General features: G+C 42.6%; 1 protein-coding gene and 1 long non-coding RNA gene across 25 annotated transcripts in view; both read left to right on the top strand.

Moving 5' to 3' along the window:
• Positions 1-65,352, top strand: part of mef2cb (myocyte enhancer factor 2cb) — a 94,253-nt gene extending 28,901 nt beyond the window's left edge. For 2 of the 19 annotated variants that reach the window (XM_036935517.2, XM_090190208.1), the window contains exons 2-10: positions 10,085-10,274; positions 25,827-26,030; positions 43,739-43,876; positions 47,350-47,527; positions 48,279-48,326; positions 60,113-60,288; positions 61,528-61,657; positions 62,297-62,432; positions 62,667-65,352. In XM_036935517.2, the coding sequence (XP_036791412.1) occupies positions 10,221-10,274; positions 25,827-26,030; positions 43,739-43,876; positions 47,350-47,527; positions 48,279-48,326; positions 60,113-60,288; positions 61,528-61,657; positions 62,297-62,432; positions 62,667-63,009 (1,407 nt within the window). In that variant the 5' untranslated portion in view covers positions 10,085-10,220 and the 3' untranslated portion in view covers positions 63,010-65,352. Of the gene's footprint in view, positions 1-10,084; positions 10,275-25,826; positions 26,031-43,455; positions 43,877-47,349; positions 47,528-48,278; positions 48,327-60,112; positions 60,289-61,527; positions 61,658-62,296; positions 62,433-62,666 lie in introns of all 19 variants that reach the window. The other 17 variants (XM_036935518.2, XM_090190209.1, XM_021620930.3 and 14 more) reach the window with 11 other exon arrangements.
• Positions 65,353-72,511: 7,159 nt separating this feature from the next.
• On the top strand, positions 72,512-139,824 carry LOC110535727 (uncharacterized). 6 transcript variants are annotated; one of them, XR_016484499.1, is made up of 5 exons: positions 72,512-72,596; positions 101,766-101,856; positions 128,534-128,626; positions 132,792-132,869; positions 139,373-139,824. It is a non-coding gene; the product is annotated as an uncharacterized LOC110535727 (long non-coding RNA). The 6 variants fall into 6 exon arrangements; XR_002475301.3 differs by lacking the exon at positions 72,512-72,596 and adding an exon at positions 73,304-73,811; XR_002475302.3 differs by lacking the exon at positions 72,512-72,596 and adding an exon at positions 76,486-76,769.
• The last annotated feature ends 4,355 nt before the right edge of the window (positions 139,825-144,179 follow it).

Genomic DNA, 144,179 nt, shown 5'->3' with positions numbered 1-144,179 from the left:
GCAAAACCAATTTCCACTTGATGCAGTTTTTGTGGAGGAAAGCAATTGCAGTTTGAGGTGCTGAAAGGATGCTCTGTAATGCACAAATACAAATGCTCCTCTCTCCTATAAGGGTTTAATCTAGCGTAGTAACTCAAAAGGCCTCTATTCACCTAACACCGCCACACAAATATGCACTTCATCCATAATGTCACACGATCGCTTATAAAGCCTTTAGTTTACTCTTTTTTTCCCTCCTGTTTTTTTTCTAAAGGACATTTAGAGAAGGCCTAACGGGTGTTTTGAGAAACCTTTTATACAGTAGAAAAAAGGGCTTTAGTCCTCTCGGTTCAGGTTTCACAATCACAACGATGTGTCCTGTTGCATCATAAGGAAATACAGATCTGATGGTGGGCAGTGCGGTTGTGGTGATTTTTTTCTCTTGATGGCTAAAAGCTGGAGAGATTTCTTCCAGAAGTATTTTTGCCACAGACATGCCTTGTTTCATGACATGGGATATGGAGGGAACCTCTGGTCTTCCCAATGGTCTTCCCAAGGGTAAAACGCTGACTGGTTGAGGTGGGCAGAAGACTCAGACATCTCTTATTCTCCGGGCGGAGGGCTTGGGAAGCGCAGGGAGTTTAGGGAAGGAAGCACCTTTACACCTTTAATTGTCTGTGGCTGCTGATGTCACATCCTTCCGCTGAGTGTGCTGCGTGTGTGTTTCCTGCCTTTCTGTCCACTGAGGTCCTGGGGGCGACTGGGGTGGGGTAGGGGGAGTGAACAGGGGGTAATGGTGGGTTGGGGTGTGCCATGAGGCGAGTCTTTGGGTATGGGGTTCGGGGTGGGTTTAGAGTGGATACAGGGCCGTGGAATTGAGGTATAATATGCCGTTAGTCTTTAATGATAGATCCAGTTCGACAGCTAATCCAATCAATGTCAGATAGAATAGACTTTGTCAAAATGAAGAGGTAACTTGCCTCCCTTCTCTCCTTAAAGCTGCAATATGTAACTTTTTGGGCGACCTGACCAAATTCACATAGAAATGTGAGTTATAGATCTGTCATTCTCATTGAAAGCAAGTCTAAGAAGTGGTAGATCTCTTCTATGTGAGCTATTTCTAAGTTTCGTTTTTGTGTCTTTTACTTTTGGTTTTGTACACCAGCTTCAAACAGCTGAAAATACGATATTTTTGGTAATGGAAAATATATGTCATTGTGGTTTAGATGGTACAATGACTCTCTACACTATAAGTGCTTGTTTTGTCACATAAACTGAAATTAGGCAAACTATTCAAATTTTTCCATCCAGGAAATGGCGGAGCGATTTCTGCATATTGCACCTTTAACAATAGACAGTTCTCTCTCCACAAAAACATCTCTGTCTGCTAATGATCCAACTGTAACATGAGTTAATAGAAAGAGGCATGTACCACACACACACACACACACACACACACACACACACACACACACACATACAATCTACACAGCCTCTGAATTGGAAGAACGCTTGAACACATTACACCATGATACACTGCTATCAAGCTAATCCCAGATGTACATTCTGCTAATCTCTTTAGCTGCTAACGCGTTAAATTAGCCCTAATATTTGGTGTGATTCACCACCAGCACAGAGGCCCACCTACGCACGGGCGACAGCCCAGGTTTAGGTCATTCTCTCATGTGTGTTCCTAAAGGACATGGGGACGTGGAGGGAGGGAGAGGAATTGATAGCCATTCGTCACCGTGCCTATCTGGGCCTGACAGGCGGAGAGCTCTGCGCTGCTTGATGTGACACACAGAGGAGTCACTGCCTGTAATGACATTAGAGACACAATGAGAGAGGCAATACACAGTCCCCTGGCCACTGTCTACCCTCTCCCTCCCACACCCAGGCAACACACAGATAAACAGCTGCACCTCCACAAACAGTACACAACTCTAAACACTAGCCCTGCGTACAGTATGACTTTTTTTTTTGGGGGGGGGGGGGGGGATTAAGAGAAGATATATGACAGGGATTCTTAAGCGAAACAGAGCCAAGAGAGTATGTGTGTGTGTACTCATATTCAGATTGTTCGGAAACTGTATTAAAGCAGTTTTTCTCCTCCTCTTCGAGGAAATGGGAGTTTATTTTAAAAGAGAGAGGGTTTATGTAGCACACACCTCCTAAAATGATGACTTACTGCAGTGTAATATGTTATTTCAAATCCTCACAACCTAATGTCCTATGAGGATAGAGGATACTGCAGTTTTTTTCAATGTACATGCTATTAGCAAATGTGTATCAGATGTGCTATGGGGAGAGAGCGCCTTCGCCGCCGAGGTGGGGTTCTAGGAAAAGCACTCACCAATCCTGTCATGATAAATGTATTTCTCCAATTCTCAGCGTCATAGGCCTACCTCGAGTACGGTTGAAAAATATAAAATGTCAGCATATGTTGGTGTATGTGTTCTTCATGAAGAGGACCTGGGTTTCAGAGTTGTGGTCCCTCATCATTCAGTATATGTTCTCGACATGTCTCTCTCTCTCGTTCCTTTTTTCTGTCTTCCCGCCCCCTGTACCAAAAGCCTTGTTTTGCACCATGTACATTCCTATCAAAGAGAGGAATTAGAGCTGAGGACCAGCCTCCCCCCTCTGCCCTCAGATCAGCCTCAATTCGTTAGGGCATGGACTCCACAGGGATGCTGGCCCATGTTGTTTCCAATGTTATCCCACAGTTGTGTTAACTTGGCTGGATGTCCTTTGGGTGGTGGACCATTCTTGATACACACGGCTCTTTCCCTTCATCTACACTGATTGAAGTGGACTTAACAAGTGACATCAAGAAGGGATAGTTTTTCACCTGGACTCACCTGGTCAGTCTATGTCATGGAAAGAGCAGGTGTTCTTAATGTATTGTACACTCAGTGGATACTGTGTCTATTGAGGCGAGAAGAAACGCTGCCGACGTGCTGTATATTGGTTTTTGGTGACTAAACACTTGGGAGTGAAGTGACCTAGAATCAAGCCTCATGGTGTACTGAGTGTATGTGTTCCCATCACCCTCCCAGCTCCACTTCTGAAAGAGAGAGAGAGAGAGAGAGTTGGTGAAAACAGAAAGAGTGTTAATTAGTGTTCATTAGATCTATGTGCTGAATCTCCCTCTCTCCCTCCCTTTCTCTCTCCCTCCGTCTGCCTAACAGATGGGAGGGTTGTGGTTAGAGCTCTTCCCCTCCCCCCTGAGAGGTCTGGTGCCTGTTCATAGATCCCTTTTTCGGCTTTTCTCTCGTTTTCTCTCCTCTCTCTCTTTCCCTCTGTCAGCTCTCTCTAGACTCTGCTACTTTTGAGTCCAGACTATTCTGTATAGGTATGGCCACCATTCTTTATCCCGCTCTCTCGCTCCCTCAGCCCATAATTTCTTTCCCAATGTCCACAATGACTTTAGCATTTACCCACACTGGCCCTCCTCCCCCAGTTGTGCTGGGATGCGAACATGCCATCCGTCTCACTTTGTTAAGGAGAGAGAGAAACAAAATCCTTTGGTTTCTCATTCCAAATCTCTTTATTTTGTCTGCTCTGTCCTCTCCCAATATGGTTTGGTTTTGGATTAGTGAATTGGCTTAGTGTGGCGTAGAAAACGTGTTAGTCTTGTGAGTCTTCTCTCTTCCTCTCTTTTCACTCTGTCCTCAACAGTGTCAGTCTCGTTCTTCTGTGGAGTACTCTTTGAGTGCATAAATGGCCAATAACCTCAGCAAAAAAGAAACGTCCCTTTTTCAGGACCCTGTCTTTCAAAGAGAATTTGTAAAAATCCAAATCATTTCACAGATCTTCATTGCAAAGCGTTTTGACACTCTCTTTCCCATGCTTGTTCAATGAACCATAAACAATGAATGAACCTGTGGAACAGTCGTTAAGACACTAACAGCTTACAGACGGTAGGCAATTAAGGTCACAGTTATGAAAACTTAGGACACTAAAGAGGCCTTTCTACTGACTACTGTGCTCAGACTGTCCACAATAGGCTGAGAGGCTGGACTGAGGGCTTGTAGGCCTGGGCCTCACCAGACATCACCGGCAACAACGTTGCCTATGGGCACAAACCCACCGTCACTGGACCAGACAGGGCTGGCAAAAAGTGCTCTTCACTGACTAGTCACGGTTTTGTCTCACCAGGGGTGATGGTCGGTTCGCATTTATCGTCGAAGGAATGAGCCTTACACCCAGGCCTGTACTTTGGAACGGCATCGATTTGGAAGTGGAGGGTCCGTCGTGGTCTGGGGCGGTGTGTCACAGCATCATCGCACTGAGCTTGTTGTCATTGCAGGCAATCTCAACGCTGTGCCTTACAGGGAATACATCCTCCTCCCTCATGTGGTAACCTTCCTGCAGGCTCTTCCTGACATGACCCTCCAGCATGACAATGCCACCAGCCATACTGCTCGTTCTGTGTGTGATTTCCTGCTAGACAGGAATGTCAGTGTTCTGTCATGGCCAGCGAAGAGCCCGGATCTCAATCCCATTGAGCACATCTGGGACTTGTTGGATCGGAGGGTGAGGGCTAGGGCCATTCCCCCCAGAAATGTCCGGGAACTTGCAGGTGCCTTGGTGGAAGAGTGGGGTAACATCTCACAGCAAGAACTGGCAAATCTGGTGCAGTCCATGAGGAGGAGATGCACTGCAGTACTTAATGCAGCTGGTGGCCACACCAGATACTGACTGTTTCTTTTGATTATGACCCCCCCTTTTTTCAGGGACACATTATTCCATTTCTGTTAGTCACATGTCTGTGGAACTTGTTCAGTTTTTGTCTCAGTTGTTGAATCTTGTTATGTTCATGCAAATATTTACACATTTACACACAAATTTGCTGAAAATAAACGCAGTTGACAGTGAGAGGACGTTTCGTTTTTTGCTGAGTTTAGTTCTACCTTGTTGGGGTGGATTTATCTCTCTCCCTCTCTCCCTCTCTCTCTCCCTCTCTCTCTTTCTCCCTCTCTTTCTCTCTCTCTCTCTCTCTCTCTCTCCCTCTCTCTCTTTCTCTTTCTCTTTCTCTCTCTCATTCTGGCCGCAGCGTCTCATGGTGGGAGGGCATCAGAGGGGTAAATCGGATTGAGCTGCTCTGTGGTAATCTGTCAGGGTGGTGGGTGATTACTGTCGCCAGCCATCCCTCCCTCGCCAGCCCTGGAGGAGGTAGAAGGGAGGGACAGAGAGAGGGAGTTGATGTTTGGGAGGCAGTGGGCGATCTCAGGGAGGACTGAGTTGCCTTGCACTCAAATGGGATGGTTGCAGGTGTGTGGGAAAGGGGGTTGAGGGTTGAGGGAGCGTTAAGGAGCTGAGGGGATCTCGTGTTTGAGGGGAAGGAAAAGGGAGGAAGGGGGATCACCGGCGTGGGGCTAAGCAGCCGTACCTCACATCAGGCGTGTTGGTTGCTGGAGTCAAAGCCCAGATTAAATGTTCAAGAAACTGTCAGGTTCTGATTGAGGTATGCTGGCCTGACTGGGGAATTTATATGTCGTTGTACATGTACTGTAGTTGTTGTGTCTGTGTCTGTGGAGTGTTGAGCACCACTGTTAGGCTCTAGTGTTAGTTTGTCTGATGACACTTTCGTCTTCCTGAAAGCACGTTGTTGTTTTTACTGTGAAGACTCCTTAAGATTTGTTCAGTGTAACCATAGAATGTGTCTTGGAAGAATGAACCACTGTCTGATTTTTGATGCTTTTATCTTTAGTGCCGTTGTTTCCTATGGTTGCTAATGCAGTCAGTGGTCTTGTTTCCGGTGCTCCGTGATCGTGTCATTCGCAGTGGTGCTCCAAACCATCATCACATGAGTGTGGTTTTGTCACAAGGGTGCGAAAGAAGAGCACGCCTTTGTTGAGGCGTTAATGGGATCATTATGCAGAGAGAGAGAGAGAGAGAGAGAGAGAGAGACTGCATGCAGGATTCTGCAAAAATATCCTCCGTGTAGAACGTAGAGCACCAAATAATGCACCTACAGAGAGATGAACCTGGAGAAGAGTCCCCTAAGCAAGCTGGTCCTGGGGCACAAACATACCCCACAGAGCCCCAGGACAGCAGCACAATTAGACCCAACCAAATCATGAGAAAACAAAAAGATAATTACTTGACACATTGGAAATAATTAACAAAAAAACAGAGCAAACTAGAATGCTATTTGGCCCTAAACAGAGAGTACACAGTGGCAGAAAACCTGACTACTGTGACTGACCCAAACTTAAGGAAAGCTTTGACTATGTACTGACTTAGTGAGCATAGCCTTGCTATTGAGAAAGGCCGCCGTAGACAGACATGGCTCTCAAGAGAAGACATGCTATGTGCTCACTGCCCACAAAATGAGGTGGAAACTGAGTTGCACTTCCTAACCTCCTGCCCAATGTATGACCATATTAGAGAGACATATTTCCCTCAGATTACACAGATCCACCAAGAATTCGAAAACAAATCCAATTTTGATAAACTACTGGGTGAAATTCCACAGTGTGCCATCACAGCAGCAAGATTTGTGACCTGTTGCCACAAGAAAAGGGCAACCAGTGAAGAACAAACACCATTGTAAATACAACCCATATTTATGCTCATTTATTTTCCCTTGTGTACTTTAACCATTTGTACATTGTTACAACACTGTACACATATATATATATATATATATATATATATATATATATATATATATATATATATATATATATATATATATATATATATTTACTGTTTACTGTTAATTTTTTATTGTTTATTTCACTTTTGTATATTATCTACCTCACTTGCTTTGGCAATGTTAACACATGTTTCCCATGCCAATAAAGCCCCTTGAATTGAATTGAGCGAGAGAGAGAGAGAGAGACATATCAACAAAATATAAGAAAGGTCAGGAAATGGTTTCATAGTAATTTTACCATGGAATGATGTGTATACATTTGATGTGGAACTACCCACGTTCACTTCCATGTATTTTACAGCCCCATAACGGGTTACCTTCAGACAAGTCTTGTGAAGCTTGTGGATGCCGTAGAGCAAAACAACCAACATGTACGTGTTCGTGAGAGTCTCAGCTTTCACATGAGTTCTTTTTTTTTTAGCTCAAACCGTTCGACTCGTTGGCACACCTGTTGGACCGACTTCAGAGAAGTCCCGTGACACTTGTGGGGGTCGTAGAGCAAAACAGAGAACACCGTCGTGTTCATGAGAGTCTCAGCTTTCCATAGTTGGTTCATCGTTTCTAGCACAAACCGTTTGGACTCTGCCGATTGTTTTTGTGACAAGACCGATTTTCGGGATGTCACCGCTGACATTGATGAATTGGGTGGGTTGAGATGCAACCCATGCAAAAACGAGAAGTCTCGACCTTAAACAGATTTTTATTTATTTATTAATTAAGCTAATTACATTTCTGCGCGGGCACGCCAATTGACTCAAGGGGACAAGCTTGATTGCCATGTTGGAATGAGCATGTGAAGCCTGAGAAACTGTCAACCTGTAGACCATTAGGAGCCATCAAGCTATGGGCTATGTCTAACTGGCTAGATTACCGCTCGCGCCACCTCTCAGGAGAGATGGCCACACCAGTGGCATGCAGAAGGACAGGTGTTTTGAACCTGTGCTCTCCAATGCTGAGGATAATTCTCACTTGTGCTCCTAAAGCAAGATCAGATGGGAGTGTTACAGGGAAGACTTGTGTTTCCTCTCAAGTGAAGGGTCAAACATGCAGCAGTGTGTTCACTATGGGGGTTTGGAGGGGCTTTCCTGTGCTTTATGTCACTTAGTAAACACATGGATTCAGGTTAGAGGGAGATCAAACAGGAAAGGAAAGATAGGGGGGGGAAAGTGTGTGTGTGTGTGTGTGTGTGTGTGTGTGTGTGTGTGTGTGTGTGTGTGTGTGTGTGTGTGTGTGTGTGTGTGTGTGTGTGTGTGTGTGTGTGTGTGTGTGTGTGTGTGTGTGTGTGTGTGTGTGTGTGTGTGCGCATGCGTGTGTGTGTGTGTGTGTGCGCATGCGTGTGTGCGTATGTGTGCATGCATACATGTGTGTGAGCAGTAGAGAGAGAGAGAGAGAGAGCGAGAAAGACTGACATGTCTTTTGGTGAAGCGGTGTTGTCTTCCACATCAATGTATCCGGCTCATGCTGCCAGGTGCTGGAAATCTGGTTCAGAAAGGAGAGAAAAGAGAAGAGGGAAAGGGGGAGAAAAAAAAGCAAGGTAGATGGAGGGTTTTTAATACGACGGCTCTGACAGCTCCCTGCATTGCACTGAGCTTAAATAATGGGATGCTCATTTGCATAACGAGGGACGTTATCACCTCTACTGTCAAAAGAAAACACAACAACAGCTCTTCTGCTCTTCCCTGAGATAGATTGGGTTGGCCTACTTTAGCACTCTGGAGAGAAGCACCAGAGATCTGGCTTACCCAAGCGCACACACACACATATGCACAACCTCTTTGGAAGTCAGCTATTTCACTCTCACACACACCATCGGTCCAGCTCAGCCCACACACAAATGCAAGTGCATGCACTGCACACGCTCAAACACAAACAGACGCGCACGCACAAACAGACAGACACACATGCACGCACGCTCATACATACACACACACACACACACACAGACAGTGGTGTAAAGTACTGAAGTAAAAATACTTTAAAGTACCACTTAAGTCGTTTTTTGGGGTATTTGTACTTTACTTTACTATTTCTATTTGTTTTAGTTTTATTCCACTACACTCCCATACGTTTTCCCTGACACTCATTGATGTCCAATTTATGCAACTATCATTATAACCCGTTGTCATCTCTACTGCCTCTGATCTGGTGGACTAACTAAACACAAAAACTGCATTTGTAAATGAGGTTGGAGTGTGCCCCTGTCTGTCCATACAATTAAAAAAAACACACAAAAAATTGCACCGTCTGGTTTTCCTAAAGATACACTGGGCAGAAATCACTCTGCCATTTCCTGGTAGCTAAAATTCTAATAGTGTTTCACTTTATGTGACGAAACAAGCAAGTATAGTGTAGGGAATCATTGTACCATCTAAACTGCTGTGAAATATATTTTCCATTCCCAAACTATTGTATTTTCAGCTGTTTGAAGCTGGTGTTCAAAACCAAAAAGTAAAAGATGCAGAAACTAAATGTAAGAATGGGACGCATAGAAATAGCGTACATAGAACAGATCTACCACTTCTTAGATGCTTTTCAAGGAGAGTGACAGAACTTCAGTAGTATTTTACTGGGTGACTTTCACTTTTACTTGGACAATTTTCTATTAAGGAAGCTTTACTTTTACTCAAGTATGACAATAGATAGAAAAATCCACCACATATATCCCAGACTTAGGTAAAAAACACTCGCGCACACACACACACACACACACACACACACACACACACACACACACACACACACACACACACACACACACACACACACACACACACACACACACACACACACACACACACACTGTGTCCAGGTGGTTTAAGTTCTGTTCTTTATGGAATTTGGTTGTGTGGAATCAGCTCTATTGCTGTGATTTTAAGGGTAAAATCGATAGTGCTTTTGTCTGAACAAGGCAAGGCTAGGTTTTATATCAGCATCCAAGCCATTCTCCATGGTACCCATTTTGGAACCGTATTGGAGGTAGACGAGACTAGTCATACCTTGCTGTCGTTCTGTCAACAAACTGCTGTTTTTCGGGAGGAACAAACTGTATTTCTTAGGCTGGAGGTAATGTTACACTGTAGGTGATTAGAGCGTTTAAGTTAGCAGCACTTTCAAAACACTGTCAAACTCTCTGTGAACGAGGCGAGAGCCTGACAGCACTGTCTCTCCTCATAGTCGGCACGGAAATGCAACAAACCTGATTTGCATGATATCAACAGTGAAAAACACAGCGCTGCTTTCACAACATGTTGACGGATTCTTTGTCTTTCTTCACCCTCCCCTGTGGCTGCGATGATGTGACTTTTCTCTCCCCCACCAATCCCCCCCTGTTTTTTTTTGTTGCCATATTTCATTTCACGTAATGTTTATCCTCTCTCTCTCCTTCTCTCTCTCTCCTTTTCTCTCCCTCCCTCTCTCTATCTGTCTCTTTCTCTCATGCAGATACGGATGCTGGAATCTTTGAATTGATCGGAGCAAGTAAAGAAGAAGAAAGAGCAGTTTGAGGAAAGGCAGAAGAAGAGCAAGGAGAGAAAGCGCAACGTTCTTTAGGGAGAGGAGAGAAGAAAAGGACGGGACGATGGGGAGGAAAAAGATTCAGATCACGCGGATTATGGATGAACGCAACAGACAGGTAAGCCCCATGGAGAAGGGAGGATGGATGAGTGGAGGGGTGGATAGGAGGAGGAGTATAGGAGGGGGTGGGGAAACACCTTATTGTGGGCCTGGGAGAGAGGACGGTAGGTGTGCTGACTGAAGTCTTCGGGAGTCTGGATAGGATGGTGTCTTAGTGGTGGTGGTGGGGGGAGGCAGAAGGGTGTAGGTGGGATAGCAGGGTAGCCTAGTGGTTAGAGTGTTGGCCTAGAAGCAACCAGAAGGTTGCAAGTTCAAATCCCCAAGCTGACAAGGTACAAATCTGTCGTTCTGCCCCTGAACAGGCAGTTAACCCACTGTTCCTAGGCCATCATTGAAAATAAGATTTTGTTCTTAACTGACTTGCCTAGTTAAATAAAGGTAAAATAAATAGCAGGATGATTGCTATGGGTACCCTGGGGGTAGTAGTGGGTCTTGTTTTTGTTAAATCTAGCGGCCCACTCTGAGGCTAACGGGCAACAAACACTGGTGACACCCTTTCATACCCTATCACACCATGCCACCCGCTTTAGGCCATGGCAGTTTAATATTACTATGCATGGGGGTGGGAAGGGAGGGGAAGGGTGGTAGAAAACACAAACAAACAACCAAACAGAGACGGGCTGGTCCGAGGTGGCATTTACTTGCCACACACTGCAGAGCCCGAGAGAGGTGGGTGGAGCTGAGAGAGCACTGAGAGGCAGACATGCTCCCTCTGTGGCTGAGCTAGTTATTGGGGCTTCTGTAGTTTTCCTCTCCCGGTAGAGATGCACTATCTTAATTTGATCAGTTTTTCACAGCAGGTAAATAATCTACAGAGCAATTTCAGTGCCAACCAAAAGTGTATTTGAAATGTATAATTTGGAATTTCTATTAGGATATTTTGGAATGTTTAATGCACAAATTGAATCATTGAAGTCACAATTTTAACTTGTATTTCATGATTTCAACTGAATTGAATGAATATTTGCATTCAGTTTTAAAATTAAATGTCTATTTAATTGAATATTCAAATTCAATATTTAAACATACATTTTCAAAATGGTATACATACATACATATTGCATTAATTGTCTATGTATCAAGTTTACAAACCATAATTTCAAGTAAACCAAAGTTTAAGATATTCAGCTTCTCAGATGCATTCAGATTCAGTTTACGAATTCAGTTCTCTAAATTCAGATTCAAAACCAGTGACAACATCCTGGTACTTTGCCAGCTAGGAAAGGAGAAGAGATAGATTCAAATGCTCTCTGTGGTAAACAGAAGCTTCAGGCGGTTTCTGAAGCCATTTTGAATTTATTTACCTTTTATGAATTTGGCTCTAGCATTTGAACCGCTTTGACTTTAAGCTATTATGACCCCATTCCTGAAAGCTAAGACTCTCTGGAGCATGGATGTGCTCCCCTCTATGATGATCACAGCTGGTCGCGACTTGCCCTAAGTGCCAGATGGCCAGTCCGCCCCTGCTTGATACTAGACTATGTCAAACACAAACTGACACATCAAACTAACACGTCTTCGTGTCTCAGGCAAGGTTCTCGTCACATAAGCCTGGATCGCCAAACCACGCGTGTAACCTTGCTGGATCTTGACAACGTGCACTAGTGTAGCAGATGGGGGATCTGTGAAACTCACAACTGAAGTGTTGCCCCTAGCATGATCGAAGAAGGCCTTTTTTTAATAGCGTGGTGAGTTGAAATGTTCAGGAGGGCTGGCACAAGCTCTAAATCATTTGGACAGTAACCCTCCAAAAAGTCATTCATAAACCTTTTTCATTTCCATGTGTACTATGAAGCTAAGTGTTTGTTTCTTTGGCTTCAGGAATGTGACTCAGGTCTTGAAAAATAAAAATTTTTACTGATTGAAGGTATAAGGGGATATCAGGGAACAAATGCCGTGGTCGAGACTACGACGGCTCCAGTGCAATGAGTGGAGCTTCCTCAGGTGTTCAAAAGTGCTAATCAGACCAAGAGCCTAATGCTTCTTAGGTAGTTCTTCATGCGAAGCGACAGTTACAGGGATGGTAAAAAAAAAAACAGCTTGATTTCCATAGCAACGTCAGGGAAATTGGGAAGAAGGAAGTGGTGCTTCAAATAAGCAGTTCTACAACATCTTTAATTGAACCTCTCATTCTCCTTAATTGTCGTTCACAACACATCACGTAAAGAGATTAAATGTATAGGAAGCTCTGGGGACAGGTTGTTTGGATACCGGACATCCCAATAAATTGGCAGATGCAAATGGATTATCATCTTTAACAGTTCAATGGGGGATTGAACAAAAAAAGCTGTTTCCAAATTTGTTCATACTGGTGAACCGACTTTTGAGTTGTGTGGTTGCAATATGAACAGTCCCTTATCTCTGGTATATCTTAGAATGCATCATTCAGTTTCAAGTTTAAATTGTGTGCAGGGCAATGGAAATATTATGCACAATGTCTCTGGAAAGACTGTCCGGGTTGGAAATACTCAGTAGAGAAAACAGTCAGGCCCGCAACCTGGACCTACATACAGACCGTGGTGAAAACATTTACAAACAAAAATGGAGGACTGAAGGAGACCAGGGTATTGGCCAGACAAAACCTGCTGAGTTCAACAATAAATAGGGGGTGAATTTATCCTCAAGCCGACTACTTAAATGATTTTTTGTTTGAGCTATTTGATGTGTCATTTTTTATTTTAAAAAGTTCATGAATAGCAGCTAAATAGCAGCTAAATACGGCATATAGATAGTACACTGCATAATGAAACAATCCCTAGTAAGCGAGTGTTTTAAGGGTGGACTGACTGTATTGTTTGGCACTAGGCTGGGTTTACGCACAACGACTTTCTATCCAAGCTGGGAGAGAACGCGAGGACGGCTCGTCATGCAGGTTCATGTTTTCTATACAGGACAGTTGTATATTCTAACACATCTATTGTAGCTGATTAGTATGCTGTTGCATCAAACATATATTTAACCATCTGCAATGTTTGAATTTCCAACTTTAATTACAGAACACGTAATTGCAATACTGACACCAGCCAGCAGGCAAAAAGTGGCAGCATTGCAACACTGTGTTTAGCTTCGTGAAATGTTAAGATGTGAGAAAATGACGATAAAATATGCCCACCTATAATTTTATGGCTATTAGCTAATGAAATGCTATACATACTCTGGTACTACAGAAAGCCTATAATCGATTCAACAGGCATGCAGCCACATAGATATGTCGCAATTTCAGCACCATGGACAGCAATCGGTAGTCTATACTTTGTGATAACAAAGGGTCTGTTTTGGCAAAGGTCTGAGGGATGGACCTAGAGAAATGTAACAACTCTCAAATTCATAGACAGAGCTATGGATACAAGGACTGACCATCCATGATATCAAAATTATAGTTTTAACATGTTTTGAGGCTATACAGTGTTTGACTAAATGTACTTAGTTTCCAACCATTGGAGTAAAACGAGCTTATATTTTGAGTTCTGGTGGGGTATGAGAGTTGAACTAAGCTCATGAGGCATTTACAAGTTGTATTTTTTAAGAATAAATGGGTATTTAGCTTTAATTTATAAGTCCTAAAATGTTTGTAAAACTCAGGATTCTAGATTTAATGTTTAATACATTTTAGAATATGAGGCAAAAATGTAGATAAAGGCAAAGTATTTATCAACAATCAAGATCTTAAAGTAAGTTTTTTTTTTAAGTGTTTTTTCTCCAATTTATTAATTTATTGATGATTGATTGATGACATTATTTTAAAGGTGAGATTTTCAATGGACAGTTAATTTAAATAGAAAGCGACAAAACATTAGCGAAACAACCCAGGAAATGGATGGAGAAAAACTTCTCTCTCTCTCTGCCCTCCAGGCCCACAATCCATCACTTCCTGTGGCACCAGTGACCACCGCCACTCTGTCAGCTCCTTGTCAGTCCAATTCGATCCATATGCTGCTAACGTGCCCCCTCCCCTCACAGGTCACACACACCCAGGCTGTCCCTCCCTCCCCAGTCCTCACCACTCTGTGAACCATTATCCCATGCAACTTACTGTCACAATATTCAATGGTTATTACATCCAGCACAGTTGTTGAAAGACTATCTAAGATCCTTCTACTGTGCTTGTCATTCTGTATGGGCTAACATCTAACAGAGTGGCTCACTGACCCCTCTAACCTCTGACAGTATGATATCTCCACATAAACACTGTCATTGGGCTCTCTTCACACTGCCATTGTGACTTGACATAAAAATGTGCTAGAAATCAATTGGACTCCCCTGAAGTGGCTGTTGCAGCTGGGTGGACTGAGTGCTCATTAGTGAGACAAAAGAAATAAGAGAAAAAGAGAGAAGATTGGTGAAAATAGGAGGAGGGGAGTGGAGCTGTCATAAACTGTTATTTCCTACTTGACTTTCTGGGAGATCTACAGTTGTTCCCAGACATCAGTGACAGGTCATTGGAGTCAGTGTGTTGTAGTCAAAAGGAGGAGAGACAGAGAGAGGGAGTGTGGAGGAGGTCAGGGAGTTTCAGTGGAGAAGGCTATCACGTTGCACCAGTGCCCACTTCCTGTCTGCTGTTATCTCAGTCTCCTTTCCCTCCCTCCCTGTCCCACCGCAGACCGGGCTCACCGATCGCACCAGGCACTCCGGCTCCCGAGGATGAGGAGGGGAGAGAGGGAGACAGGAAGGACACCTGAGGGGAATCGATGCCACAGATATCCGGGTTTCGCTTACAGAGAGAGAGGGAAGGAGGGAGAAAGAGGAGGGGGTAGAGAGAGAAAGAAAGTGAACAAGCATATAACAGTTTATACCTGAGGTCTTATGTAAGTCATTTTACACAAGCCTTTTTACATGTTCATTTGCATTCACATTGATACAAAATCCTGATGTAAACTTTTTAATCAACTTTTGAATAAGCTCTTTTGCTTTTTGCCGTACATGGCAATGGTGGTAAAATGACATCAGTTCTCTTATGTCTGAGCCTAGCAATAAGGATATGAAGGTGACCATCACAAGACAGACAGAGGCCTTTGGCACACAGAAACATTTTTTTTTTTTTTTGTCGAAATGGCTGCCTGGCCTTTGCATATTTTCACTTCCCCTTTGAGGAAACCTCTGTGCGCTTCAGCCAAATAAACATCAGAGGTGTTATCTTTAGCCTCCACATTCTTCGCATGTTTGTGTTATTTTCATGCAAACGAGCTCCCAGCCTGCCCTGAACAAAACTCTTATGACTTAAAATCTACTTAACGCTCACTAAATCACAATCAATCCATACACATGAAGGAATAGATCAAAATTAGTTTGAAGAGGTAGATCTTATTTTCACTCTGACTGGTATGTGGGCAATCAGGCCGATGTGGCTGTCGACATTTGACCTCTCATTTCATACTATCATTGCTATTGCGGCACAATGTAGACATTAAGGGAGCCTTTCACCTCTACTCACTAGAAGCGTCCGCTCCCCTGCTCTCCCTGCCTTTTATTGAGTGGCACCGTTCTGTTAGGGCTGTCAGCACCACCCTGCCACCCACCGGGCTCCGTAGCCCACCATGGCGCCATCATCGCGGGCACGGAACCTCCGTCTCTCTGGGCGGCCACTTTGGCCTGCCACCCCCAGGCCCCGAAACACTTCCCCTGAGCAGGGGCACCACGGCCAGGCCTCCCTGGCGTTGAATGCCTGCCCAGAGCTCTGGACAGAGGGCAGCAGTGTTTGAGCCCTGGCTCCCACCCCCCCGGCCACTCAGACCCTCTCCCAGCCCTGGGCACATGAAAGAGCCCCCTGTGCCATAAACGCATGGGCCGCAGACAGAGAGCAGACACACACACACACACACACACACACACACACACACACTTACATACATTTGTATTTAACACACACAAGCACTAGTACATTTAAGTAGAAACACTGAGGAAAACACATCTACCATTCGTCTTGTCGTTAATATCCAGGGTCAGCCATCATGGATTCCAGCTAATTGGGTATAATTGAGGGTAATGCAGAGTGACAGTTCAGCCGTGTGTGTGTGTGTGTGTGTGTGTGTGTGTGCGTGTGTGTGTGTGTGTGTGTGTGTGTGTGTGCGTGTGCGCGTGCGTGCTTGTGTGACAGTGGGGGTGGTGGGTTGCAAAGGGGAAGAGCCCCTTTAGAGGGGTCATAGGTTAAACATGGATGAGGTCATCAGTCACAGGAAGTAGACCGCTGAACCCCAGCAATCACATCCCTCCCCAATCACATCCCCCCCAGTCAGGACTCAGAGAGAAGCGAACACAATGATATATCTTCTTTCTTATTTTTCTATTATCGAGACAACCACAGCACCGCAGAACGAGACATGGTTCTTTCACTCACGACAATTGTGCCGTGTCTCCAATCAACAGTGGTGTGGTGAGGAAGCTTGCAAGGTAAATTAACAGCAGGAAAATAATGAGGCCCTCAGGGTATTTCGTCACCCCTGCACTCCTCTTCCCCAGTTTCCCACCTTTTCTCTTCTCTTTCTTTTAGTGATCGTTACCTATGCGAGCCAGGCTCCTCTGTGCCAGCCTGCTCAACCCAGAGAGCGCTCGCAAAAATACCTCACCTTTCCTCCACTTCATGCCCTCTTTTGTCTTATCTCTTTTTTCTGCCTCTTTTGTGCTCCTCTTGTGCTGCCATTCTCTACTTTGTCCTCTTTTCGTGCATTTTTGTTTCTCGACGATTCACACGAAAGTCTAAATAAAATTATTGGTGTTTCCTTTTTCCTTCTTTCCCCTCTATCGTTCAACTTGAGCTCTGTGCCACGAGGCATTTTCATCCTCACAAATTAATGAAAAGGAAAAGCTATTTTGGTGAATCTCGCCACCAACACGGCCCTTGCACGGCCCAGCAGGCAGTGGATATATGACTTTCCACTTGTGGTTTTACAGAATAAGCAGGGACATACAGAGCACGACCATACTCGGACAGGAGTGCTTTTCTCAGAAATCGGTGCCTCTGGGAAAATAAAAGCCAATGCAGTCTCTGCATTCGCCATTCTTCATATTGTAATGTCAAAAAAAAAATCTGACATTAGTTATTGATAGACTTCAATTGATTAACTTCAATTGTAATGTTCAAATGTGATCTCTTGCACAGGACCTTTGTTTTTGCTGTACTCTGAAAGTCTAGGACAGGCTTTTAGGAGTGGGTGGGTGCTGGGTGGTGCAGGGGAGTAGAGTAAGCATATATTAGAGATGTGAGCTGGAACAAAGCTCCTGTTGTCATCATGCATCTCCAGAAGCCTGTTTGGCCCAGAAGGAGAGTTCAAGCCCAGGTCTCGGGTCTCCTCTCCTTAATCCTTTTGTGTGAGGAGTCCATCTCTTCCTGCTTTGGCTTCTGACAATGAGTGTCTGTGTGGAGGGCATAGGGCTGTGGCGGTCATGAAATTTAGCATCTCCAGGCTTCCACGCATATAAGCTGCATTCAAGCCGCTGACGTGCGCCTTCGGAGCGTCTACAATTAAAAAGTCGAATAAATAAATGGAACAACACCAACACAATAAACCCATTATTTATTTTAGTCTGGTCTAAAGAAACATTGTGATATGAAGAAAATGTATGTCAGAAGAACAGAATATGTGTTAGCCTACTGTATGTTACCTGGCTATGCTCCATGCCATAGTCTGTAGGTGTGTTCTTTTAGCAGACCAGACATGCTTATTAGTCCCATTACATTATTTTATATTATATGATGTTATAATCAGAAGAATATAATTTAACTTAGCTGAATAACATAGAAATATGATTTTCCCCATTCCGGAGCAAGTGTGCATATGAAGTGGCTATGTTAAGTGTAAGAGCAACTGAGAAATAAATAAAACAACACTTATTTTACTCCACCCATCAACCACTGTTTTGCAGAGCAGGCTCAAGCTACGCGACAGGTGATAATTCCGCCGAAACTCGGTGTGCCATGGGCTCTCCAACCCTGTTCCTGCAGCTACCCAGTGCTTAATTTGAGAAACCAAGGGAAATCGGTTCGGGAACATTGACAGTTTTCACAAGGAAACATATTTCACTAAACTGTTGACAGCCCCTCTGCACACTTGAGAAAGGAATAAAGGACAGAGAGGAGGAGATGGAAACTTATGGCGGTGAGATATTCTGTATTGCTAAAGGTAATGTTTCAGCCTATTAATGATGAAAATATTTTTTTAAATCCCTATTACTTGGCTATCCAAAATCATATACAAATTCAACAGAATTGTAAGCACAATCAATGAACCAACAGCATCATCGATGGCATTACATTCTCTCCCAGACTCGTGGATAGAAATTTTGAAGCACAGCATAAGGTAACCCAGTCCGTCCAGTATGCATAGTAATATAGTTCACACTCAAAGGCGATTACTCAAAATCTGATCTTCAATCAGTTTACTTTGTTGCTCAGCAATGCATAATATGCGGTAGGCTATGTATTGTATTGTATTGCAATCGTAATTTTAATTCAGGTATTTTTTTCGGGCTTGGACTCATAAGCCTGTGCATATGTATAAGTTCAAATATGCATACGGGTGTTTGAATGAATCATCACCTTAGAAAGCGCTGTCCATCTTGTCGTGTTAGACTTTGAAACAACATCCACAATGACCATCTTTCTTCAAATCGATCGTCAGAGTGAGGCGAGTTTTAAAAGTATGATAGGCGTACTCTTTTGATGATAAGTGTTTGATGTGATTTTCGATTGTATTTGCATTGACGTCAGAGTGGTTAGAGGGACTATAGAGCCCTGACTACCAGGCCGTTAGGGCCTGAATGGTTGTTAGGGTACTTCTAAAACATGTCCTGAGAGGAGAGGAGATTACCGTGACTCAACGGTCACGTGAAATTTTACTGCTGTCATGACTCATGTGTGGCGGTAATATGGTCACCGCAACAGCCCCAGGAGGGCCATGGTAATGAGTGCTGGCGTGCATGAGTCTTAACAAAATGTTGTGTGTGTGTTTGCTTTGTTAAATGCCTGCTCTCGGTCCCTGTCTTTCTCCCCCCCCCCCCCCCCCCCCAGGGAAGTGCAGGCAGGAGGTGGGAAGCAGAAGCGAAGCCATTGTGAAGGGGAAGCCACCGGGCTCTTCCTGTTATGAGAGGAAATGCATACAAATGTGTTTCCTGTGCCCCCCCCCTTTCTTCATCCTCCCCCATATGCGGCAGAGAATCAGCCACTCAAATCAAATCAAATCAAACTTTATTTATCACACGCGCCGAATACAATAAGTGAAATGCTTACTTACAAACCCTTAGCCAACATTGCAGAAGAGTTAAGAAAATATTTACCAAATAAATTAAAGTAAAAAACAATAAAAAGTAACACAATAAAATAACAATAACGAGGCTATATACATGGGGTACCTGTACCGAGTCGATGTGCTGGGGTACAGGTTAGTTGAGGTCATTTGTACATGTAGGTAAATGGAGCTCCTTGTGGTAAACATGTTTGTCCTATTTGTTGATGCCCTCCGTCACGAGGGGACAGGGAAGGAGGGTGTATAGTATGTGAGGAGGCAGGATGTTCAGCCTCTGACCCGTTGAAGTCCTCTAGCAGACAATGCCAAATCGTGAGGCCTCGTGGTGGTTTTAATGCACATGGTATATTCTCAGCGTGCATCCTAAGACCATGAACCATTCTGTGCAACAATAGGTTTCTAACTCTAGGGCCCCTGAGAATTCTGCTGTGAAAACACACTCATTCACAGTTTGTTTGGCTTACACTGTTCTCCCCACCAAACCTCCAGCCCTGATAGCAGCAAAGGTGCTACAACAATGTTCTGTTATTAGCATGTTGACATTGCTGACAATGGGATAGGGGATATTGCTAGTCCTCCACTGGACACTCCATTCAAGGCAAACGTAACTGACTACATTTGATTACAGAGTGGAAAGGGGGACCAGAACATTGGTTAGAGATCCCATAGCGACAGGAAGTGCCTACGGTGACATCACCGGCACAAGGGTCGTGTCAGACGGTTAATTGCGTTCACATGTGGGCATTATGTGAGGTCAGTGACTCACAGTGCAACGTTTCGCAAGCCAACCAGTGAAATGCACCACCACTAACTAGGCCTACCCACTCCATGTTGTAGTAGATACATTCACATGCACATATGGTTGATCAGATGCATTACTTGTATTTTCTATTTCCATGTGAAATACAAAACGAACATTGTTCCTTGTGAGGTGTGAGGTTGTGGTGCACGTGACTTTGAAAGGGTGTCAGTGTGTACTGTTTATACGTGTGTGTGTGTTTTTTTTTAGGTACAGTATAGGTGTGAAGATTATGGAATGGGTTAGGGTTGTTATTTTTTATGTAGGTGTTACTAGGTGATTTTTTTTGTTTCTAGGATATAATATGAGCTGGAGACACAGACCCCCACTGTGCCATGTGTGCTATCAACCACTTAAAAAAGAAAAGTTTAAAGTGAGTGGGTGGGTGATGCCTCCTCTGAGCCTGCATGTTCGCTCAGATACTGTTCTTCCGGTAGAATGTACCTTTCCCTAAAGCCTCTGGCACCAGAACGTCAACTTCCTGTAAGTTCCTTCAACTTCCTGCCACCTGAGGAAGACACCACTTAGGATGTGTTCCAAACTAGCCTCACATGACCTTCGAGTGGTGTCTTGTTGAGTTTGTCATGTAGCAAGTAGCCAGCAGCCAGCAGGCCTAGTTAAGCCTTGGTGTTTGTATTTCTGTCCCACTGCATTATAGATTCCAGTGGGCTTGTTATGACAGTTAATCATCCAGTCGCTACCTGCCTTTGGTCCTTGCGTCTGAACGGGGGTTTGTTTTTTTTAGCATTTTGGTATGACTGTAAATGTCACCATGGTATTTAAAGCCCAACAGAGCCATTCTGTGGTGAATCATTTGAGTTGTACTGAAGTCTAAGAGCCTATTTCCATACGTCATGGGAAGGGGAGTTGAAAGCGTGTCCTGTCTCTTCTTTCAACCTCTGTTGTCTTGAGCCTTGGTGGCCATTCGATATGGAGCTCATTGTGGTGTGGTGACATCATTCCCCAACTGAGAGGGAAGGCTGGAACAGGGTCTGTAGTTCATCTGAGGTTGGCCTATACAGAATGGCGCTGCTCATATCATCGTAGAGAAGAGGATGTCATTTGATATTCGATTTCCGTGGTGCATCCTGTCAGATTTCATTTCAGGAAAGGAAAGGCAAAACTCTATTGATATCTATCCGTCTTCTTCTCCTCTTTCAGTCCTGAGAGATTCTCAGCTGCTGAAGACCTCAATGATACACTGAAGGACACTGTAGGAAAGATCTGTATTGATACATTTATTCCTTTACTGGTACATTGATCTGGTCCATACATATCTGAAGTTTTTGACTCCAGAACTTTCACACTAGTAGACCGAAACAGTTGGCAGTGCTCCTAATCTCTTCCTAGTCATTTGTATTCAGGACAAGTGTAATTGGTTTGTTATTGGGGAGGTTTAGCTCTTGTGTTTTTGGCTCATGTAAGGTGTCGGTAGAGAACAGAAGAGACAAACGCTTCAGTTAATCAACATGCCTCGATCATTACCAACCAGCTGGGCACTGTTCTGGAGATCTCTCCCTCTCGCTCCACTCTCATCAGCTTCCTGCTCCAGTCAAATATAAAGGAGAGGGAGAGGGAGAGAGAGAGAGAGAGAGAGAGAGAGGAGAGAGAGAGAGAGAGAGAGAGAGAGAGAGAGAGAGAGAGAGAGAGAGAGAGAGAGAGAGAGAGAGAGAGAGAGAGAGAGATGTAATTGAGTATCTATAGTCTTGGTGATCTGGAGAGCTGCCAGAAAAGTCGACACTTGAATGTTTCTTATTGTCCTATTAGACCCCAGGTAATTATCATGTTATCACAGGGTCGTGAACCAATCCGATTCCTTCTCCATGCAGAGAACCAATGTAAAAGCATGGGATAGTGTTTATGAAGCAGACACCTAGTGGGTTTCACCTACACCTAGTAGGTTTCACCTACTGCACTGGTATGGGTCGTGAGGCCCTAAAAATTGTCAATGACTCCAACCACCCAACTTCTCTCTGCTACCGCACGGCAAGGGGTACCGGAGAGCCAAGTCTGTGACCAAAAGTCTTTTAAAACTTCTACCCACATGCCAAACGACTGCTGAAGAGTTAATCAAATGGCTACCTTGACTATTTGCATTAATCCCCTTTTTATTTGCACTAACTCTCTTGCACACTCACTGACTCTACCCACACACTCTACCCACACACTCACACATACTCTACTCCAACACACATATACACACACATACACACACACTACATACGCTCACACACACACAAAACACAAACACACACACAACTCACACATAGACACACTTTCACACTCTTCACATACGCTGCTGCTACTCTGTTTATTATCTATCCTGATTGCTTAGTCACTTTTACCCATATCTACATGACAAAAAATGACCGTGCCCCTAACGTAGAAATCAGAATGTTTCAGATTAAAATAACGTACTGAACAATAGGTGTTATTAAATGTGCTAACAAAAGCTTCTGCTGCTCTATACTACAATTGTGCAGATTTCTAGTTTCCACCTTCATCCTTTGCCTATATTAACAGTATTGCAAACATGTTTGGTTCCTAATGTTAACAGAAGCTGTGTGCCGTGATATTTTTAGGGTGCTTTATTCTAAATAACTACACAATTGGTGACTTATTTTTTTTGTATATGGTATTGTCGTCAGTTTAAATGAAGAAATTACCAATGATCCATGTTTCAGATTAAGAATGTATTACCAATTCTTATAAACAAGGCTAACCCTCTTCTGCCCTATGCATAATTCATAAAAATATGCCTAAATAACGTACCCTAAATTTAAAAATAATCCTGAGCTATGTGGACTATAAGTGGTACCTACAGAGAACACGCTTCTGTGAGACTGCAACTGTAGTGTCAAGACATTAGGTGGGCATTCCTGAGTAAGTTCAGCAGGAGATAAACCATAGCAGTATTTTGCCCATCCCCGGGCAAGCTTGGGTAGAACAGGTTAAGGCATTTGTCCTTGTGTTTGTTCCCTGTAAACAAAACTCAGACGCTACACTGCACCAAGAGCCCAGCGTCGAGCCTTCTTGTGAGCAAACTCGTTTACAATGTCTTTAAAGTTGAATTTACTAAGCTAACTGGTTTTCCAGCTAACTGGATCGCAAGGCTGTTCAACCCGTCTTGGCTCATTGTAGATCTTAGATAGTTCTTTACAAGTTTCAGCTTACTGAAGGCACGTTCCCCTCCAGCAACTGTTACAGGCATTGTGCAGAAGATTCGCGGTGCAACGCACACCTCTCCATAAATGCTCTGTCGCTGCATCTCGTGGATGGCATTTAGGGGCTCTTCAGGACAAAATACCATCTGAAAAAAAGTGGCACCATGTATCGTCTTTATATGTTGCACTTCATTTTCAAATCCACCTGTGAGATCTTTTGGAGTACTTGCTTCTCAATTTGTGGCAAGATAAACTAATTTGGTTTTCAGTCATTTTCCTAAATGTAAGTGTTGGTGAAAACTCCTCGCATACTGCTGCAATCGTGTGGAACCGCATGTCCAAATTACTGATTGTCAGGTTAGATTACTCGTTGGTTATTACTGCATTGTCGGAACTAGAAGCACAAGCATTTCGCTACATTCGCATTACCATCTGCTAACCATGTGTTATGTGACAAATACAATTTGATTTGATTTGATTATACTATCCAGAGCCACATAAAACACTGTGTTGCGAAATCCAGTGTCTGACTTCTGTTCACCTGCTATGTCATCTTCAGTCTCATCAGAGAAACGTTTTCTTTTTTTTCTGGCTGCTCCTCTGTTCGTGGTGAAACTGAGTCGTTACACCCATTTCATTTGCCACCGTGGAGGCTTCTGCCAGAAGAGCGTCCGCATTGATTACGCAGAGCCTGTATTTCTTTGCCTTGAGTGTGAGCTGCTTCAGTGTCCAGATAAATATTTCCTAACTGAAGAATTAGGCTTCCATTCTCAATACAAAACGTTTACCCAGAAAGTGAGCAGGAAGATTGCCTTCTCTGGCCACAGTGCTTGGATCATCTAAAACCTTGTCTTCCTCACATCGAAACTGTCCATACTCTTCCTTTCTTTTATTGCTTGCTTGTTCAATCTCTTCTGTCACTCCTTCACTGGCACTGCTGCTACTCTTTAGCTCCTCTTCCTCCTCCCTGCTCTCCTCTGCATCAGTCTGTCTGACAGCTTTCTGCTGAGATCCTGCCTACCTGGGGCTCTCTGGGCACTAGGAAGTGAGTACACAAAGGGAATGCTAGGTTTCATGTTCGCTCCTACAAAAAGGTTACCATACTAAAAATCTACTACGGAAAGAAAATACTTTTTAACAGTATATATATCAAATAGAAAAGGTATTTAAGTCTGTCTAAGTCATCATGTGCCTTACTTTACAATGTAAAAATTGTTTAGTTTTGCTGCTGCTGCTGCTACAAAACAACTTGCATGGTTCTATTTGGAAACCTAAATGGTACCTTTTATGTGTGTGTGCGTGCGTGTGTTTCAAGATGATGTGCTGAGGCACTGGGCCTCAAATATGCATGCACGTACACACGCACATGCACACGCACACACACACACGCACACACAAACACACAAAGCTTCCTATATGTGAAGACTGCCTGCATGGTTTCTGTGGAGCAACATTTATATCTACCTGGTGCTTCAGGCGCTATATAAAACAAAGCTCAGCGAGCAAACCCCTGGGCTATTTTTACCAATACAAAGTTGCATCTCTAAGACTGTTAGAAGTCTTAGCTGTACTCTCACAAGCGCACAATGGAGTTAGTGTGCGTGTGTGTGTGTGTGTGTGTGTGTGTGTGTGTGTGTGTGTGTGTGTGTGTGTGTGTGTGTGTGTGTGTGTGTGTGTGTGTGTGTGTGTGTGTTTGTTTGTGAGCGAGCGGTTGATACGCTCCAATCATATGAGGGATCGATATAAAGACTCAGATGTTCTATAACAAAGTGCAGTATGCTTTGATGTCGCCCACAGATGATAAACTGATCTGGCTCATTATCTCTTTAAGACAGATCACTCTCGGTTCCTAAAAATTCTATTCAGCTTCTTTTTTTTTCTTGCCCGAGTAGATGGACTGTTACAGTAACCTCTCAGTGGGAGGTCGCAGTGGAGAACAGCCCTGACTGTTGAGAAATTCTCTCAAGCAGCTTCAGTTTCATGATTTATGAGTGGAAAAGCTATGATTGCGCCAGATTTCTCTTTCTTCACACATTATGAAGGAAAACAGAGGTCAAGGATGGTGTTTTATTCTATAATACAAAATAATTAGATGTATTTATGAAATGTGTTAATAATAAAATGTAGGATCAGATGTGGGAAAATCCAGTTTGGTGTTGACACAGTGGGGTCTGGTCCGGTCAGGTGTACAAGAACTGAAATCCCCCCATTCCAACCCCCAACAAGGAAAACACATTCCAGTGCTGAAAACCTGCCTCCCCCTAAATTCACCCTCAGACGTTCACCCTGTAACCTCTCTCATTCTCTCTTCTCCTCTCTTCTTTCTCCCTCTGTCTTTCTCTCCCTAGGTGACATTTACGAAGAGGAAGTTTGGCCTGATGAAGAAGGCTTATGAGCTGAGCGTGCTGTGTGACTGTGAGATCGCCCTCATCATCTTCAACAGCACCAACAAGCTGTTCCAGTATGCCAGCACCGACATGGACAAGGTGCTGCTCAAGTACACGGAGTACAACGAGCCCCACGAGAGCAGGACCAACTCTGATATCGTGGAGGTGAGTCCCCGGACACCGTACACACCACACATGTTCACACATATACACACACACATGCACGCGCACACACACACACACACACACACACACACGCGCATTGATACTCAATGACCATAGACTACAAAAGAGTAAGGCATCCATCCAAAGTGTACAGACAACTATCCCTTGGGCTATGTCTTATAGAGACAGGCCCCTATAGCCCGTGGCATCGGTAAGGCCCCTATTTCCCCTGGCATTGGTAAGGCCCTACAGCCCCTGTGAGATTTAGCCCATAGTTAGTGTCCCCTTGGCATTGTTGTGACTCGCGCTCCAGGGGATGTGTTATCCTAGGTCGCCGTGGCGTGGACATGGGTGATGTAAGCCTGGCTCAGGAGGACGTTAAATGGCTGTGTCAGGTGAGCCGCACACCAGGCCGCGGGGACAGGCCAACATGCTCCAACGTGATCCACGTGACCCTGGTTACACAACAGTCACCATGCTGATCTGCCTGACCCTGGTGGCCCACATACAAACACATATGCACGCACGCACACACACACACACAAGCGTCCACACACACACGCGCGCGCACACACACACACACACACACACACACAAACACAGTGACTTTAGATTACACAAAGGTTCCCTCTTAAACCGACACAGGCACCCGAACACACAAACACACATACCTGGCTGCACACACAGACACGCAAAGATAACATGCGAGACGAACCCTTGACACAGAAGTACAGGATCATTATGTTTTAGGGAGACATAAAAGAGAAGAAGAGGGTTATTTCTTAGTGAAGTTTACTGACCGCTCCAAAAGTACTAAAGATTACACAGAATAATGAATGCATGCTCCATTGTTGTTGTTGATATACTTACCATTTCAAGTAAAAAAGGAACATATCCTACTTGGAGTAGTTTCTATCAAAAGACAGTGCACTCAAAGCATTCTCCACATTAATGATGAACACATAGACACACCAGACCATACATCATGTTGGTAGCCTTAAGATATGCTCTGCTTGCTATTTGAAACGTACTCTTACTTTGCAAATGTAACTGTACCAGACGCATTAGATTATGTTGGTTAAATGCATTGGGCATATGCATTGCTATGTATTAATTACTGGAAAATTAGACATTTCAGTGGAATTTATTTTAAGAGCCCATTTTATCCAGTAGGCCTAGATACGGCCCATCTATAATATAGTATTTACATATAATGTACTGTATGTAGTACCCCCAAGGCCTCCTTGTGTTCTTATGAAATACCCTAATTCCCCTACCATGCAGCGGCATGTAATTCATGTCCAACTACACGCAGAAAGATAACAAGCCTGCTCTCCGTGTCATTTATTTTACATTAACAAATTTAGCAGACACTCGTATCCATATCATAGCCTACATATCCAGTCTCTGCATATAAGCCCTTCGGCAACTGTAGTCGGTGTATTAGTCTCTCCTACAGAGACCGTGAAGAGAGCCGTCACATGTTTCAACAAGCGCCCGTGACCAGACCTGCAGGGGCTTTGAAGCTCTCTATTAGCCGAGTGGAGGATGGCTAACGCGTAAACAGCTGTGTCTGAGGAGCACGCTAAAGAGTCTAGCGGAGTAGTGCTGTGGCGCTGGCTTCTGTGATCTCGAGGCGGACATGGGTTCCGCTCGCTCAGACCGGACTCGCAGCGGGAGAAATCGATGTGAAGAGGCCATAGCCTTAAGCCGCGGCGTGGTAAAGGGATTGGCCACAGGGCACCCGCGAGCACGTTTAACGTGGGAGGTGGGTGGGTGGACGGGGGGTGGACGGGGGGGTGGATCTCTCCTGCCAAGCCTTGTGTGCCGCTGCTAAGTTACGTCACAGGTGGAGGATGTGGGTGGGTGTGAAGGGGGGGGGAAACAAAGGAGACTTCCTGTTGGGTAGGAAGAGCAGCGCATGGGGACAGGTGGACAGTAGGACAGGGAAGGCCGGTCGTAGCAGGAGGGTGTAGGCCAAAGACCAGATAGCAATATACTACCATGTGATGTAGTTGATATTAGTGTATGACTATAGATCTGCAACTCCTCAGATATAAACACAAACACACACACACACACACACACAAACAGAGCATCTCAGTGTTTTGCGATGGGCTGCTGTGCCTGGAGGTGTAGTGGGAGGAGAGGCAGTGGTAGAGGAGCACAGTGCAGCGTGTGGGCGGCTGGCAGACAGGCCTGCTACATTAGCAATAAAGCTCTATGTAATTATCATGTCTTTGGTTGATAATTAGCGTTGTTGGGAGAGTGGCACTGAGCGGGTTGCACAGCCTCTCCAGCTACAGTATGTTTAAAAGGGACTCCAGGGCCCTCTCTCTCACTCTCTGTTTTTTTCCTCCTCTCTATTCTTCATTCATCTGGTCGTAACTTTGTTCAGTAGCTGCTATCAAGCTAATCAGGGCCGTGCACAGACCTTTTGGGGTGCGTGTGATTAAACAAAAAAAAGGGCACCACCCGCCCAAAACAAAATTCCCACAACCACGGTCACAGACTCATTGAGCAATTAATACAAGAAGAGTGGGACAATTTGTTCAGTAAAGTATTTTGCAACACTACTTTGAACTGGAATAAATGCTGGACATGTTAACAATGACCAACACATTTTCAGTCAAAATAAAAAATTGTAAGAAATATTGTACAGATTTAAGATATTAATTTGCTCACCCTGTTGCAGGAGAAAATGTAGTGTATTTTGAGGTTTAAAGAAGCTTCTGAAGTTTGTAATTTCCACTTAGAAATTTCAGACTTGATTTTCCCTTACGAAAAGTGTATCAACCCCAACGAATTATAATCCGTATAATAATTAACATTTCCTTTTGTAGAAGGATATTTTTCCTGCTGTAGCAAACAGGCTCAAATAATTTAGGAGTCTGGGCGCAATTTAGATTTTGGCCACTAGATGGTAGCAGTGTATGTGCAAAGTTTTAGACTGATCCAATGAACCATTGCATTACAGTTCAAAATGCATCAAGTCTCCCCAAATGTGCCGTATTGGTCAATTGATACATTTGTATAAATACAGAGAACATACATAACTACAGAGAACATACAAAAATTACATGGTAATAAAAAATGTAAGTTTACATAAATGATGGATAATTAGCTTCCCTACAGAAAAGACACTAACCTTCACACATCTAGATGACCAAAATCTAAATTGCGCCTAGACTCCTAAGGGATATAATGGCCTTTCTCTTGCATTTCAAAGATGATGGAACAAAAAATACATAGAAAACACATTTCTTTCTTTGTATAATATTTTACCAGATCTAATGTGTTATATTCTCTTACATATTCTTCTAACTCTGGCCTCTCAAACCAATGTGGACATTCTGGTAATATCTGAAACTTGGCTAAATAATAATCCGACTGTGCCGGGTACTGATACGTCTCTGGCTGGCTATACGGATTTTTTTACAGAGTGGGCAGAGGTGGAGGTGTTTCCATATTTAAAAAAGACAACGTAAATGTGTCTGTATCCCTGTCCCTAAGCAATTTGTTTATCTAGTCCTAAATGTGAGCCGTGGTAATAATGCCCAACTCCAATTAGGGGAGGGGTGGTAGGATTAGTGGAAAATAATAAAGAAGATAAATATATTTTTACAATATATATTTAAAATAATATATATATTTAATTTTAAAATGATATGGGGTATTGGAAATGATGCGGACAATTAAATTGATAGAAGCCACAATCTATCTGCAATATTAAAACTCATCTACCCTCTATAAAAAAAATATTTAATAAATTATAATAATTCCCAATTTACGCCAGTGGGAATTTATCGCCCTCCCTCTGCCTCAACATGTGCCCTTAGCCAATTGTCTGACTTGCTATCTAACTATGCTAAATCTGAACTATTACTTTTGGGTGATCTTAATCTGGATTGGTTGATGCCAGCTTCTGATAGGCTGAAAGATATCTGTGTTACGCTAAATCTAGCTCAGTTGATAACTGAACCAACTCGGCCCAACTTTGAACACCCTGAAAATTCTACAATATTAGATATATTTTGACAAATACTCCTGTAAGTATACAGCCAATGGAATTTTTGCTCATGAGTTGAGTGACCATTGTCCCATTGCCTGCATAAGAGATGCAAAGCTACCTAAATCTCACCCTCACATTATTACAAAGAGAAAGTATAGGAATTTCAATGAGATACAATTCTTGTCTGATCTGGGATTGTGTGAAAAGGGGCTGTGTCAGATATCACTGACTTGGATCAGGCCCTAAATTGTTTTACTTTTTTGCTCAACTCTATTGCAGATAAGCATGCTCTGTTAAAAAAAAACAAAGGGTAAGGGATAGAGCTAATCCCCGGTTCACGCAAGAACTATCAAATAATCTTCAGAGAGAAATTTAGCTCAAATTTGGGCTAAGGCCGACAGATTCTACGTCTGACTGGTAGTCCTTCAGGTGCTTGAGAAATAGATGTCTATCCCTGGTTAGAAAGGCAAAATTGGTATCCTTCTTGAACTGTGTATCTGAGAATGGTGGGAATCCAGATGACTTCTGGAAGATAGTCAAATCTCTCAAAAACAAAAAGCTCCAACCCCTCATTACCCCAGCAGGTTATGACAGCCTCTGGTCCCATAACAGATAAGATGGACATCTGTGGTGCTTTTAACAACCAATTTGCCTCAGCGGGCCATCTATTTGATCAAATTGCTTCTGAAAACTCTGATTCCAGCAGAGGGAGTTTACTCGCCTGAAGTCAGGTCGCAGAGAATGATACAATCCCAGGTACACACTCCTAACTTTAATTTAAGTCATTTGATGTCTATGATGTACAAGTGCCTTACTGAAGATCAAGGTAAAGGCTGACTCACTTGATCCCTTGATCCCACAAAGGCGGAGATTATTTACACCCCCCCCCCCCCCCCCCCCAAAAAAAAAAAAAGAAATTGGGGGGGGAAATTATACCACCACCGAAAAGGGCACTTTTGAGACTGGAAGGGCAAGGGGACATGTGCTCTACACACGTAGAGCCCTATCTGTGCATGTGCCTGATGCTAATCCACGAGGGAGAAGATTGAAATAGACAGAAGAGGGAGAGAGAAGAGAGAGGAAGGGAAAGAAAGAGAAGAGGGAGATAGAGAAGGAGGTTGTGAATGGCTCGATGACTCACTTAGGGAAAACTGTCTCAGCTGAGGATGACACGACCACAAATATATGTACAACCAAAGAGACCAAGATACCAATGTTGTTCTCAGCGACATTCTGCGTTTTGAACCTTTTTGACACCATCAATTGGAGGGAGAGAAAAACTCTTTCAAACTGTAATATAATGAACAAGCACTGCGGAAAATTGAATCAAGATGGCCACCAAAGTCTAAGCAAGGGAAACCAGCTCTTTGCCAATTACTGTGATTGGAGCACAGCAGCCAGGGTAACAAGAGATTAATGATCCAATCCAATGGAAAATGGATGTTCAATTGGAACATGATAGGCCCATCTGTTTCTGAGTATTTTCTAGTTGCCTCCATTGAAGGATCTAGGTGTACTCTAGTATTCTTAAACTATCTCTTTAGATTCTCATTTAAATAGTCCTACATGAGAGCATCAGATGCTAGACAAAAGTTGGGAAGGTCCACATAATTAAAGTTAAAGACATTAATATTGAATTTATTGAATTTATTAATTTAATCAATGTTTTTAAAAAATAACACGCATAGTGTACACACAGCTAGGCTATCTGGTTGTGTTGTTGTCCGAACGGCCCTCTGAGTCTCCTCTTGGCAGGTCTATAGTGCAGTTTGCCACTGGCTCCAGATGAAAAGCTCCAACACACAGATAGATTTCCTATACTCTCCAGTTGCCAGGGCGGTTTCCTGGACATGTGAGCAGCATTAGTGGAGAAATGGGAAGCCGTGTTGGGAAATGACAGGAGAATGGATCTATCCTTTCCTTTTTTATACCTTCTCACCAAGAGTCTTCTCCGAGTTCTCATTGGAGATTTATGACATGGATATGGGGATTCTTAATTGCCAGTGCACATGAAAGACCTTTTACTTCTAGTGGGTAGACAGAGCCAAGCCAAATGTGGCTGGCGCTCAGTGCAATCGAACAGCCCCAGTCCAACGACACACTCTCTGTGCAGCCTCTGCCAAATCCCCATTCCACAACGTGTTTGTTTTTCCTCTGTGAAACAAAGAGCACACGTTTCAGATGGAGCTGGAGGGTGTAGATTGAGTACCAGCCTAGAGGGGAGGGTGGGGTTTGGCTTGATAGGGGATAGTAGGAGGTGTGGCCGTGATGATGGTCATAACCTCAGCCTAGTTGAGTGCCCCACGCGCCGAAGCAGTGGCCACGGCTTCACATGGGGCGCCACACAGGCACGTGGCACAGCCCTCAGCCAGGAGAGGAGGGAGAGGAGGAGGGCAAGTGGCCAATCCCATTCCACCCCAGATTAACCTAATCTGAGAGTTCACTTCACCCTTTAATCTTAAAGAGCAGCAGCGAGAACCTGCCTGACCACCCTCCCTCCCTCTCCCCTCTCCTTTATCTCTCTCTCTCTCACTCTCTATCCTCACCTAGCGGGAACTTCTGAATGAGAGGGGGAGGGGGAGCAGAGGGATGGTGAGAAGAGGGAGGGAGGCAGGCTGGTAATTATTTCCAAAGGTCATTCTGTTAATGACTACCTGCTTGGCTAATGAGATTCAGTAAAGCTCACTCACGATGTTTCACTGGCGTATGTTTCGCCCGTGTGCCGAGACGTGTGAGGAGAAGCACAGGTGTGACTGCAGCCCAGCGTCAGTCCATCGGAGGGAGGGAGGACAGAAGAGAGCAGGAGAGAATGGAGGTGGGAGGGCATGAGTGTGAGAGAGAAAAAGAGAAATGTACCAACATCCACACACATTTATTATATGCCTCACACAACATTTAATTTGGCAAAGAAACGTGATTTTTTTTTCTCCCACATTTATAAATACCAGGGAGACTAATTATCTGCGTTCAGTCTAATTTGCCTCCAAACTTTTCCTTACGACTTAATTAAAGCATTTTTTCTCCATCGTGTTCTTGCACGTCAACAGACTCCGAGCATGTGATATCCCTTTCAAAGTGCCAGTGTGCTCTTGCCTTATTTCTTGTGAAAATATTTTCAAGCATGTGTGCTATTCTATGTACTTATTTGGATTCTAAACAGCAGAGAGAACATTGGCCTTAAGGGGTTTTCTCTGTGGATTGCTGCTCAATGACTGCTTCTTCTGCCTAACAAAGAGCCCTGCTGTCAACTCCTTCAGTTGCTGTAAACTCCTCCAGTTTAAATGCCTGCACTAATTTACCTCCCCCATTTCTACACATATCAACGTCCAGGAGAAATAAGGAAGTTATCATACGCTGCCTTACAGTTGTCCAGGTTGATGTTGGGCTTGTGTTTGAGGTGCTGTGACAGACAGACAGACAGACAGACAGACAGACAGACAGACAGACAGACAGACAGACAGACAGACAGACAGACAGACAGACAGACAGGGTGTGTCAGCAAGAGGCTGTGGATAGATCAGCCACGCTGCTTGTTTTTCAACCTGAGTTGAGGATTAAAGGACGGAAGCTGCTTAGACTGCCTAAGTCAATTAACCTTCTGACCTTGGCATGATAACGGCATAGGGATAGGTCAAAACAAAGACTGGCATGCCATTTCATCTTTATCTGCCACATATTACATGCTTGTGAAACATCTTCCCAGGGTTTCGCGTCATGAATTCCACCAACGTTGAGGCATTTCTTTGTACTCTTCCAGTCAGCCCTCCCTAAACCCCCTGTCCCAAGAGCATTTGCGTATGTTTTTTTCTCTCTCTTTCCCCCCCACTCCAGTCTGTGTTTTCCTCGCACTTCCCTGCGATTATAAACAGCTGCGGAGTTCAAGCAGTGCCACGTTAAAATGTGTATGTTTCAGATGTCCAAACTGGGAGCCCCCACTCCTCTCCCTTCTCCCTCCCTCTCTATTTTTGTCATTCTTTTCCCCAATAAATGCCTCAAAAACCGGTAGTGGTCTAAAAATAGATTGTGGCGGAGCTAAATATAGTGCTTGGTTGGCGGGGCTGGCTATGAGAGTGGAGAAGAATAGGCATGGAATAGCTGTGTGTGTGTGCGCGCAAAGCGCCAGGTTGTTCATTCAGTCTCCCTCTCTCACGACAGTGAACACTTGCCTCCAGAGACCACATGCACATGACCCGGGTGGTCAGAGACCCAGTGGTGCCAATAGACATTTGATCCTCGGGATAAAGGATTTCATTCACAGCTTTTTTCTTTCTCTCTTAGACTCCCTGTCTTTTTCTTCTCCTCTCAGAGAAATGAAAGGCACAGCTTTCTTGAAGTTTATCATGCTTTATGAGCAGCCTTGTTTCAACCCGTACAGACTGAAAATAACACACACACTCCTATGCATCAGACGTTTTAGTCATTTAGCAGACACTCTTATCCAGAGCAGGTAAGTGTCATGTTCAAGGGCACATTGGCAGATGTTTCACCTAGTCAGCTCAAGGATTTGAACTAGCAGCCTTTCAGTTACCGGCCCAACACTATAACCGCTAGGCTGCCGCATTATGTCACACGTAGACAAATTTCTATTATTTGTTCATCAGGTTTCAGGTAGTCAAATGTTCAAGGGGTAGTTAAAGTCCTGTTGGGAGTAAGGCTTAATGACATTTGTCACAAGGGTTGAGCAGGGAACTAACGGCAGCTTCACCTCCATTGGGGCTTGAAAATGTCAAGTCGTTTTCACACAAGTTAATTGGCAGGTAATCACCCCTAGCAGGAGTTACAAATCTGAGAGATGTCACCCACCCCCACGGCCAAGGCAACCTGCTGGTGGAACCATAATGAGGCCTGCATGCTAAAGATAAGCTAAAAACCTCTCCTCACCATGAGTTCACGGCAGCGCACGGTATTGTACAGAGCCATGATCGCATGGAGCTCCCTTCCATCTCCAATTGCTCAAGCAAACTGCAAAATTACCTTTAAAAAAAAAAAGATTAAACAACGTCTTATGGAATGGCAGGGACTGTGAGGGGACACACACAAGACAACAATAAAAGTCTTGCTTGCTTTTAGATTCCTCTTTTGGGAGAAGCAAAAGACAACATGGCGGTGTGCGCATGCTGATTACAGTCCTTAGCTCAGCATTTTGTTCCACATCAGACAGACAGCCAGTCCAGAAAAGCAGAACTCCTGACTAGGAACTACAAGTAGCGTTTTGATCATTGCAAACATTCTAAGGTCCATACAAGCGGAAGTCTGAGGTACTCACAACAACAAAAAAGGCCTTTTAAAATAGACCTTTTGAAATGTGTCAATATTTTGTCCCAGTGGTATGGTGTAGTCGTGCAGTGGCAGGCCACTTCTGAGGCCACGCTGCCAAGCGCAGGCTCTTTCACTACACAGCCCAAAAACACTTCACGCCAGTCATTAAGATGAAATGATGCCTTATTCTTTGAAACTATTTGTGGAAAACTTTGAATATTGAATATCTATTCTTATAGCTGGTGTTTCCTGCCATGCCCCTCCCATGGTGGCTGTGGACAGGGAGGGAGGGAGGCAGGGAGGGTGTGGAAACTTAAGGTCACAGCGTGGAGGTCAAACGGCTGGTCATTGTTACTCAGGGCCTCCAGGCCTCTTTCCTGTTGTGGCACCAAGCGATAAGCGACACAGAGACAAAAGACGATAACTGAAGATTGGTGGGCCACCGAGGGAACGGACGGGGTGGGGATAAAGACGACAGGGTGTAGACTCACTCATTACAGCCAGAACCAATCATTCATGACCAGCCCTTATGTAGCCAGGGGGGCTACAGTAAGTACAGTTATTCTCCTTGCGTTACTGGTCAAATACATGTTCTTGGTGTCCCCTGCAGAGTTTTTTTTTTAAACACTGGAGGCTAGGAGGGGAGGACATTAGAGATCGGGGTACAAGTGTCCTCTTTATCCTTCTTCACTGTGCTGGCATTGTGCCCTTATAGTGGCTGGCTCATTATGAGTGATTCACTGTGAATGGTCACACTGTCCTCCTGACTGAGGATGCTGCTTCTGCTAACAGTCTGATACAGTCTGATATTGACATGATTTGGGCCGCGAGTGCTTCTTCTTTATGGACAGCACAGTCCTCTTGTGCAGTGGCTGAGACTTGTCTCTGAAACACTCCTGTTTCTCTTTGGACTCCATGACTACTCCACCAGAAGCACCACATCCATGTCCCCTTTCCCAGTTTGAATGGGATGAAAATGAATTGACAGAGGACACGCATGAAAACACACTCTGTCCATTTCGCATTCTGCTTTTCGTTTAACTCATCCTCCAGTATGGTGATCCCAGACAGCTGTAATTGCACACTTTGGAGAGCAATATTACCAAACGGATTCTGACTGCTAGTCTTTGATTCCTGATTATAGTGTTCCAGAATACCAGGACCAGGGGGCTTCAAAGCAGCCAAATCACTGAGAAGTCATTGATGCATTTATTCATTTTTTAAACGTTGCCTCAACCCCATTGCAGTGGGATTCACAAATTATAACCAAAAAGTATTCTGAATTCGGGGTCCAATAGATTGCCACACATGCACACGCAGATGCACACACAAACACACACACACACACACACACACACACACACACACACACACACACACACACACACACACACACACACACACACACACACACACACACACACACACACACACACACACACACACACACACCACCTATCTCTGGGCATATCCTCTCTCTCTACATGGTACTGGCATGCTCAGACCACGCTTCATGAAACTGTGGCCTTCCTGTCTTTGGTCTGCCATCTGCTTCCAATAAGCTAAGCCAGGCTGATCCCTCTGATGTTCCCCCACTTGCACAAGTGGCTGAGAGAGAGAGAGAAATAGAGAGAGAAGAGAGAAATAGAGAGAGGGGGAGCTAGCAGTCCGAGCACTCTATTGCTGTATCCCACCGCTGGCTGCCACCAACAAGGCATCTGTGAATGTGCTTAGAGTGCAGTAACATGACGATGGGGCATGAATCCACAGTGGGCCCCTGCTATCTTGTTAGCTGTGATGGGAAAGGTGTGTGTGTGTGTGTGTGTGTGTGTGTGTGTGTGTGTGTGTGTGTGTGTGTGTGTGTGTGTGTGTGTGTGTGTGTGTGTGTGTGTGTGTGTGTGTGTGTGTGTGTGTGTGTGTGCACCATATTAGACCCAGACAATGACACTCTCTAGGCTCAGTCAGAAACGTGACCAGTAAGAAGTTGTTTATCTCACATAACAATCCCTCATGATTTTCCCTTTCTTCCACACACCAAACATGATTAACCACAAGTTACCCTGTTATTAAAACCCTTTAATGTGCTTATTTGGCCCAGTATTTTTCCACCAGCAAGTGCTGAATTTGACCACAAAAGTACAAGAAGACATACAGTGCATTCGGAAAGTATTCAGACTCCTTTACTTTTTTTCCCCTCATCAATATTCACACAATCCTCCATAACAACAAAGCAAAAACAGGTTTTTAAACATTTTTGCACAAAAAAATCATAATAATAACTGAAATATCACATTTAAATAACTGTTCAGACCCTTTACTCAGTACTTTGTTGAAGCACCTTTGGCAGCAAGTACAGCCTCGAATCTTCTTGGGTAGGACGCTACAAGCTTGGTACACCTGTATTTGGGGAGTTTCTCCCATTCTTGTCTGCAGATCCTCTGAAGCTCTGCCAGGTTGGATGGGGAACGTCGCTGCACAGCTATTTTCAGGTCTCTCCACAGAGATGTTTGATCAGGTTCAAGTCAAGGCTCTGGCTGGGCCACTCAACGACATTGAAACCTGTCTTGAAGCCACTCCTGCGTTGTCCTGGCTGTTTGCTTAGGGTCATTGTCCTATTAGAAGGTGAACTTTCAACCCAGTCTGCAGTCCTGAGCGCTCTGGGGCAGGTTTTTATCAAGGATCTCTGGACTGCTCCGTTCATCTTTCCCTCGATCCTGACTAGTCTCCCAGTACCTGCAGCTGAAAAACATCCCCACAGCATGATGTTGCCACCACCATTCTTCACCATAGGGATGGTTTCCTCGAGACCTGACGCTTGGCATTCAGGCCAAAGAGTTCAATCTTGGTTTCATCAGACCCCAAAAAATATTGTTTCTCATGGTCAGAGTCATTTAGGTGCTTTTTGGCAAACTCCAAGCGGGTTGTCATGTGCCTTTTACTGAGTAGTGGCTTCTGTCTGGCCACTCTACCATAAAGGCCTGATTGGTTGAGTGCTGCAGAGATGGTTGTTCCTCTGGAAGGTTCTCCCATCTCCACAGATGTGCTCTGGAGCTCTGTCAGAGTGACCATCGGGTTCTTGGTCACTTCCCTGACCAAGGCCCTTCTCCCCCGATTGCTCCGTTTGGCCGTGCGACACAATCCTGTCTCGGAGCTCTACGGACAATTCCTTTGACTTCATGACTTGGTTTTTACTCTGACATGCACTGTCAACTGTGGGACCTTATATAGACAGGTGTGTGCCTTCTCCAAATCATGTCTAATCATTTTAATTTACCACAGGTGGGCTCCAATCAAGTTGTAGAGACATCTCAAAGATGATCAAATGAAACAGGATGCACCTGAGCTCAATTTTGAGTCTCATAGTAAAGGGTCTAAATACTAATGTAAATAAGGTATTTCTGTATTTATTTGTAATACATTTGAAAACATTTTTAAAACCTTTGTCATTAAGGGGTATCGTGTGTAGATTGATGAGGAAAATTATTTATTTAATCGATTTTAGGATCAAGCTAACACTTTCCGAATGTACTGTATTTACAAGAAAACTATCGTTCTTTCGGTTTTCACTGATCTTTATTAGGTAAGGCCATAGTCATTGTCCATCATTTTGTATGCTCTGCTCTCACCCAAAATCTATGCAGTTAATGTTGTTGGTCTTGAGGACCTTGCGAAACATCATCCCCCCATCTGTCACCATTGGTCATAAACGCATTATTGAATGTACGCCTTAGCCGTCATACCCCACTGCCAAGATAACCCAGGGATGAAGCCACTGGAATGATCACCAGTTAACACTCCCAAAATACGAGCCAAAGCCCCCACCTGGGCAAAGGTTGTCTCCAACAAGCAAACGAGAGAGAGAGAGATGGTCTGGGTGGCAGAGTTCCCAACAGCCGAACCCTGGTATGGCATGGGCTCTAGCGTCAGCTGTCCCTCACGCTGCGTAAAACTAGAAACCAAAATAACCTGTAGTATACCCCTTGAAATACCCACCCAAAATCACCCTGATTACAAAATAACATGTTCCAAGAAATATTATTATGCATTACATAAGTGTGCATTGCATTCATGGTTTTGTAATGTACCTTCAAAAAGCATATATTCTCAGCTTAGGGTGTGAGGTGTGAGGTGGGGTGTGGATGCGAAGGGTACAGATGAAGAGGGTACGGTATGTAGGACACAGTGTCTACACTCCTCCTTCTGCACACAGGCCCCCTGACAGGCCGAGCCAGGAGGGAACATCATGAGGAAGGAGTTTAATTAGGAGCACGCCTCCAGAAAGGGAGAGACAGGGACAGAGACACCGAGCCAAGCAGCCGAGCAGTCTTTCCTCTCTCGCGTTCTTGCTTTCTTTCTGCATCACTCTCTCTCTCTCTCTCTCTCTCTCTCTCAATCCCTCTTTTCCTCCTGTCTTGCTTCCTCTGTTTCTCATCTCTCTCTCTTTCTCTCACTTCAAAGTGTGTCCAGGATGGCCTATTGTCTGCTTTGTTAGATTGTTCTCCACTCATCAATATAGCTTTGGACTGTGGATCACGGAGCTTTTATCTCCAACTGCTATTAAGATGTCAGCATCTTGGTCTTCGTACCGAGGTATTTTTCTCCCCTCACAATTATTATTTTTAGATAGACAGACGGGAAACATTTGATGTCAGTGAAAATATGTGGGAATAAAACAGCGTCGATTTGAGCATTTGACGTGATGAGGTGTTTTATCACTATGTTTGCATTATCTACATATCCCCTGAACAGTTGTTTATTTTCCTGCCATTTCTTGACATGGTGTATTTATCTTTCTCTCTATATCGACTATGACTACATTAGCGGGAAAATGTATATTTTTACTTTTATTTATCGTTTTTATACACTGGCCACTTATTTTCTCGCTTTTGAGATGATGTCAGTGGATCTAAAACAGCAGGCCACGATTGGAGCAGCAGTGGATGACGGAGTAGACTGGGTAAGAGAGGCAGGGAACTAAGGAGAGGTCGATGGGCCACAACGACAGAGGGAAGCGAGACACTTCGAGAGAGAGAGAGAGAGAGAGAGAGAGGCCTTCTATGGCCATGTCATGGCTGCATTGCCTCTGATTGGCTGCTGGGCTGGATGGCAGCACTTGGCAACAGGTGTGATGTCCCTGACAGGTGGGCATGTCTGGGATGAGTGGCATAGTGACCTTGCATGGCACCCTTAAACTGCTGAGCCCCGGTGGAAAGCTAAGCCAGGGCCACATGCCTCAAAGTCATATGACACTCCCACCCTCCGTCCCACTACCTCATCAACACCCCCAGACAGGCCCACTGCCCCATATCAGTCACGCCATATGGGTCTCAAGTTTGTAGTACAGTTTGTTACTGTACTACACAACTACACTAAAGACCAGAGCAAAGTCCCCAAATATTTGAAAAAGGGACAGAGAGAGACACAGAGAGAGACACAGAGAGAAACACAGAGAGAGACACAGAGAGAGACACAGAGAGAGACACAGAGAGAGACAGAGACACAGAGAGAGAGAGACAGAGAGAGAGGGACAGAGAGGCTAGTGAATCTTGACACGCTACCTCACCACGAGACGCCTCCGGCATCAAACAGCGATCTCACAAACGAAGCCCTCAGTTCACTAAAACCACACTTTAAAAATAGCTTTATTCTCCTGACATCAGAGATGACTGGAGTGTTATTTGTTTTAGAAACAGGCGGCTCACTCTTAGTCACTTCTATCAATTTACAGTAGTGCGCTTCTCTGCTTGCGACGACAAGCAGAGTGTCACACAAATGAGGAGAATAAAATGGTGAGATTAAATTATTTTAGCATCTCTCTCTCCCATTATCTCACTCTCTCTATTTGTCTCTAGCATTGAGACACACACACACACATATGATCACCATCAAATCTAAGCTGCATTAAAGATAATGTAGTTACAGTGGTGGGTGTGATAGGGAAGCCCAGATGAAAGCAGCGTGAAGCGCCGTCGTCTGCTCAGACAGGAACGGGTCTGTGATACTCCTCCTGTAGACTAATCTCCTTTTATTAAAGCCGGCCTCTGTGGAGGAGAGAGCGAGGGGAAGGGAGGGAGGGGAGGGAAGTGGGTCTTTGATGGAAGCTCTAACTATCAGTTGCTACACCTTTCATTTCACTACTTCACTCACTGTAAATCTAATCGACACAATATGGGACACATCTCTGCACTCAACACTGCAGTGTGTGTGTATGTACACACACACATAAACAAACACACAAGCATATGCAGATCGCTCAAGAGTAGGGTTGCAAAGGGAGGGTATTTTACTGGAAACTTTAGAAGTTTACCAGTAAACTACCAGAATTTTGGTATCTTTCAAGAATTTCATGTAATCTATTACAAGACATCTCGTGGCCTTTTTGGGTACTTCAGATTATCACAGGTGTCTGTAATTATCTCTGGCCCTCTGTGTGGCATCATCACATGTCAAATATATGAAATAATTGAATACGATAAATAAATAAATAAAATATAGAATGACAAAGCTGTAAAACATTATCCGAAATATAAACCATAAACTTAGTGAATACCATTGGTGTTTCAGCATGACATTTCCTTTATAGATTTGTTTTTACAAACTGTATTTATTTTACTATATCAATATGTATTTGTTGTCAATGTTTTGGCATCAAACTGGCAGCAGTTGTGAATAAAGTCAATAGTTGGAAGAGTTGCAGAGTTAATTGAAAATAATGCCATTGCTGATTAGATGCTTTGTCCATTAATTAGGCTATTTTCTTGAACCATATGGTCTATCTACTCAAAACTCACGGACAATATGGACACAGATATAACAAATGAATGCTATATTGTCTATGAATAAATTATGTGTTTTTTTTTCCCTAGAGGACACTCGTTTAAAAAAAGAAGTGTTTTAACCCTATCCCAAACTTTAACCCTTACCTTAACCAATCGGAATGAGGGCCTGCATGTAATGTTTTAACCCTATCCCAAACTTTAACCCTTACCTTAACCAATCGGAATGAGGACCTGCATGTAATGTTTTAACCCTATCCAAGACCTGGATCAGAAGGTTGCGTGTTTTTAGTTTTTTAGTTTTAACCCTATCCTAAACCTTAACTCTTCCCTTATCCATTCAGAATGAGTGCCTAAACGTTATGTTTTAACCCTATCTAAAATCTTAACCCTTAACTTTCAAAATGTGGTGTTTGGAGCAACTTTGAAATGCGTTGTTTTGGAGAAATGTGGATGAACGTCATCTAATTCTGCAGTGAGACTGTGAGAGCTTGTTGCTTACATACCTAAACACACAAATTAAAACACACGTGCTGTAGATACACAAATACAACACGTGCAGAGAAACGATGTTAGATATAATTGTATCACTACCACTTTAGTGAGATACTGTATATCTTGGTCTAACGAGGGATAGAGAGACAGCTCTTCTCTTCCCTTTCCTCCTTCGGTGGCATTGAGAGAAAGGGGTGGGGGGTGCTGTGGCCACAGAAACAGGATCAGGTGGCCATCAGGTGGCCAAGAGAGAGATTGCTGCCTGTATACACAGTCTGTCAAACACACACTCTTACACTACCACAGACCTGCCACACACAAACCCAACGCACACATACATCTGTAGCCATAACAGTCCCATTCCGGCCTCCTCAGCTGCCAATGTCAGCAATATGTTTTATTTCGATGTTCATCACTGACTGTGTCTCTGTGTGATTACAATGTGTATAGTCCCCATGGCGCCTCATTTGAGAGAGGAGTATGGATTTCATGTATTGTTAGTGAATGCTATTAAATCATTTATGTTCTTCTGAATGTTTAGCTACATGTTAACTTGTTGACAAAGACACCGCTATGTCCCCACCCCACTCCACCCCATCCCAAATTGATGGACATGGGAATAGATCCTGTCAAAGCACTTTATGCCACACCAAGGACCACATCCCATTTAGCCCGTCAGTACCCACTTTAACCTCTGTGACACATTAGGCACACACACACTTTAATTTTTTTTTTTACACATCTCATTCATTCCTTCGGTCAGTTGAGTCCATTCTCAGGATCCATTCTAACAAGGGCGTAATTCACATTTCCTCTCCCCTGCTCTACTCTGGGCCCTGTTCCCCTGCCCTTCAACTGTGTTGTGCGACTGCTCTGTTTGCAGACGTTGAGAAAGAAGGGTCTAAACGGCTGTGACAGCCCCGACCCCGACGCAGACGACTCGGTCGGCCACAGCCCCGAGTCTGAGGACAAGTACAGGAAAATAAATGAGGACATTGATCTGATGATCAGCAGACAGAGACTGTGTGTAAGTACCGCCCGACACTCCCTGAGCCTTCTTCTCACCCTTCTCTCCCCCCTCTCTCTCTCTCTCTTTCTTTTCTTTCTTTCTCCCATCCGTGCGTCTGCTGTCCATATGATGGGTTTTTATTGGTGGGACCCGGCAGGCATTAAGCAAGAAGGAGAACAAAGGTGGCGAGAGCCCGGAGCTCGAGTCTGCTCTCACCCTCACCCCGCGCACTGAGGAGAAATACAAACAGATAAACGAGGAGTTTGATCACATGATCAAAACTCATAAGATACCTGTAAGTACTGGACTTACACAGCATGCAGTCTCAGCTGGCTAAATGGCGGACGCTGAGTAACAAGCATCCAAATTAACCCTGCACGTCTGGAGAAAAAAACACAAGATAAGACTTCCTCATACTTTGAAGCACCTATACATGCGTGTATTCATAGCAGCTAACTCATCTAAGCGTCATTACCTTAGTGGTTTAGTTCAAGTATAGAGCGCGCTTCGCCTCTCACACTCTTTAACCTCTGGCTCCATTTGTGACATCACACCTTTAACCCTTTACCCATGATCCCTTGCCTGGCTCTCAGGAGTGGTGTGGTTTGCATGCAGTTCCTCTTCTCCTGCGCCCACGCTATACACAGCTCAGTCACCCGAAACAACAGAGGGACAGATGCTAAGGCTCGAAAACAACAGGCACATAGACACACACACCTGTGCAGATGTTCACACCCTACTGTAGCCCTCATTACATAAATGTGAATAAAACATTAAATTAAGGCCCTCCCTCACTGTAAAAAAAAAAACACCCACAAGTCTAGTTGATTCAACTCATTACTAATAAGTAACTGGTTCCAGACTTCTTTTGTTTACTCAACTTTTGGTCAAAGTGTTCCCAGAACAACAAAAAAATTGTTGGCCCAAACCTGGCTCCAACTTGAGAAAACATTGGCAGAAATTCGGTCAACTTACGTGTTTGCTCAACTTGTCTCATACATTCTTTCAACCACAAATGATTATTTGGGCATCTTACCTCAACAAAAAAAAAAGGCTGTGAAACTAGTTACACAAACAGTGCTTTTAATATACAATGTTTTCAACATGCATGCAGTATTTGACACACGTGGACATACATAATTGCATTGTGCATGTTCTTTTGTACAGTAATTATTGTTCATGTCGCACCTGGGATTTGAACACACAACTACTTCTTCATGGCATTACTGCCACGCCACCATGCTTGTGTCAATTATCAGTTAATTATCAGTTATTCTCTCATCATTGCTTTGTTTTACTTATTTAAGCAATTTTTGTTTTTTTCTAGATAGTTGTCACATTTTTGTATGGCATATTATTCTGTTTTAATGTTACTCCTTAAACACTACGATAAATACAATTGTTTTCCTTGAGTGTACTTTTAACAGAGCCGAGATTTACTTTGAAGAGCAAAGTGTAGCAATACAGATGAAATCAGTTATTGACACAGAGATGGAGGCGTAGCAGGAATATTGGAATGCTGTGAACCAAGAAGTTGTGAGTTCAAATCCCAGGTGAGAACATGTATAAAGGAACATGCACAATGTAATCATGTGTGTCAAATACGTAAGTTGAAAACATTGTATGTTAAAAGCACTTTGCCTTTTTTTTTAGGTAAGATGCCCAAATATACATTTCTAGTTGATTGAACACATGAGACAATTTGAACAAACATATCATTTTAAGTTGATATCATTTTTGACTATGTTTTCTCATGTTTGGGCCAACATTTTTTTTTTTTAAGGCAGTGGAACCAGTAACTTAATAATATTTATTTGATACAACATTTTTATTTATTTTTTTACAGTGGGGAGGGCGAGGAGTGCAGTTGTAATAATGAAGGTGGTGAAAATCACATCTAATCAGTAGCAATATATTACCTCGCTGTCATTCAATGATCACTCAGTTGTGACTGTCGAGATGGACCAGTGTCGACCATAACTTCAACTGCACAGAGTAAATAAAGGTCTTAGCAGTTAGTCAGTCCCAAACAACCACAAAATGAATGCCACTCTCAATGGAAGCCAAGTGAGCTCCGCTCTCCATACAAACGCCCATATTGGAATGGTTAGCATTATAGCCATGGAGAAAGAGATGATTCCACAGTAGATCATCGAAAGGGAACATTAACCTCTGGCAGAGTACTGTAGAGAGGGTGGAGGGGGTGTTGTGGTTAGAGGCCGGGTCGGGGTGAGGTTGGGTTAGGGTTGGGGTTTGGATGGGGGAGAGCAGTGGCAGTAAGGGTGTCTGCACACAACAAGTGGCAGTTCAGTATGTGGTCATGACGTCTGCCTAGCATAGGGCCTCTGGGTCACAGGGGAGGATGAGTGAAAACAGGAAGGATGGCACCACTGAAATGACAGCTTGCAGAGGGGGCCCACTGTACGCACACCCACCCACACACACACACACACACACACACACACACACACACACACACACACACACACACACACACACACACACATTATGAAAATATTTAAACGTGAAATAGAATAGGAGGTGCTCACTTTTGAGTAATTTAAGAAATCAACCAGACACCCAAGACTGCTGGCTAACCCGCGTCTGCAAAGGGCTTCAGCAAAAGCCCGAAAAGAGTGTGAGAGAGAGGGAGAGATGGCAATGAAGACGAGGTGAAAGTCAAGGCTTTTGGACCCCACAAAATTCTATTTGTGTGGCTAAAAGGGAAAAGTTACAGGGGAGAGAAAATCGAAAAAGAAGACGAGGTAGAGCTCATATCCGACTTCCCCTGGCTGATGCTCTCACTGATGAGCCCTTCCATCGCTCTGGGACACATGGCTACAATTAGGGCTATATTTTCTACTTCTTTAAGCTAACATCTAGGAGCGACCACTTCCAGGGCACTCCCAAGGTTAAGCCCTATGGTGGAGTGACACGATAAACATGACGAATCTGTCGCTTGGGGCCTAGGGGCCTAGCTACCAACCAACCTCATCCACATGCTGCTAGTCTTACCTGCCACTTAAAAAACACTTGATCTCGACATGACAGAGACATACCTCTATTTTAGTAAAAATTGAGGATGGTGTTTATATAATATACATTTACCAAAATCATATATAGATTTCCATCATCGTGCTCCACAAAATTGAGCAAATTCAGAACGAGTACATTTGTAGTAGACGATATCAGCTTCCCTATCTGCTTCAAAAGGATCTGTGTATTGGAATGAGAAACAATGACCACACAGTGAAAAGTTGTTGTTGTTGTGTTTTCTGAGATTCACGTTCTTTTTCCTGGAAGCCGGCTACGTTAGGAGGTCACCATATTAATCAAAGGGTGAAAACAGGCACCGAGAGTCAACGATGGGGACGTAGAGAGACAAGTATATTCACATGGTAGATGGTGGCTGACCCTTTAAAGATGCCACTGTGGGAAGAGACAGTCCACATTCCACAAACACATTGTTTTCTCTCATTCCTGGGTGGCAAGTAAAAGTCCCTTTCAGTGGTGACATTATCTGGCCGTTGACCCTTTTTTTCGTATTACTGTTCTTTCTATCTCCTTTTATCGCTTTCTTTCTCTCGCTCACGGTTTCATTCGAGCTGTGATATTTCTTTAGCGTTGGATTCATTTGGTTCTCTCTTCCACTGTAATCTTTAACAGTTATCTCTATGCCTGTGTATTCTATTGTTGTGTTCTTTTGTTTTGTCTCTCTATTGTGTTTAATCATGCGTTCTTCCTCTTTTGTCTCTCTCTCTCTCTCAGCAGGGCGTGGCCCCCTCCAACTACGAGATGCCGGTCTCCATCCCCGTTAGCAACCAGAACAGTCTCATCTACAGCCACCCAGGAGGTTCCCTAGGCAACCACAACCTGCTGCCCCTGGCACACCACATGCAGAGGAACAGCATGTCCCCCGGTGTCACACACAGACCTGCCAGTGCAGGTAACACACAAACAAACACAAACTCTTTAAAGAGAAGCCCTCCCTAACCATTCAGGGGAACGCACCGAGGAAATAAGGTCAGCTCTACTGATTGATAGTTCATTTAAGGGAAGGTGACTCAATTTTACATTCAAACCAAGTCAGCAATCCCCTCCATTTACTGTGAGGCACTGTCCTGGGGATGTCAGGCCCTATGTATAGGTTTTAAGTTACTGGTGACATAAGCACATGAGGCCTGTCGGTTTGTTATTGTTGTCTGAAGGCTCTATTTTGTCCCTCTGGGCAGTAGCCTGCTGCCCACACCCTCACCCTGTCATTAGGCCTGGATGCACCGCGCACAGGCACAAAGTAAATATGAGTTTTGGCGCTGCCGCCACCACACTAACCGCACATGCTCACACTCCTCCCACTCCTCCACCTCGCACGACTTAAAAATACAAATGTGTCATTTTTTTGGGACGCTATCGTCCAGTATCCACTCGCAGCGTCCGTTTGACTAGAACTTATGGTTTGTTGGAAGCTGTGGCATTTGGGTTTACACACACACACACACAGACAGACACACACACACACACACACACACATCAGCCCTGGCACAAAAGAAGAAGGGGCTGATGGTTAAAGTAACTTAGACAGAGTGTCACTGAAAGGCGAGAGAGGAGGAGGGAGCTGATGGGATGTGGGTGTGAAGGAGGGAGGCCTCTCCTCTAATGTTTTCCTCTTTTCCTCTCATCCCTCTTTCATCTTTCAGGTGGCCTCATGGGTGCTGACCTCACCACTGGTGCGGTTAGCAGTGCTGGTAAGGATGGCATCCTCCTTCTCACACACACAGATAAACACACACACAGGGCACCCACTCTCCCACCCAGACCATAAAACGCATGACTAATACCAACCTAAACTAAAATTGAGTTCCTGTCCTTGACGTGTTGATTTTAATGGTCTTGGAGTTCCTTAGGGAATGTTTGTCCAGTTCTGGGTCCGTGGTACATCCTGGTCTCGGCTCAGCAATTCTCTAACAAGTGGAAAAAGGAAAGAAAATGATATTAGAGTGGGTAGGAAGACATTCAATCACAAAGGGAAGGTGCTGTGTATGTGAGTTTTAGGGATCTTAGGGATCAGAGGTGTTATACCTATGCTTTTATTCATCCTTCTGTCTTCTGCACTCTCTTTCTATGTGTCAAATCAAATCAAATCAAATTGTATTAGTCACATGCGCCGAATACAACAGGTGTAGACCTTACAGTGAAATGCTTACTTACAAGCCCCTAACCGACAGTGCAGTTTAAAAACATATGGATAAGAACAAGAGATAAAAGTAACAAGCAATTAAAGAGGAGTAGTAAAAAAAGAACAATATAAACAGGGGGGTACAGAGTCAGTGTGTGGGGACACCGGTTAGTTGAGTTAGTAAGAACAGTACATGTAGGTAGAGATAATTAAAGTGACAATGCATAGATGACAACAGAGAGTGGCAGTGGTGTCAAGAGGAGAGGGGGGGGGCAGGCAATGTGAATAGTCTGGGTAGCCATTTGACTAGGTTTTCAGGAGTCTTATGGCAGGGCTAGAAGCTGTTTAGAAGCCTCTTGGACCTAGACTTGGTGCTCCGGTACCGTTTGCCGTTTGGTAGCAGAGAGAACAGTCTATGACTAGGGTAGCTGAAGTCTTTGACAATTTTCAGGGCCTTCCTCTGACACCGCCTTCAGGGCCTTCCTCTGACACCGCCTGGTACAGAAGTCCTGGATGGCAGAAAGCTTAGCCCCAGTGATGTACTGGGCCATTCACACCACCCTCTGTAGTGCCTTGCGATCAGAGGCTGAGCAGTTGCCATACCAGGCAATGATGCAACCGGTCAGGATGCTCTCGATGGTGCAGCTGTAGAACCTAGTCCCAGGGTCCTTAGCTTATTGATGAGCTTTGAGGGCACTATAATGTGTAATGTGTGTGTGTGTGTGTGTGTAATGTGTGTGTGTGTGTGTGTGTGTGTGTGTGTGTGTGTGTGTGTGTGTGTGTGTGTGTGTGTGTGTGTGTGTGTGTGTGTGTGTGTGTGTGTGTGTGTGTGTGTGTGTGTGTGTGTGTGTGTGTGTGCACGTGTGCGCATTATGTCTGAATGAGCTGAGCATCATCACATTGCGTTATACTACCCTTTAACCACTGTTTATTTCCTCTATCCTGACAACACACATACGTCCCATTTTGTTTGGATATTTTAAGTCATTCATAGGCTATCTACTATCATATGTCTTGAGCAAAATACATTTAACATGGGCGTGGCTCGCCATGCCATAATGTTCCTGTGGAAAGTAAATCAGGCCATGTGTTTGTGTGTGTCTGCATTTATTTGCATGAGTTTGAATGGATTTACATGTGTGTTTGTGGGGTCATATGTGGTCACAATTTGCTGTACAGATTATATTCAACGGTTTGTCTTATAGTCAGCTAATAGGCAATTGGAGAAGCCCTCACAGATAGGGCACAGACAGCAGAAGGAGAGGGGAGAGTATTAGACTGTGTCTGGGGGGTTAGTTTCTCAGTAAGGGGTAGGGGGGGTCAAGGGAGCACAGCTGGGCAGCCCTGTCTGGTCCCCAGGGCTCCCTAGTAGGGGTCAGAGCCCGGTCCCTCTGTCTGGCCCCTCACACACTCACACACACACACACAACAGAGTCGTTTGTTCTAGTGTGTGTTCCGTCGGCAGCGTGCTCCGGAGCGTGCTTCAAATGTAGCCTTTGTGTCACCGCGGCAATGAATAGAGGCACTCTGTGAGGACCCAGTGCGCTCAGCCGCGGTGAAAACACGCCATGGAGAGAGATTCATGTGGAACTAAAAAATATTCCATTAAAGTCCCTCTTAAATCTTACAGGGGGAAAAACCCCATGATGAATATTCAGCCATTCATGTGTGCAGGGGGAGAAACAGGGAGAGACACAGATGGAAGCGTTCTGTGAAACCGGTCATAGGTTTTAATGATGTTCTGGGTTGTGTGTGACTCAGTGTGAGGGGGCCGCTGTTCCAGAGGTTATTTGTTCGCTTTTACTTTGAAAAGCAAATTGTCAGTGGTGAGTGTTTTGACCTAGTGTTTGCTGCAGATGTTTGATTTTCTTATCAAATGTCCCTCGTTCTTAGAGAAACACACACACAGCCCCTTGTGCCACTCATGCCACGGGTGCCAACATTGTTAGACAGATTTGATTGATAAGCAACACATGACACAGTGTGATACTGGAAGGTCGAGTTGTCACCTCCTTGTAAAAGCGATGTGGCAGGGACTTAGCTTATTGATGAGCTTTGAGGGCACTATAATGTGTAATGTGTGTGTGTGTGTGTGTGTGTGTGTGTGTGTGTGTGTGTGTGTGTGTGTGTGTGTGTGTTTACAGAGAGGTGACAGTGTTTTTACTGAGAGGTGACAGGGGCTGGTTCATTCTCCTACATGGTGAAACAAGCAGGCAGAGCAGAGATCAAACCGCTGCTGACAGCTACATACTGCAAATACACAAATGGACATGGAAGGTGTTCTAAAGCTGGGAGTGGGACACCCTTCATCGACCTGCTCTCATTGTCTCTCTCAATATCTCCATAGGTCACAGGCACATGCACACAAGCTTGACAAACACACACACACACAAACACAAACACACACACACACGCACACACACACACTGAGTATAGAAAACATTAGGAATACCTTCCTAATATTGAGTTGTACCCCCTTTTGCCCTCAGAACAGCCCGAATTTGTCAGGGCGTATACTCTACAAGATGTCGAAACCATTCCACAGGGATGTTGGCTCATGTTGACTCCAATGCTTCCAACAGTTGTTTCAAGTTGGCTAGATGTCATTTGGGTGGTGGACCATTCTTGATACTCACGGGAAACTGTTGAGCGTGAAAAACCCAGCAGCGTTGCAGTTCTTGACACAAACCGGTGCGCCTGGCACCTACTACCATACCCTGTACAAAGGCACTTAAATATTTTGTCTTGTCCATTTACTATCTGTATGGCACACACACAATCCATGTCTCAATTGTCTCAAGGCTTAAAAATCCTTCTTTAACCTATCTCCTCCCCTTCATCTACAGTCGTGGCCAAAAGTTTTGAGAAAGACACAAATATGAATTTCCGCAAAGTTTGCTGCTTCAGTGTCTTTACATATTTTTGTCAGATGTTACTATGGAAAACTGAAGTATAATTACAAGCATTTCATAAGTGTCAAATTATTTTATTGACAATTACATGAAGTTGATGCAGAGAGTCAGTATTTTCAGTGTTGACCCTTCTTTTTCAAAACCTCTGCAATCCGCCATGGGCCACATCCTGACTGATGGCAGCCCATACTTGCATAATCAATGCTTGGAGTTTGTCAGAATTTGTGGGTTTTTGTTTGTCCACCTGCCTCTTGAGTATTGACCACAAGTTCTCAATGGAATTAAGGTCTGGGTAGTTTCCTGGTCATGAACCCAAAATATCAATGTTTTTTTAGTTATCACTTTTGCCTTATGGCAAGGTGCTCCATCATGCTGGAAAAGGCATTGTTTGTCACCAAACTGTTCCTGGATGGTTGGGAGAAGTTGCTATCGGAGGATGTGTTGGTACCATTCTTTATTCATGTCTGTGTTCTTAGGCAAAATTGTGAGTGAGCCCCTCCCTTGGCTGAGAAGCAACCCCACACATTAATGGTCTCAGGATGCTTTGCTGTTGGCATGACACAGGACTGATGGTAGTGCTCACCTTGTCTTCTCCAGACAAGTTATTTTCCGGATGCCCCAAACAATCGGAAAGGGGATTCATCAGAGAAAATGACTTTACCCCAGTCCTCAGCAGTTCAATCCCTGTACCTTTTGCAGAATATCAGTCTGTCCCTGATGTTTTTCCTGGAGAGAATTGGCTTCTTTGCAGCCCTTTTTGACACCAGGCCATCCTCCAAAAGTATTCGCCTCACTGTGCGTGCAAATGCACACACACCTGCCTGCCGCCATTCCTGAGCAAGCTCTGTACTGGTGGTGCCCCGATCCCGCAGCTGAATTAACTTTAGGAGACTTTAACTTCTTGGGCGCCCTGAAGACTTCTTCACAACAATTGAACCGCTCTCCTTGAAGTTCTTGATGATCCGATAAATGGTTGATTTAGGTGCAATCTTACTGGCAGCAATATCCTTGCCTGTGAAGCCCTTTTTGTGCAAAGCAATGATGACGGCACGTGTTTCCTTGCAGCTAACCATGGTTGACAGAGGAAGAACAATGATTCCAAGCACCACCCTCCTTTTGAAGCTTCCAGTTTGTTATTCGAACTCAATCAGCATGACAGAGTAATCTCCAGCCTTGTCCTTGTCAACACTCATACCTGTGTTAACGAGAGAATCACTGACGTGATGTCAGCTGGTCCTTTTGTGGCAGGGCTGAAATGCAGTGGAAATGTTTTTTGGGGATTCAGTTCATTTGCATGGCAAAGAGGGACTTTGCAATTAATTGCAGTTCATCTGCTCACTCTTCATAACATTCTAGAATATATGCAAATTGCCATCATACAAAATGAGGCAGCAGACTTTATGAAAATGAATATTTGTGTCATTCTCAAAACTTTTGGCCACGACTGTACACTTATTGAAGTGGATTTAACAAGTAACATCAATAAGGGATCATAGCATTCACCTGGATTCACCTGGTCAGTCTATGTCATGGAAATAACAATGTTTTGTACAGTGTAGATATACAGTACACAGAATAGACCCTGGCACAGCTCAACAGAAACATAGATGCACTCTGTCCTGTTTGCCAATCCTCTAGTCCAAGACAAGAGCCTTGAGACGAAGACACAAGGCCTATTCGTACAAAAAAAGCTCAATGATCCCTATATCTTTGTCCATAGTCTGCATAGATACAGTAGAAGGTGTTAGTTAGTTAACTAGCATGGCGCCATAGTTCAGTTGGTGGATTCAGATTTCAATGCACGTTAGGGCAAACCTCAACGGAAGTGCCTGCGTATCGAAAGTGGGATGGAACACACCCGTTAGACCACAACAGGACATCAGAAATTGTTCAGTAACAGTTAAATGTACATTGGTTTAACCACACCAGCCATGTGTGTCTTGTGTCGTCTGTCTGTCTGTCTGTCTGTCTGTCTGTCTGTCTGTCTGTGTGCGTGTGTGTGCATGAGGCCCAATAGGCATATGTGGAAAGTTGCACCTTTAGGCAAGGCAGCCAGTGTGTTAGAGTACAGTCACAGTGTGGCATCCCCAGACTTCCTCTGCCTACATAAATAGCCTTCACCTTTGCATCTCCACTTCAAATCGGATGATGTCGCTGACTCTTATCTGGACAGTGAGTTTTCATTTGGGTACTTCCTCAAAACGGTTGCTTCTTGTCTGCCTCAACTCACTGCTCTATTCTGCAGCGTGAGGTAGTAGCGGTAGAAGGAGAAAGGTTTGACTGTCAGTTTCAGTGTCGGGAACGATCATGTCTTGATGTCTTGGACTCACAGAGCGGCTGCATGTCTGTAGTCAGATGCTTGCTACTGTATTTGCTTATCTGTAGCCAAGTTGTTAAGATCCGTACCCAATCCATGTTATAATCCAAGTGTCTTCAGTTCAGCTCAACCTACTGTAAACCAGTCACTAGCAGCTGTAGAGAACCTCTAGCATCCACATTGCTTGCCAATTGCCTGCCTTAGGTAATAAATCCCATCTCCTGGGCTATAGCCAGTCTCCAGTCATATTTAGAGCCTGAGCTGTAAAATGGCTGCCTGAAATCCCTTCCTCACCGTACACTCAGCCTCTGGGCCGGGAGCTATGAATCAGATGGGCTGTACAGTAACAGCCTTACCTTGACTTGACCTGACATACGTTGATAGCTGTCACGTTGAAGTTTTTTAGTCTGGGATGTTTTGGACAGTCTCAGTTTTTCTACACGTAATTCTCCGATATTTTCTAGTCTTTTCCGGCTGTTTTGATTCGCTATTCATGTCTCTCCACGTGGGCTCACTCCACAGCACAATAGTCCAGCGATGAGGATGAGAGAGAGGCAAGCAGAGCTGATGAGGCAGCTGGATGGAGTGGCTCTAGGAGAGGCTCCCATACAAAACACACAGGTGCATCCATACACGTGCTCTGTGCACACGTACACTGTCATGCACAGACACACCTCAATGGACACATGCATTCATCATTGACATGTACAGTAATAGACACATTCAAAGTCACACACACAGACAAGTACTATCTGACACACACACACACACACTCACACATAAACTCTGACACTATATTAACACAATGTTGCACATAGGGACCCAAGCATGCAGACACACACACACACACGCACACACACACACACACACACACACAGTAACTCATACATGGATGCGCACACACTGTTTTTCTAGTTGTTGTTTTTTGTCACAGCCTCATTTTCTTTCACCGCTAGCGGTCGTTTACTCTTCAGATTGTTCAAATTGAGCTTTCGAGACTTTTCATTTCCAAACAACAAAAACCTCACTCTCAAATTAAACAAAGATCAGCGGGGGGAAATTGCCCAGGAAGACATCTGCGACTCATTTTCCCCTGGAGTATATGATTAGGAAATTCATTTATGTCTAACGTATAATTCCTGCCCCTCTTTCAAGTGGGAAACGTCCATACTGCGCTCTCTGTTCTACCCCTAGGAATGGGGGGGGAAAGCAGGCTGCGGGATTGGGTTAGAAACAAAGCATATACACTGCTCACTCTCTCTCTCGTTTTTAATGGGATGTTGCTGGGAGGGTGCCCCACTGGTTTGTGTGTGGCGTGGGTGCTAAACTCAGTCCTCCAGTCAGTCTGTCGGAGGAGGAATGTGGATTGGGTGTCTACCCCAAAGCAGGGTCTTTGTCTAGAAGAGGCAACACATGTGTTTAGCGCTGATGGCCAAATGATGGGTCCTGTCCCTCTGTGGTCTCCAAGGCCATAATTTGACGTTTTTAACACGACTCACTGGCTAGATGCAGGGTAAATGACAGTGACAGAGGTAAAACGGACATTTCTCGAAGAAAGGAAAGAATATGTCCTCACAAACCAACCAAATCAGGCGGATATGGGAGAATTGTGTGGGATCACTGGGTGAAAATGACCACTCTCTCTGGCTCTAGGACAGTAGCATCTCCACTCCTCCACTAGTTGAATCATTTTAATATTTGAAGTAATGGTTTCCGCAGTACAACGTCAAATCAAACTTTGCTTGTCACATGCGCCGAATACAACAAGTACTGTGAAATGCTTACTTACAAGCCCTTAACTCTTCTTAACTCTTAACTGTTGGTTAAGAAAATATTTACCAAATAAACTAAAGTAAAAAAAAAAAAAAATGTAAAGTAACAAATCAAATCTAATTTATTTGTATAGCCCTTCGTACATCAGCTAATATCTCAAAGTGCTGTACAGAAACCCAGCCTAAAACCCCAAACAGCAAGCAATGCAGGCGTAGAAGCACGGTTGCTCCCTAGAACTCCCTAGAAAGGCCAAAACCTAAGAAGAAACCTAGAGAGGAACCAGGCTATGAGGGGTGGCCAGTCCTCTTCTGGCTGTGCCGGGTGGCGATTATAAAAGAATATGGCCAAGATGTTCAAATGTTCATAAATGACCAGCATGGCCAAATAATAATAATCAAAGTAGTTGTCGAGGGTGCAGAAAGTCAGCACCTCAGGTGCTGAACAGTTGAAACTGGAGCAGCAGCACGGCCAGGTGGACTGGGGACATCAAGGAGTCCTCATGCCAGGTAGTCCTGAGGCATGGTCCTAGGGCTCAGGTCCTCCGAGAGAGAGGAAGAGAGAAAGAGAGAATTAGAGAGAGCATACTTAAATTCACACAGGACACCGGATAAGACAGGAGGAGTACTCCAGATATAACAAACTGACCCTAGCTCCCGACACATAAACTACTGCAGCATAAATACTGGAGGCTGAGACAAGAGGGGTCAGGAGACACTGTGGCCCCATCCAATGATACCCCCGGACAGGTCCAAACAGGAAGGATATAACCCCACCCACTTTGCCAAAGCACAGCCCCCACACCACTAGAGGGATATCTTTAACCACCAACTTACCATCCTGGGACAAGGCCGAGTATAGCCCACAAAGATCTCCGCCACGGCACAACCCAAGGGGGGGGGCGCCAACCCAGACAGGAAGATCACATCAGTGACTCAACCCACTCAAGTGACACACCCCTCCTAGGGACGGCATGAAAGAGCACCAGTAAGCCAGTGACTCAGCCCCTGTAATAGGGTTAGAGGCAGAGTCTCCCAGTGGTAAGAAGGGAACCGGACAGGCAGAGACAGCAAGGGCGGTTCGTTGCTCCAGAGCCTTTCCGTTCACCTTCACACTCCTGGGCCAGACTACACTCAATCATATGATCCACTGAAGAGATGAGTCTTTAGTAAAGACTTAAACTTTGAGACCGAGTCTGCGTCTCTCACATGGATAGGCAGACCATTCCATAAAAATTGAGCTCTATAGGAGAAAGCCCTGCCTCCAGCTGTTTGCTTAGAAATTCTAGGGACAATTAGGAGGCCTGTGTCTTATGAACGTAGCGTACGTGTAGGTATGTACAGCAGGACCAAATCAGAGAGATAGGTAGGAGAAAGCCCATGTAATGCTTTGTAGGTTAGCAGTAAAACCTTGAAAACAGCCCTTGCCTTAACAGGAAGCCAGTGTAGGTAGCCTAGCACTGGAGTAATATGATAACATGTTTTGGTTCTAGTCAGGATTCTAGCAGCCGTATTTAGCACTAACTAAAGTTTATTTAGTGCTTTATCCGGGTAGCCGGAAAGTAGAGCATTGCAGTAGTCTAACCTAGAAGTAACAAAAGCATGGATTAATTTTTCTGCATCATTTTTGGTCAGAAAGTTTCTGATTTTTGCAATGTTATGTAAATGGAAAAAAGCTGTCCTTGAAACAGTCTTGATATGTTCATCAAAAGAGAGACCAGGGTCCAGAGTAAAGCCGAGGTCCTTCACAGTTTTATTTGAGACGACTGTACAACCATCAAGATTAATTGTCAGATTCAACAGAATATCTTTTTGTTTCTTGGGACCTAGAACAAGCATCTCTGTTTTGTCCGAGTTTAAAAGTAGAAAGTTTGCAGCCATCCACTTCCTTATGTCTGAAACACAGACTTTTAGCGAACGATAACGTAATAACACAATAGCATAACAATAACGAGGCTTTATACAGGGGGTACTGGTACCGAGTCAGTGCGGGGGTACAGGTTAGAGATAATTTGTACATTTAGGTAGGGATGAAGTGACTATGCATAGATAATAAACAATGACTAGCAGCAGTGTACAAAACAAAGGAGGGGGGTCAATGTAAATAGTCCGGTGGCCATTTTATTAAAAATGCAGCAGTCTTATGGCTTGGGGGTAGAAGCTGTTAATGAGCCTTTTGGTCCTAGACTTGGAGGTCTGGTACTACTTGACGTGCGGTAGCAGAGAAAACAGTCTATGATTTAGGTGACTGGTAGCTCTCTCAATTTTATGGGCTTCCCTCTGACACCGCCTATTATATAGGTCCTGGATTGCAGGATGTTTGGCCCCAGTGGTGTACTGGGCCGTACACACTATCCTTTGTAGCGCCTCTGTAGTGTGGTGATGCAACTGGTCAGGATGCTCTCGATGTTGCAGCTGTAGAACTTTTTGAGGATCTGGGGACCCATACCAAATCTCTTCAGTCTCCTGAGCGGGAAAAGGTTTTGTTGTGCCCTCTTCACGACTGTCTTGGTGTATTTGGACCATCGTTGGTGATGTGGACATCAAGGAACTTGAAACTCTCAACCCGCTCCACTACAGCCCCGTTGATGTTAATAGGGGCCTGTTCTGCCTTTTCCTGTAGTGCACGATCAGCTCCTTTGTCTTGCTCACATAGAGGGAGAGATTGTTTGCCTGGCACCACACTGCCAGTTCTCTTACCTCCTCCCTATAGGATGTCTCATCGTTGTCAGTGGTCAGGCCTACCTGTTGTGTTGTCAACAAACTTAATGATGGTTTTGGAGTCGTGTTTGGCCACGCAGTCGTGGGTGAACAGGGAGTACAGGAGGGGACTAAGTACCCACCCCTGAGGGGCCCCAATGTTGAGGATCAGCGTGGCAGATGTGTTGTTGCCTACCATTACCACCTGGGGGCGGCCCGTCAGGAAGTCCAGGATCCAGTTGCAGAGGGAGGTGTGTAGTCCCAGGGTCATGGGCACTATGGTGTTGAACGCTGAGCTCTAGTCAATGAACATTATTTTCACATAGGTGTTTATTTTGTCCAGGTGGGAAAGGGCTGTGTGGAGTGCGATTGAGATTGCGTCATCTGTGGATCTGTTGGGGCGGTATGCGAATTTAGGCAGGTTATCTTCGCTTCCTTTGGCCAGGGACAATGGTTGTCTGCTTGAAACATGTAGATATTACAGAGTCAGTCAGGGAGAGGTTTAAAATGTCAGTGAAGACACTTGCCAGTTGGTCCGTGCATGCTTTGAGTACACGTCCTGGTAATCCATCTGGCCCCGCGGCCTTGTGAATGTTGACCTGTTTAAAGGTCTTGCTCACATTCTCTAACGAGACCGTTATCACACAGTCATCCAGAACAGCTGGTGCTCTCGTGAATGCTTCAGCGTTGCTTGCCTCGAAGCGAGCATAAAAGGCATTTAGCTCATCTGGTAGGCTCGCATCACTGGGCAGCTCGCATCTGGGTTACCCTTTGTAGTCTGTAATAGTTTTCAAGCCCTGCCACATCCGACGAGCATCAGAGCCGGTGTAGTAGGATTCAATCTTAATCCTGTATTGACGCTTGCTTGTTTGATGGTTTGTCTGAGTGCATAGCGGGATTTCTTATATGCATCTGGATTAGTGTCCCGCTCCTTGAAAGCGGCAGCTCTAGCCTTTAGCTCGATGCGGATGTTGCCTGTAATCCATGGCATCTGGTTGGGATATGTACGTAGGGTCACTGTGGGGACGACGTCGTCAATGCACTTATTGATGATGCCGATGACTGAGGTGGTATACTCCTCAGTGCCATTGGATGAATCCCAGAACATATTCTAGTCTGTGCTAGCAAAACAGTCCTGACCACTTCATCTGACCACTTCCTTATTGAGCGAGTCACTGGTACTTCCTGCTTTAGTTTTTGCTTGTAAGCAGGAATCATGAGAATAGAATTATGGTCAGATTTACCAAATGGAGAGCGGGGGAGAGCTTTGTATGCATCTCTGTGTGTGGAGTAAAGATGGTCTAGAGTTTTTTTCCCCTCTGGTTGCACATTTGACATGCTGGTAAAAATGTGGTAAAACTGATTTAAGTTTGTCTGCATTTACGTCCCCGGCCACTAGAAGCGCTGCTTCTGGGTGAGCATTTTCTTGTTTGCTTATGGCCTTATAGAGTTGGTTCAGTGCGGTCTTAGTGCCAGTTACGGGCATGTAATACGTCAGCCATCCTCTTCGGCGCCGTCTTTAGCAGCGCCGAATACGGCAAACATGCTTTAACATGCTACTGTTGTCTGAGGACAATCAGACAGTAATGACGGTCTTTTGAACAGTATAACTGATGGCTCCCTCTCTCTCTCTCTCGTCTCCCTCTCTTCTCATTAGGCAACGGCTACGGGAACCACCACCGTAACTCGCCCGGTCTGCTGGCTTCTCCAGGTAGCATGAACAAGAGCATGCAGGCCAAGTCTCCGCCACCCATGAACCTGGGCATGAACAACCGCAAGCCGGACCTGCGCGTGCTCATCCCCCCTGGAGCCAAGAACAACATGCCCTCCATGGTGAGTTGCTCATTCACTTTACCCCCAGGCCCAGTTCCAGTACTGATCCCATCCCCCCTCACCCCTGTTTGTCCTTCATCTTTTTTTTTACACATGTCCCTTCAGTTGATTTTCTTTGTATATGTTCTATTGTCTTCTTGAGTGTTTGTTTTAAGTGGCTGAGGCTGTCCGATATATGTGCTGTCATAAGTTATGATTTTAATAAGATAGATAGACTGTTAGTGGAGTACAGCAGTAATAATTAATTTCCTTTTTTAAATGAGCTTCTGTTTAGTAGCCTCACTACTAGCAGTTCCATCCTTAGAACCACACCCGCCTGCTACCTCCATCCAATGAAACTAATTTGAATGTATCGCCCTCCCCTCTAATGCCGTCAGTCTGAGGATGTCAATCTGCTATTGGTAAGTTGGCCCGTCACGCAAACTAGCAACCAAAAATAATAACAATCTCCAAACACAGATGTCATCCACCATCCTCAGTTAGATAGACGGGAGACGAGTCATTATGCTTTAACAATAGAAGTTCTATGGGTGTAATTGTGTTGCTCCCAAGAGCTGCTCAAAGGTCAGTGATTACTTTTTACGAATTTAAGGTTAGGATTGAAGTAAAGAGTAAGATGATCCTCGTTGTCCACAAAGGGGCAACCTCCATGATCTGCGGCATGCGTTGTACATGTTGGGATGAGGGGGGTATCGTTTAGCCAGGACCTAGGGTGACACCTAGTGGTATGTCTGAGTCATTGCATCCTATCCTCTTTCCTCTCTCATCCCCCTCATTTCAACCCCCTCCCTCATTCTTTCCTTCTATGTCTGCTTGAGGGGCGTTGCATGGCACCTTAGCATACATGCTTCCCCTCTCTCAGAACCAGGAAATGAAAGGCAACAAAAGGAACACTTTTATATGGCATTAAACCGCCATAATTTCTGCACCACCCTGCCACAATAAAGTGCCTCTCCCAGCCGTCGCTGTTTCTGTTGCCATGGAGACCAGCAGGGTTACTATAGAGACAGCGGAACCTCAGAAGGGGTGGTAAATGATAGGGTTGGCAGGGTTCAGCAGTGCCGCGTGTCAAGTGATTAATTTCCAAGAAGCTGGCATCTTGTTCATTCTTCTAGCATCTGCAGAGCAAAAAAACAAAACAACTAAGTCTATTTTTATTCTCTTTTTTTTCTTTGGTGCTGACTTTATTTGTGATGGCACTCATGCTTTTCCGTCTCTCTTTTTCTCTTCCCCTCATAGAACCAGAGAATAAACAACTCCCAGTCAGCACAGTCATTGGCCACCCCTGTGGTTTCAGTAGCAACGCCCACCCTACCAGGACAAGGCATGGGCGGTTACCCATCAGCCATCTCCACTTCATACGGTACTGGTAAGTACCACTGCTTTTACACATGTTCTACACAAACACACATGCACATACACACAAACACAGTCTTTGTCACATATAAACTCTACATCAGTGTGTGTGTCCTTATTACTACTTTCAGGGTATCAATGAGTCTGGAAAGTGAACCATACATGGCACACACTCGCCCCGCTATTTATGTTTTTATTTGAGGATTTATTTGATTCTTATTGATTTGATAAGATCTATATCTCACACATACAGATTTGCATGACTTCACAGACATGATAGTTATTGCAAGCATGCTCATTATCAAATAAATATAGCATTTTAATGCAAAATCAGCCAACAATAAGTTGTCCGGCCCTGAAACATTGCCTCATCGTAATGTGATGTTAAAAACATTTAATTTCAAAAACCTAACAGCAGGTGGTGCTGTTCCTACACATATATCCCTCAATGCAACACTCCCACACCCACTTTGTGACTCATTGGCACCTGTATTGGCCCAGCAGGAAACAATGTATAAGGAGAAAGAAATTGACTGTTATACTATTCATTTCAGTAGCCATAATTCAAAACAAATGTACTTTACAAACCTTGTTGAACTGGCCTGAACTGGTTTTGACTGGTTGCCTTCTCTCTCTCTGTATGTCTGTGTAGAATACTCGCTGAGCAGTGCAGACCTATCCTCCCTGTCCGGCTTTAACAGTGGTAGCTCCCTCCACCTGGGCTCCATGAGCGGTTGGCAACAACAACACCTCCAGAACATGCAGCATTCGGCCCTCGGTCAGCTAGGGTGAGTATATGAAAATACACACAAGCAGTAGACAAATCAAAGAGAAGTGAAGCTTGAAATGAAGCTTGTTGGTGAAACAATAGTGAAAATACTGATACATATTGATATTTTTTGACTAGATATGATATATGAATGGGGCGATTTGTAGTAAACGTGTGTGCCTGTGTGTAACTGCGGGTGCATGATCATGTTTCTTTACTCTGTAACCCCTTGTGTTTCCTTTCCTTCCTACAGAAATTGCAATAGCAATCACTTATGTCAGAGTTCAAATCTCTCCCTGCCTTCTGCTCAAAGCCTGCACATCAAGTCCGAACCTGTTTCTCCTCCTAGAGATCGCACCAGTAGCACACCGTTGTGCTACGGCATCCATCAGCAACATAACCCGTCGTCCCGCCAGGACTCGGGCCACTCCCCTGTCGACAGCCTGAGCAGCTGCAGCAGCTCCCATGAGGGCAGCGACCGGGACGAGCACAGGAACGAGTTCCACTCTCCACTGGGACTGTCTCGGCCCGCCATGGACGAGCGCGAGAGTCCCTCGGTCAAACGCGTGCGCCTGTCTGAAGGGTGGGCCACATGATAGCCCAGCGTTGGCCGTTGCCCAAGCCCTGCGACGTAATGATGCCTCGACACCATCGCCCTCTATATCAACACGCGACACGTCACTCACCCCCAGACCCCGTGCTCTCTCTCTCTTTTTCTCTCTCTTTCTGTTTCATTGGAGGAAGGGGGGCACGCTTTTCTAAATTTAACTGTAATGTTTTCTTTTTTCTTTTTTTGCGGAGTATGTGTGCTATACATATTGAAGTTCTATAAAGCAGTGGGGATGGGACTGGTGATCCAAGATAAAATGGGTGTTGGTTGGGGTTAGGGATATTTTTGGTGGGGAGCTATGCATTATTTGTGCCGTGTGGAAAAAAATGATGCATAGATATTTACACGTGTGTGTATGTGTAAATATATGCATATCAACAAATAAACAACAAAAAAGTCAGGTACTCTGTTTTGTAAAAGTACTTACAACTTGCCTCAATGATAATCAGTGACTGGAGGAAAATCGAGAGCGTATGTTGCTGAGCGAACAGCCTAGCACTTGAGTTGGTCAACCAATACATGTGTACAGAGTCAATTTCATTGCTAACTTTCTCCGTAGTTCTCCCTTGCAAAATGTATGTTACGATAGATGATGTCATGTTGCAGGTTCAACGTATTTATGTAAATAGAGGGGGCAGGGGCAAAGGGGAGGGGTCAAATGTGGCTATACATTACAGATTATTCATATACAAAATTAAAGCTAATATGCAACATTTGAAGGATTGTACAGGTATACCCCACAGGCCCATTGGTAGATGTGAGGAACCAAGATGAGAGAACCCATGCTAAACATAAAGCTCCTCATCAAACATGGAGCACATTGATAGGACCATCCTTTTACCCAAGAGCCATGTTAGTTGAATCAAGAAACCCTGGGTCTTGTATGAAATATTCAGTAAAAAAAAAAAAAACTGTTGTACGATAGACTTGCTTATATTTTCATATGAAAGGTATACAATGCAAAGCAATTTTGTGGCTTTTTGTAGTTTCCATAAGCCAGAATGTGTTTTTTGATAGCTTTGCTAATATAAGACGGATAGTCCGATGAGAAATGAAAAAACCCTAAGCCATGAAAACAGACTGAGAACCCATGCTTAGCTGAACTGTTTTCTCTTTCTAGAGGTTTCGTTTTTAAACGTGTTTCTAATTATATATAATAATGATAATATTAAGAATCTTTAAAAAAAAAAAAATCTGTGAATTAACATGCTTGTGTATAGCTTTCTAATATATAAATATATATAATAATGTTTTTTCTTTTTTTTCTTAGTGGAGTTTTCTATGTGCAATTGCACATATTGTCTGTTTTTTTGTTTTATTTGCGCCTGGGACAGTGCTGTTCAGAGGCGTATTTAGTCTAACCTTGAGAACCAGTTGAACAGAGTTGTGTTTGTGAGTAAATTCAGAAAGATAGATCTCTTTGCTGACAAACAACATATTTGTGGAAACTGTGTGGGGATTGGAACTTGGGATTAATGCCCATGCAGATGACATGCGTCATGCCAAATGAACATTTTTGACATCACCCATGATGGCCCATTTGTGCATGTGTCAGTTTCTACAACAATATCCAACAAAATCCTCTTTGATGGGACCTTTGGCCCATGTATTCTGTATATTTTGAACATTTTATTTCATCTTTTCACTGCAAATCCTTTGCCAATTATTACAATGAGACCCAAACTTGTGTGCAGGACACCACATAAATCCAGATTACAATATTTATTTGATAGTTCCAAATTGTATTTGTGTCAAATGATCAAGCTGTTGAGTATATTGGTGGTCTATTGTTAATCACAAGGAGTTGTGTCATATTTGACCCCACTCAGTCCAATCACCAGCGCAGTGTTCCACAACCTCCTCAGCAGTGTAACATGAAGCATTCAAACAAGACGTTGTAGGAAAAATGTACATGCTGGTTTGGGAGAAGTACAACAGTTGATTTCAGACAAATATATATATATATCTTTTTTTTTTACATGAAACTAGTCACATTTCTCTCTGCCTCTCACTCCTCAGTCTGTTGTCACTCAAGTGTTATGGTATTTCTATGTGCATATTTCATGCGAGTTCACTATGTTGTTGCTGTATACAGTCTGTGTAGTCAGAAACAGGGGCAGAGCCCCTACTGTGTTCTTTCTTTTTTTTTTATTCAATACAAATGGTTAAAAAAAAAAAACATGATATTTCAGGCAGCATATGTGTGGAAAACCAAAGCCAGTGGCATTTCTGTGTTGTAATATTATTCAACTTTTATTTTCACATTCATTTATGGTTATTGCAAGCATTGAAAAAAAAAACATCAATAAAAGCATTTGCTCAAAATGTAGAATTGGTTTCCCATTTCAATTTGATTTGGTCATACTGTTCATAGTTGATAGAGGTTGAGAATACCATCACATGTCCTCCTTGAGACATGGCAGATATAGTAGCTAGTACTTAGTAGCTATAGTGTCGTGTTATCAGAATGCATTTCCTTGTGAACTGCGGCTAAAATCATAAAACAAAAGTGTAATTTTTTGTATATTCATTGAGTCATTGAGTATCATGGAAAAGTATGTTTTCCAAATCCTACTTTTGTTAATTTAGCTGATTGAGTTACTTTGCTGTTTTGTGCCACCTGCTCACTAATGAATTACGGAAAACACAACACCAAGAGCTCCCTTTCTTTGAGCTGTGGTGTGTTTTTTGAGGTGTAGGTGGCATTTATTGATATTGTGTAAGCAAAGACATTGAGCATGCTTGATTTATTTCATATTTTATTTTGGTTATGGATTTGAAGCATCTGTATTTCTTCACCTGTTGATCAGTTGTAAAATGCCATTATTCTGTATTAGCCTCTATACTAGTCCCTCTAACTGACTCACCCCAGTACCTCAGCTACCGTTTGATCGGTCACGTCTAGTGCAAAGGGGAGACCATACACTTGTACAGTCATGTGGTATACATACACTTGTACAGTCATGTGGTATACCATTGCCAACTATTACCAACTATTCACTTGGGATTATTGGATTGCTCCACCATGTTTGCGGTTTTCTTTATTTTAGTTGTATACATTAAAAAAGGTGGGGGGGGAAATGAGTAGCTAAAAATGCTTAACAGTCTGTAATAACTTTTGTAGCTTCTAGAAATCTAAACGTTGGAGAGGTCTGAAGTTAGTGTTTGGGGAAAGCGAAAGCGGCTTTCAGCGGCATAAGCTGGCCTTTGTTGCCACTTGAAGATAAGATATTATTCAATTAAAGCCACATCTCTGTATCTCATAGAACTTGATTCAGCTGTATGTAGTGAAAAAGTCTGGATCCTAAAATCAAAGTTTCTTCTGCTGGGGAAAAGATATTTGTATTTTGCAGAGAATTCAGTAAAATGACTGGCTTTCTTAGTTACCCTGATGTTCTGGTGTGACTTTATTGTGTTTGTCAATTTCTCTCCATGTATGCCCTTCACCTTGATAACTGAACACGGTAGACCCAATATAAAAACGGATACACTATATATACAAAAGTGTGTGGACAGCCCTACAAATGAATGGATTTGGCTATTTCAGCCACTATTTTTGCAGACGGGTGTATAAAATCAAGCACACCGCCATGCAATCTCCATAGACAAACATTGGCAGTAGAATGGCCTTATTGAAGAGCTCAATGACTTTTAACGTGGCATCATCAAAGAATGCCACCTTTCCAACAAGTCAGTTTGTGAAATTTCTGCCCTGCTTGAGCTGCCCCGGTCAATTGTAAGTGTTGTTATTGTGAAGTGGAAACGTCTAGGAGCAACAACGGCTCAGCCGCGAAGTGGTATACCACACAAGCTCACAGAACGGGAACACTGAGTCCTGAAGAGTATAGCACGTAACACTCATCTGTCCTCGGTTGCAACACTCACTACTGAGTTGCAAACTGCCTCTGTAAGCAACATCAGCACAATAACTGTTCGTCGGGAGCTTCATGAAATGGGTTTCCATCGCCGAGCAGCCACACACAAGCCTAAGATCACCATGCACAATGCCAAGCATAGGCTGGAGTGATGTAAAGCTCGCTGCCATTGGACTCTGGAGCAGTTTAAACGCGTCCTCTGGAGCGATAAATCACGCTTCACCATCTGGCAGTCCGACAAATGAATCTGGGTTTGGCGGATGCCAGGAGAACACTACCTGCCATAATGCATAGTGCCAACTGTAAAGTTTGGTGGAGGAGGAATAATGATATGGGGTTGTGTTTATGTTTTGTGCCAGGCCCCTTAGTTCCAGTAAAGGGTCATTTTAACGCTACAAAATACAATGACATTCTAGACGATTCTGTGCTTCCAACTTTGTGGCAACAGTTTGGGGAAGGCCCTTTCCTGTTTCAGCATGACAATGCCCTCAGGCACAAAACGAGGTCCATACAGAAATGGTTTGTCGAGATCATATTTCAATTTATGTAACACTTTTTTGGTTACTACATGATTTCATGAGTGTTATTTCATAATTTTGATGTCTTCACTATTATTCTCGAAAATAGTAAAAATAAAGAATAACCCTTGAATGAGTAGGTGTGTCCAAACTTTTCACTTGTACTGTATATTTACATAAAATTAACCAACGGTCCCCAGACAATGACTGCGAGAGTCTCAATTAATGTCTGGTGTCATTGAGCTACAGTGGCTTGCGAAAGTATTCACACCCCTTGGCATTTTTCCTATTTTGTTGCCTTACAACCTGAAATTAAAATAGATTTTTTGGGGGGGGGGTTGTATCATTTGATTTACACAACATGCCTGCCACTTTGAAGATGAAAAAAATATGTTTTATTGTGAAACATACAAGAAATAACCCAAGAAAACAGAAAACTTGAGCGTGCATAACTATTCACCCCCCCCCCCCCCCCCCCAAAAAAAAAAATCAATACTTTGTAGAGACACCTTGTGCAGGAATTACAGCTGCAATTCTCTTTGGGGTATGTCTCTATAAGCTTGGTACATCTTGCCACTGGGATTTTTGCCCATTCTTCAAGGCAAAACTGCTCCAGCCATTTCAAGTAGGATGGGTTCCGCTGGTGTACAGCAATATTTAAGTCATACCACAGATTCAAAATTGGATTGAGGTCTGTCCTTTGACTAGGCCATTCCAAGATATTTAAATGTTTCCCCACCACTTGAGTGTTGGTTCAGCAGTATGCTTAGGGTCATTGTCCTGCTGGAAGGGGAACCCCTGTCCCAGTCTCAAATTTCTGGAAGACTGAAACAGGTTTTCCTCAAGAATTTCCCTGTAGTTAGCGTCATCCATCATTCCTTAGATTCTGACCAGTTTCCCAGTCCCTGCCAATGAAAAACATCCCCACAGCATGATGCTGCCACCACCATACTTCACTGTGGGGATGTTGTTCTCAGGGTGATGAGAGGTGTTGGGTTTGCACCAGACATAGAATTTTCCTTGATAGCCAAAACCTCAATTTTAGTCTCATCTGACCAGAGTACCTTCTTCCATACGTTTGGGGTCTCCCACATGCCTTTTGGTGAACACCAAATGTGTTTGCTTATATTTTTCTTTAAGCAATGGCTTTTTTCTGGCCACTCTACCGTAAAGCCCAGCTCTGTGGAGTGTACGGCTTAAAGTCGTTGTATGAACAGATACTCCAATCTCCGCTGTGGAGCTTTGCAGCTCCTTCAGGGTTATCTTTGGTCTCTTTGTTAACTCTCTGAATAATGCCCTCCTTGCCTGGTCTGTAAGTTTTGGTGGCCGGCCCTCTCTCTGCAGGTTTGTTGTGGTGCCATACTCTTTCAAAATATATAATGGATTTAATGGTGCTCCATGGGATGTTCAAAGTTTTGGATATTTTTGTATAACCCAACACTGATCTGTACTTTTCCACAACTTTGTCCATGACCTGTTTGGAGAGCTCATTGGTCTTCATTGTGTCGATTGCTTAGTGGTGTTGCTTGCTTTGTGGTATTGCAGACTCTGGTGCCTTTCAGAACAGCTGTATATATACTGAGATCATGTGACAGATCATGTGACACTTAAATAAAGTCCATCTGTGTGCAATCTAACTAATTATGTGACTTCTGAAGGTAATTGGTTGCACCATTTCTTATTTAGGGGCTTCATAGCAAAAGGGGTGAATACATATGCACGCACCACTTTACCATTTTTTTATTTATTTTTTTTCCACTTCACCAATTTGGACTATTTTGTGTATGTCCATGACATTAAATCCAAATAAAACTCTGTTTAAATTACAGGTTGTAATGCAACAAAATAGGAAAAACACCAATGGGGATGAATACTTTTGCAAGGTACTGAACTGCACTGCGAAAATAAAGGAAACAGCAACGCCCGAGGCGTTGGGCCAAAACAAGACAGTACAGCTTCAATGTACCTTGGCACAGATTCTACAAGTATCTGGAAGTCTATCGGGGGATGCGACACCAATCTTCCAGGAGAAATTCCGGAATTTGACGTTTTGTTGTTGGTGGAAAACGCTGTCTCATGCGCTGCTCCAGAATCTTCCCCAAGTTTTCAATTGGATTGAAATCTGGTGACTGCCGGTCAAACCACTCAGTGACCACTTGTGCCCAGTGGATTGTGGGGCATAGCCATGGTAGCCAAAATAATGGCTTGCCAGGCATTTTTATACATGCATGATGGGATATTCCACACCTGTGTGGAAGCACCTGCTTTCAATATACTTTGTATCCCTCATTTACTCAACTATTTCCCTTATTTTGGCAGTTACCTGTAATATAACATAATATGGATGAAACCACATTGAGACACGGTAATGGCATTTTTTTGCTTTATTTCTTCCAACTGTAGCGTAGTAAGGTTACCAAATCATGGCATTGAGTCATGGGAACTCAAATGACATACTTTTATTTGACATTTACAGCTAAGGTTTATTTCACATCACATTCAGTGATACATTTTGCCAGTAAACATACATTTATTCTGAGCATATGCAAGAAAAAAAAATGCATTATCCACATTTCGGAAAGACTGATAATAATTCCCCCATCAAACTCAATGGAACAACGGTCACAGAGTACTAAAAATCCCAGACAGCGTGAGCGGTTAATTCAACGAAGAAGAAAAAACATGTATTGAAGGTGCTTCATCATGTTCGTCTTACATTGAGAATGGTTGTAGCTATTATGGTTGTGGAATGGTTGTAGACTAGTATAGGCCGCTCTAACCTTCAATTGTCCTGGTGTGGCTTAATAATGTACGATTTCACCCTTTACCTATCAGCCTGACAAACAAGAACATATGTCCATAAATGGTTGGGGAAAACTTGATATCAAGAACAAGACATTTCAGGAAGACACATTTTAGCTGAAGATTAATTAACTGGTAGAATTAATGTGGGGGGTTTTATCCTGAAAAACTAGATCTAAAATGGATGCAAATGTGTGAAATTTGAAACATGTGAAACCAATACTTGGGAAAGAGTCATTGGGCTATTTGCTACAAAACGATTAAGCAACCTGTGCGCAATTTGAAGCAGAGAACTAAACTTAAATGACATTTGGACAAAACAGTTGAAATACAATTGCGCAACCGACTAGGCAAAAACTGTTTGAATCAAAGTTATTTCCATGTCATTTCAACAACATCAAAAAAACGTGATGATATTGAATGAACGTGGAACACTGATTGGATTGAGAGAATTTCGTATTTTTTCATCCAACTTTTACCCTACATCCAATGAAAGGGTGACATTTTTTGTTGATATCGCGCTGAATTTACGTGAGTTAATCCAACCAAATGTAAATCAAAACTGGAAGTTGAACTGAGGTCTGTGCCCAGTGGGAAAGTATTGCTACAAGCAACTATTCCTGTCAACTGCGCCCCCAATTGCCATGTCTTTTTTTTCTCCCCAATTTTCATAATATAAACTCTTAGAGTAGGCTACAATAATACAATAACATGCTATCATAAATCGAATGTATCAATTTAAAAAATAAGGACAGATCCAGACGTAAGACTATTTAAACCTATTTATTTATTTTAGTACATTGAATAGGTAACCTCGTTAAATTCACATGAATCAAGACTGAGTGAAATCATATAAGATAATTCGATATTGAAAGCACATGGATTATGTAACATAAAAACTGCCGTGACCTAGATTCGAACCGGGATTGCTGCGGCCACAGCGTGTGCAGTGGTGCAAGGAGAGCAAGTTGGAAAGGCAAACACAGCCGCTCAAGTCAGGAGCTAAAATAAGCTTTTTCTTCATATGATAAACAAGAGCGAGAAGATCTGAAGTATAATATGTGGAATTACTTTCACTTTATATTTATGTAAGCTAATTAAAATGTTACTCACCGGAATAACGAATCGAATAAAATAAATTTACCCTAGTGCATGCAATGCTGAAAGAAGTGAACTGTTGTTATTTTAGACAGTTCATTGATACTTCACCATTAATTGAAATTGTAAAAATAGATCACACGACAGAAAAATAATTGTAGGCTAATTCAAAGCGTGTTAAATCGAAGAATAGCATATCCTAATAATAATAGTACGCAAACACAGAGCCATGTTTAGAAATAAATTCAATAAAAGCATAGGCATATGGCTCAAAATCAGACATGAGAAGAAGAATGACAATTAAATTGAGGAATAGCAGGCTATGCAATTCCATTGCAGTTTATTTCAAAACATATTCGTTGTATTTACCCTTCAATTTAAGAAGAAAAAACATTCCACCTAATGTAAAATTTGAAGGATGTGTTATTGGCTAGACATCGCTTTCTTTAGACGTGTATGGTCTTTTGTCAATCCATAGGCATTATTTTTGTAATAATTCGTTCGTTATTTAGGCTACCGACTTTGTGGTTTGCATGACCTTTTGCTGACATGATCTCGTTTGTTCCTAAACGAGAAATAATCGAAACTTCCAAAAACTGGTGACCCTCAATTTAACTACGTGGCACGTGATACTTTCTCCACAATAACCACTAGATGTCGCCCTTTATTAGCTAAGGTGCATAGTACATACACTCTCCCATCCTCAGTCCAAACCTCTAGCCTATCTCAACAGACACCAATATTCACAGATGCTGTATCATCAAAGCCACAAATCTCAATCAGCCTGGTAACTATCGATTCGTTTTCACTAAATAATGACGCTGGACATATTTTGTTAATCAATGTCGAATTCAGGTGGCCTATACTGATAAAACAGAGTAGCCTATGCCTGGGTTTAATAGTAAAAACTAAATAAATAATAGCCTACTGAAACACTTGTGATAATCAAAATCATAATCATTATAATCATAATCATAATACAAATATAAATAATAATAGACTATTTGTTTTTCTGGTTGACGTTAAGTTGCAGCGACGTTGAAACTATATAACTCACATTTTGTATATATATATATATATATGTTGTATAGCCCTACACATTTTTTTTAATCATAAATCAAATTGCACAAAGGCACGCACTCAACCACTCTCTCGCTCTCTTTCATTCTCTCTCTCTCTCTCTCTCTCTGTGTCTCACACACTCACACACGCTCGCGCGCACACACACACACACACCAAGGAACTATTGGCTCTTCTTATCCAAGGCCTGTTTCGTCATGGTGAGATGCTTTAAGATGTCTTTTTTTCTAAAGATTTAAAGATAATTTACAATAAAGGACGCGTTTACGTTCTAAGTCTATTTATGAGTTTTGTTCGAAACTGAGAGCATGAACTGCAAGATCGTAACTTATCCCTACATTTGAAAACAGGCGAAAATATAAATAATTGGTTATTCGCCATATGACTGGAAAGGGTAAGATGTAAAAGAGACCGAGTGACTAGAAACGATTGTCCTCTCATTCTCATTATAGGCTGACCGTGCATGTTTCATTAAACGTATGTAGAGATATGTAATGAGGACAGTCCATGTTGACCACGATATGGATGACGGGTATCACCAGTCGGTGTATTACCAATGATCTAGTTCCAATATGAAGTCTGTGTCAGGCATAAATATGTATTCGATAATTGATTGATGACCACATTAAGATTATAATAGTTTGTATCTTTTTCTATCGTTTGAAGAAAAGCAAGCCATGTAGCCTATAGCCTAATTGGGAAAATGTCGCAGTTTCTTCTCTATCGTCAAATTCGTCCCTGTTACATATGTCACTGATATAATAAGTGCAATGGCTATCTATTTTGAAATATCCGTGACAATTCAAATGCAAATTATTAATACGTCATTGCGTTTGTAAAAAAAAAAGTGTTTATGTTCACGCAGCTCTCTTTTTATTACACTTTGCTGTAGACCTTGTTTGGGTCTGTATCTTGCTTTAGCCTAACCGTCAATAGGTGCTACAGTGTGATTGGAACTGCATATTTATCTAGTTCACATAGCTGACATGCCTCACTTGCCATATTGGTTAAAGTGCGTCACACTATTCCATGTTACAAATTCGAAAAAGGGTGGTTTGGTTTTACAAGTAGCAAGAGCAATTGATGTGCAATAATCTTAGAATGCTGTAGCCTATGCATGCAAACCCCATGCGTGTTTGTCAAAACAAACAACTTGCAGGTCGATGACAGCATGTACCCTGTTTGGAGGGAAAAATCTTTACGTGTGCCCGTCTGACCACTTCTATTGGGTGACACATAAGAGGAGCAGTTCGGGAAAAAGGTTCACTTGACGAGGAGGCTGAGTTACGAGTAGGGACTACGGAATCTCCCAACAGCTCGCACAAATAAATTGGGCTGGAAAATTGGCGACGACTTGATTGAGAGCGCGTGCATAGCCCAGCAGGAAGATTTGAATGGTGGTGTAAAATATAAGGGTAAGTTAAACGTATTTAGCCTAGCCTACTATATATAATGTGTTGCAATTCGATTTTATAAAGCAAAACGCTCATTCTAAACCAATCATTGTTTGTGGTTTAAAAAACGATCATGTCTACTAAAAATTCAACAATTAGCTACTTCAAGACAATGGTTAATAAGTCAGTGTTTCATTCAGTGTGTATGTGCTCGCGTGCTCCCACAAATGCGGCCTGTGTGCGCATCATCATTAGCCAATACAGAGGAAATGTCGCCTTTACATAGCCAATAGAGAAACATACTCTTAAGGTGGGTTAACACTTAACATTATTCAGATTATTCAAATGACCATAGGCTACATGTATCCTATATATTTTTGTTGTTGTTGTAAAGCACAATCTCGAGCACCTTTCCTGGAATATAGGCTCCTCAACATCCTCAGGATCCTCAGCATTATTCTGGCACTGAATCCCTTCTTCTATTGTTTGGCCATTAGAATCTTATACATATTTCTGTCGAGAACAATAATAATATTATATTTTACAGTTTTACATCATTAGGCAACTAACAAACTTTCTATAGGCCTATTGCCTTATTTTAACCCATTATTTTCGGAATAGTCCTTTTTTTCAGCTGATAGGCTGTGAAATTCGAAATACTGTAGGTTAACGCTTGTTGGTGTGCGTCATCATCCATAAATATCCATTGCAATCACTACAACCTAAACCAAAAGAAATAGCATGGAAAACGAAGAATATAGAAAAGTAAAGCAAAGCAAATCTACCTTTTACATATGCAACAATATAAAAAATAATACGCACGCTGGAACCAACAGCATCGGAGCACTGAGAATGGCAGAGTGGCTCATCTCATTATGCATGGGCGATTTCCCAGGCAGAACCCTTGGTTTCTTCACTTGATGTCTCCAAAGCACACCGCTCACACACCATCGGAGCTTTGTCAAAAACAAACAGGACAATGTTCGCTTTCCAAACGGTAATCAAATTCCCAAGAACCGGTTGGGGGAAATTGCTCTGGCAGCGGCTAGACAGACTATGTAAACTGGATTTGCATATTTTGATGCACTAATTTCCTTGATGTATTTAAATATGGCTGCACGTAGATGATATGCTTGTCTACGTCATTGAACGTGACCTCGCTGTTAAACCAAAACGTGAATCTGGTTAAATCACATGGATATGCCTGCAATTAAACAGGGAAAAGACTAAGAAAGAGAGCTGTAGGAAATTACTTTGCCCTGATATAAATGTAGTGTTTCACAAAAAAAGGACATACTTTATCTCCTCCAAACTATTAACAAGGCATTTGAACCTGTAATAAGCGTAGCTATGTTGATAGTGTAATAACAAATAGGTGATAATAGTTGTAGTAATAATACTAATAACAATACGAATTGCAATTCATTACATTACCTGTATTACCTATTGTAACTTGTTAGTAACAATACCAATATTTCCATTGTCTATAGGCTAGATATGTAACAGCCCAAGCATATCATGGCACATGGTCCTTGCACACAGGGGTGTCATGCACCCCCACAATCTAAGGGGGCACAAAGTACCTGAGGATGGCTGGGGGGTGGAAGTTAGAGAATGTAGCATTTGTCAAACACTTGAAATAGCTTTTTCCTGTAATCTAGAGCCATAATCACTATGCTTAATTCTATATAAAAAAATGTATATTTTCTGTATATCTAAGCATACCTCTTGACCTGTAAGTATCCTACTGACTGGTGGTTATTTTAAAGAAACTAAATGTGCTTCTGCATATCTGCTAAAATCTTGGTAAAAGATTTAAAGGAATGTGAGTCTCATTGAGTACTTTTAGTAATTGCTTGCTTTTTTAAAGTCTACCAACCTTGCAAGCAGACAGGCCAGCTAAGATAGTTAGACAAGCTATCTAACTTGATTGGTAGGCTGAAATGTCTTCATGGTACAGGAGCTAGTTATGAGGTTGGAAGATTGGGATCTGGGCTAGCTAAATCCAACTTCATAAAATTGCTGGGACACATCTGAGGGGGTCTGTGTGCCCCCTATGGGCACTACGCCTCTGCTTGCACAACACAGGCTAAAGAAGAAGTTAGGGCCACACATTGCTTCCATCTTCTAGCTAACTACTTTTTGCGGTCTTCTGAAATTAATTCATCACAAGTTCAATTGGGACATCATTGTTACATGATATAAATCCTCTCATCACGGTGTGTGTGTTTGTGGGGGGGGGGGGGGGGGGGGGGTATACAAATTAACTAAATGCTTAGGTGAAGGCAAAAGGACCGACCAAAAACATTTTGAGTGGAATTATAAAATGTTTTTCCCACAAAGACTATGATGTATTACTGGCCTCCTTCCGTCTTGGTTTGGGGTTGTATCAAACACATTATGTTCACGCTTTTGTCTGAACGACTGTAAGTATGTTCCGTTTGTCATAACGCGTTAAAGGAGGGCCTGCAGCAAATTCATTACCGACCGCCATCACTCCGTAACCTGGTCTGGGAATGGGGGAGTCCAGGCCAAAAGACGAACAATGCCTCTTCAGTTCGTGCCCAACAACAGAGCGAGAGAACTTGTTTGAATTTCAGAGCACGTCCTTTCTCACAGAGAAAGGATGGACCCCCCCCCCCCCCCCCCCCCCCCCCCCCCAAAAAAAAAAGAACTTGCAGACTCTCACAGCTTCAACTGTGCACTTTCTATTTGGTGCCGCAGACGTTATGGGAAAGTTCGGTCTCCCTCTCCCCTCCCTCTATCATGTGCTTGGAATATGCTCAGGCTTTTACTCAGAGCAACTGAAGCACGCATAATGAACTGAGTATTAGCGGCAATTTTAAATGAAGTGACGGCCGAGGACGGCTGGATATTTGGGGGACTGTCCACCGGATCCCACAGAACATATCTCCTATCTGGGATAATTTCTGATTTCTGTGTCTGATTGCTGTGATGCTTCTTGCGCAATTTGAGGAAGTAAGTTCAATTTTGGTGATAATCCCTTGACCGTGCGTAAAGTTTATGTAGCTTGATGTGCGTAAAAGTTACAGTAAAGTTGAATGACTCTGTGAATAATAGACTATATTCATTGCTTCTTATTGGCTAGTGGACGTAATGTATAGAGATGATTTGTTTTAGCTGAAGAGGACCATGTAGGCTACGATTAGCTTTCATATATATTTGAGCAGTTGCAGTTCATACCGCTTCGTAGGGCTGTAGTGCTCTTCCCTGGCACTTAAATACATTTTGTCACATTTGGAGATGTTGTAGGCCTACTTAATTCGCTGAAATAAATAATCATGATGAAAACTCTGAGCATTGTTCAGACTGTTTGCATGAGCTTGTCGCAACCACAGTCACAAGCACAGTGCAAAAGTAGCCAACGCCTCTCCATGCATTGAGCCAAAGTGCAGACTTAGCGCAATGACACGTTCAATTATTGGTAGATGGTTTGTGCAATAAGTTAAAACGGCCAGCGGAGAATGTCTTCAATTGCTCCGAACATCAGTTTATAGTGTGCTATGCCGGGTAAAATTGAATATAGGCTACAACGTATGCGTAAAGATTGGGTTGCACATCGACTCATGATGAAAACTGTGTAGGCTACCTCCGTATCGTATTGTGTAAACAATACTTAATTTCACGCCTATGGTGCAGACCAGTCTCGGTTGTTGGGTTAGTTGTGAAAAAGTACTTATGGGGTTTTGTGTACAGTTAGTTAACCTACTTACTGCTCCAATCCTTAAAGGGACAGTTTGCGATTGTCACATCTTTTTTTTTGTTACTTTTAAAATTAATGAATTATACTTATTGATTCTTGAAGAATATACACTATAATTGCCTAATGAGCTTAATTCAACTGTCTTAGCCCCATAAAGACCAACATATAAGCTTGTTTAACTACATTGTTTGTAAATAACTTAATGTATAACCATAATTGGGATATCATGGATCGTCAGTCTTTGCATGCATTGCTCTGTCTATGAATTTGACAGCTCCAGCCACATTTACCAACACAGTGGTGGGTTGGCAACTGTGTCATTGTTTGAACTTGTTTGATTGCCCCTTTAATGAGCACGAGAACTCAATAAAATAAAGAAAGAAAAGAAAACCACTATTTACAAAGTAAAAATTATTGGTTTGAATGAGTTTATTTAGCCTACATACTGTATAAAAACCAGTCAATATTATACAGATGGTCTATTAGAATGTCACACAGTGTTATACAGTGTCAGACATTCACTGTCATAAATTGGGTACCGAAATAACCACGACATACTCTGTGTAGCATAATCAAGGCATTACTGATGTTTAAAGTGATAGAATGACAACATATAAAACCTACAGTATATTATCACGATTGCAGGCTATATGTTGCAGGGCAAATGTTCCATGCTGTATGGCGCGCAAAAAGGCCAAGGTGGGAGAAATGCTTGCTTTTTATGTTTAAAACTCACTTCTGTTGAAATTGAGAAATAGTAGTCATATAGATTATAATATTATGTCAGAACTATTGGGAAATTTCACTTAACTGAATATATCACTTTGGTAGCCTACTGTTAAAATTGTAGGCCTATGTGGGGTTGTATGATACAACAAATGCGTGGTTGAGGCCTGTGTTACCTATTTTCAGAACTTAGGGTTTACCCTAACTTGCAAATACATGATTAAAAAGTATAAAAAATTGACTTTAATAAATGGGTGACTCTGAAATGATACAGAATTGGATAGAGTCGTGCATGGCGCATTATTGGAGGGACATTGTATTAGTTCATTAGCCTTCAAATGGGATCTCTGTCAGTTGGATCAACCGGTGTCACTTCGAAGGAATTTTAATATCAAGGCTACCACTTATGAATACTTTAACTTGCAGTCAGATTTGTTCCAAATAATAACTGGGCTTAATAATTGCACAGGGCCGGGTGTCGTGATCATATAAACGTTGAATTTAGAAGTGTTTTGTCTAAGCAATTGGAAGCCTTCCAACCTATTTGGGCCTCTCATGTTAGCACCCGAACGACATATTTCAATAGGGCCAATACATTAATATAACGCGCAGCAAAAACACAAGTGAACAGGTGCATGTCGCGACATAGATGGAAACGCAAAACATTTCAGTTAACGTGCAAATATTAGGCAATATCGTAGGCTATAGGGTGTATATGCAGTTAATTAGGCCTACCCGTTGTTTGTAAAATACAGATAATTAAATAAGCCTGAAAAAGGGCTACAAAGTCACATTTTGTGCGGATCATCTCTGCGTTGTAAAAATAAGCCAAGTTTGGAACCACAATTAGTATAGCACGGAAATATCGATCTTGTTTAGTTGGCCTATTAATCGCAATATTGGTGTATCATGTAGCCCAATACCTTAATTGGACCTCACTGCTTTCGCCCTCCTCTCGCTCTCTCAATTGACACACACACACAGAGACACACACAAAGCACACAACTATCTTGCTTTTTTTGTGCCAAATTTTAAGAATTCTTGCTAACAATACGTATACAGTAACCTACCCTATAGTATGGGTATACTGGCATACATCCCAAGCTCATATTAAAAATAAATATTTAAAAAAAAAAAAACGTTCGGGCGCATGAACACATATCGTTAATAGTTAGGTTATTGAGTCTTTATATTTCCAACTAAGTCTGATACATATTAATATATAATTATTGAATGCTTGATATAGACAAGATGAAACGTTGTAGGTGTGTCACTGTGTAGAAAAATGAACGCGTGTTGGATAATGCGACATCGCCAGTATAGCCTACCTGGAAACCATTGTAGCATTTACATCGGTCACGACGATGAAAAAACACATGAAGCCAATAGGATTTCGACTCAAATCGAGTCAATGAAAGTGGCTTGACTCGCATTCTCTCTCACACCCGTATATTCGATAAACCTGGCCCAGTTCCATGCTACAGCAAAGACCCTACTCGGTACTAGCTGCGACGAAAATACAGGACAATGCTCTACTCAGCCCTGGAATGCTGCCATATGTCCTCCATTGATTTGAGCTCTTTTATTTTGTGGTTTAAACTGCTGGCTATTATACCCTTACTGGCTTAAAAATGTATCAAGATGATCGTGCTCATACCATAGTACAATCATTTTGTCTTTCCGTCCTTTTTTTTGTCATTCCACAAAACGCGTGCAGACCGCTAGCGGAAAACGCAATTATTCCGGTGTCTTGGTAATGACGCAAGGAGATTTGCCACTTGCTCGTGCATGAATATCAGCGTGCATTTGTGATTTTTCATGACATCATCATCATTACTTTACACTCCCGTGGTCTGAGGCCTTTGACCTCGCCGGGTTGGTCCAGATTTTGGCATTGGAAGCCCAGCCCTCCTCCCCGTTTCCCCCCTTTCCTTGGGGATGGCCCTTTTCCCACTCCTTTCAGACGGTTGGCAGAGGCTAGCCAACATAACGGAACCCTTGGCTTAGAGTCCTCGGCATCTCTTTCCTCTAGCACGCTGGATACGTGCGGACAACTTGATATTTTTTTGGTCACATACAAGGTCCTCTCCATATTCCGAAACAATCGCGACGTTTATCCTGTGTCATTTTCGCACTTTCTCCAGGAAACGGATTTTCCACCTCGTCCGTATCTTCTTTGCTGGCCTCACAGGATATCTATTGCGCCTGCCACAACGATTTAATAGGCGAAAGAGCCTTTTGTGGAATTGAATTAATTTGCATTGCAAATCAGGGCCTGTGCAAGGATGACTGCACCATACAGTTCTCCACCTTACTTCAACTCAGTAATGTTGGCTAATGTCATCTGAATATGACAATCTAAACACATGATATTATATTTTTTGGATATTCTATTTTTTAACAACTGGTGTGTGGAAGTTTGGGGGACTCGTTCCACAGAAGTGGCCTTTAAGGAAATAAAATAGGATTATGAATGGGAGTAATATTAGGTGTACTTCTATATTTTGGTTTATTTGCCTCAAAGTATGGGTGACGACTTCTGAAAGCAGGTGCATAATCCAACGCCCGGAAAACAGAAGACTATTATGGAATATTTTTGAAGAATGGGAAGTGGGTTGTTATCTTTGGTTATCTAGCTGTATGAGTGTGATGGCCGTCATAAAGCTAGATAACCGAAAGTAAAAACTACTTCCAGACTCATCGAGGACCTTGGAAATATAAACTGGAAATAACAAGACCAATAAACCTACTCTATGCATAAAATATTATTGAAAAAGTCTTAACATTTGAAATAATTGCTGTTTCAGCTAGCATTGACGGAACATGTTCACTTATTGGAAATGTGAAATAGTTGTATTTATGTATTACTTATTTATGTTTGTGGCAGGCAATTACTTTTGAAAACTTCAGGTAGCCTAGACTATAACTAATCATACATAGCATGAGTAAATGTTGCATTCACATACGCCCACACACTTTTTAAGTATATGCTTAGGCTATTATAGGCCTTTGACAGATTCAGAGTGTGAGAGTTCTGATTTTGTATCTATCTTGTTCATGCTTCTTGCTATATTCTTTCTTGAAATACGTTATTATCTATAATTAAATGTGGCAAATGAATATAGCCTAGGCTAGCATGCATGCTCCATCTGTTTGGCTAATGTAGGCTATAGCATTGAGAATGAGATTGACATTTAGGATGCGCGCCCTCCCCATTTTTTTATTTCAGCATGATCGACTACAACCAGGAAACGGCGCTGGCATCCCAAACAGCAATAATTAGAACGTATACAGAGCTGACAAAAACGGAGAGGGGGGTTTGGGGTATAGGCTAAGAAGGATGGGGAGGTGGGAGGGGTTTGTGTAAGTGGGGGTCGGCCCTGCTTAATTGATTCCGTTAACCGCAGTGCTGGAGATGTGAACGACTGGACGCTCCCATTCCCACGCTCGGGGCAAGTGGCAATGCCATGCTCAGTCCGAATATGACAGACAGGAACGGGGGTTGGGGGGTCCATGGGTGATGAAAAGATGTCAAGTGCGCCAGACTCATCTGCATCCCCATAGAAAGAGGCGACGTTTCCCACCCAGCCGACGCGGCCTCCAAACTTGAGTAGCAACGGTTTTGAATGCGTAATGCATTGCCAATTATCTTAAACCTGGACGCGTTTATACATCCAATCAACGATGTTATATAATTATGGAATTGTAGGCCTTATAATGGCCTAGCGCTCTAACACTGATCTATTGTTTGTCTCATGAGAATGAATTTGACAATGCAATAAAGGCCTAGAGAAGTCTGCCAAATTGAATAGATGATATCACTTCATGTGCTGTATTTGAACTTGACCAGGATTTTTTTTTTTTAGCTTTAATTGTAAGACATGCCCTGATTAATATAAATGAATGTTTATAGAATTAGCTAAAGCCAACATGTTTATTTTATTCTGATATATATAGTACATCCGAATAAAATTCGTTTTAAAGAAATAGCTTAATAGTGCAGGCATAGCTTCTGGCCTGGTAATTCTGCATGTTGGATGCTATTAGCTATAGACTACAGGCCATTAGGCTTATATTAGCCACCAGTGGATTTGTTTATAACAACCAAGGGAGCACGTGGCATGCATTAGGCACATGGTGACTAGCGGGATAGTTGTCTTGTTTCTTTATTGATGGTAGCACAGTTGGATAGAATGTTACAAACACCATAAACATGAAATGCTTTGTTGTCAACCCAATAGAGTTGTAAAAACCATTGTTTCTAAACGATGGCATTCCAACAAGATCTATTTATATTTGAGAATAGCCTCTGCATGGTGTCAGTTGTAACCTAGGCTGTTTGTTTTCTTCATGATGTTACAAGAGTCTATTGTCTGGAGATGAGGGGATGTTTGTTCTTAAACTGCTTTTAATTGAGTCATAGCCTACATTTTTCTTTTGTGAATTTTTTAAAACATTTCAGATAGTATATTATTATTAATAGTAGGCCTTTTCATATGGATGTAATTTTTTTGTGTAAATTGTGTAATGTCTTATGACTACTTTAAAGCCTATTAAAAGATTGATTAGCTGTAGCCTAACTGATGAAATTGCATTTTTTTTTCTTCCCAAGTGCTGGCCTAAATGTATTTTTAATTGATAGGCTGATGTGGAAGCGCCAGAGTTCTAGTCCTAAACCATCAGTGTATGCAGTGGTAGGCTAGTGCACATGGTATTATTCAAGTTCAATGTTAAATAGGCTCACAGTGGCTGAATTCAACACGGTCTTGCTGAAAGGGTCTCTGGCCGAGTTTTCTAAAACCATCAGACAAAAACTAGTGTGTCTTGTGCTGACCCTTATCAAAGAGTGTATACAATACTGGGTCATTATACGTTAGCCCAAAATTTTATTTGAGAACACAATTTGGGAAAGCAGTGAATAACCAAGTTTCATTGTCCCTGGTTAAGTCGATTGAAATCACCATCTAGACTCATGAATGGCTGCATTGTTTTCTACTCTGGCTTCGTACTAAATGTCAACACAGTGTTAAAAAAAACTTGTAGTCTGTAAGTAAACCAGCAAATATAAATCAGTTGATTCTCCACAGCATAAAAGGCCACTACACTAAACTGACTGAATGAAAAGATTTCTTCATTATTGGAAGTCTGAAGAGGTTATATGGTGTGAAAGTTACCTAAATTCAATTGGATACTTTTGACCCAAAAAATGGTCTACCATTTCACCAAATTATTCCTCTGCCAATTGATATTGGTGGAGACATTCTTATTTTATTCATCCAGTGTAATTATTTTTATTTAGCCTGAAATACAAAACCAGTAGGCTATATCATATGGTAGCCTATTTTATTTTGTGTCTTTTATTTTGTGTCTTATTGGTTTGCAGTAGCCTACTTTCATGTCCTTTCTAGGCTGTCATACACTATGTTTCCCCATATTGTAGCACTGTATCAAACAGAGGATGTTAACCCCAGTCATTCTCCTCAAAAAGTGCAGCATCACAATGCAATGCTAGATGTAGCCCAGTGTTGCCAGGAGAAAGAGAAACAGTATCACATGCCTGAAACTGTTGCAAGTCACACTTGCATCTCTCTCTCTTAGTCACTCTCACTATTCCTGCTGTGCATACTGTAACAGTGATATTGGCTGGCACCGGTTTGCATTGGGCGTGCACTGTCTCCAGAGCATTAGTGTATAACACATTAATATTTTGTCCTCTTGCGAACACTGCCAAATCATGCATGAGTCTGTGGTAATATAGTAAATACTCTATCAAGCCGAATATTTAGCTACAATTCATCTAATACCCGACAGCAGATAGTCCTACATACTTTTTCTCTAGCTCATCTTTGTTGGCTGAGTAGTGTATCTCACAGTAGGAAGTGCTTGGAGTGGCTGTGAGCAAGGGCAGACTGGGACCAGAAATCCGGCCTGGCATTTCTAACACACCGGCCAATTTCTTTTCGCTGAGGTCCCCACACTGGCCCATTTTTTTCCTCAAGGCCTCCACAACGGCTCAAATTTCCCTTGAGGCCCACATTATTAGCCAAATAATGATAATTTTGTGCAACAATAAAAACCTAGTTAAACAGACCCACTCAGCTAAAAATGGTTCAGCCCATCTGACAATTGCCTGAAATGCCAGATGACCAGTCTGCCCCTGGCTCTGAGGATACATGTGGTTATTTATGAAACTGCCATACAGGCAGGGTATGGGAAGGAGAGGAGAGGCCTTGCCATCCATTTCAAAAGACCCATTTTCACAGAGAAATATAGACGTGTGATTTGACTATGTGTATAGAGATGGGTGGTGACAGCACCTTTCTCTGCTCAGTAACTCTGGCTCTGCTGTCCACTCCCTCCCCACCCACACTTACAGTCCTCTGCAGCCATTGTTGTCATGTGATTGGCTGAGTAACATAACCATGGCGACCATGGCAGGTTTTTCATATTCATTGGACGAGCAATCAGCATATTTTACACCAGCCCAGCTTGCCAGTTTTTTTTTTATGTGCCTTCTTTCTGTGCAGAGGGCTCATGTTGTAATAATACAAGTGCAATCTGGCAGGCAGTGACCTTATGATGAGGTCCGTCTGGGTCATTTCTATGCTAGACAAAGGATTTAAAATAGTCACCATGTTGTTGCATCTGTTATTATAGTATTGTATTGTCATAACACAATGTGTTTTACACTGGGATTTAATTGGACGGGTGTTCAGACCTAGCACCTCCTTTTTTTTGTAATTTGTCTGTAGCTGTTACATAGTCGTGGTAAATACTTACTTAAGCACGAAAAACATCACACAAATCCTTCAGCTTGATTTGCTAAAATATCAAGCTATGTCAAGCAGAGACAGGTCATACCAGATCCAATGCAGTATTCAACGTTCGTCCCGGTCCCAAGGACGTTGAGAGATGCCTGTAGACGAGGAACAATGGTTGTGTCTCAGTAGCGTCTGTTCTGTCTGGCTTCACCATGTCTCTCTCTGTCTCTTCTGGACATGAACTTGAACTTGAGACAAGCAGCCAGACGCCATCTGTGCTCGATGGCTAATGAATTCAGGGCATTCATTGGAGGTGGAGCGCCACCATTGATGAGCAGAGGACCCTCAGACTGAGTTAGCTCTTCACCACTTATAGAATCCAGTCACCAATTCAGCTGTTTGTCCCATTTTTATGTTTTGGGAAATAAAAGTAGGCGTGGGTGTTTGTGTGTGTGTTTAATGTGGTGGTCATACCTGTAATTGTGTTCATGACTGTGATTCTCTATATGTTTGTGTGCATACCTGTTCAATTTACATAATCATGATAATACACATATTTGTGTGTGTAAGTGTGTGTTTGTAAATGTCTATTTTCCACCTTGTCGGCCGACTATTTCTAAGTAATCTAATTTCAAATCCCAGGCCAGCCATTATAAACAGGCTGCCGTGCTAAAGTCATTGCCTTGATAATTGAAAGGGCCGGTTTAGTGTTTCCCTAATAACTAAGGCCTGGTAACTGAATGAGGCGCTAGTGCTTAAACAAGCCCTAGCGCTGTGTGAATTCCTCAGGCCCTCCTTACTCCCGCTCAGGCATCTGTCACACACACACACACACACATACACACCAGGATTTTCCCTCTGGTTGGTGTCGCCGTGGCAACGAGAGGTGAGCTCACGGTGTGCATGCCGGCATCAGCACCGCTGGAGCAGGACAGGTTCCTGGTTTTATTGTGTCTGTGTGTGTGTGTGTGTGTGTGTGTGTGTGTGTGTGTGTGTGTGTGTGTGTGTGTGTGTGTGTGTAACCGACTAAAATGCCACTCTCTCCTTGTCTCCTGGGCTCAATTTAGATTCATCCCACACATTGAGGTGTTGCATTGTATTTCCTGTCAGGTGACTTCTCCATTAGCAGTGGTGTGATGGATATTATTAGCAGTGCACAGGGTGACCAAAGCTATGTAGACCACATCAGTAGGTATGGCTGCTCATCTTACACAATGATGACAGCCTTGCCACTGTAGATGCTGTTTCAATCTGCATCAAACATATGACATTTGCAGTGCCTTTCAGTGCATCTCCTGATTTTTGGCATCTCACACACATACACACACCAAATAACTATTGACTCCTCTTTCCACTGGTTCACCATTTAGAAGGATGCGGTCAGCCTCCTGCATCCTTGCTCATAAACGATCAACCAGCCATAATATGGGCTAATAATCCATTGTTGGATGTCATGGTTGGGCCCTTTTTAATGAAATCATGCATTGCCACTTGAGCGTCGTTGTGAGGAGCAGTGGACATTCTGTGCTCTGACACAGTGCCCCTCCCTTTAGCAGCCTGCGTGGAGGTGGTCACAGACATGGTCTCACTCCTACCAGTACATTAGCTACCTCCATGTCTCACTGTCCATGCCATTACCTTCTGAACACGACTGGATCAATGTCGGCTTAATAGGACATTAATGACAGTCAGTGTACTGTAAGCTCCCACACCAAATGTGTTTTTATGATGGGTTTGTTTGTTAATGGGTAGTATGAATGGGACATTGATAATTATGGTATTGCTTGAGCAAAACATTGAATGAATTGAAGGGCACTAAAATGAATGAGGAACAAAGCCTATTGTACAGTAACATCCTACAAACTTACATTAAACATTTGAGTTTGTCTCATACCCACACATTGTTACTTACACACAGATAATGGGCGTAGATAATAGATACAGTAGCCTACATGTATAAAATATTTTAAAAACATATAGGCTCAAACATATAAAGGACAAAATAGTAAACATTTGTTGATTTGCATTTTTCCAACATATCTCTCTAACCATCCCATATAATGTTCAGCAGACTTCCACAAAGATGCTAATGCTAGCTAGCTACATTGCACTTATGTCATCTTAATGGCTAATGCCATTGATGCTAACAACACATAGCAGAAATTCTGGCGGCCACAAGATTAATATGACTGATGTTGTGAGCATTGGCGTTAACAATAGCTAGGCTGGCTGCATACGCATGAATGGCAGCTTTACAGTATACGGCTAAACCAAGCTGACTGCCTGCCTTTCCTTTTCGATATCTCTGTGCTCCACTGGCTTTTGATTATGCAAATACCCCTGCTATAAATAATTGCATCTGAAATACGCTTCAAATCCTCTAGTAAGATGAAAGATTGTAAATAATGTATTTTCATGTTACTGCATTATTCATTCTCAATTAATTAAAAATAACCAAAAGTGACACCTTGTGCCGTTACTGTTCTGACATACATTATGGTGACCCTGACTGTACTTTTCCTTAAATGTTGCCAAATGTATAATTTTGCTCTGGTATGTTAAGGCAGTGGTAGATCACAATGTAATTGTAGATTTTCCCTTGCATTCTTTCATTTGCTCATACATACTCTAAAAATAATTTAATAGTTCAAGGTTTCTTTCAATGTGAACACATTTATACATTTTTAAGCAATAGTTGTAGAACCCACCTACCAAATCGTATGGCTCAAATAAGTATAGAATGTTTTATATAATGCATGATGCCAACTACTTTATCTGCCGTTTTTACAATGGTGGGGGGTTATAGGAGACATGAAATACGCATAAACAGCTGTAGCGCTGCTACAATTAAAACAGGACAGTCGTTCTCCTTGGTACCTTAATGTGTTTTGAATACAGCGAGCCAATTGAAAACGGTGTACTGTTTCGCAATTCAATTATGTGGGATCTTGGTTTGTCTAGGGAGATGGCAACGCTGCATATAGAGCAGTAAGCACTGCTAGTAGTCGCCACAGTTGCATTAGCATCTGGACCTTTTATGCAAATTTCAAGAGCCGGCACCAGAGCTGGCGCCTTATATCCTTATTAGAAAGGGGGAATTAAATATTTATTAGGAGGGCAGGGGTTAGGGAGGGGTGCCTGCCCAGTGTTGTTGTGAAGACCTGTGATAGAGGAGGAGGAGAGAGAGGAGGAGGTGCCTGGTGTCTCTCTCCCTCAAGGTGCCACCATCTTAAGGCGTTTGGCAGTGGTGAGCGCATGAGGAAGGTAGACCTAAAATGTCCGCTGGCACACACATATGCACACACACACACACACACACACACACACACACACACACACACGCACACACACGCACACACGCAGTGTGGTTGGTGTGTGTGGTGCTCTGAAGCCAATTATTCAATTAGCGGCATCACCAGCCATGCCTGCCAAACATCTCGTTTGCATACATTAGTCCTTTGATTACTGTCACCTTTGTGATTTTCTCGTGTCTTGCTTTCCAATGTTTGTCTCCCACACTGTATTGACTGTAACTGTCACACCGGCAAAGTGTGAACTATATTTGTTAATATTGAATGGATTAAGAGTTTTACATTTGTAAGGAAATTCCTGGCTATAGCCAAAGAAGATATTTGTGTCACATTGCATGTGAACATTTTTATTCTCTCTTGGGAATTCTTTTAAACAGTTCAAGTGTTGGCAAAGTTCGCTTGCAGGCCAAAAGTAAGTTCGCTTGCAGGCCAAAACTGAAAGATGGATTAATTTACTAAAGTCCATGATACAAAGATAAGACAGGAAGCCATTGCAAAGTAAGTAAAGCACGTCCATATGCCATACCCCATTTCTGCTATCATTATTCTCAACCACTACACATCAAAGAAACAAAACATAATTTCACCTTATATCTGAAATAACATAGCTACAGTTACAGTGGGGAGAACAAGTATTTGATACACTGCCGACTATGCAGGTTTTTGTACTTACAAAGCATGTAGAGGTCTGTAATTTTTTTATCATAGGTACACTTCAACTGTGAGAGACGGAATCTAAAACAAAAATCCGGAAAATCACATTGTATGATTTTTAAGTAATTCATTTGCGATTTATTGCATGACATAAGTATTTGATCACCTACCAACCAGTAAGAATTCCGGCTCTCACAGACCTGTTGGTTTTTCTTTAAGAAGCCCTCCTGTTCTCCACTCATTACCTGTATTAACTGCACCTGTTTGAACTCGTTACCTGTATAAAAGTCACCTGCCCACACACTCAATCAAACAGACTCCAACCTCTCCACAATGGCCAAGACCTGCACAAGGCTGGGATGGGCTACAGGACAATAGGCAAGCAGCTTGGTGAGAAGGCAATAACTGTTGGCGCAATTATTAGAAAATGGAAGAAGTTCAAGATGACGGTCAATCACCCTCTGTCTGGGGCTCCATGCAAGATCTCACCTCGTGGGGCATCAATGATCATGAGGAAGGTGAGGGATCAGCCCAGAACTACATGGCAGGACCTGGTCAATGACCCGATGAGAGCTGGGACCACAGTATCAAAGAAAACCATTAGTAACACACTACGCCGTCATGGATTAAAATCCTGCAGCGCACGCAAGGTCCCCCTGCTCAAGCCAGCGCATGTCCAGGCCCGTCTAAAGTTTGCCAATGACCATCTGGATGATCCAGAGGAGGAATGGGAGAAGGTCATGTGGTCTGATGAGACAAAAATAGAGCTTTTTGGTCTAAACTCCACTCGCCGTGGTTGGAGGAAGAAGAAGGATGAGTACAACCCCAAGAATACCATCCCAACCGTGAAGCATGGAGGTGGAAACATCATTCTTTGGGGATGCTTTTCTGCAAAGGGGACAGGACGACTGCACCGTATTGAGGGGAGGATGGATGGGGACATGTATTGCGAGATCTTGGCCAACAACCTCCTTCCCTCAGTAAGAGCATTGAAGATGGGTCGTGGCTGGGTCTTCCAGCATGACAACGACCTGAAACACACAGCCAGGGCAACTAAGGAGTGGCTCCGTAAGAAGCATCTCAAGGTCCTGGAGTGGCCTAGCCAGTCTCCAGACCTGAACCCAATAGACAATCTTTGGAGGGAGCTGAAATTCCGTATTGCCCAGCGACAGCCCCGAAACCTGAAAGATCTGGAGAAGGTCTGTATGGAGGAGTGGGCTAAAATCCCTGCTACAGTGTGTGCAAACCTGGTCAAGAACTACAGGAAACATATGATCTCTGTAATTGCAAACAAAGGTTTCTGTACCAAATATTAAGTTCTGCTTTTCTGATGTATCAAATACTTATGTCACGCAATAAAATGCAAATTAATTACTTAAAAATCATACAATGTAATTTTCTGGATTTTTGTTTTAGATTCCATCTCTCACAGTTGAAGTGTACCTATGATAAAAATGACAGACCTCTACATGCTTTGTAAGTAGGAAAAGCTGCAAAATCGGCAGTGTATCAAATACTTGCTCCCCACGGTATATATTCCAGCAAACAGCAATAAAGATGCTAAAAAAATATATTATTCATGCTTATGTATTGTTGTTAGAAATGTAAAAAAAAATATATAAGACATATAGACAACAAAGAATCAAAGCACTAATTTTCTATTACCCAATGCCGGAGGAAAAAGGAAGGCGGGTAACAAACACACAAATATTACACACTCAAAGAGGAGGTAGCATAAACATAACCACTTGTAACACATGGAGTTGCATTAATATACACAATTCCCAATGCAAAGTTACACCTCACATTTTTATTTTTAGAGTTATTACATAAAACCGATCAGAATTCCGAAGAATTCTTTTTTTTTCCTACTAGGGTCGATGTAATATGGAGAACTTGGCAAGCCAGCCTATTTCCTATAATGTAAGCTCCAACAGAAATAACTTAAAATGAATAATTTGAATTAAACGAAATTGTTTGCACTCATGACTCACTCATAGTTTAAATTATAGTTTCTGCCAAACATCAAGCAAAAACTTGCAAGGTTGATAGCCAACTAGCCTGCTAATGTTAGCCCTACTAGCCTGCTAACGCTAGCCCTACCAGCCTATTAATGTTACGTTAGTACTACATGAGTCAGCCAGTTGCTATCAACATCTAGCTTGCAGATACATTCAAGTAAACCAAAGTTTGGGAAATACATAACACCAACTAACCAGATATAAAATAATGTTAGTTATATGCAGTTATCCTAGCAAGCTTGCCAGACCAGCTAACATGAGTTATTTAGCCAAATAGCTATTAGCCTAGCCAGCCTAGCCACGTACCTTGCTTATGGTCAGCAAGCTAGAGCTGAACTACTGGAGACCAGCTATAACACAACCAAAACATAACCACAAGTCAGAGCAGAGACTTACAGATTGATGGTTGTGCCCATCGGATAGTAAAATTTTTAATAGCATGCAGGCTGAGTTAGCTACCAAAGCCAGGGGGAGGTGGGCTCTTCACCGGTCGATGAAGAGTCAGGGATATCCTAAATAGATAGATTCCAGATGTCCGTCAGCTAGCACACTAGCAGTAAGCCATGGTGGAAAACGTTACAAAACTCCCATAGCCTACATCACAAATAACATGCTGAAAAGTTCACAAAACAAAAAGGAGAACAGGTGAGGTACTAGAACACTTGAGCAAGCAGGTATGATTTTCTCTTTAGTTTTGAGCCCACGGGAAGAAGGCACCAGAGCCTGCTGTGCTAATGGGTTCCAACTAGATAACACCGCCATAAAGTCTGAAGAGCATACTGCATGGCCTTACATTGTTTACATCCCACTTCTTGTTTACATCCCACTTCCTGTGATTGGTGGGTTGTAGCTCACTACCGCCAACACTTAGTCTGGAATGTAATTACATGTTAGCATGGGTAGTGGCTAGCATTAGCCAGTTTGAGCTAACTACCGAGCTAGTATACGAACTCGGTAGCAGAGTAGATCCTCCATATAAGGTTGAGAACTAGTGCATTGTGGGTAGTTTAAAAGATATATGGAAATTAGCTAATAAATATGTAATAACCAAAAACATAACTGTCTTTGGACTAAAAGGTAACCAGATCGTGACTACAACTAAGTTACAGTACTAAGTTTTAGACCACAGTGTGTTGTTACATTGGTGAGTAAAAACTCATGTTTCCTACCCTTTCAAAACCTCTTAAATGTAATGGCGAAATTTAGATTTCCCCTAAATAGTCATACCCACAAGTAACTGCTATTCATGTGTGATGATTCTGACATGCAAAAACTTGGTATTTTGGAAAGAAGACATCTGGAAGGTTATGAAATTATTACAAGATAGATAGAAGGTACATAGTTCAGAATACACAAGCTGAAGCATGCACACACAAAAAAAACATATTTCATTGACAAGCTATAAGTGAATTATTGATGACTAGAGCTGGAAACACATCAGATGGCTTCCACAAGATGTGAACAATATCAGAAAAAACTATGGGATTAAAAGACCTAACAACAAGAGATGAGCAGATGTTTTAGTAAGTGGTGTCAGGTGTGGTCACGGGACGTTTCCAAGTGTCCCTAAACTTCTCCAAAGTGGCATATGTCTGTAAATTAGATCATTCCAGTGCGATTACATATTTGCAATCCCTAAATGCTATTTCCTCAGTATAAAAACAACATTTCTACCATATCAACCTCACTCAAACATTGTGGGGGTGTTATGGGGTATCCAGGGTACATTCAAGTGTCCTTTCAACCTCTCCAAAGTGTCCGAATGTGGTAATTAAGCTATTTTTGCACACTGGATGTGCCTAAAAGTTATTGTTCACTATAAAAACTACATTTCTACAACATCAACCTCTCTCAAACATTGTGGTGGTGTCAGGGGACAAACAGGGGATATGGATGCCTACAACACGTAAGCAGGCAACATCATATTTTTGAATCGCAAAGATATAGTCACTCAGTGGACATTCGATGTTGCCATTAAGTCATACATCATCAGATAACATTGGCAATAGGCAAGATTTGTTCCTACCAACGTAAAGATTCATTTGACACCCCCCATGTAGCTATAACACAAACACAAACCAAATCGAAGCTTACCTTGTAAGATGTTTGCTGTTTGGTGAACATGTTTAGTAAAATAAACATTTTGACTCTCAGGGCTGGGGATCAATAAAGATAGGTCACAGGCAGACAAATAAGTTATACTCAAGTCCCGGCTTTCAGTGTGTATCAACGCATTCTGTGTTTATTCCGTTTATGCTTTACAATGCTAACCAGAATGTAAGTAGCAGACATCTTGAAATTAGGTAATCGGCTCGGCCTGCCCTTATAAATTCGTATGCCCATATATGGTAGTAAGTCATACCAAAGATTTGAAGGCACCGATCAATAGCCAAGATACTCAGCTTCCGCAGACACCCTGCTTTTGCAGATAGGGGCTACCGTTCTCATACCAAACTGAATTGAATAAAAACAATCAAATAGGGTCCCCAAATATGGGGACTTTACATTTAAGAGGTTTTAAGCCTGTCACATGCTTCCCAGTCGAAACATTTCATACCTTGGCCATCGTGTATATGGTTTGTCCAATGCCAATATTCCGCCATTTGTTTTTGTCCAAATCAGGGGGGTATTCCCTTACATGCATATAGTGCCTTCAGAAAGTATTCACATTCCTTAACTTTTTCCACATAAGTGTTGTGTTACAGCCTGAATTTAACATTTATTACATTGAGATGTTGTGTTACAGATCTGCACACAATGCCCCATAATGTCAAAGTGGAATTTTGTTGGTAGAACATAAAAAACAAATGTTTAATGACAAGCTAAAATGTCTTAAGTCAATAATAATTCAACCCCTTTGTTATGGGAAGCCTAAATAAGTTCAGGAGTAAAAATGTGCTTAACAAATAACATAATAAGTTGTACAGACTCATTATGTGTTCAATAATAATGGTTAACATGATTTTTGAATGACTACCTCATCTCTGTTCCCAACACATACAATTATCTGTAAGGTCCCTCTAACGAGCAGTGAATTTCAAGCAACTTCTCATTATCAATCATGGTGGTGGCTGCATCATGTTGTGGGTATGCTTGTCATCGACAAGGACTAGGGAGTTTTTTTAGGATAAAAATAAACGGAATACAGCTAAGCACAGGCAAAATCCTAGAGGAAAACCTGGTTCAGTCGTATGTCCGATAGACACTGGGAGACTAACTCACCTTTCAGCAGGACAATAACCTAAAACACAAAGCCAAATTTAGTTGCTTACCAAGATGCAGTGGTGTATGGTACTGTGGGAAAAATACTTTAAAGTACTACTTACAGTTGAAGTCGGAAGTTTACATACACTTAGGCTAGAGTCATTAAAACTCTTTATTCAACCACTCCACAAATTTCTTGTTAACAAACTATAGTTTTGGCAAGTCGGTTAGGACATCTACTTTGTGCATAACTCAATGAATTTTTCCAACAATTGTTTACAGACAGATTATTTCACTTATAATTCACTGTAAGACAATTCCAGTGGGTCAGACGTTTACATAAACTAAGTTGATTGCGTCCTTAAACAGCTTGGAAAATTCCAGAAAATTATGGCATGGCTTTAGAGGCTTCAGATAGGATAATTGACATAATTTGAGTCAATTTGAGGTGTACCTGTGGATGTATTTCAAGGCCTACCTTCAACCTCAGTGCCTCTTTGCTTGACATCATGGGAAAATCAAAAGAATTCAGCCAGGACCTCAGAAAAAAAATTGTAGACCTCCACAAGTCTGGTTTATCCTTGGGAGCAATTTTCAAACGCCTGAAGGTACCAGTTCATCTGTACAAACAATTGTACACAAGTATAAACACCATGGGACCACACAGCCGTCATACTGCTCAGGAAGGAGATGTGTTCTGTCTCCTAGAGATAAACATACTTTGTTGCGAAAAGTGCAAATCAATCCCAGAACAACAGCAAGGGACCTTGTGAAGATGCTGGAGGAATACTTTTTGGAGAAATGTCCTCTGGTCTGATGAAACAAAAATAGAACTGTTGTTTGGCCATAATGACCATCGTTATTTTTGGAGGAAAAAGGCTTGTAAGCTGATGAACACCATCCCAACCATGAAGCACAGGGGTGGCAGCATCATGTTGTGGGAGGCCTTTGCTGCAGGAGGAACTGGTGCATTTCACAAAATAGATGGCATCATGAGGGACGCTATATTAAAGCAACATCTCAAGACAACCTTTAAGTAGTTAAAGCTTGGTCGCAAATGGGTCTTCTGAATGGACAATGACCCCAAGCATACTGACAAAGTTGTGGCAAAATGGCCTAATAAAGTCAAGGTATTGGAGTCACAAAGACCTCAGTCCCATAGAAAATTTGTGGGCAGAACTGAAAAAGCATTTGCGAGCATGGAAGCCTACAAACCTGACTCAGTTACACCAGTTCTGTCAGGAGGAACGGGCCAAAATTCACCCAACTTATTCTGTACTTGACTATTTATATTTGTCCAACTTTTACTTTTACTTCACTACATTCCAAAATACTTTTCCTTGACACTGAAAAGTACTCATTACATTTTGACAGGAAAATTGTCCAATTCAAACACTTATCAAGAGAACATCCCTGGTCATCCCTACTGCCTCTGATCTGGTGGATGTCTGAGTGTTGGTAGTTTGCCCCAGGCTATCCATAAATAAATACAGAACAAGAAAATTGTGCAATCTGGTTTGCTTAATATAAGGAATTTTAAATGATTTATACTTTTACCTTTGATACTTAAGTATATTTAAAACCAAATACTTTTAGAGTTTTACTCAAGTAGTATTTTACTGCGTGACACTCACTTTTACTAGAGTCATTTTCTATTAAGTTATATTTACTTTTGAGTCCTCTTCCACCACTGCCAAGATGACATTGAATGTTTCTTAATGTGGCCTAGTTAAAGATTTTACTTACATCAGCTTGAACAACCAACTTGACAGCGCTTGAAGAATAATGTGCAAATATTGTACAATCCAGCTGTGCAAAGCTCTTAGAGACTTACCCACAAAGACTCACAGCTATATTCAATGCCAAATATGTTTCAGGGGGGTGAATACTTATCTAATCAATATATATTAGTGTTTTCATTTTCATTAATTTCTCATACATTTTTTTTAAAATCCTTCCACTTTGATATTTTGTGTAGATCATTGACCCAGAATAACAATTACATCTATTTTAATTCCACTTTGTAATAGAACAGAATGTGGAAAAAGTCAAGGGGTGTGAATGCCTTCTGAAGGCACTGTATATTATCACGAAATGTCATTAAGTTTTTGTTCATTTTTGTGTGTGTTTTTTTATTCAGCTGTTCGCACAAGACTTGAGACAAGTCAAAGTTCGTCAGGAAAAGTCTTCTCCCTTTTGTCGGTGATTGGTCAACAGTACTACTCCTAGTAGAAGTGGGAACTATGTACGGATTCTTCAATAAAGTGTTTGTTGTCATTCAACGAGAGACGACTAGTTTCCGTGCACATTTTTCCACTTGAGAAATACTGCACCAAACATCTTAGTTATATGTTAAATTGCACAACTTAGACGTCAAAACAATTGTTCTCTCTCTCTCTCTCTCTCATAGTGTGCACATGTGTGTGTGTGCTCCCAGAACAGTAATCACTTGTGATCTAGTCCACATTATGAACATACTCATATGAGCTAGGCAGATATACAGCCAGTTCCTTCCTGTCACCCTTCTTCCTGGTGATGCATGGTATACCCCAGCGTACTCCTAGAGAAGTCTGGATAATTAAACAACTGCGTGTTTGAGCCTGGCCTCTGATAATGGATTGAAGTGAGACAGGAAGTGAGACAGGAAGTGAGACAGCCAACACAAGTCACACTCTGATAACATTACTGCTGTGTTACTAGCATTTACACAACATCATAATATTAGGAAAGTTAATTTAAGTTAATTATTAGTGGCCACAGAACAAACAGTTTGAATGTGACTGGGCTCTATTCAATCCGCATTGTGGAAATTCAGCGTTTTAGCTTTATGTCACCTTTATTGGAAATTATCTGTACATTTCTATTGCAGAATCTGTAACACTTCAGCATTACAGATTGAATTGAGCTTTGAGTTTTGTATTCAAGCTCTTGTGTCTACCTATGCCGTTGTGCTCTGTGTCTGTAGTGGTTGAGACTTGGTACTTGAGCTTCTGTGGCACAGTGATTATCTGCATGTAGGCCAGAAGCCACAGAGTGAGAGGAGGGGGATGGGGTGCACAGGAGAGAGATGCGATGAGACAAGCCACACAAGCCTCAAAGGGAACAGAGTGGGGGGTACCAAGCAGCTACCCTAAACCCTGCCGTAGGGCTAGGAACAGACAGACTTGGTTAACCACAGAACCACAAGAACATACAAGTGCACATACAAAGAGGGTGAGAGAGAGAGAGAAAGAGAGAATCTACAGCATGTGTGCGTGTCGAATACGTTTTTAATGAATCATAGCGTGAAATCACCTACCTATATTGAAAAAATATATAAATGCAACATACAACAATTTCCAAGATTTTACTGAGTTACAGTTGATGTACGGAAATCAGTCAATTGAAATGTATTCATTAGCCCCTAATCTATGGATTTCACATGACTGGGAATACAGAAATGCATTTGTTTGTCACAGATACCTTAAAAAACAAGGTAGGGCGTGGATCAGAAAACCAGTCAGTATCTGGTGCGACCACCATTTTCCTCAGCGCGACACATCTCCTTTGCATAGAGTTGATCAGGCTGTTGATTGTGTCCTGTGGAATGTTGTCCCACTCCTCTTCAATGGCTGTGCGAAGCTGCTGGAAATTGACCGGAACGGAACACGCTGTTGTACACGTCGATCCAGAGCATCCCAAACATGTTCAATGGTTGACATCATGTCTGGTGAGTATGCAGGCCATGGAAGAACTAGGAAATGTTCAGCTTCCAGGAATTGTGCACAGATCCTTGCAACATGGTGCCATGCATTATCATGCTGAAACAAGAGGTGATGGCGGCGAATAAATGGCATGACAATGGGCCTCAGGATCTCGTTACGGTATAAACCCCACTGCCACCATGGGGGCACTCTGTTCACAACAAAGCATATCGCTCGCCCCAATGACACCATACATGCTGTCTGCCATCTGCCTTGTATTGTTGAAACCGCGATTAATCCTTGAAGAGCACACTTCTCCGGTGTGACAGTGGCCAATGAAGGTGAGAATTTGCCCAATGAAGTTGGTTACGACGCCAAACTGCAGTCAGGTCAAGACCCCGTTGAGGACAACGAGCACACAGATGAGACAGTTTCTGACAGTTTGTGCAGAAATTCTACGGTTGTGCAAACCCACAGTTTCATCAGCTTCCTGGGTGGCTTGTCTCTGATGATCCTGCAGGTGAAGAAGCCAGATGTAGAGGTCCTGGGCTTGCTTGGTTACACGTGGTCTGTGGTTGTGAGGCTGGTTGGACGTACTGCCAAATTCTCTAAAATGACGTTGGATGTGGTTTATGGTGGAGAAATTAACATTCAATTATCTGGCAATAGCTCTGGTGGTCAATCCTGCAGTCAACATGCCAATTGCGCGCTCCCTCAAAACCTGAGACATCTGTGGTATTGTGTTGTATGACAAAACATACAACACAATAGAGAGGTGTGTTATTGTCCCCAGAACAAGGTGCATCTGTGTAATGATCATGCTGTTTAATCAGCTTCTTTGTATGCCACACCTGTCAGGTGGATTATCTTGGCAAAGGAGAAATGCTCACTAACCAGGATGTAAACACATTTTTGAGAAATTAGCTTTTTGTGCATATAGAACTGTTGTGCATATAGAACGCTCATGAAACATGGGACCAACACTTTACATGTTACGTTGATATTTTTGTTCAGTGTAGATTCAGTCCTTTGATATGTTTTCTGAAATTACATGCTTTATTCAGCAATTTCAGTGCACTCAATGATGCAGGGATGTAGTACTCTTTCACACTTTTATTGGTCTTATTATAGACTGGTTGGCAGACAACTTCACGAAAACGATGCACACGCATCGATAGGGCCAGAAGCCGTACTTTGTTAAGATTATAAATGGTGACATAGCTTGCATCAATGGCAAGAAGCTGCAATGTGGGGAATCAAAGGTGGCTCGTTTCAGCTAGTTTTATCTTGGTATTGATATCATGTCAATGCTAATATGGCTAAAACTCGCTAGATAACAGTATTTCAGAGACAAGTGCTCATTGTGCAAATGTATGTATGTTTTCAATAAACATTTGGAGACTAAATATAGTACAAGTTGTCAACAATCTAAGCGTGTACGGTCGAGCGTACATGTATTTGTGCGTGTGTGTGCGTTCATCCTAGTTTGACATGTAGGCTTAATAAGAACTGGCAGCTGTCAGTCTCCTGTTGACGTCTATCAGGAAGGCCACGACCTAACATGGGCACACAACAGAAACTCTCTGAGACAGTGGAAAGATACTTGATATAAAGATAACACACATTTTAATGCCTCTCTCGGAAGCCTCTCTCGGAAGGCACCACTTTTCCATTTTTTTTATTTTTTAAATTATAACCTCTTAGGGATCCCTAAGCGCGGGATTGATTTACAACATCCAGTGAAATTGTAGAGCGCCAAATTCAAACTACAGAAATATCAATAGTCAACCTTCACGGAAATATAAGTGTAATACATCAAAATAAAGCTTAACTTCTTGTTTATCCAGCCGCTGTGTCAGATTCCAAAAAGGCTTTACAGCAAAAGCAAACCATGCGATTATCTGAGGACAGCGCCGGGCATACAATCACATTAAAATCATTTTTCAACCAGGCAGGTGTGACACGAAAGTCAGAAATAGCCACATAATAAATGCCTTACCTATGAAGATCTTCTTCTTTTTGCAATCTCAAATGTCTCAGTGACACAATGAATGGTAATTTTGTTCGATAAATTCCTTCTTTATATCCCCAAAATGTTCATTTATTTGGCGCGTTTGATTCAGAAACTCACCGGTTCCAACAAAGTATCTAATAAGTTACCTGTAAACTTGGTCCAAACATTTCAAACAACGTTCCTAATCCAACCTCAGGTATCCTAAAATGTGATTAAACTATAAAATTTAAGACGGAATAAATTGTTTCTAATACCGGATAAAAACAACTTGAAGCGCACTCCAGTTCACGCGCAACAAAAGACTAAAGCTCTTCAGAGTGACACCTACAAAGAACAGCCCTACTTCTTCATTTCTGAAAAGAAAAACATTGAACAATTTCTAAAGACTGTTGACATCTAGTGGAAGCCATAGGAACTGCAATCTGGGCCCTAATAAATCAGGCCTCCCATAGAAACACATTGGAAAACACAGTGACCTCGTGGATGGATTGTGCTCTGGGTTTCACCTGCCAAATCAGTTCTGTTATACTCACAGACATTATTCTAACAGTTTTAGAAACCTCAGAGTTTTTCTATCCAAATCTAGTATTATATGCATATCCTAGCTTCTGGGCCTGAGTAGCAGGCAGTTTACTTTGGGCTTTTCATCCGGATGTGAAAATACTGCCTCCTATCCCAGAGAGGTTTTAAACAAGTCATTATTTTCATTTCACTTCACCAATTTGAACTATTTTTGTATGTCCATTACATGAAATCCGAATAAAAATCTAATTTAAATTACAGGTTGTAATGCAACAATAGGAAAAACACCAAGGGGGACGAATACTTTTGCACGGCACTGTATGTGTTGTCATTATACAGTGTCTCATCAATCACATCCCTTGATCAACCAGAACATTGGTAGGCACTCAAATGAACTTTGCAAGAGTAAGGGGACCAGTTAGGTTACTCTGGCTTCACTCAATTGTAATATGAAGGTCAACACATTTGGTTGACTGGATACAGTTGTCAATGGTGACCTTCTCTATGGAGCGCTATTACAGAGATATGGATTGGAAGGCTTCATATATTGTTCTCCATTGGTTGTGGACTAATCCATTCTCTGTGATGTGGAGGCCATTACTAGTGATGCTGTTGTCTCTGAAAAGTACATTAGATTATTCTTGGTGGGTTGCAGAGTTAACCCTTGACCCCAAAGGGCCATGTCCTCCCGAGAACAGGGTCTAGACCCCACTCTCCCACCACAGCCCCCTTCTGTCCACAGAGTGGGGTCAGGGATCAGGGGGACATGGCAGCTCATGGAGCATCGGTATGCACTGAAACACCTCTACAAGCAGCTCTAGACAAGGCAGTCTGGGCTACAATTCATGCCATACAGTATTTAGCTATTTCAGATGTTTTAATATATTTTATCAGGCCTTGGGATAACACTTCTTATACATATTCCAGTGCTGCTGCTATTCATTTTTATCCGCCATTCTAAAGAACAATGTTGAACTTATCAGAGTAGGCTATTGTGGGTTAATTTCATCACACAAAGCGCGTATCTTCAGTCAAAGAAATATAAAAGAAAACGTTTCTAAGTGGAGCGAAGCAGTCATATGACATCAAGGTGTTAGAGCTGCTATTTGTGGCTGTGTGTAAAGGTTCAGCAGCGTGAAGTTATTACCAATTTGAATTCTGTAGAGCAAACGTAGCGCTTGTAAATGCTACCTCTGCTCGCAAGCGTCATGTGATCACCCATCTGCCTCTCCTCTGGTACATGTTAATTGTGATTTACTCTAGAAACTATATTTGACGTGTAAAGGTTACTGGCTGCATGGAAAAGCATTACACTTACACTTTTGCCTCTGTGTGTGTATTCCCTTGTGTTTTAGGGTTGGAGGAATATGGCCCTGATTCCCCTGCTGTCGGAGAGAGGCCTAATGGAGATGTCTGGGACTTGGCCTACTGCTAAACCAACATGAGGTGAGCTCAGGTTAGAAAGCCAAAGGGCCCAAACGACACAAAGAAGCAAATTCTCAACTGACCATGCTGTGTGTGTGTGTGTGTGCGCGCATGTGCGTGCACTCTGTTCTTGTTCATGTGAGCGTCTGTACATGTGTGCTTGAGCGTGTGTCTCTGCATGCCCGCAGCAAAGTTAGCCTCTGTGTTGAGTAAACCCTTGGATATTAGTAGCGGTCCAGGGAACGCAGTAAACAGAAGAAAAAAAACACTGGTTTGAGGGGAACTCATGCAACGTGGCCATAGGCAATATCAAATCCAATGACCCGTTCCTCTGCCCTCTGGTCCATACCAAAGACATGAGTCAAAGGGGGGCAGAGGCTAGCGTTGACTGTTTGCCATCAGCACAACCTCACAGTCTAAAAGGTGGAACCCATAAAAAGGTAATACAATTGGCTATAGTCATTGCAAATGATGTACAAACAGGCAAGGTTCTTGGGGAGGTTATATGGAACATCCCCGTATTATTCACCACATGATATGTGCATGATGTGTGGATGTAGCATTGTAGTTGTACTGCCATATTGGTTGATCTATGCCATTTACATGTAATATGACAGAGGGCGACACAATTAGCTTGCTTTAGTGATGTGTTGCAGAAGGTCTTGTTTCGTGGTATTTTTATGGCCTATTTCCTCAGCATTTGTTTTATCCTTGATTGGACCTTTGACCTTAACCTTTGTATAACTATCTCAGACACAGCTGGAGAGATTGACAGGATGTTAGTTTCCTGGGATATTGAATGTGCGTGCTGTGCACAATATGCTAAATCAGTAGACATACAACTCTGTCAGCAAAAATATTCCGATAGCTGAAAATACCGACCTCTCACTCACTCTCAAATCAGTACCAATACCAAGAGCTTACCCCTAGTACCATTCTGACCGAATGTTCTGGCAACTCTAAAAGGCTGTTTGTATGTATTGGTATTCCAGTAAAGCTGATTTCTTGTGTGATGTTGTGGAAATCAAGGGTTCAAGAGAGTGAGAGTGATGTCAGCGCCCATGGGCCTCAGTGTCTGGTAGTGTACCCACTGTAATTACTCCCTCTACTCTCTGTCAATTGGTGGAGTGCTCTGAAGGGCCAATTAGGGAGGGCAGCCTGAGTCGCCGGGCAGGAGAGTCAGCAGCAGAGTCACTACCCGCCATTTAAACTCCAAGACCTTTAGCCGTCATAGAGAGGAGCACTGTTATCAAATCATTAGTTTATTTTTAAACCATTGATACAGTCAAGGCCAAAGATTTGTGAAAAAATACCAAAAATACACATTTCTCAGACTGAGAATGTGGTTTTGAGTTTTGGTATTAAATAGCAAGAAGCACCCTGGCATGGTAATATTGTGTGTATTGTAATTCAAATCTAACTATACCTCTCTCTGGAAGGATGCAATTTACGCTGTAGCCAGTGTTGGCTGTTGACAAGATCATACGCTATTGTCCGTCTGGTTGGTGTTCCATTGAAACTAAACAAAAAAACTCCAGTCCATTATGTGGGTAAATGTTACTATATGTGTCTTCAGGAACGCGTTGTGCTGTGGACTTGTAAGTCAGGAGGAAGGCAGATGGATATTGTTAACTGCAGTCTTCAGTATCGGGCCATTGGTTTGAGTTCATTCTATATTTCAAATGCTTATTAAATGTGAATGTGGGCTTTAACCATGGTCCTCTCCAAAACACTAAATCCACCTTGTTTATGATGTTTTTACAACAATACCATAGCATCCATGTCACCATCCTAAAAGCAGTGTGTTAGTCATTAGACCACTATATCCACTGTTGCATTTAGATAGACTGCAATGGAAGATAACTGGCACACTACGCGTTTTAAGAGTCAGAGTGGTGTCTAACCTCCCATCAGCCATTGCCTGTGTAAGCGCATGGTTGGGGTCATGGGGTTAAAGCCCAAACAGGAAGAGATGGCTATTTTCAACTCTCAGATAAAGATGTGCAGTGACACTCCTAAAACATTCCCCTGGAAACAGGTCTAATGCAGCCTATCATTTCTCTCTCCCTGTTATACTCCCCTGACCATATCCAAATTACAATAATTGCTTTTGTGTTTAAATGTGCTGCATGCGCTGCATGCGCTGTGGGCAGTGGGTACATGTTCTGAAATTCATATGACTTATGTATAGATACACACACTACAAGTCAAAAGTTTTAGAACACCTACTCATTCAAGGGTTTTTATTTAGTTGTACTATTTTCTACATTGTAGAATAACAGTGAAGACATCAAAACTACAAAATAACACATATGGAATCCTGTAGTAACCAAAAAAGTGTTAAACAAATCAGAAAATCTGATTTATATTTGAGATTCTTCAAAGTAGCTACCCTTTGCCTTGATGACATTTTTGCACACTCTTGGCATTCTCTCAACCAGCTTCATGAGGTACCTGGAATGCATTTCAATTAACAGGTGTGCCTTCTTAAAAGTTAATTTGTGGAATTTATTTCCTTCTTAATGCATTTGAGCTAATCAGTTGTGTTGTCACAAGGTAGGGGAGGTATACAGAAGATAGCCCTATTTGGTATAAGATGCCCATATTATGGCAAGAACAACTCAAATAAGCAAAGAGAAGCGAGAGTCCATCATTACTTTAAGACATGAAGATCAGTCAATTTCAAGAAGTTACCCAGAGTTACCTCTGATGTAAGAGGATAAGTTCATTAGAGTTACCAGCCGCAGAAATTGCAGCCCAAATAAATGCTTCAGCAAAAGACTCATCTAAACATCAACTGTTCAGAGGAGACTTTGAATCAGGCCTTCGTGGTCGAATTGCTGCAAAGAAACCACTACTAAAGGACACCAATAATAAGAAGGGATTTGCTTGGGCCAAGAAACAAGCAATTGACATTAGACCGGTGGAAATTTGTCCTTTGGTCTGGAGTCCAAATTGGAGATTTTTTGTTCCAACCGCCGTGTCTTTGTGAGACGCAATGTGGGGGAACAGATGATCTCTGTATGTGTATTTCCCACCGTAAAGCATGGAGGAGGAGGTGTTATGGTGTGGGGGTGCTTTGCTGGTGACACTGTCTGTGATTTATTTAGAATTCAAGACACACTTAACCAGCATGGCTATCACAGCATTCTGCTGCAGCGATACGTTATCCCACCTGGTTTGGGCTTAGTGGGACTATCCGCTGCATCAGATGACCTGGCCTCCACAATCCTCCAACCAAATTGGGATGGTTTGGGATGAGTCGGTCCGCAGAGTGAAGGAAAAGCAGCCAACAAGTGCTCAGCACATTTGGGAACTCCTTCAAAACGGTTGGAAAAGCATTCCAGGTGAATCTGGTTGAGAGAATGCCAAGAGTATGCAAAGCTGTCATGCAGGCAAAGGGTGGCTATTTGAAGAATCAAATATATTTAGATTTGTTTTACACTTTCTTGGTTACTAAATTATTCCATATGTGTTTTTTCATAGTTTTGATATCTTCACTATTATTCTTAATTCTAATATATATATATATATATACATACACACACATACACACACACACACACACAGACACACACACACACACACACACACAAACACATTTTATTCATAGAATAGCAACCATGAAAATGCAAAATATCACACGTTTCTATCCTATTGCTTTTATATGACACAGCATTACTTGTACAATTTAGCATTAATGCTTATCTAAAATAGAACTTGTGGAAATATGACAGAGAGCGGTAGTTAGGTGTTGCTGTTCACAAGGCACAGCCCATGTTTGCCTGGAGTAGACCTTTCAGAATATAACCGCATGCAGCCTCCATGTCATTAACACTAGGCCACAGGACATAATGAAGTCCCCTGCATGTGTTTGCATGATTAAAGAGAGGTACAGTGTGTGTGTGTGTGTGTGTGTGTGTGTGTGTGTGTGTGTGTGTGTGTGTGTGTGTGTGTGTGTGTGTGTGTGTGTGTGTGTGTGTGTGTGTGTGTGTGTGTGTGTGTGTGTGTGTGTGTGTGTGTGTATATATATATGTGTGTGTGTGTGTGTGTGTGTGTGTGTGCATCTGTGTGTGTTCATTTTTGTGTGTTTGCTTTGGTACACAAATGACATTAGGTGCCAGCGTACAACACGGCTTTCGGAAGTCCATAAGCAAACATCTACAATATGAATTAAGTCTTTATTATAATGCAATAAATGCGTAATAAACAAATAGTTGATAGTGGTAATAAAGCAGCAAGGTTAACGCATTAACCAAAGAAAATAGGTCATTTGCTAAATGTATTTATATGAAAGCTGCTATGTCATTCAAATTATTTTTTTCCATCTATAATTTTCCTATTTCCTATTCATCATGTAATTCCATATTTCATGCCTGGGTGCGATCCTTCCACCATGCTATATATTGCTGAGGCTTGTGCCTCTTAGCGATAGCACATTCTTTCCGGCATTTCCCCCCCACAAAACCGTAACATTTCCATATTTTTTCTCATTTTGATTCGCGGAATTACCAGGAGTAGGGCATTTGGGGTGGGGGGGTGGGGGGTGGGTTGACAACATCAGTTATCAATTTATAATTAAAAGGAATAAAACTGCAGTTTTTTTCTCCATTTAATATCCAAGTAGCCGTCAGTGGAGTGTGTAATAGCACTGCGTAGGTAGGGTTTCTTCTGCATCATCATTTTACAGCGAGAACAAAGAATATGCGCATAATAAAATCATGCAAATGAATGCAAATCGCTGGCAGCAAGGAGGAGAGGGAAGGTGGAAGGAGGGAGGGGAGATGCAGAAGCCAAGAGGAGTGGTAGGGCTTGGTACTTACCCTCGCTAGGCAAACCTCATGCCCTGCACAATTTAAGATATCGCTTTTTTGACAAAAGGGGTAGATGGCCAAAAAATATTGCTTCCTTTGTCTCTGTCTTATTCCAAACCCTTCTTTTTAGTTGTAGATTTGTACAGAAGTGTTTTTGAATATCCCTCCTTTGGGCCTGGATGGACCAATTTGAATTCAGATTCTCCAAATGCCAATTTCGAAGTTGCAAGACAATGCAAAGCCCAAACAAGATACATCTTGCATGTGTCATTTCCCTCAGTTACTCCTTATTCTCCTCCCTTCACTCCTTAGCAACATTTTGCATAAATGTTTTTTGAGAATTACATAATCTATTCTCAATCCTTTTTTTCATCTGCTGAATGCAGTGAATAGAAATGAAAATGTGCCTCTTGTGTTTTAATGGAAGAGACCAGGTTAGGGAGGGCAGGGCAGTACTTTGTGTGTTGGCTGATGCAACGCTGCTATGGCCCGGTACAGCATCAGAGAAATGCAAAACATATATTACTAACACCACAGCTAATGAAAGTCTCCCCCTTACCCCCCATCCGCTCACTAAAAACCAGCCGACACTTCAACCTTATCAAAAATGTGACATTTTCCTGAGTACGTTCATTAAGCCCAAGCGAGGGGGATTAGGGATTGACAACCACCCCCGCCCTTTTCTTGCCCTTAGCCCTTTTCACAAATCACATATTCACATTATATTCCTGGATATTCAAATCAGTGTACACCATGCACATTGAGATTTGTTTGTAATGTATTATATGTACTTGGGATGAGGAAATTGTACTCTGGTCATGCAGGTTGTATGTGTAAAAACATTTTCAATAAAATTTTTACAGCGAAAATTTGAAATACAATTTGCTTTTCGACTGCTCAGTGTTTTCAAACGGGAGATAGCTTGCTGGCAGATTACAGGTATGCTATTCAGTGTACATCTAACCAGGGATGGTGTACTCAACCTTCAACTTAATTCCAATATAATTCACACATTTAAGATAACTTTGACTACTTTAATTTTGAACAGTATTTTGTAGTTTAATATAGCTTAGTCTGTATAACTGTGAAAAAGGCATAGACTGTGTGTGTGTGTATATGTCTACATAGTGCTCTGAGCTGCCCATATTTAAACAATGATCAGTGATTTGTGTGCAGTAGCATATAAAAGAACACTGGAATAATTACATCTCACACGCACGCACCGCACGCACACACACACACACACACACACACACACACACACACACACACACACACACACACACACACTGGACTACTCTTCAGCCACAATATGGCGAGTGAGAGAAGAGGGGGAAGGCATAGACAGACACTTACAATAATGCATAATGATGTTAACATTCCTGCATGTTTAATAGAGGCGGGACTGAGACAGACAATGGCTAGGCCGTCGTCTTGGTGTGTGTGTGGGTGTGCATGTGTATGTCTGGCAACAGTTAATAAAGATGGATTAATTGTGGCCTAGTGGGTGTACTACAGAGGTATTGCTCATGTTTGTTGGGTGCCATGCTGAAGTGACTGAGAAATTTTGGCTAAAGCATTAATCCAATCAAAAATTATGGAAGATCTTGCATGTGTGTGCGTGAGCATGTTTGGGTCTGTTAACTAAGCATGTTTATGAATATACAGTACCAGTCAAAAGTTTGGACAGAGGGTTTTTCAAGGGTTTTTCTTTATTTTTACTATTTTCTGCATTGTAGAATGTCATTAAAACTATGAAATAAGACATGGAATCATATAGTAACCAAAAAAGTGTTAAACACATCAAAATATATTTGAGATTTGAGATTCTTCAAAGTAGCCACTGTTTGCCTTCATGACAGCTTTGCACACTCTTGGCATTCTCTCAACCAGCTTCAACTGAAATGCTTTTCCAACAGTCTTGAAGGGGTTCCCTATATGCTGAGCACTTGTTGGCTGCTTTTCCTTCACTCTGCGGTGCAACTCATCCCAAACCATCTCAATTGGGTTGCAGTCAGGTGATTGTGGAGACCAGATCATCTGATGCAGCACTCCATCACTATCCTTATTGGTAAAATAGTCCTTACGTAGCCTGGAGGTCTGTTTTGGATCACTGTCCTGTTGAAAAACAAATGAAAGTCCCACTAAGCGCAAACCAGACGGGATGGCGCATCGCTGCAAAATGCTGTGGTAGACATGCTGATTAAGTGTGCCTTGAATTCTAAATAAATCACTGACAGTGTCACCAGCAAAGCACCCCCACACCATCACACCTCCTCCTCCATGCTTTATCCTCTACAGCAGAGGATAAGTAATGATAGACTGTAATGATAGAGTCTCTCTTTGCTTATTTGAGCTGTTCTTGGCATAATATGGACTTGTCTTTTACCAAATAGGGCTTCCTTCTGTATACCAACCCCACCTTAACTTTCAACAAGGCACACCTGGTAATTGAAATGCATTCCAGGTGACTATCTCATGAAGCTGGTTAAAAGAATGCAAAGCTGTCATCAAGGCAAAGGGTGGCTACTTTGAAGAACACTTTTTTGGTTACTACATGATTCCACATGTTATTTCATACTTTTGATGTCTCCTCTATTATTCCACAATGTAGGAAATAATAAATAGTAAAAATAAAGAAAAACCCTGGAATGAGTAGGTGTGTCCAAACAAAACCAATGCGCTGGAAGCTATATGACATCCACAGTAAAAACCGAATAGGTTGCATTTCTACGAATAAATCCTTCATTTAATCTAATTTAAATATTTACTAAGAGTGTGTCAAAGGGGTGGGGCTTAATTATGAGTGTAAGCATACACATCACCAAGTTCTCCACCGATGTCTATTATCTCTCTAAACCGCCCATCACGATACATAAACACAGAAGATAATGGATTAGATATCAAAACTGAAGGAAGTGATACAAAACGGAGATGGGGAAAGACAGGCAATGTCTCCAGACGAGGACTGGCAAAAATGAAGGTCCTTTTCTGTGGGCACCCGTGGCATCTGGATTGCAGATCACTGAATTCCCCGCGAATGCGTTTCCGGGCTTTGGTGAGGGGGCCTTGGTTTATAGCCTACTAGACCCTATCTCTGCCTGGGTACACTTTGTTTTTTCCTTACTCGAAATATGTATTTTGTGTTTCTGAATCAAATGTCAAGTTAATTTCCTGTGTGCCATGAGCGGTGTGTCCTCCCCTTGGGTGTGTGTGGCAGCACCGAGGATGTGAGTGGGGGAAGGGGGCACTGCGAGGAAAGGAGAGAGGCGAGGAGAGGTGTGGAGGCGGTGGCGAGTACAGTATACTAGTGTTTGTAAATTGGCTCTCTCTGAAGCGCCGGAGTGGCGGTTTGTGTGTATGTGTGTACGTACAAAGAGTAACTGGTTGTGTTTTTGGTGTTAATTGAGTGTGTATGTATGTGTATGCATGCATGCACGTGTTCCCTTGCACACTTATATTTCTAAAACTGTTTCTGGACGTGAAAGTGCAGGTGTACTTGCTTCAGTCTGATGCTATTCCACATGATTATTTTGTTATTTATGGATTTTCTGTTTGAAGTTATCAAGTTATCAACATTATTATTTTCAATAATAATTTCAAGTGTGTTTTCCAATTGGAATTCTACACCTACAGCCAATGATATCACAAAACGAACCTGTTATGGTATCATGTGGAGCACATTCCACCCTCATTAAGGAGAATAGTCCCCTTATGACACGACCAATCAGAATGCTATCTTTCTATATTTCAGCTACAGGGAGCTGACCCATGGGCCCTGGCCATTAACTAATGATATCTCACTGTTCCATCATTATCACAGCCTCTCATCTTCATACTCGACCACAAAGACCTCTGTGTGTCTGTCTGTGTGAGTCTCTCTGTGCGTATGTGTCCATGAGTGTGTGTTAGAGCAATGAGCAGTTTAGAGTGCATTTTCTCATCAGTGGTGTCCTATCTGTAAACTGATTTAAAACATAACCTGATCACTAATGTCACTCATCACATGTGTTCTTTCAGACATGCTTATGCTCTATTATTATATTCAATTACGCTTCTCATGTAGGATTTCTAGCTTCTGTGTTGCCTTCTGATGGCAGTCTTTGTCTCTTTCTGCCACTGTGGACTCTTACTATATTCATTGAGGTTTTGTTGATTTTCTTTCCCAGTCCCCCTATTTGCATTGAGTAATTGGGTGCTTCTGACAATCCTCATGTCTAGTGTACGTGTCCCTTTCATTTACGAGGTGCATCTTTTTTTAGTATTCTTGGTGTGAAAAGAAACAAATACTGTTGTTTTTTCAACAACACACTATTTGTATATATTTTAAATGATCCGTCAATATTGTTAGGCTGGAGTTAGTGACACAATATTTTAATATGAAATACAATTATAGAAAATCATGCAGTATTAGTATTTTAATGTCAACTGCCACACTCATTTTAAATGTGCATGTGTTGTGACAGCCATCATTCCAGTGTCTATGAGTGTACAATAAGGTGCTATCTAGAACCTAAAATTGTTATTTGGCTGTCCCCATAAGAGAACCCTTTGAAGAATCATTTTTGGTTCCAGGTTAAACCCTTTTTGTTCCAGGTAGAACCCTTTTGGGTTCCATGTAAAACCCTTTCCACAGAGGAACCCAAAAGGGTTCTATCTGGAACCAAAAGGGGTTCTACCGGGGCTTTAAAAAGGGTTCTTCTATGAGGACAGCCGAAGAACCCTTTTGGAACCCTTTTTTTCTAAGAGTCTATGAATGTGTAATTGCGTATTGCGACAGCCCTGTAAAACGCTGTAATGTGGAGAAATGGATTATCCATGTGTGCTTTCGCTGATGTATGCTCCTGCCCCACAAATGTCACATCCCATAACCCAGAAAAATTACACCAGTCCCACCTAATTACACATATTCATGATGCTGCTTTGCATGGCGCAGGTATCATGGTCTGTAGTGAGGCACCGCGATCCAGCGATGTGTCAGAGCAAAAGGCTCGGAATCCACTGATTCACTGTGTCTCCTCACAAGCATAGGTTGGATAACACTCCCTTCAATCATGTACATTTTATTATGATTCGAGAGTGCTTGGAAAGCCTTTTTGCATGTGGTTGTATAGCCTCTACATGCCCGCAATGTTTAATCTGTATTAAAGAAATTAGCTTTTCCCTAGATTATCAAGGTCATTCTGAAAGAGAGGATTTTTCATATCCACTAACTCTCTTTTAGCCATATTTGTTTTCCAAATTTCGACATAAGTTTTTTTCTATTGTTCTCTCTTTTGCACTCCCTCTTTTTTCCTCCCTGTATCTCTCTATCTACCTCTCTCTCATTCTTCCTCTACAATTTCATGAGTGTGGTTAATGCGTGGACATTGATGAACCTTGCTGACCTCGATGAACCATGTGCAAATCAGAGAGGGAATGCTGTTCACATCAGAAATGGGGACGAGGATGAGACCCGAGCGAATGAGAAACAAACCAAGATGGAGGAAAGAGTGATGATATCGGGAGAAAGATGGGAACAAGGGGATGGAAAGAGAGGAGAGGAGGAGATGAAGGGTCCTAGTGGTTGGCTCAATGGCCCTTTATAGCAGCTTGCATAGTGGAGGGCGCAGACTTAATCAGAGGACAGGGTTTGGGGCTGTGCCACTGCTTGGGTAAACAGCGATTGTTCTCAGCGCGGGGTTCCAAACACTTTCAACAATGGCACCATTGTCCCGCCAGCTCTCATTAGGGAGAGAACCAGTGGCAAGAGGGGCAAAGATAGTAGGGAGAGAGGAGGGGTGGTTGGGGTAGATGGAGAGACTAGGAAGCTGACAGGAACAGGGAGTGGGGGGGGGGGGTAGAGGCATCATCCTTTCCCTCTCTCTCACTCTCTAGCTTCCTCTCGTTCTCTTATAAAGTTGAAGTCGGAAGTCCACGTACAGTTAGTTTGGAGTCATTAAAACAGGTTTTTCAACCACTCCACAAATTTCTTGTTAACAAACTATAGTTTTGGCAAGTCAGTTAGGACATCTTCTTTGTGCATGACACAAGGAATTTTTCCAACAATTGTTTACAGACAGATTATTTCACTTATAATTCACTGTATCACAATTCCAGTGGGTCAGAAGTTTACATACACTAAGTTGACTGTGCCTTTAAACAGCTTGGAAAATTCCAGAAAATTATGTCATGGCTTTAGAAGCTTCTGGTAGGCTAATTTACATCATTTGAGTCAATTGGAGGTGTACCTGTGGATCTATTTCAAGGCCTACCTTCAACCTCAGTGCCTCTTCATCATGGGAAAATCAAAAGAAATTAGCCAAGACCTCAGAAAAAAGATTGGAGACCTCCACAAGTCTGGTTCATCCTTGGGAGCATTTTCCAAACGCCTGCAACAATAGTACGCAAGTATAAACACTATGGGACACCGCAGCTGTCATACCGCTCAGGAAGGAGACGCGTTCTGTCTCTTAGAGATGAGCGTACTTTGGTACGAAAAGGGCAAATCAATCCCAGAACAACAGGAGGAGCTTGGACCTTGTGGAGGACCTTGTGGAGATGCTGGAGGAAACAGGTACAAAAGTATCTATAGCCACAGTAAAACGAGTCCTATATCGACATAACCTGAAAGGCCGCTCAACAAGGAAGAAGCAACTGCTCCAAAACCTCCATAAAAAAGCCAGATTACGGTTTGCAACTGCACATGCGGACAAAGATCGTACTTTTTGGAGAAATGTCCTCTGGTCTGATGAAAAAAAAAAAGATCTGTTTGGCCATAAATACCATCGTTATGTTTGGAGAAAAAAGGGTGATTCTTGCAAGCCGAAGTACACCATCCCAACCGTGAACACGGGGTGACAGCATCATGTTGTGGGGGTGCTTTGCTGCAGGAGGGACAGGTGCACTTCACAAAATAGACAGCATCATGAGGGAGGAAAATTATGTGGATATATTGAAGCAACATCTCAAGACATCAGTCAGGAAGTCAAAGCTTGGTCGCAAATGGGTCTTCCAAATGGACAATGACCCCAAGCATACTTCCAAAGTTGTGGCAAAATGGCTTAATGCCAACAAAGTCAAGGTAATGGAGTGGCCATCACAAATCCCTGACCTCAATCCCATAGAAAATTTGAGGGCAGAACTGAAAAACTGTGTGGGAGCAAGGAAGCCTTCAAACCTGACTCAGTTACACCAGCTCTGTCAGGAGGAATGGGCCAAAATTCACCCAACTTATTGTGGGACTCTTTTGGAAGGCTACCTGAAACGTTTGACCCAAGTTAAACAATTGAAAAGCAATGCTAGCAAATACTAATTGAGTGTATGTAAACTTCTGACCCATTGGGAATGTGATGAATGAAATCTTAAATAAATCATTCTCTCTACTATTATTCTGACATTCCACATTTTTAGGGTTAGGTGCCTTGCTCAGGGGTACAACTACAGATTTTCATCTAGTCGGCTCTGGGATTACGAACCAGCGACCTTTCGGTTACTGGCTCATCGCTCTTAACCGCTAGGCTACCTCCTCTCACCCTCTTTGCCCCACTTTCTTATTTCCTCCTTTTCTCTTTTCTTCCTCTCATCCTCCCATTGTTATCCTGGCTGTGCCATTTTGGGCGGTAGAGGATGCCTTACCTGTCATATCCCCCAACCACTAAGAGAGAAAGAGGCAGAAAGAGAGAGTGAGGGGGTGGGGGGGGAGTGGGGAGAGAAAGGGGCAAAACAAAAAAGATCATGTTGTTTCCTGCCTTAATGAACATGGACGAATGATGAGCATAATAGAATACATTACGCTCTTGTTAGCCTAGGCAATCAATTAGGGGACAGCACACCATCCGACTTCACTTGGGCACCATCTTTTTCACACCTTAAACCAATGCTTCCGCATGGCCACTTTCCCACCCTCAATGCCCAATGGCCACAAAAGATCAGATTTGATTCTTTAATGTGAAGGAGGACATAGTGTTGCATATGCATTTTCCTTCATTCATTCATTCATTCCACATTCCCGGAAATATGAGTCATGTTCCTCTACAACAAATGGTTTGGCAGTGCGTGTGTGTGTGTGTACGTGTGCGTGCCTGTGTGCATACATGCATGTACGTGCGTGTGTGAACGCTGCATGAGCATGCAAACAAATGTTGGCAGATTAAACAGATGACATGTATTTTTTTTAACTTTTATACTTATGTTTTATACTTATTATTAGTTTGTCCATATGGTTGAGGCTTACCCATATGAACAAAATAAATAACACAACCATAATCTATTTAGTAAACCCTCACTTGCTCTCCAGAACTATGCAAAGGAAAGGGGAAAAGCGAAGATGGCTGATTTCCCTGGATTCCAACTGTATTCTGACACTTCTAAAGAATGTCTGTGGTTTAAGGAGATGAGAATCCGGCCTGACAATGTCTCTGAGTGACAATGACAATTGCATACAAAATTGTCATTCAAGTCCCATCAGCGATTCATACAGAGTTTGGAGAAATTCCTCTGTCTTCTTTCATGTTTTTCTTTTTTTTGCCCGCCATGCAGAGAAATGGCCCCCGGTAATGGTAGCAATCTGTACCCAGAAAGGCAAGGGGCATTTCAGCTCCAACACAGGCACAAATCATGTCTGTCTGGAGGATTTGAGAGGATGTTGGCAATCAGTATAACATATAGACTTTCACGAAAGGAACTCTGTGATCTAAGTGTTTTTTTTAGAAGTTCAATGAGACAAAAGAAAGGAAGAAAGAAGAAAGAGAGAAAATACAATTAATACAGTGAGAGCGATGGCCTCCTGTTCAAGGGCAGGAGGCTGGGTTGCTATGGCTCCAGGTCTCTGATATGCCCATATGCAGCACAGAGAGGGACTAATTTAAATGTGGGTGCATGTGTGTGCGCGTGCATTTGCATGTGTGTGCCTTCTATAGAAGATTATGAAAAAAACTCAAATTATGTAAGGGATAATCAACGAGGGGCTATGCTTTCTATGGAAAATAATGAACGACATGGAAGGTGTGTTCCACGGCGTGTTAGCGGATTGGAACTGACCTTCCACGGAGTTGCATTATTTCCCTTAGAACGCATAGAGCCCCGAGTTGATTATCCCTTTTATACCATGGCTATAATTTAACACATCTGCTGCTAGAAATGTCTTCATTTGCAGGTAGAAATGTGTTCAACATCCACTGAAGAAGCTAGCAGATTAAATAGATAGCTACAGTAGTTAGTTGCCTTGGTAACCAAACAAACAGACTTGCTAGTTTAGCCACCCAAACTATCAGTCCTAGCTTGCTATTATGAAAATCTAATTCAACAAGACTGTTGCTTTCAGAAGCAGCTCAAACATAGGACATGTAAGAATACACTATAGCCATTGAATTATGCTCTCTAGAATGCCCTTCAAGCCAATCAGAAACGGAATAATTCAAGAAATATATATCTGTACAGTATATACTGTAGCAATTGTTCCATCAGTGCACTTGAACTCCCTATGAACTTACAGATTCCTAGAATCAAATCAAATTCAATTGCATGTCTCACATGAGCCGAATACAACAGGTGAAATGCTTACTTACAAGCCGTTAACCAGCAATGCAGTTTTAAGAAAAATAAGAAATAAAATCAACAAATAATTAAAGAGCAGCAGTAAAATAACAATAGCGAGGCTATATACAGAGGGTACCGGTACAGAGTTAATGTGCGGGGGCCCCAGTTAGTCGAGGTAATATATACATGTACACTACAGTTCAAAAGTTTGGGGTCACTTAGACATTTCCTTGTTTTTGAAAGAAAAGCACATTTTTTTTTGTCCATTAAAATAACATCAAATTGATCATAAATACAGTGTCGACATTGTTAATGTTGTAAATGACTATTGTAGCTGGAAACAGCAGATTTTTATGGAATATCTATGTAGGCGTACACAGGCCCATTATCAGCAACCATCACTCCTGTGTTCCAATGGCACGTTGTGTTAGCTAATCCAAGTGTATAATTTTAAAAGGCTAATTGATCATTAGAAAACCCTTTTGCAATTATGTTAGCACAGCTGATTAAAGAAGCAATAAAACTGTCTGTCTTCAGACTAGTTGAGCATCTGGAGCATCGGCATTTGTGGGTTCGATTACAGGCTCAAAATGGCCAGAATCAAAGGACTTTCTTCTGAAACTGATCAGTCTATTCTTGTTCTGAGGAATTAAGCCGCTATTCCATTCGAGAAATTGCCAAGAAACTGACGATCTCGTGCAACGCTGTGTACTACTCCCTTCACAGAACAGCGCATACTGGCCCTAACTAGAATAGAAAGAGGAGTGGGAGGCCCCGGTGCACAACTGAGCAAGAGGACAAGTACATTACAGTGTCTAGTTTGAGAAACAGATGCCTCACAAGTCCTCAACTGGCAGCTTCATTAAATAGAACCCACAAAACACCAGTCTCAATGTTAACAGTGAAGAGGCGACTCCGGGATGTTTTTCTTTCAAAAACAAGGACATTTCTAAGTGATCCCAAACTTTTGACAGGTAGTGTAGGTAGAGTTTTTAAAGTGACTTATGCATAGATAATAACAGAGAGTAGCAGCAGCGTAAAAGAGGAGGGTGGGCGGCAATGCAAATAGTCTTATGGCTGGGGGGTAGAAGTTGTTTAGAAGCCTCTTGGACCTAGACTTGGCGCTCCGGTACCGCTTGCCGTGTGGTAGCAGAGAGAACAGTCTATGACTAGGGTGGCTGGAACATTTTTAGGATCTTCCTCTGACACTGCGTGATATAGAGGTCCTGGATGACGGGAAGCCTGGCCCCAGCGATGTACTGGGCTGTACACACTACCCACTGTAGTGCCTTGCGGTCGGTGGCCGAGCAGTTGCCATACCAGGCAGTGATGCAACCGGTCAGGATGCTCTCGATGGTGCAGCTGTAGAACCTTTTGAGGATCTGAGGACCCATGCCAAATATTTTCAGTCTCCTGAGGGGGAATAGGTTTTGTCATGCCCTCTTCACGACTGTCTTGGTGTGCTTTGACCATGTTAGTTTGTTGGTGATGTGGACACCAAGGAACTTGAAGCTCTCAACCTGCTCCACTACACACCGTCGATGAGAATAGGGGTGTGCTCGGTCCTACTTTTCCTGTAATCCATAATAATTTCCTTAGTCTTGATCACGTTGAGGGAGAAGTTGTTGTCCTGGCACCATACGGCCAGGTCTCTGACCTCCTTCCTATATGGTGTCTCGTCGTTGTTGGTGATCAGGCTTACCACTGTTGTGTCATCGGCAAACTTAATGATGGTGTTGGAGTCGTGCCTGGCCGTGCAGTCATCAGTGAACAGGGAGTACAGGAGGGGACTGAGCACCCACTGCTGAGGGGCCCTGTGTTGAGGATCAACGTGGCAGATGTGTTGTTACCTTCCCTTGCGGCCGTCAGGAAGTCCAGGATCCAGTTGCAGAGGGAGGTGTTTAGTCCCAAGGTCCTTAGCTTAGTGATGAGCTTTGAAGGCACTATGGTGTTGAACACTGGGCTGTAGTCAATGAATAGCATTCTCACATAGGTGTTATTTTTGTCCAGGTGTGAAAGGGCAGTGTGGAGTGCAATAGAGATTGCATCATCTGTGGATCTGGTGGGGCGGTATGCAAACTGGAGTTGGTCTTGGGTTTCTGGGATAATGGTGTTGATATAAGCCATGACCAGCCTTTCAAAGCACTTGGCTACAGACGTGAGTGCTACGGGTCGGTAGTCATTTAGGCAGGTTACCTTAGTGTTCTTGGGCACAGGGCCTATGGCACTTGAAACATGTTGGTATTACAGACTCTTTCAGGGAGAGGTTGAAAATGTCAGTGAAGACACTTGCCAGTTGGTCAGCACGTGCTTGGAGTACACGTTCTGGTAATCCTTCTGGCCCTGCGGCCTTCTGAATGTTGACCTGTTTAAAGGTCTTACTCACATTGACTGCGGAGAATGTGATCACAGAGTCGTCCGGAACAGCTGATGCTCTCATGCATTTTTCAGTGTTACTTGCCTCGAAGCGAGCATAGAAGTAATTTAGCTCATCTGGTAGGCTTGTGTTATTGGGAAGCTCTCAGCTGTGCTTTCCTTTGTAGTCTGTAACAGTTTGCAAGCCCTGCCACATCCGGCGTCAGAGCCGGTGTAGTACGATTCGATCTTGGTCCTGTATTGATGCTTTGCCTGTTTGATGGTTCGTCGGAGACCATGGCACGATTTCTTATAAGCTTATGTTGTGTATGTTGCATGTAATCCATGGCTTCTGGTTGGGGTATGTACGTACAGTCACTATGGGGACGACATCATCGATGCACTTATTGATAAAGCCAGTGACTGATGTGGTGTACTCCTCAATGCCATCGGAAGAATCCCAGATCCTATTCCAGTCTGTGCTAGCAAAACAGTTCTGTAGCTTAGCATCTGCTTTATCTGCACTTCTTTTTATTGACAGAGTCACTGGTGCTTCCTGCTTTAATTTTTGCTTGTAAGCAGGAATCAGGAGGATAGAATTGTGGTCAGATTCACCAAATGGAGGGCAAGGGAGAGCTTTGTACGCATCTCTGTGTGTGGAGTAAAGGTTGTCTCAAGTTCTTTTCCCTCTGGTTGCACATTTAACATGCTGGTAGAAATTAGGTAAAACTGATTTAAGTTTCCCTGCATTAAAGTCCCTGTTCACTAGGAGAGCCGCCTCTGGATCCCCAGACAAGAGGTTTTTATATATAGCCCTTGAGCTAGAAAATGATCAAATGTATTCTTCATTTGTGCCTCTGTTTCCTTACAGCGATCTATAATGTATTGAATCTCCCTCATTGTCACCCCCGAATCATACTCTGCTTCTCTCCTATAGCGTATAAGAGCATTTCTGCAACTATTTACACTATATTTGTGTTGTTTGCATTAGTGTTGTTTACTTGCCTCACATCTCCACCACAACCCAGCATTTAGCCATCATTTTCTAAGCACTCCATGTTTTGCTCCAACCATCTTAAGGCAGTACGACCATAGTGTGTGTGTGTGCGTTTGTGCACGTGTGTGCAGGTGTGTGCGCACCCATGCAGGTGTGCATGTGTGTCTGTGTTTGAGTGTGGCAGAAGGAATTGTTACATTTTCATTGTAATCACATTATTAATTGTAATTAATTGTAATCATTATTCATTGTAATCACATAATCACATTATTATTATGAATAGTATTGACGTCAAACGGGAGAACAAAGGACACGGGTGGTTCCTAATGTTGTGAGATTCTCGCTAGTGTTTACAGAACAACTGGTTCTGAGAGATTAGGATCAGGACCTGCAACAGTAAGCAACTGTAACAAAATGGATGACCGCAGTGTAGCCGTTATTCCGAGTACATGTTTCATGGTTTGCTAAGGCATAAGAATATGAACGTGTGTATTCTTATTTGAAATGTGCTGTATGTAGTTCTGTACCTGTTTAATGTTATGTATTATGTCATTCCATGTAGTTATGTCCTTCAGCTGTAAATGTCTACTAATTGTATGTATTATGTCATGTTTTTTGTTTGTTTGTGTGGACCGGAGGAAGAGTAGCTGCAGCTTTGGCTGTGGTTAATGGGGATCCTAATAAAATACTAAATACTAAATGCTTTGTCAGTGTCTGCACTTGAAACTTGAAATGTTCAATATTTCATCAAGTGGAAGCAGGAGTGGGGGTTTGGTGTGTATTAATGATTATGTGTGACTGGAGACTCCCTGTATGGGATCAGCCAGCTGAATATAGTTCAGTGACAGAAACCCTTTTAGAAAAGCCTTTAGCTTTGGAGAACAACCTACTTGCATGTGTTCAGTCATAATGTTTCTAATTGGCTTCTTACTGTATCTGCAAAATGTGCTCTCTGTTGCTCTGTTAGTTAATGTCCATTAGCTTCTTGTAGTCTGAACAATAATTTTGGTCATATAGCTGTAACTAACACTGAGGGTATGTCTCCATGTGAATCATTAGCATCCTTTGGCTCATTACATCCCTGATTGTCTTAGGGCCTCACACTGATAGGTCCACTTGAAGGTGGCCATGCTGGTGACATTTGTGGCTGTGCAGGTCCCACTGACATGGCCTTTACCACCTCCTGCTGGGCCCTGGCGCTCTCCCCGATCTCCCAGCTGGGATCCTCAACCCCATCCCCCCCAGCTACAGCCCCTTTATCCTGGCTGTGTCCATGTTCAGCTCTGCTCTAGCCTGTTACACAGCAGGATACACGCTGTGGAGCAAGCCTAGGCAAACTCTCGCTCCAGTCAACCACTGGCGAACAAATAGTCCCACTCACCAATCAGCAGTCTCCTTCTGATGTGCTGTAGTGAACTTTCTGAACGGGAAGCTAAGATGTGAGGGCAGAGTAGCTCTGTCCGTAGACATTCTTCACTGGTTCCCCTTGATTTATTTAACTTTTATCTGCCTATCATGTTTATTCTGAGATACTTTATAATGTACTGTATCTCACACACACACACATGCACACACACACACACTGTCCCTGCAGCCATGGGAATAGAGAATTCTGAGGTTCAAGGTCATTGCTAGTATTCAGCTGCCTCGGGCTCTTCATTGTCTGTGCACAACATCCCCATCACACACATCCTCACACACTTAGGTGGGCAGATTCACACCACATGCACATACCTAGCTCCCTTCCCCTCTGTTGCCTTCTCATTCTCTCTCTCTCTCTCTCTCTCTCTCTCTCTCTCTCTCTCAAGAGCCTAAACAGAGACAGTACACTGTCTATCAGGTGATAACACAAGCTCAAAACACACAATCATTGGTGTGAACACCTTCTTCCGTACATCCTCACTCATTTATACACACCTGCAGTATAGGTCTACACACATCAGATGTTAAATCATAAAACAATAAAATAATGGAATATAACTATTTATTTTCATTATTAGTAGCCTGTATTTATATGTGTGATTGTAAGACATTGACATATGTAAATTGTCCTGTACATTGTGTGCCCAAGCTGTTTTTTTTTTATGTGTCTATATCTAATGCATGCCTTTATCTGAACACATACAATAATTTGACCTTTGTTTTACAATACATAAACATAGATAACTAACTGGTCATAGCAAATTACTCTCTAAGCTAGCCTCTCCGCTAGCTGCTCTGCTAGCCAGTCAGATTGCAGAGGCCTGATGTGGGAGGTGGTCGGGGAAAATATTGAGTAAGTCTAGGTCCAGTCGGAGGAAAAAGCGAGAGAGAGAGAGAGAGAGAGAGAGCGAGAGAGGGGGAGAGAGAGAGGGGTAGAGAGAGGCAGGGAGCCCCTGTGATTAGCTCCTTTGTTGGAGGTCTGTCGTGCTTCATTGGCTCCAGAGAAAGGCCTCCTAATGAGCCCAGCCAAGCTTGTCCCAAACTTTGTGCGGAAGACAAACTAAGTTATGGTGGTCCGGCGGAGCGCTGGGGGGCTGGCAGGGTGATATACAACGCCTGGACATATGGTGCCCTCCCCATCAGGACCTCTCCCAGACACTTTCTCACGTGCACTTTGCAGTGTGTGTGTGTGTGTGTTGTTTTGTGTGGGTGTACTGTATGTGTTTCTATTTGTGTCCAGAGGTGCATATTTTGGTGTATCCTGCATGATGCTCAGTAAAAGCGACATAAGCCTTCTCACAGGGCTGAAAAGAGAGCTGGAGGCTTTGTCTCTATACCTCTCTCAACAAAACAGAATCATGTCTGACACATATGTTCACAAACAAACAGATAACTGAAAATCCGGCAAGCTGCGGTCAGACACAGAAATAACTGATACACAATGAAAAGTTACAGTCAGATTAGTTTGTTACTCACACTCGCCCGCACACACACACACACACACACACGCGTGCGCGCACACACACACACACACGCGCGCACGCACGCACGCACACACACAAGCTCTCACAGTCTCACTGCAGAATCCAACGTTTCTCCATAAACTTCAAAATTCCAACGTTAAGTTTAGGCATTACTTCCAAATGGTTCAAGGAAAGATTCACCCATTTTTTTGTGCATCTCTGAGCAATGTTCTATCCATTCCTGGGTATTTTTGATGATTTCATGTGTATCTGAGCTATTGCCATTCAAGCAGGCAGAAATAGAGCCAGTATGGCGGCAGGGTAGCCTAGTGGTTAGAGTGTTGGTTAGAGCATTGGACTAGTGGTTAGAGCATTGGACTAGTAACTGGAAAGTTGCAAGTTCAAATCCCCGAGCTGACAAGATACAAATCTGTCATTCTGCCCCTGAACAGACAGTTAACCCACTGTTCCTAGGCTGTCATTGAAAATAAGAATTTGTTCTTAACTGACTTGCCTACTTAAATAAAGGTAAATTAAAAAATGACTAGTTCTGCATCACGTGATCAAAATGGATTAATCTTCCCTTTAAGGTTTGGGATATGGTTAAAAGGATTAATGGGTTAATGGCATTAGTTAATTGTTTTTATTTGCTCAAATTTGGCCCCAAGAAAGCTTATTCCGTTGAAATATGCGTTACAGTATACTATGCGTTGATTGTAAGGGACGGAAACATACATTGCTCTACATTGGAATGTTTTAATAGCATTTTCACCATAAACAATTGATGCTCCCAATGTTTAAGTAGGCCTACTCCCTCTTATCAATGTTTAAGTAGGCCTACTCCCTCTTATCAATGTTTAAGTAGGCCTACTCCCTCTTATCAATGTTTAAGTAGGCCTACTCCCTCTTATCAATGTTTAAGTAGACCTACTCCCTCTTATCAATGTTTAAGTAGGCCTACTCCCTCGTATCAATTTTCTTGAACTTTAACACTTGCGCACAGCACACACACATACACTTTCTCTCTTTTTCTCTCGCTCTCCCTAACACTAATTCTAACCTTAACCCTAAACCCCCTAAAAATAGCATTTGACCTTGTGGGGACCAACAAAATGTCCCCATTGGTCAATGTTTTTGTTGTTGTTTACTATTCTTGTGGGGACTTCTGGTTCACACAAGAATAGTTAAACACACACACACACACACACAAACACACACACACAAACACATACACACACACACACACACACACACACACACACTTTATGTGCTTAAGTACTGTTTAAAGCTTCCGGCATTCTAAATGACTGTGGCTATAGGAAAAAATAACCAGCTCTATGGATACAAAGAACAAGGAGCTTTTAAACTTGTCCAACAATGTTATGAAAACAGTGTGACCGTCTGTACTGTTCAGATAACTTTACACACATAGGTCTACACACTCTCCCTCCCTCCCACACACTATCACCGGGCAAGTTCGTTTTGCCCCGGGTTTTGCACAGTTTAGGCCATTTCATTGGTCCATATGTGAAATCTCCACCCATATGGGAACCGGGCCATGCAAAACGAACCTGCCCACTTACTCCCGCTCTCATATGCATCCTCTCAAGCACACAATGATTCACACCCCACTCTTGCATATGCATCCTACCTTTGAGGCATTTCTGAGTAGCCTATTCCTATTCTGTTCTTCCTGTACCATCCAAATGTGTGCATAACCTAGTCGGTGGTCAAGTTATCAGGTTGCTAGCTAGTAAGGTAACATGACTAGCTAGCTAAACAATGTTGTTTGTTATTAAACCAAAATAGTGGATTGCGAGTAGTTTAAAACAGCCCACGACATGTGCATGAATCCGCGGCAGAAAGAATAAAGACATAGCTCCAGTAATACTGGGCATACGTTTTTGTTCCGTGTTGTGTTCTCATGGAAACGTGCGCTTGAAAGGTTCCGTGTGGTGAAGTAATGGAGACACGATTAAAAGCGGCAAAGAAACGTATGCCGATTAACACGTTAACCTTGACAGCCATAGTTACAACAACAAAAAAGTTAAACAAGTGCCTAACATTGAAGATACGACCCTTAGAGCTGGAGCTTGCGGTTTATGCCAATCCTCCATCCCCATCCCACAACGCCCTAGCAAAACCCAAGCCTACTTGATGGTAAGTAATAGCGCTCACCATTGCCCCTGATTCATCTCCCAACTTTCTGCTTACCTGGATGGACGTTACATTTCGCAGTCTATCTTGATCGACCTGGCTGTGCGCACGCGCTCACACACACACACACTACACGTTTGGGGATTTGGGATAATGTGCAGTGAGGTGTGTGAGGTGGACTAGAGGGTGTTTTGGTTGTTTGGTAGGAGCTGGTTGTTTGGTAGGAGGGGGAGTCTCTATTTTCCTCCTTGTAGTTTGAGGCTAATTGTTTGGGTCAGGGTGGGAGCATGGGGATGGGGCTGTATGTGTCCCGGCAGCCAGGCCCTAGGTAACTGAGCCGGCGAGGGGGAGAATGGGCCCACTCCAGGGCCACACAGCAGGCTCAAACAGCACCTATTCTCCTGGCCAAACTGTCAGCCAGAACAACTTCATTGTGCCCAAATTGGAGTTGAAAGTGAGGGAGTAGAGGGAGTGAAGAGCTGGGAGAGGGAGTGGGGGGGACAGAGGGGTCTGACGGAACATGGGGGACTGGAAAAGGGGGTGTCCCAGAGAAAGCAGGGGTCTCTGACAGGGGAAGAATAGGCAAAGCCGTGTGAGCTCATTTAGGAGGAGGATTCCCATAGATTCTACATGAGGGGCTGCCGGCCTGGAGTGAGGCAGTCAATGGGATGAACATTTATTAAAATTGTTTCTTGGGAAGGAAAAAGGTGTTGCAGTTTTTTCTTCTTCTTGTGCCTAGATTCCCCATATTGTGCCGTCATAAGCACAGTGCTGGGACAGCGGTGACACAACACCAACATACAGTGTACCTTCACACACACACACACACACACACACACACACACACACACACACACACACACACACACACACACACACACACACACACACACACACACACACACACACACACACACACACACACACACAATCTGCTTTAGACAGGGTTGTAAGTTTGTCCTTGTGGGTAACCAGCCGGACCCTAACCCATACAGTCACAACTGTTTTAGACACCTAATCTATTCTTCTATTTTAAAAAATCCTCTCCTCACCACCTATGAATGGGTGAAGATGTTTACTCAGTCACTCTTAGTTTGGGCAGATGTAAAATGCCTGTGTTTGTGCGCTAGCGCACGTGTGTGTAGAGTTCTTATATATATGTGTGTGTGTGCGTATGCGTATGTGTGTGTGTTTGATCCGGAGCTAGCCCCACAGGGACTTAATAAAAGGCCTCTTCTATCAATTGTATGAGCAGTGTTTTACCCAGGAGAGGCTCAGTGTGAGAGGGCCCGGATCGCTTTCTCCTCACATGGATGTTTATTCGCTCTGTGGTCCAGCAGGCTGCCTGCCTGTTCAAAAAGACTCCCCTTACCATTTTGACATCTATGACACACACTTCAGGAAGAGAGAGAATGAGAAAGAAAAAGGAGAGAAAAAGTGCCTGTCTGTTATCGGCTGTCATTCATGATTTGTTGAACTACAGTTTGCGATGGGATATGGACGGCCATTTTGTTTGCTCCTTGTCTTTACATCGAGTTCCTTGTCAAAGTTGTTAGATGATTTTAGATCCACCTAATGCGTCCAACGAGGTTTCTCTAACTTTCCTGACAACCCTCTGCAATGTGATGTACTTATTCTTTCATCTGACGAGAGCTACTGAGGGTTTGGTGTTGGCTGTCTTTTGTAGGGCAATTTTTGTATCAGATTTTCTGTTGTGGACTGCTTATAGTGCTGATGTAGTTCGCTATCATGTTGAACAGCCAGAGAAAACCAAGGACTAATCTCTCCCAGCATGTCTATATGACGACTAGGAGATCTACACTGTCTTTCCATGACATAGACTGACTGACCAGGTGAATCCAGGTGAAAGCTATGATCCCTCACTGATGTCACCTGTTAAAAGGTTTTCACGCTCAACAGTTTCCTGTGTGTATCAAGAATAGGTGACCACCAGAAGGACATCCAGCCAACTTGACACAACTGTGGGAAGCATTGGAGTCAACATGGGCCAGGATCCCTTTGGTATGCTTTCGACACCTTGTAGAGTCCATGCCCCAAAGAATTGAGGCTGTTCTGAGGGCAAAACGGGGTACAACTCAATATTAGGAAGGTGCTCCTAAAATGTTGTACACTCAATGTATAATCCCCAATAACAAACCAAGCGGAACCCTATCATAAAAGAGATGTAGTAACCATACATACAGTACACTTAAAAGCACACTTTTTCAGGTTTTTGGTATTTTCACTCATTTGAGTACTTTGTGTAGACACTAATTCACTTGTCCTCAATATATATTTCTTCACCAGTTTATATTGGCAGCTTCAGCTATCTGAGGGCTTTAACCCTCTACACTTGTGTGAATTGGCCTATATCGACAGGGCTAAATTGAAAAATGTCTTACAGAAGAAATATGAAAAGCATATATATAACCATTGTAGCAATTGAAAGGGAACAGTTTGGAGATTATGGGAAACATATTAGACCAAAGGGGAGGATACAACAGTTCAACTGACACAAGACGGAATCCAAGCATTACAATGTTGATTTCATGTGCATTTTACAGGAACTAGAGCAAGCACACTTGCAATTGTTTAGTTTGGAACATAGCACCGCGTCCACGCCATCACACAATTTACTGTTGTTGTTTACACAATCCAAAAACGGTCCATTACAAATCTCAATCTGGGTCAGGTGGGCATAATTTGAAAGCCTGTTCCATTGCCAACATGACTAACTGAGTTATAACATACAATCTTACGGTGTTGCGCTTTCACAATGCAATTCAGGGAAACAGATCATCATTTTGGTGAGCATAGAAAGGAGTCACGAGTATATTCAGGTGTATGCGTCACGCATCAATGTTCTTCACAATAGACAAACATAAGCTCAGATCTACCCAGGTTATGACACCATGTCATCTTGTAACTGTACATCAAAGATAGTGATCATAAATGTTGACACTGTGTTTTTATGATATGGAAATGTGAAGTGGCAGGGCGGGGTGGCAGGGTAGCCTAGTGGTTAGAGCGTTGGATTAGTAACCGGAAGACAAATCTGTTGTTCTGCCCCTGAACAGGCAGTTAACCCACTGCTCCTAGGCCGTCATTGAAAATAAGAATTTGTTCTTAACTGACTTGCCTAGTTAAATAAAGGTAAGAATAAAATAAAAAAAGTGCACATTTGGACTCATGGGTGTTTGGCTTGCTTGTATGACATTGAAGCGGTATTTATTACAGTCCTCAACATCTCCTTTTTCAAAATACATAGAGTCCTCTTAATTTACAGCATTTCCCTCACTCAGACAACAAACCATTTGCCCAATTAGCGGGAGGGATGGGGGCAACTTCTTGTCACGCGAGGTGTTCAGAACGTCTGTCAGTCAAAACCCATACAGCGTTGTAAATCTCTGATGTCATGTGTAGCATGTTACTGTACAGCCAATGGATTCCAAATGTAGCCATTTATCAATGCCCAAATGTTCAACCTGTACGAGTGTAAAGGGCAACCTAAGTTTCTCTTGTGTTTTTTGAGTGTGAATTAGTGCGGCTCTAGGTATAGATCTCAGTGGCTGGAGGCAGACAGTTCAAAACAAACACTGCTCACCGATATCATCTAATCTGCGAAACACCATTATCGTCTAAGATATCTCCACACAGCCCCCCTCCCTTTTCCTCCCCCTTCCTCCTACTCAACCCACTCTCTCTCTACACCCTTTGAGCTAATAATACAGAAAAAGATTACTTGTGGAAAAAGCTGTTGTGTTGAGGCGGAGGGTGAATGGAGACCATTGTTGTGGTGTAAACGGACTCTACAGCAGGTTGTTTGATCCTGTTTGGGCCTGAAAAGGCTTTTTTTTTAAAAGTCACATCAGCTGAGAGAGTCAGGGAACAAGACTGTATTGCTCTACCGCTGATCTCTGTCTCTCTCTTTCTTTCGTTCTTTTTTTCTCTCTGTCTCTCACTCTCTCTAGCCCTCCCTTTCGCCCTCGGCCTCTCTGTCTCTGGTGGAGGCTCTGGCTCGGATAAGGTGTCAACTGCATAGAACACAACTACTAGTTAATATGGTGAGTTATACAAATTATGAAATGGCACAGCCACTCTGAGGTTGGCTAGATGCTTCACCATGGTCGTCTTAGTCCACATTATCCCCAGTGATACAATGTGGCATTGTTTACATAACAATGATAATACCATAGTATTGCATAGCCTACAATATCTTTACTGTTTTGGTGTTGAATGGCCCTTCTAGGCCACAGTTAGAGTTCCTGTATTGTATCGTCAATTTACGATATGTTTGGTGTTCAGCATGGACAACAAGCATGCAAATATCACAGTTCCATTATGCAAGCTTTCTTTGTCTGGGAGCTTTCTTGTCCTGGAGGTACAAATAAAGAGGCAGACGGGAAGACACTGTGTTTTTTGGAAGGAGATTTGTGTCTGCACCCATCTGTGCTCCCAACCTTTTCAGACATGAGAAACTGCACATGCATTTGCATAAGAATAATTGACACTTAAAATTAGCTTTTCAATCACAGAGGATTATTTTTCCTGAGCATACGTGCAAGAAGAGAGCGTTGTCATATTGGAAAATATTAAAGCGAGGGTAGGGTGAGCGAGAGGAGGTGTCATAAAATATGAACTCCTTTACTTTGCGAGACTGGATTTTATGCATTTTTTTGCGGGACAATATTTTATTTGTTGTAATATTTAACCCAACTATGACTGTGCATAACCATGTTGAGTATTAGCAATGGTATTAAATGTTCATAGTTTAAAAAAAAAAAAAATCTAAGACTTGAGTGTGAACATTTGAACCGATCAACACACCTATGTTCACCTCAATAGAAAAGTGCACAGATCATAAGTGGCGAATGTTAGGCAGAGTGGAGAGTTTGGACACAGAGCATTTAAGCAAGTGCACTGTTGAATAATTGACAGTGGCTTATGAAAAGGATCTCTTCAGGATGAACCTCAAGTTGAATCCAGGCCTCAAGCAAACAGACACACACACACACATTTCATTGTCGCATTCAGCTCATTCAAGGCGTTGGCCCCGGAGATACATCTGTGCAGGTTTGTGGTGTCTTATTTAATTATTGTATTACTCCTGGTTCAGCCATGTGTCTGTGTCTCCTGTACCTCCTACTCAGAATGCCATGAATTCATTATACTGAAAGGCAGACAGGACCCTGGTATGGGGTATGGATAGCTGCTGTTAGTCTCAGGCCTAGCCAGCAAAAAAACGGGGAAAAGAGCCATAGAGAGGGGGTTTGGGCTGTGATATGTGAAGGGGGAAAGAGGGGATTGGGTGGGGGTTGATGGGTTGAGGGGGGAAGGGTTTGGGGGAAGGGAGGTGGAGGGGGGAAAGTCTCGGCGCCGGCCCCACCGAAGCGCTCAGCGTCCCCCGCTCATGGTATGGCGGATGTGTCTGGTGGTATCCATGACAACCCTTCAGCATGCCAGGGAGATACCACGGCGACATGGCCAAGGGCAGAGGGGGTAGACAGGGGGGGGGGGGGAGCATGGAGATCCTTTAAGAACCACATATCTCGGTGACATTAATATTCACTCACACACAGTAGACTAAAGCCAGAGCCAGTTAGCTGTGTACAGACATACATATATTACCCACACCTTTCATCTGCCGCACTGCTCTTTGATTCATCAGTTCAACACGGATTTGGTCCAATCTATTCACACTCACCCAGAATTTAATTGTTGCTAGAACCTCAGCACATTGTCGTGTCTTTGTTTTAGCGTCTATTTTGAGTTTAAGGAGTGGTGGAGGTAGTGGTGTGTGTGTGTGTGTGGGATGGGGGTGCATGTATTCAGTTGTGTTTTAGGGGTTTTATACAGTTGTAGCCCCAACAATGGTTGCTGCTAATGGCTTGCTTTGCGAAGTTTTGTGACTGTACTAACACCATGTATACTCAGACAGACACACAATCAGTCAGGACAAAGAGTACAGAACATAGGACAGGGCAGGTGAATACATATCCTTCTATATCCAATACACTACACACACACACACACACACACACACACACACACACACACACACACACACACACACACACACACACACACACACACACACACACACACACACACACACACAGACAGATCAAACTGTGTTATATTAATACCATCTGGGGACCTCATTGTGTCTTCACATAAGTAGTGCACAGAGCCTTTGCTATATTAGCGGACCAAGCCGCAGTGCAGAATTTGTTTTGTTTTGTTTACAAAAGTATTGCAAAAAAGTATGTCTGTGACATAACATACACACCTGTGCCTGCGAACACATACATGTGTACTAAACTCCCAGTTTAGTACACGTACAGTATATGTGTTCGCAGGCACAAGTATGTATGTTATGCCACATAAATACACAGAGCCCCGGGGGGTATATTCTTAACACAAACAGCCTGCACATTTGCTGAGGGGTTAAAGGTGTGAACAGAAAATCAAATAAATAATTGAGAGTTTTTGAAACTCTTTCAATGTACCTCCAACTGGTGGGAAAGAGGGGGAAGGGAGCCAAAGAGAGTTATGTCGTGGTGCCACAATAGCCAGACTTAAGATGCGACTCTACTGTCAAAGGCAAGAGAACCAAACAGGGACATAAAAATTTGTCAAAAATCCCAAACCCAAAGTCATATGAAGACAAGTCAAGTCTGTGTCACTGTGGTCCGCTCATGAAACATAGTGATTAGGAAAGTATTCAGACCCCTTACCTTTTCCACATTTTGTTACATTACAGCCTTATGCAAAAAATTTATGAAATCATTTTTTCCCCCTCATCAATCCACACACAACACCCCATAATGACAAAGCAAAAACAGTATTCAGACCCTTTACTCAGTACTTTGTTGAAGCACCTTTGGCAGCGATTACAGCCTCGAGGCTTCTTAGGAATGACGCTACAAGCTTGGCAAACCTGTATGTCGGGAGTTTCTCCCATTCCTCTCTGCAGATCCTCTCAAGCTCTGTCAGGTTGGATGGGGAGCGTTGCTGCACAGCTATGTTCAGGTCTCTCCAGAGATGTTCGATCAGGTTCAAGTCCGGGCTCTGGCTGGGCCACTCAAGGACATTAAGACTTGTCCCGAAGCCACTGCTGTGTTGTCATCGCCGTGTGCTTGGGTCATTGTCCTGTTGGAAGGTGAACCTTCGCCCCGGTCTGAGGTTCTGAGAGCTCTGGAGTAGGTTTTCATCAAGGATCTCTCTGTACTTTAATCTGTTCATCTTTCCCTTGATCCTGGCTAGTCTCCCAGTCCCTGACACTGAAAACATCCCCACAGCATAATGTTGCCACCACCATGCTTCACCGTAGGGATGGTGCCAGATTTCCTCCAGATGTTACGCTTGGCATTCAGGCCAAAGAGTTCAATCTTGGTTTCATCAGACAAGATAATATTGTTTCTCATGGCCTGAGAGTCCTTTAGGTGCCATTTGGCAAACTCCAAGCGGGCTGTCATGTGCCTTTTACTGAGGAGTGGCTTCCATCAAGCCGCTCTACCATAAAGACCTGATTGGTGGGGTGCTCCAGAGATCGTTGTCCTTCTGGAAGGTTCTTCCATCTCCACAGAGGAACTCAGGAGCTCTGTCAGAGTGACCATCAGGTTCTTGGTCACCTCCCTGACCAAAGCCCTTCTCCCCCGATTGCTCAGTTTGGCCGGGCGGCTAGCTCTAGGAAGAGTCTTGGTGTTTCCAAGCGTCTTCCATTTAAGAATGACGGAGGCCACTGTGTTCCTGGGGACCTTCAGTGCTACAGACATTCTTTGGTACCCTTCCCCAGATCTGTGCCTCGACACAACCCCGTCTCGGAAGCTCTGCAGACAATTCCTTTGACCTCATGGCTTGGTTTTTGCTCTGACATGCACTGTCATCTGTGGGACCTTATATAGACAGGTGTGTGCCTTTCCAAATCATGTCCAATGAATTGAAAAGACATCTCAAGGATGATCAATGGAAACAAGATGCACCCGAGTTCAATTTCTCATAGCAAAGGGTCTGAATACTTATGTAAATAAGGTATTTCTATAAACCTGTTTTCGCTTTGTCATTATGTGGTATTGTGTGTAGATTGATGAGAAATATTTATTTAATCAATTTTAAAATATGGCTATAATGTAACAAAATGTGGAAAAAGTCAAGTGGTCTGAACACTTTCCCCTGTATTGTCAGTGGGAAAAACTTCTAACATCTCATTATGTTATTCTGTTTCAGGTGAGAGGAGCCAGACAGAGAGGAAGAGGATAGCTTCTGATTTGTCCATGTGTTAAGTATGGCCCACAGATCGAAGAGGTGAGTGTGAGATCTGGCATTTCACATAGGTCTGTTCTTGTCCTCTCGTTAGCTGGGCCATATCTGTCTCAATAACCTCTTATCATGGATCAAATAATCCTTACCTCAACCAATTCATAGTCTGAAATAGTTTTGGCCCCAGATGTCCCTAAGATGTGATGAGTGACATTGCATCTGTCAAACACTGATTGAATGAGACAAAGAGAAACGCTGCGCAAATTAAATGGTCTGACCCACATTCTGTGGTGTTATCCATGTCTCTGAAGACCCTGAAAGCCCATTTATAAAAGTAAACCCTGGATGATCCCAGAAGTGAAGACTGGGCTTTTTCACAGTGCAGGAGAGACTATACATTATTTACTCTTTGACTGCAACACTGAAGGAGATAATGCAATGTTTCAAGCATCCAAAACAAATAGCCTCCTCTGGTGGAAAGGCTTTTCTTGTGCGTTTTGATCATGTCTGTTTCCATCCAACCTGACATACGCAAAAGTATGCCTCCTTAAGGTTTCTAAAGTCCTGTACTGTAAAAAATTATTCTGTGGTGAATTGAAATTGATAACAATTTTTTTTTAACAATAACACATACTTAATAAAAATGTATGTAAGTTGTTGACATTTTTGTTAATTACATTTTACCAAAACAGTTCAGAATAAATCAATCGCAATATGTTGCTTAAAATAATTGAGTTGAATCCCCCCCTCCCCCATTTTGCCCTCAAAACAGACTCAATTCATAGAGGCATGGATTCTACAAGGTGTCGAAAGCGTTCCACAGGGTTTCTGGCCCATGTTGGCTCCAATGATTCCCACAGTTGTGTCAAGTTGGCTGGATGTCCTTTGGCACTTAAATATTTTGTCTTGCCCAGTCACCCTCTGAATGGCACACATACACAGTCCATGTCACATTTGTCTCAAGGCTTCTTTAACGTGTCTCCTCCCCTTCATCTACACTGATTGAAGTGGATTTAACAAGTGATATCAGTAAGGGATCATAACTTTCACCTGGATTCACCTGGTCAGCCTACAGTGGGGCAAAAAAGTATTTAGTCAGCCACCAATTGTGCAAGTTCTCCCAATTAAAAAGATGTGAGGCCTGTAATTTTCAACATAGGTACACTTCAAATATGAAAGACAAAATGAGAAAAGAAATTCCAGAAAATCACATTGTAGGATTTTTAATTTATTTATTTGCAAATTATGGTGGAAAATAAGTATTTGGATTTCTGGCTCTCACAGACCTGTAACTTCTTCTTTAAGAGGCTCCTCTGTCCTCCACTCGTTACCTGTATTAATGGCACCTGTTTGAAGTTGTTAGCAGTATAAAATACACCTATCCACAACCTCAAACAGTCACACTCCAAACTCCACTATGGCCAAGACCAAAGAGCTGTCAAAGGACACCAGAAGCAACACTGTAGACCTGCACCAGGCTGGGAAGACTGAATCTGCAATAGGTAAGCTGCTTGGTTTGAAGAAATCAACTGTGGGAGCAATTATTAGGAAATGGAAGACATACAAGACCACTGATAATCTCCTTCGATCTGGGGCTCCACGCAAGATCTCACCCCGTGGGGTCAAAATGATCACAAGAACGATGAGCAAAAATTCCAGAACCACACGGGGGGACCTAGTGAATGACCTGCAGAGAGCTGGGACCAAAGTAACAAAGCCTACCATCAGTAACACACTACGCCACCAGGGACTCAAATCCTGCAGTGCCAGACGTGTCCCCCTGCTTAAGCCAGTACATGTCCAGGCCCGTCTGAAGTTTGCTAGAGAGCATTTGTATGATCCAGAAGAAGAGAATGTCATATGGTCAGATGAAACCAAAATATAACTTTTTGGTAAAAACTCAAATCGTCGTGTTTGAAAGATAAAGAATGCTGAGTTGCATCCAAAGAACACCATACCTACTGTGACGCATGGGGGTGGAAACATCATGCTTTGGGGCTGTTTTTCTGCAAAGGGACCAGGACAACTGATCCGTGTAAAGGAAAGAATGAATGGGGCCATGTATAGTGAGATTTTGAGTGAAAACCTACTTCCATCAGCAAGGGCATTGAAGATTAAACGTGGCTGGGCCTTTCAGCATGACAATGATCCCAAACACACCGCCCGGGCAACGAAGGAGTGGCTTCGTAAGAAGCATTTCAAGGTCCTGGAGTGGCCTAGCCAGTCTCCAGATCTCAACCCCATAGAAAATCTTTGGAGGGAGTTGAAAATTTGTGTTGCCCAGCAACAGCCCCAAAACATCACTGCTCTAGAGGAGATCTGCATGGAGGAATGGGCCAAAATACCAGCAACAGTGTGTGAAAATCTTGTGAAGACTTACAGAAAACGTTTGACCTCTGTCATTGCCAACAAAGGGTGTATAACAAAGTATTGAGATAAACTTTTGTTATTGACCAAATGCTTATTTTCCACCAATAAATTCATTAAAATTCCTACAATGTGATTTTCTGGATTTTTTTTCTCATTTTGTCTGTCATAGTTGAAGTGTACCTATGATGAAAATTACAGGCCTCTCTCATCTTTTTAAGTGGGAGAACTTGCACAATTGGTGGCTGACTAAATACTTTTTTGCCCCACTGTATGTCATAGAAAGAGCAGGTGTTCTTAATGTTTTGTATACTCAGTGTAATATCTACTGGTTTTCACTGTACAATCTGGACAATGGATTGCATTTATACATCTCATTCTTTAAAGGAGTTTTGAAATATGTTAAATACTTGTCTTTGCTTTTAAAATACCTTCAAAAGTCATTTAAATCAAGAATGTACCTTTCAAGTTGCTTTTTGGAGGACAAAGGTACTGCTTAAATGGATGAGCATTCCAGAAAAAGGAACAAAGCTGTGTGTGTGTGTGTGTGTGTGTGTGTGTGTGTGTGTGTGTGTAGTCAACCATTAGCCCCCTCCATCTAGCTGTGTCGCCTGTACCACCATAGAAAGCCACAGGGCCCATCCGAGGTATCTGAGCACTCTGGGATAGGTATAAGCAACGCCTAGTCACTCAGTGGTGGGATAGAGATGTGTTTAACACACAAAAAAGTACACGCCCACACACAGACAGTCACACACGTGCGTGAAACATGTGTGTAGTTTGACGCGGCTTTAGCTCCAGATAGATGTGTAAATGTGCAGACTCAAAGGGAGTAGGATGCAGAGAGTAGGATGTAAGAAAGAAAAAAAAGAACCTGCCTGCCACAAACGTCCAGAAGACAGGCATGCGAGAAGGGAGGGAGGTAGGGAGGGAGGGTGACAGGCAGGCAGGCAGGCAGGGAGTGCCCTTAAGGTGCTCTGTGTAAGCAAGGTGTGCCCTTTGAACTCTGCTCTGTTCTTTCTTCCGTTTGGGTTTTGTTTTGTTCGAGGCAAGGAGAGATGCAAAGTTGAATGCAGTGGGGCCACATCCACTGAAAACCAGTTGCGTATTAGCAGCTACAGTATATATTTTAGTGCTCTCCAAATACCTGCACAAAACATAAAGTACCTTGTAATATACACTGCTGTGCTTACCCCCAAAAATGTCAACTGCTGGACAGCAATGTATAAAGATGATAGAAAATGTATTTATCCTGAATCATTTTTACACTATTTAAAGCAATAACCAGCCGTATCTCTGTTGAAACTCCAGTAGCCCCAGCTGCTGTAGCAACATGGTATATACTTTCATAATGCCCCATAAAGGCTACCATGCTTGTCAGCAGCCTCTATACTTTCGAGAAACGTGATAGCATAATACCTTGTTGGAGGGAGTGTCTGGTGAGAGAGTGGGGGTGGGGGGGGGGGATGTTGTACAGAGGATCTGAACCCAGGTTGGGGTGAGTGTAAGGGGGATCTGATAAGGCGTTCCCCAGCTCCATCGCCCCATCGCCCTATGAGAGAATAATAAGCGTCTGTAACACATAGACACTCCCAGGCCTTGTGTCCCCAGCACAAAACCTGGCTGTCTTATCCACTTCTAAGAACATAATGTAAGGCAATACATGTGAGAAGGCCAGGGGAACAATGCGTGGAAAGTGCAGTGTGATATGAGGGAGACTCATGTCAGGAGCCATTGTTGTGGCCCTTTGTTGCTGTCGAGTACCTTGGGAACTTTGAACTCAGAGTCCTCTTCATCTGCAGGCCTGGAGTTTGTATGTGGTGAAATGTATGCAAAATGTATAGTAGAAAGTTCACTCTTAGAAAAAAGGTTCCAGAAGGGTTTAGGTGGGAATTCGTGCTTCAGCAAACAAAAGACAGTAGGGGTGTTCAACAACAATGACAAAAATCACGAGAAGGGCGTAACAAGAAAAAATTCCAAAAGGACTAATTCAAGGTAGAAAGGAGTTGAATCACTCAAAAAAAAGCAAAGATTTATTTATTTTAGGGTTATTCTGCGGTCCCCACAGGATAACCCTTTTTGGATCTGTGGAAAGGGTTCTACCTGGAACCCAAAATAGTTCTAGCTGGAACCATAAAGAGTTAGTCACAGGGTTCTCCTATGTGGACAGCTGAAGAACCATTTTAGGTTATATATGGTCAATTCTTAGAAAAAAAGTTGCTATTCCTCGTGTTTTTGACAGTAGCTACAGCATGTGTGTTTGTTGTGCTGTACTTGTAAGTCATATGTTTGGATGAACAGTTGGTTTGAATCAAAATATAAACTGTATTGTAACATACAGTGGCTTGCGAAAGTATTCAGCCCCCTTGGCATTTTTCCTATTTTGTTGCCTTACAACCAGGAATTAATATGGATTTTTGGGGTGTTTGTATCATTTGATTTACACAACATGCCTACCACTTTGAAGATGCAAAATATATTTTATTGTGAAACAAACAAGAAATAGGACAAAAAACGGACAATTTGAGCGTGCATAACTATTCACCCCCCCCCCCCCCCCCCCAAAGTAATTTTTTTTGTAGAGCCACCTTTTTCAGCAATTACAGCTGCAAGTCTCTTGGGGTACAGTATGTCTCTATAAGCTTGGCACATCTAGCCACTGGGATTTTTGCCCATTCTTTAAGGCAAAACTGATCCAACTCCTTCAAATTGGATGGGTTCCGCTGGCGTACAGCAAACTTGAGATCTGGGCTTTGACTAGACTATTCCAAGACATTTAAATGTTTCCCCTTAAACCACTCAAATGTTGCTTTAGCAGGATGCTTAGGGTCAATGTCCTGCTGAAGGGTGAACCTCCGTCCCACTCTCAAATCTCTTGAAGACTGAAACAGGTTTCCCTCAAGAATTTCCCTGAATTAGGCACCATCGATCATTCCTTCAATCCTGACCAGTTTCACAGTCCCTGCCGATGAAAATCATCCCCAAAGCATGATGCTGCCGCCACCATGCTCCACCGTAGGGATGGTGCCAGGTTTCCTCCAGAGGTGACCCTTACCCACTGCATGATGCTGCCACCACCATGCTTCACTGTGGAGATGGTGTTCTCGGGGTGATGAGAGGTGTTGGGTTTGCGCCAGACATAGCGTTTTCCTTGATGGCCAAAAACATCAATTTTAGTCTCATCTAACCAGAGTACCTCCTTCCATATGTTTGGGGAGTCTCCCACGTGTCGTTTGGTGAACACCAAATGTGTTTGCTTATATTTTTCTTTAAGCAATGGCTTTTTTTCTGCCCACTCTCCTGTAAAGCCCAGCTTTGGGGATTATACGGCTTAAAGTGGTCCTATGGACAGAGAGTCCAATCTCCTCTGTGGAGCTTTGCAGCTCCTTCAGGGTTATCTTTGGTCTCTTTGTTGCCTCTCTGATTAATGCCCTACTTGCCTGGTCTGTGAGTTTTGGTGGGCAGCCCTCTCTTGGCAGGTTTGTTGTGGTGCCATTTTTGAATAATGGATTTAATGGTGCTTCATGGGATGTTCTTGTATATTTTTGTATAACCCAACCCTGATCTGTACTTCTCCACAACTTTGTCCCTGACCAGTTTGGAGAGCTCCTTGGTGTTCATGGTGCCACTTGCTTGGTGGTGCCCCTTGCTTAGTGGTGTTGCAGACTCTGGTGCCTTTCAGAACAGGTGTATATATACACTGAGATCATGTGACACTTAGATTGCACACAGGTGGACTTTATTTAACTAATTATGTGACTTCTGAAGGTAATTGGTTGCACCAGATCTTATTTAAGGTCTTCATAGCAAAGGGGGTGAATACATATGCACGCACCACTTTTCTGAAACAAGTTTATTTTTTCACTTCACCAATTTGGACTATTTTGTGTATGTCCATTACATGAAATTCAAATAAAAATCAATTTAAATGACAGGTTGTAATGAAACAAAATAGGAAAAACGCCAAGGGGGATGAATACTTTTGCAAGGCACTGTAAACACATAGCTGTCCATTGGATAACAAAAGGAAAATACTATTCATCGCCTGGGGTATGAAAGTAATGCCCCTCCAAGTTCAAAGTTCCAAGTTCACCCAAGACACAAGAGTTTAACATGAAGAGAATGATCACTTGGACAGAGATTATATTGTTAAACTAATAGTGTGTGTTTGTCTTGTCTAGGTGGAGCATTGATCTGGGTGACTCTCTACAGCTGTCTCGAGTGGAGAGAGAGGCATGGACTGTCATTTCCATCTGATCATCAACAACAGTCAAGATACAGTATGCTGATGAAGAAGGATACAGCAAACTACTATTTCTTATCAGCATGCATAGTCAGCACTCAGTCATTTCTGTATCATTGTGATTTAAAAATCAGTTGCAACTGTTTACCTTCTACTGGGCTGTAAAAGTACAACATCATTTATTCTGAATTGTAAAAGTCTTTATTGTTGTACTGGATTTCAAGTGAATCTGTCCTTAGAATTGAGTATAAAACCCAAATGGAACCCACAGTGCACTTGCTCTTCATCTGAAATATGAATTGATTGAAACGGTACATCAAGACAATATTTTTGTACGTTCTCAAATCACTGTATTTTCTCAATAAATGGAATAAAGTATATTCAATAATATTTTTGAGAAGTATTCATTTTCCCCACATGATTTCTGTCTACAGTAAGCCTTGTCTGTATACCTTTGACATAATTAGGTCCTCTGTTGGATCAAAGGAGAACAGTTGCTGACATGGCTGTAGTTGTTTCTGATGGACCCTGACAATGCTGAGAAACATACAGTTTGCATACAGTACAAAGACAGTATGTATTCCTACATTGTCAATGTGTTAGTATATGTCAAATTAGACAAAACTGTAAAATCTAAAATGGATAAGATACTAGCTATGCTCATTACCCGAAGCACCTTGTCAACCAGAGAAAACTTTGTAGCATAGCCACATGTCAGGTTAGTGTTTGAATCTTCTACGTTTCTCCTACATACCCACATGTGACATGGAATACTAAATGCAAATAGATTTAATTACATTTTAAAATGAATGAATTCACATACAAAGCATACACTTAAATTACACACAAGGCATACGCTTAAGGCAACACTGGCATTAACAAAGCATTCATAATCTAGGTGTCATCAGAGAGGAAGAGAGAGAGAGAGGTCATGGCTTGAAAGGCCATGAGGAGGAAAGGAGGGAGAGAAGTGTATCTCACCATAGTAGTACGGAAAAAGTAAGAAAAATGTATGCATTCACGACTGTAAGTCACTCCGGATACACCTCTTCTCTCTCTCTCTCTCTTCCCCTTCTCCCTCTTTCTCCTTCCACACCCTCTCCCTCCTTTTCATTTCCCTTATCAACTCTCTCTCTCCCTCCCCTCTTTTCACTCTCTTTCAGATGGTAGATCAGAGTCTAGTCTTCCTATTCGCCCTGTCATCACATTTTTCACGCAGCCCCATCCCTTAATTGGGCCTGTATCATCATATCATGTAGAGTACCTGGACGCTGCAGGAGATGAAAGATAGCTTCAATCTTTCCCTTACTTACACACACACACACACACACACACACACACACACACACACACACACACACACACACACACACCAGTGGAGGCTGGTGGGAGGAGCTATAGGAGGACAGGCTCATTGTAATGGCTGGAATCAATGGAATGGCGTCAAATATGTGGTTTCCATATGGTTTGATCTGTCTGATACCGTTCCATTGATTCCATTCCAGCTATTACAATGAGCCTGTCCTCCTTTAGCTCCTCCCACCAGCCTCCACCGGTGTGTGCTAACCTCGCTAGAGTGGAGCTGCGATAAACTGTCGTTATGTCCCATATTTTATTAACAAATTCAAACAGTACAATTATTTTTTCAAAGGTCCTATGTACCGTATTTCAGTCAGACAATCCAATGTGTCTCTTGCAGTCCCGTTGCGCTTATGAAAATATATATATATATCATAAGGATGTGGTACTGGTGATGTTATTAAACACTTCTCCAATTGTTGTTGAGATCTGATATTTGGCGCAGCAATCACATTTCTCAAATCCTAAATTCCAGCTAAATATATAACTACTTACAAAAAGTGTGCTTCTGACGAAGTGTGCTTGAGACCCACCAGAAATGTTTACATGGCCACATATTCACAGATTTTCTGCATTACAAAATGTATTTTTATTGTATTAATATTATTTTTCTGTTATTTTTACGGTATTGAAAATCATACCGTCGGTATTTCGAAATACCGAGGTATACGTAATAAATTGTTTATTGATATTGAATTCATTTTAACCTTTTTTTAACATATATCGCCCAAGCCTACAATGTTGCAACACAAGCAAAACACATGCTTGAGACTACAGTAGGTACACTCTTGGAGTAAATGGTTCCAAAATAGTTATTTGGCTGCCCCCATAGGAGAACACTTTTTGGTTCCAGATAGAACCCTTTTTGGTATCAGGTACAACCATTTTGGGGTCCATGTAGAACCCTCTGTGGAAAGGGTTGTACATGGAACCCAACAGGGTTCTACCTAGTTCTGCATTGGGGACAGCCAAATAACCCCCTTTAGGTTCTATGTTTTTCTATGATTGTACGCAGGGACTGGTAACTCCAGTCCTCGAGGGTCTGAATGGTGTCACACTTTTCCCCCATCCCTAGCAAACACAACTGATTAAACTAATTGAATTGTAAACTGAAGATCATGATTAGTTGATTATTGGAGTCAGGTGTGTTAGCTGGGGCTCGGGCAAAAATGTGACACCACTCCGGCCCCCGAGGACTGGAGTTGCCCATAACTGGTGTAAAAAGTAAGGAAAGTGGCCATTCTGAAAATGAAACTACACTACCCATAACACCTTGGCAGTGGGGACACAAGGTTTCCTCCCGCAGTACACAACACATTCTCTCAGATGTAAATATACTTTATGTATATTAGTATTATGTGTGTTTTTTCCTTGACCAACTTTTTCAAATATTTGACCCAGACATGTGTCATGACTTTTACTGTTACCAGTATAAAGACATAACAGAGATTACAAAATGTAACCTCCCATCAATCTCAACTCAGGACCTTGAAGCCAGCTCCACTGCCTGTTTTCATTGTTCCCCTCTAATCGGGGACTGATTTAGATCTGGCACACCAGGTGGGGGCAATTCATTTTCAGATAGAATAGAAAACCCGCAGGCTTCGGGCCTCGTAGAGTAAGAGTTGAATAGCCCTGCGTGGACTACTCTATAGTTGACGAGAATATAATTTGATTATTCATCAGAAATGGTTTAGTGTAAACATTCAGATTAAGTATTTCTTGTCATATGTAATCCAGCATTAGCAATGAAAAATGGATGCCAGGGATCAAATTCTATCCGCCTGATTGTTTGACGAATGTCTATTGAAATCCAATGAAGACTGATGCAACATTTGAAGTCATGGATGACGGGGTAAACCATTCTTCCTGGAATCGTAATGCTGGGCTCTACATTTTTCAGCACAATTGAATTGAGCCAGGAGCATTTGGGAACCACAAAAAGCTCTGCCGGCCTTGCTCTGGAGTCACTTAGGATTGATCCCCAGTAAACAGTGAAGAATTTCACTGTTGACACGTCATTTGAAGGAAAAATGTTCAGGAGAGTTTCTTTTGACCTTGGTAGGGCAGGCGAGGAGTATCTAACTTCTAAACTCCATTATGTCTGAGAGAGAGGCTTTTTTTCCTCTCTTTTTTTAAAGTCACAGTATTTCACTTTTATCTGCAGTTAACGGGACTTTGTTATCTTATTTGGTTTGGGAGAACACTCCCAAGTACCATCCACCTCATGATCCCAACGGGTGGCCAGATAATAAACCCAATTCTTTAAGTTTGTAAACTTCTCTGCAAAAAAAATGACATATAACTGTATATACTGTAGTGTTTTCCACACAATTCTCCCCCAGTAGAAAGAGAAGTAAAGCAGGGCTGTTAGGAGAAACTTATTTTTGTATTTAAAAAATATATATATATATTTAACCTTTATTTAACTAGGCAGAAGAGGAGAAACTGTAGGAAGAGGTAATGTGAAGTAGCATGCTTGTAGAATGGTAGAAAGGTAAACAGACATACTGTACTATCTTACAGGCAGTGTGATGCATATGACGGAACATAACATTGGAACGTATTGGCCCTGCTCTATTTATACATTTTAGGACCCTCACTCAAACCCTCCACCCCAACCGTGCCCCATCTTCCAAAAGTATCTGAAACTCGACATCTTCAAAGAATATCTAAATAATTCCCCCCCTCACTTCGCCCCCCCACACAACAAAAAAAATATATAATTCCTAAACCCCATCCCCGCTTTCTGGCACTGACTCTGCTGATAACTACTTTATTGAGGAAAAGTGTACTTACTATGCCGGTGATGTGATTGTCCCACCCAGCTATCTTAAGTTGAATGCACTAACTGTAAGTATCAAAAACAAGGATAGTGTACAGCACGTGTCAAACTCATTCCACGGAGGGTGTCTGCGGGTTTGCGCTCCACCCTTAGCGTCTGCTAAATTACTAAAGTGTAAATTAATTGTATTGAATACTTTCTACTGAAACTAGATTTTTAAAAATATATATATATCTTTACTACCATTTAATGTCCTCATTTGTCCTCTTGTATTTGCTCAGTGTCTCTGAAATGCATGTATGAGTGGACAGTGGACAGTCTGTAGGACATGGCCAGCCCAGGCACCAGACCTCTCTGTCTTCACAGGGAATCACATCTCATGTTATCACACTGACATGACATACTGAGACTGCTCAGGTGGAGCTGGACAAGACATTCTCAAACACATTCGGTGTGTGTGTGAGAGAGAATGTGTGTGTTTAAACCGGTGGATAGTGATTGATTATGAAGTGTAGAATCTTGACGGAGTGTCCGGGTATCCCATGAGGCACGAGACCACAGGGCCGAAACAGACAAACATCCTCTCACTCTACCTTTTTTC

The sequence above is a fragment of the Oncorhynchus mykiss genome, chromosome 11 (assembly GCF_057628025.1).
Source record: "Oncorhynchus mykiss isolate SJ-2025 chromosome 11, ASM5762802v1, whole genome shotgun sequence".
In the NCBI taxonomy this organism is placed as follows: Eukaryota; Metazoa; Chordata; class Actinopteri; order Salmoniformes; family Salmonidae; genus Oncorhynchus; species Oncorhynchus mykiss.
The sequence above is the reverse complement of the archived record's forward strand: the minus strand, read 5'-3'. Positions and strand labels throughout refer to the sequence as shown.